General features: G+C 41.4%; 2 protein-coding genes across 5 annotated transcripts; one reads left to right on the top strand and one right to left on the bottom strand.

The window, feature by feature from the left end:
• The first annotated feature begins 654 nt into the window (after nt 1-654).
• LOC132767692 (unconventional myosin-Ia-like) lies at nt 655-61577 on the top strand. 3 transcript variants are annotated; one of them, XM_067464265.1, is made up of 29 exons: nt 655-975; nt 8871-8986; nt 9113-9207; nt 11713-11817; nt 13518-13564; nt 14692-14755; nt 20425-20523; nt 21321-21424; nt 22566-22713; nt 24900-25018; nt 25600-25686; nt 25958-26023; nt 26380-26484; nt 27987-28049; nt 28494-28694; nt 30429-30655; nt 30773-30973; nt 31902-31995; nt 32197-32346; nt 34492-34560; nt 37620-37706; nt 39088-39174; nt 48002-48076; nt 51997-52131; nt 54325-54431; nt 54537-54669; nt 55259-55411; nt 57919-58046; nt 60324-61577. In XM_067464265.1, exons 1-29 carry the CDS (start codon nt 856-858, stop codon nt 60445-60447), a joined length of 3309 nt encoding a protein of 1102 aa, XP_067320366.1. In that variant the 5' UTR covers nt 655-855; the 3' UTR covers nt 60448-61577. The 3 variants fall into 3 exon arrangements, with proteins under 3 accessions (XP_067320366.1, XP_067320367.1, XP_067320368.1); XM_067464266.1 differs by lacking the exon at nt 37620-37706; XM_067464267.1 differs by lacking the exons at nt 37620-37706; nt 39088-39174.
• Nucleotides 61578-64888: 3311 nt separating this feature from the next.
• On the bottom strand, nt 64889-95470 carry LOC132767691 (retinol dehydrogenase 16-like). 2 transcript variants are annotated; one of them, XM_060762908.2, is made up of 5 exons: nt 95275-95470; nt 83581-83911; nt 80645-80903; nt 72044-72207; nt 64889-66550 (listed from the first exon to the last, which is right to left on the bottom strand). In XM_060762908.2, exons 2-5 carry the CDS (start codon nt 83891-83893, stop codon nt 66333-66335), a joined length of 954 nt encoding a protein of 317 aa, XP_060618891.2. In that variant the 5' UTR covers nt 83894-83911; nt 95275-95470; the 3' UTR covers nt 64889-66332. The 2 variants fall into 2 exon arrangements, with proteins under 2 accessions (XP_060618891.2, XP_060618892.2); XM_060762909.2 differs by lacking the exon at nt 95275-95470 and adding an exon at nt 85942-86011.
• Nucleotides 95471-144179: the final 48709 nt, after the last annotated feature.

The raw sequence follows: 144179 nt of genomic DNA on the forward strand, positions 1-144179 counted from the left end.
CTATAGGCCATATTCTGGGTTTTCCCCTGTGCATGGGAACATTTTCTCAATAATAAAGTTAAAGATTTAATAATATGGAGTGATTTTGCAATTGCCAAGAGAGTAGATGTATAAATATGTGAGAGGAAGCCACAGGGAGGAGGGAGCAAGCTTGTTTTCTGCTTCCTTGGAGACTAGGACGCGGAACAATGGCTTCAAACTACAAGAGAGGAGATTCCATCTGAACATGAGGAAGAACTTCCTGACTGTGAGAGCTGTTCAGCAGTGGAACTCTCTGCCCCAGAGTGTGGTGGAGGCTCCTTCTTTGGAAGCTTTTAAGCAGAGGCTGGATGGCCATCTGTCAGGGGTGATTTGAATGCAATATTCCTGCTTCTTGGCAGGGGGTTGGACTGGATGGCCCATGAGATCTCTTCCAACTCTTTGATTCTATGATTCTAGACAAATTCAATATTCTGAAATTTTCAAGCTCACAGTATAAGAAAGGTAGCAGGATTTGGATAGCTAGTCATCACAATGTGACAAGAATAGTCACATCTACACAACTGATTTCTTGATTGAAATTTTTCTTTAATTTTAAATGTAATGTATCACATATTTATATTGTAAACCACTCCGAGCCTTCGGGGAGTGGTGGTATATAAAACTGAGAAATAAATAAATAAAGAAACATACTAGGCTCTGTGTCTTGCAAAACAGCCATCTATTGTATTGGTTCTATTAAGCATCAAGAAGACTCAACAGCAGGTTTTCTTTCATATTTCATGATGGAAAGGTCTCGGTACTGATAGGAAGCTCATTTGGCTTTAATATGTTTGTCCCATTATCTTGCAGGTTGGCCTTTGTGGTTCTTAAACCATGGAGTCCATGACTGTCCTTGACACCGTTGGGGTGGGAGACCTAGTGCTGCTGGACCCCCTGACAGAAGACACGGTGATGCGGAACCTGGAGAAACGTTTCCACCGAAAGGACATCTATGTAAGAGGCATTGGGAGAAATGGGATCATATTATTGAAATGAGAATTGTATTCCGGGTGGGAAAATGGAGAATTGGGAAGTAGGTGTAGCAGTAGGGTGATGCATGCTATTATAGTGGTAATTCTTCCATTCTAAAGAAGATAATAAAGATTTACTATGATTTTATAGAATTATAGAGTTGGAAGAGACTTCATGGGCCATCCAGTCTGAGCAGGTGTCCCCCAGCTTTACCGACTGGGAACGCCCCTCCAGGAAGGACTGGAACCACAGTAAAACCATACCCCCAAGTCCCATCTCAGCGAGTCTCCCCAGAAGGATACCATGGTCAATGGTATCGAAAGCCGCTGAAATATCCAAGAGAACAAGCAGGGCCACACTCCCCCTGTCCAGTTCCCTGCGGAGGTCATCCACCAAGGCAACCAAAGCCGTCTTGGTACTGTGCCCAGGCCAAACATCCCACTTGGGCCCCTTCCACACAGCTGAATAAAATCCCACATTTTCTGCTTTGAACTGGAAAATATGGCAGTGTGGTATTTTCTGCCTTGATATTCTGGGTTATATGGTGGTGTGGAAGGGCCTTTGTTAGAGTACTCTAAAACCAAAAACATAGAACAAGCAGGACAGTTTCAAGTTGCTACTCAGCCCAATAAATCAAATATTGCTAAATTATTATCTTTCTTTATTATATTCCAATGTTTTCCTCCAAGAAGCCCCCCCCCCCCCTCCATCTCTGAGTCTTATCCTCACAACCATGTTATAAAGTAGACTGGTCCAAAGGCACGTAGTGAACTTCAGGACTGAGAGGGAACTAGCTGAATTTGGATTTCCTGATGCTCAGTCAAAAGGTCCAACTGTGATATCACATTGAATCCACATACACTACAAGCCCGTTGTAAAAGCTGTGGAGTTGTATAATCAGGAAAGAGCTTTGGAGAGGCCTTGGAAAGTGGAAAATAGCAAGGGGGAAAGTAACAGGAGTTTTGTAGAATGGGAGAGAAAAAAAAGAAAGAGATTGCGGGATCCGCAAGGGAGATAAATGTGAACAATTTCCTGTTCTTCCCTCATTGCTGAATTACCACTTCCTACAGAGAAGGAACTATTTTAAATATAAGAGTCATTGAAGAAGGACTGTACTTACATATCCTACAGGCACCTGTCTGAGCTTCAAAGCTATGCAGAACTAACCCTGTTTAAAGCTTGGATAGAAGACTGCCAACAAATACGAAGTGGTATAGACTATAAAACCACCTCTGAGTATTCTTTACCTAAGAAAACCCTATGAAATCCTTCCAGTGGCTAGACAACTAGCAGATGACTTGAAGGCAAATACAAACACACATATGCACACTGAAGAAGAAATCCCAGGGTTGTGATTTTGACAGGAATGGACAAGGTCACGGTGTAAGTCATGGTGAGCCCCTCAAAAATGACAGATCAGTACTGAATTGATTTTGCCATTCCATGTTGTTCTTTTTGCAAAGAGGTTAAAACCAAACAATTGAAAGGCGACACTGAGGCAGCAACAGAAGGGATTGTGCTAGATGGTTAATCTGATGCAAATCAGGAAATTTTGAAAAAAGAGAGATGGAGTTGGGTTGCTGTGAGGTTTTTTTGGTCTGTATGGCCATGTTCCAGTAGCATTCTCTCCTGACATTTCACCTGCATCTGTGGCTGACATTTCACCTCCATCTGTGGCTGGCATATTCAGAGGTCTGTTGGAAATGAGGCAAGTGGAATATATATATATCTGAAATGTCCAGGGTGGAAGAAAGAACCCTTGTGTGTTTGAAGCAAGGGTGAATATTGCTAGCTTGATTAGCATTGAGTAGCCTTGCAGCTGTAAGGCCAACCAGATGGGGTATTTGCATAAAGGTAGCTTGACTGTTGTTTGCATGGAGACATCTTTTGATGTCTGGAATTCCCCTGTTTCTGTGTGGTGTTTTTTAATTACTGTCTTGATTCTGGTGTTTTTCATACTGGCAACCAGATTTTGCTCATTTTCATGGTTTCCTCCTTTCTGTTGAAATTATCCACGTGCTTGTGGATTTCAGTGGCTTCTCTGTGTAATTTGACATGGTGGTTGTCAGAGTGGTCCAGCATTTCTGTGTTCTCAAATAATATTTTGTGTCCAGGTTGGTTCATCGAGTGCTCTGCTATAGCTGAGGGAGTTGTTGTGGAGGAGCTATAGAAGCAAGACACATGCCTATTTCTACCATCAACAGCATAAGTGGTAAAAAGCATGTAAATTCCAAATACAGAACTATGATGCATACATCCATGTGTACATTTATATAGAATTTCATCTCCATTTAGAACATTTAGAATAGGATATTAGAGCCCCCTTTAAAAGATAAGGTAAAGGTTTTCTCCTGATATGAAGTCCAGTCATGTCTGACTCTGGGGTGTGGTGCTCCTCTCCATTTCTAAGCCGAAGAGCCAGCGTTGTCCATAGACACCTCCAAGGTCATGTGGCATTGAGCGCCGTTACCTTCCCGCCGGAGTGGTACCTATTGATCTACTCACATTTGCATGTTTTCGAACTGCTAGGTTGGCAGAAGCTGGGGCTGACAGTGGAAGCTCACGCCACTCTCCGGATTTGAACCTGCGACCTTTCGGTCAACAAGCTCAGCAACTCAGTGCTTTAACCCACTGTGCTACTAGGGGCTCCCCCTTTAGATAGATGTAATTGTTCACATTCTTGAACATTTACGTTGTGTTTTTTTAAATGATACAGGTTTTAGGTTTTTTTTAATGGTTTAATCATTTTTTAACCTTTGAATTTTGTGATTTTTAAGTATGTGTCCTTTTCATCTTTTGGGAGTTGCCTTGAGTCCTGAAATGAGGAAATGGCAGGAATAACAAAAATGTCATCATTATATATCACCATTGTCATCATCATCACTACTATTATTGTAGTGATTTAAAAGTTATAATTATAGAGATTTATCCTGATGAACATAATTGTTCAAATTTTGATATTTTATTACAAAGAGAATCCCAGTAGATCTTTACATTGTTCGCTTTATAAAGATGTATCTCTTTCAACAGTTTTATCAGATCATCTTTCCCAGCATATATCATCTAGATGTGTTTTTCATTTTTTTAGTTGCTTGTTAGAATTGCCCATCTGTCTTCCCTGATAGCAGGCAATACAGGACATATTAACAGTAGTGTAGGAGTGTTTACCTGCATTACCACCTTGTTCCATTATTCAGATGAGAACAGGCGTGTTAAACTTTGTAACAGCGTGTCATAGGTTTTGTAATCTTATGTAATGCAAAAACAAGTTTGGGGCCCTATTAATCATAAATAGAGTTACCTTTTATAGGATTGTAAAGTTGCTACTTTGATGACAGGAGAAAGTGAAGATTCTTTGTTGTTGTTTAATAATACTGGCCTTGGACAATTGTTTTTGCAATAATGTTGTATTTTGAAGTAACTGGTGTGGAACAAGTTTTTTTTTTAATCAGGAGCATGTTTTACATCCCTGGTGATATGTATGATTATATATGAATGAATGAATTGTTTATTGCACCAGTCATAGGCCATAACATAAAATAATATACAACCTTTAAAAAGTACAAAAAGCACTTTCCAATTCAAACTTGAAACTTATTCCATATACTGACTCTTTAAAATTACAGTAGCAGTGACATGATAACAATAACCATGTCTGATTTGTATCATCCCAAACTATATTTCTAGCCTCTGCAGTGGACGTCACTAATTCAACTCCAATTTTTTGTGCTGCGACTGCAAATGTGGCAATTTTTAATGTTATATTTTTGGAATAACCCAGTAAAAAGTCACATATACCTGCTGACTATTACCGTGCTGCCCTTTCTTCTAAAAGGGCTCCCAGAAGATTGTTTCTAGGGGCATTATACAGATGTTAAGATATTGTTGTCAGTATTGGTCACTCTTTAGTAGAGGGTACCAAGTAGTGAAACCCTATTATTTACTAGTCCACAAGTTGTCAGATGCATCCATCTCAAAGTTTTTGTCTCTAATCACCTTCTTGTCCCACAGCATTAGGATTGTTGTTGACCCATCAAAATACTGGTGGAGCAGAGCTAGCCAGTATTGAGCCCAATCTCTCCGCTTATGTTGCTCCATCAAGCATTGTTTTGTTATACTCTCATCCTCCATTTCCAGAAGTCTCTTCCCATGTGAGATGTTAAGCTTATGCATTTTGGCCCTAAGTGAGGGAAGATCCAATTCAAGCCTTAGCAAGACAGGTGGTGTTCCAGGGGGAAAGGCTAAGCTCTTACAGACTTATTCTGGATACATTCAGCCTGCTTTGTATTACTCTGTCTCCATATTTTCGCTCTGTATAACAATTGTGGTAGAATTTTAGTGGCAAAATCTTAATTGCGGTACATACCAAGGAACCCCCTTTGTTTCTCCAAAGGCTAGAATTGATTTTGCTGACCTCCAGGCAGATAATCTGGCTGCCTCTATAAGATTCTCCAAGTTACCATTATATTTATTTATTTATTATTTGAACTTATATGCCGCCACTCCCCTGGGCCTCGGAGCAGCTTACAAGAATGGCTAAAATCTAACACAATTTTAAAACAATTTAAAACAATTTAAAAACAGCAAGTGAGAAGTGTATGCCCAGGTATTTAAAGCTGTGACACTATTCTCTTGGGTGATCCTCCAGTTGTCATTTATGTATCTGCTTCCTCTTAGGAAATACCATCTCTTTGGTTTTAGAGTGATTAATCCTCAACTACTCTTGTTCACAAATTCTACCTAGTGTCAAGAGTGTCCTAAGACCTATTTGTGTAGACAGGAGGACCATAGTATGATTATATAAGAAATGAATGTTGATTTATAGTTCACTTTATACATTGTTTGCAGCCTACATTGCTTTGACTTTGGTTTGTATTATGTTCATCTTACTGAAATATTAATATAGCACAACCAGAAGCCAATGCAGCATAAGTTGTGTACAGTGTTCCAGGACCACCTGCAATAAGTGAAAATCTGCGAAGTAGGGATGCCATATTAATGTTAATATTTATACATTATTTTTATATATACTATATTATTTTCTTACCTGTGCTTCCTTACCCACCTCTCTGCCCATCCCAAGGGTGCCTGCCTGCCCCCCTGGCCTCCACAGACCCTGGCAGAGCCTCTGGAGCCGCAGGCAGCAGCAGGACAGGGAGGCAAGCCTTCCCCACCGCACCTCAGGCTGCTGCACTTCTGGGGTCCCAGGCCTCCACTGGACATAAATATTTTATATTTCTTATTAATATTTTCAAAAACCAACAAAACAGCGGGTCCGCTAAAAGTGAACCGCAAAATAGCAAGGGAAACCTGTATTATATTTTGGACACAGTGCAAACAGAATACAGCACCAAAAGAAACCAGCTCAAAATCATATGCTTTTAAGCCTCTTAAATTGGTTAATATATGTAACATTGGATGATTTTTGGTTGGCATGATTTAACACTGAATGTAACGCTTTTAAAGGTTTAGTATGTATTTTAATTCAATTGAATTTAAGCTTAATGTTTGCATATGTTCCAAGGCATTGAATAATTGCCGTACATCAGCTGCCTTGAGTTCCCTTCAGGGTAGAGAAAGGAGGGGTATCAACAAGGTAAAGAAATAAAATAAATAAATTGTCCTTGGTAATTTTAGTAGTCACCAAAACAATACTAGAAATGGCATGCCTATGATGGAAGCAAATCTTAAGACTTTTGTAAATGCACCCAGAAAAGTAATGCCAGTTAGTGGAAGCTTACATTTCCTGAGTTATTCTGGAATACAAACTACCATATGTTTGGTTATGACTGAACTCTTCGGTTAGAACTAGACATGCATGGCATGAATGCTGAATAAGAAACTACAAAAGATCTATGAATGATTCAAACCTTGAAGAAGAGGCTTCACAGATCCCCCCCAATGAAGATTACAAAACAGAAATCCACCTGGAAACATGAATAATTTGGTTTAGATATACCCTCATTTAGCATCTCAGGCTGTGCCATGAGTAATTTGCAAACATTTGCAAACAAGCCAAAATGTGTCATTTGTATGATGCATGCTAATTTGTATGAGGCATACTAATTGAGTGTGTTTTTCTTTAAGTGAGAGTAACAAGAAGAGAAATGAAATATCAGAAACTGCTGCAGTGCACTGATTTGAAGAGCACATAGATTACCTGGAGAAGTTTTTTTGTGGTTATACAGAAATTGTACTATTTCCCCTAAATCAGGGAACTGTGAAAAGGGGTATAGACTGATTGCATTCTTCTCTGTTCTCCAAACTAGAACACGTTATTTCTTTCTTAAATAATTTAAATGATGTGATTTATCTGGGACTCCTGCACAAAGAACCGTACTTTGAAAATAATGTATATAAAAACTAAGGCTAAGACTTGGCCTTTGTCTAACTGCCAAATTTAAATGGTGAAGAAGAAAAGAAGATTCTTCAGATTGTCCTTTAGAAAAATGGCTTCATGATACTTTAATGAAGATTATTGCCATTATTTGCTCTATCCATAGAATGAGCTCTTCTGAGAAAAATACCTTCTGATAATCTTAAATCTGGACTGGCTACAAAGAACAATGGAGAAAGATGAGATAATGTTTAAATGTTTGGTTTGTCACTGTGTGCAGATATTATCTTTAGCTTTAGTCATACCATATTTTTGACAGTGTTACATACATAACACTTTTCAGCAGAAAGAAAGAATGACTGACACAAAAGAGAATGAGACAGATCCCGCTTCTTGGCAGGGCTTTGGACTGGATGGTCCACGAGGTCTCTTCCAACTCTATGATTCTATGAGATGATGTCAATGAGGTCCTCAAGTGAACAATCTGTCTTGGGGCTCTTCATTTATTGAAACTTCAATCCTTTCCCCATCATATTGGTTTGAATGCCTAACAGCCACATCTGTTATATAGCCAGAACTTTGTGGGACTGATACTAAAGATTTAGCTTCCATATCTTCATTTAGATTTTATAAGGAAGAATTCCTGTTTGAATTAGGACCTCATCATATGGAAGTTTTCCACCATTTCTACCTGTTTCTACACACTTCAAAGATGGACTCCCACTGAGCCTATCAAACGACACAGGACTGCTTTCTGTAGTTGCTTGTAGGACTCCATCTTCGCAGCGTGTTGAAATGGGAGGGTTTCAAAGACAGGCAGAAATTGACTCCACTCTTTTCCTTGCACACTTAAAAATGGATATTTTTCCTTGTGATGGCTAGTGGTGGATTTGTCTGATTACAGTGTGGACGTTCATGTGGGTGGTCTGATAATGCTCCTTCTGTTTCCATTAGTGGTTTAGAAGACAGTGCGGGTCCCATTGAAATAAAGTGTTTTAGAAAGTGTGCCTGTCTCTTTAGTAAAGGGGTTTAAGAGGAATTATCCTGTGCAAAGTGGTGTTTCAAAAAGGAAAGGATGCCTGTCTTGTTTAGTGTACGTGTTTAAGGGGAATGATCCCAAGGAAAGTGGTGTTTCAAAACGGATGCCTGATTTAAAACGTATGCTGGTATCCTTGAGATACTAAGGGGATGAGGTGATGGGGGGGAGTAAATTCTTCATCTTCTTCCAAGATGGAACACCATGAAACACCTGTGCAAAAAAGACAATTCCACTTGTTCCCCCTCCCCGCCCCATTTTGTGTGATGAAGTCCTCAGAAGGAAATCAGAAAAGGCATGACCAGACTCCTCTGCCAGCTATACTACCTACTGATTTTAGAAGGCTATGAAAAGCACCTGAGGCTATGAAAAGCACCTAAAACTAGGAGGGGGCAGGAATCAAGAGATGTTGTTTATGAATGGAATGAATTTCTTCTATCCAATGTGCACACTGTCAACATTTGCTAGAATATTAAAGTACTGATCACATTCTTCCTCCAACAGACATACATTGGGAACGTGGTGATCTCAGTGAACCCATATGAGCCTCTGTCCATTTATACAGAAGAGAAGGTGGTAGAGTATAAGAATTGCAACTTCTTTGCAGTAAAACCCCACATGTAAGTGAGAGATGAGTGTGGCGAAAGCCCCACAATGATGCAGCTCCAAGGAATGGGGTAAAATGGGTGCTGGCGGAAAACAAGCCAATCCTCCTAAATTCTTCTTCACTGTGCTTCTATTTATAGCTATGCCATTGCAGATGATGCCTATCGCTCATTGAGAGATCAAGACAAAGACCAATGTGTTCTTATCACCGGCGAGAGCGGGGCTGGTAAAACAGGTGAAAACATGTTGAATTCTGGAAACAGTGTTTCGGAACTGTTTGAATGAGAACGAAAGATCTATGGTGCAGTTAAAGCAGAGAAAGAAGCAGGGATAAGAAGGAGTTCTTCAGTAGTCTAAATGCATTAATGTAGAAGTGTGATACTTGGGTTAACTAAGCATTACACTTGCTTAGTTAACACTCCTGCAGAATTCTGGGATTTGTAGTTTGGGAAGGAGCCTTTAACAACCTCACTAAACTACAAACCCCAGAATTCTGCAGGAGGCAGAAACACAATTTAAACTGGATTCATTCTCTAGTGTGATGAAGTAGCAAAGGAGGTAAGTTTCTTGAGTGAATGAAATGGGTTTGCAGAAACAGTGGAAGAAGAACACACAAGAGTCTGAAATGGACCTGTTCATTGAATTTAACAGCACTGGCTGGTTTCAATATAGCTATTTTGTCTACAGAGTTTAGAAAAGGCTTCCACTGTGTAATTGCCCTGCCTTGTCCATGGATTTTTTTTTCTTTTAAGTGTGAAACGTATTATTTGTTACTTTTTTTCTTAAGAAAATGCAATAGAATTGTACAGCATCAGTATCAGTAAATTTTATTGATTAGCCCTTAGGCCATATCACAATACCAAACCAAACAAAATTGTACAGCATGATTACGTAAAACAAAACTTGAAACTGGGTTGTTGTAGGTTTTTGGGGCTGTATGGCCATGTTCTAGAAGCATTCTCTCCTAACGTTTTGTCTGCATCTGTGGCAGGCATCTTCAGAGGTTGTGAGGTCAAAACATCATAAAACAGGTGGTTTTTTTTAATTTGATAGTACACCAAGGTTGGGATGATTATGTATCTATCGGTACTTGCCAACCTTTGGGTCTCCAGGTGTTTTGGACTTCAGCTCTCACAGTTCCTAACAGCTGGTAAGCTGGCTGGGATTTCAGGAGTTGAAGTCCAAAACACCTAGATCACTGTTAAATTTCTGTAAAAAAATCAGAATTAGTTGAATATTCCAGCTGGTAAACAGTAAACCAAATCCTGTTTATGACCTAAATCTGTTGGATCCTTCAGTCTTTGAATCTTCTAGGTTCCTAAATAGTTAATTTGGACCGTGACGTGGAACATATCCAAGATCATTTTTCCTTTTCACCTCCTATCCAAAATAAGTGGCATAGTTTTGTATAAGGAAATTATTCTAATAGAGTGAATCCCAACCTCTAGTCCTCCAGGTGTTTTGGATTTCAACTCCTAGAAGCCTTAGTTGCCTTGGCCAATGATCAGGGGTTGTGGCAGCTGAGGTCCAAACCACATGGAAGACAAGAATTTGGGAAACACTGCTCTCATAGTTCCTTAATGAATAGAACTCTAGTCAGTATTTACTCGACTTTAATGCACCATTGAATGTAATGCACACCTCAATTTTGTAGGTGTACATTACAAAAAAAGGATTTGCTGTCAAATATAATGCAAGGCAATGGTGACTGCAAACATTCAGATGGGAAGCCATGCCTTTCCATCTGTTCTTCCAACCAGCCTTTTCACAGCCATTACTAGCCTCTGCTCCTTCACAATGTCCTGGTGGGAAGATGTGCCCCTCTGTTAGGCCTGGTGGAGAGATGGCAGTGGCTGCAAAAAGGTTGGTGGGAAGCTGTCCCCCTTCATCTCATCTTTCCACCAGCCTTTTTGTGGCCACTGTCACTTTCCCAGCAGCCTTCCTTTTCATGGCCACTGCATCCTCTTTCTCCAGCTGGGATCTCTTGTCCGACAGCTCAGGCGGGTTTGGGTGTGTGATTCTAACATGCCATTGAATCTAATGTACACCTCAGTTTTAATGTTGTAATTTAGCCAAAAGAAGGTGTGTGTTAAACCCCAGTAAATATGGTACATATAATTTGCATTCTTTATGTTTTATCCTTAATCTATTTTAATACCTGAATTTCAGAACCTTTTGTTGAGCAATATTGCTTGATCTTTAAGGTCCCATTTACACAGTTTGAACTGCATTATATGGTCAGTATAGACCCAGTTCAATCTGCATTACAAAAGCAATGTAGACGGGACTTAACTCCTGCTTGGATCTTCCAAACTTTCTGATGAAATCAATCCAGCCTTATGTCTTTCTTCTCGTTTCCTACTGCCTTTGTCTTTAGCGAGTGTTATAATTTTCCAGCAAGTCATGCTGTCTCATGATATGTCCAAAGCATGAGAGTTTTACTTTAGTCAACTTTGCTCTTTGTAGGATTTTACCATCTGTTTGCGACCCTCTTGTGTTTTCTTATGTTTGTTCATGGAGACTTCTCATATTTCCTCACCAGCAATGAGTTCCCATTTTCTTCATCCACATAAATGGATTGTCCCCTGGTGAATGTTCCCCTTTCTACCTAAAATCACTTGAAAATGCTATCTTCTAACAAAGAACTCTGTGGAGTGCAACAAGAGCACAGATAATAGGAAGTATATACAGCCTCACTTCAGTTCTACTCATTGCTTTTCTGGTTTTTTAAATCCATCAGAGGCCAGCAAACTAGTGATGTCATATGTGGCAGCTGTATGTGGAAAAGGAGAGGAGGTGAACCGTGTCAAGGAGCAACTGCTGCAGTCCAACCCAGTACTGGAAGGTATGTGTTTGCTATCTCCCTCCTAAGAAATACGACAGGAACCAAGTCAAGATACAATCAAGGCTTCCTGCAGTTATTACTCATTACTTGGGAGAGATCCACATGTTTTTATTCAAGCCAGAGCTTCTGCTATGTTGCAAAGGCCATCACATTTTCCCACACTCAAAAGAGCATCATTTTCTTGCTGGGGAAATGCAGTTATTCTTCATGGTCTCTTTTATCCTGAAAAGACAGCAAAAGTTGACTAGAGAGTGAAAACTTTGTCCCGGCAAGAGAAATTTGATCCTCCATACGTTTAATGAAGTTTGTGACACACAAACAAAGTTGTGGAATAGCACCACAATTTTCAAAGTCACTTTCAAGCCAGGAACAGAACTTTGTCATTATTATTATCATTCAGAGCCTGCATAGCCACCTGTCCAGACAGGTTTGGTAGTCTACTTGTGCCTAGGAACAACAGGGTGATGTTCCTGGATTATACGTGTCTGTTCCTCATTGCTTTTATCATAAAAAGATGGGGAAAGTTAATTACATGGCAAAACCTTTGTTTGTGTGTCACAAACTTCATTAAATGTGTGGAGGATGAAGCTTCTCTTGCCAGGATGTTTTTGCCCTCAACTGTTGCCATGTTTTTAGGATACAACCAATAAGGAACCAAGATGTATAACCTAGAAACAAACCAATATAAAAAATCCCGTATTTTCTGAGTGTAGAGACATTCAGAGTATCTGCATTTTCTAGCCAGAACTAGGATATTCCCACAACTAAAAATCTCGCATTTTTCGCGCTTTGTAGCGATTTTTCCCGTGTCTTCAGGGGACGTCATTTGGCCACCCGCTATTTAGAGCCAGGAGCTCCTGGGATAAAGGTAATGTGTGGATGGGCCTTGAGATCCATACCTTCAAGACAATCATCTTCAACAGATGGGCTTCCAACCCAATCAGCGTAACCTGTTTCAGTGATCCCAGGATCATGATCTTCAGTGTTTCAATATTGCAATCTCATGCCTTTGACATCATTGAGGCATTGGAGTTATTAACAATAAGACTTAATTGTCCCTACTAGCTAAAGAAGCTGTTTAGCTGTTCATGTAGCATGTCTTCGACCTGTGTGCTCTCCCAGAGGGGATTGTATCATACTACAGTCCCCAATGCACAGTTTCAGCAGTTCATCATCAAGTTCCACTTCTCCTTTGCCTACCATCTATCATACATCTGAATATGGATATATCAGCACTTTGAACTGTGCTCGGAAATGAACTGATAACCAATAAAGCTCTATCAAAAGGGGAATTATATGTTCCCTGGAATCAACCCAGTCAGCACACTACATTTAGCATTGTAGACTTGCTGAAGTTTTGGAGTTTCCAAAGGCTAGTTTTGTGCAAAGGCTTTCCTGACCACTGCTGAAACCAGACCATCCAAGCGCCTGCCTGAGTGCATTTTTGGCCTCTTCTACACTGCCATATAATCCAGATTTTCAAATCAGATTATCTTTGAACTGTATTGTATGAGTCTACACTGCCATATAATCCAGTTCAAAGCAGATAATCTGGAGTTTATATGGAAGTGTAGAAGGGGCTTAAATTATGAACCTAGAATGTGTCCCCATTCATTTCAGGCTGAATGTTTATTCCATGATCTTCCTTTCAACTGACTAGGAGCACTTCTGTCTTCTTCTTCTTTTTCCCACTCTGGTAGCCTTTGGGAATGCGAAAACCATACGCAATGACAACTCCTCGCGATTTGTAAGTATTTAGTGGGAAAATAATGTTTTGATGAACAGCATGTAGGATCCTATTTTCTTGGAAGAGTTGACATGTCATTATTACACCAATGCTAATCCCATCTCTCTACATCAATCTTCTTCCTATTGTGGGTTTGCTCTGTTTTTGTTCCACAAGAAGATTGATAAAGAACTGTGAAGTCTTGCCTTCCCACTCTGGATAAACACACACAAATAACTGAGTTTCTGAGATTTCACCAGGTGAACAACTCTGCTTACACAGCTCAAAGGATTAGAAACTGGTTTTAAAACTTAAAGCATAGTAAAGTTGCTGAGATTCCCAGGAAGCTTAATTTATATCCATTTCCCAAGTGAAATCAGAAAATCATGGAATGCAGATAGCCCTGTCTTTCAATGGGCAAACTGGAACTTTGTCAGAGGCATGGTGCATCAGCAAGTTTTCTGATGCATGATGCAAACCATCTATTGTAGCAAGAGACCACAAAGTGGTGTCCACACAAGCTTCATACATTATGTGCTATAAGAAGATTCTAGAAGTTACTGTTCTCATGTATGTTATCCTTGTATATGTCCTACTAGGCCAAAATAAAGGAGAATGAGAGGGTCTTTGAATGGCTCTTCAACATTTTTGTAAATGGCAAGTACAGCCATGGGACAGGGAAGATCTAGCGTTTTCTGGGTTGTTCTGGGATTTCCGAGCTGTATGGCCATGTTCCAGAAGCATTCTCTCCTGACATTTTGCCTGCATCTGTGGCAGGCATCCTCAGAGGTTGTGACCTCACAACCTCTGAGGATGCCTGCCACAGATGCAGGTGAAACATCAGGAGAGAATGCTTCTGGAACATAGCTATACAGCCCAGAAAACGCAGAACAGCCCAGTGATTCTGGCCATGAAAGCCTTTGACAATACCTACAGTTTTCATTCAAACAGAGGTAATGAGGGGTAGATGGTTTTCATAAATTATGAGTCCCACTAAAATGTGGCCCCTCCTATAATTTTCAAAAACTCTCTCTTCCAGTAATTGGAAAAAAGTAAAATCTAAATTAGAAGCAAAATGTACAATAATAACAAGGCCCAGTCATATATTTGCTTACTTGCTTCCTCTCTGATAATTCTTTTTTTCCTAGGGCAAATATATGGATATTGAATTTGACTTTAAGGGTGATCCTTTGGGTGGAGTCATCAGCAATTGTGAGTATGCCTGCCAAAACTAATAAGAGGAGTGGGTGCAAGCAACTAGACAGAACAGGAAGCTATAAAGCAAGAGTTGGCAACTACCAGGCATTGGATGTCACATTGATCAGCACAACACATTGAAAGGTCCCATTTCCCCTTCCCAGAAAAAAAACTTGTGTGTGATTTTTGTTTGTTTCATCTCTAAGTGAACAAATAACATCCCCTGAGATTTCCTTGACAGCTATTGCCTTTTTTTGCTTTATCTGGGCTTATAAAAGCTATTTAGTGTAGGTCAGGATCTTTTTGGTGATAAAGAATTGGAAAGGGGCCTGAATTTCACATTCTGTATTTTATAAATCCTTCAGTGTCAAAACAGCAAATTTCCATTCAAATTTAGTTTTCAGGTGCTCTAGAAATGATTAAAATAAACATATGAAAAGGAGAAGTGTGGCTGGGTCTCCCTCTTTCTGTCAACGTGCTTGTTGCAATCCATGTTTTGGGAGAGAACCTTGATAAAACATGGAGGCTTTCCATATGTGTACAGCTGACAAATCGAAGACATTATCCTCTTTCCCACATTGAGGGGATGCTTATCATCTCCCTCATACAAGATAAGAGTTCAAGTTGTGTTGATGCTCAATCAAATAATTTAAGTTTTAATTGAATACACTTTATTTATATTCTGCTTTATCTCCCCAGAGGGACTATAGGGAGATAAATTATGTATATAAATTATGTATGTGGAGAAAACAAAGTCATAGATTTGAAATATGAATGCCAAAATGCAGACTGAACAAATTCTGCATCTGGGCACTGTAGATATCATAAGAGAACCATTTAAAGACCTATTGTGGTCTCAGTGTGACAGTGACACATAAATGAGGCTGAGGGCGCTTCCAGACAGTGTCATAATTCGGGTCAAAGAAGTGGGGTAAAAAATTGTGGGACTTGACAGCAAAGCCAAACACTGACCTGATAGTCCCAGTAAATGATCCCCCAATGTCCTGATACCTTCTTTTGTAGCAGACTTTAGAAATCTGCAAGATAAATGGGGGGACATCCAGTGGAAATTTACTTTTCATTTTTTACTTTATGCTCTGAGTTGCACTGGACCTTATATGCACTGGAGTAGAGATATCTAAATATACACACAAGCAGATTTCTAATTACTTCTCCTCACCCCACTGTAAATTCAAGCTCTGTTTAATTTCAGAAACATCAAAACAAAGGAATTGCAGAGAGTTTTCTTGGGAATTGCTCTCCAATTGCACTTCCATTTAGCCATCTGTGTGTCCGTGACCCCCCCCCCCTTTTTTTTTACAGCCTTCATCAGCTGTTTCAGGATTTAACTGGAGCATTCCACACCAGTATATAGGAACAAAGTCACTTTTTTTTCCTTGACTGCAGGGATATACAGTCATTTGAATAATGCATATTTTTCAGCAAAAATGGGTTTTAAGCACACCCTGAAAGGACTTGGGGTGGCTTACAACAGAAGAAACACAATATAGTAAGAATGAATATACAACCAAATCAAACTTAAATTGCACAATGATTAAAGCACAAAAATGTGTTTTCATCTCTTAATTCGAATCAGTGTTCATTTTCCTTAAAAGTCTTTAGCCACCCCCTCCTTGTTTATTCCGGTTTCTTCTGCATTTTAGGGCTTGTGCAGAAGAGCCCTAAGAAAGCTAAGAAACAATATGTATAGCAAGAGTTAGAAAGTGACAGTGGAAATAGAGAAAACTAACAATAGCAACCAAGGCAGCCTTGGAGAAAAACCAGCTTGACTGAATAATGGCGATAGTATCTTGATTTCTTTACGCTCTGTTGATGGTTTTGCAGATGTTGGAGTTGCACCTCATTGAGACTCATTAAGAGTTTATAAGATTATAACACTAGATTTGAGACACATAATTACTGTGCTGGTGAAAGGTGTGCTCCAGATATCCCAGAAGTTGATTTATGAACCAAGATAAGGCAATTGTCAGTAAGAAAATAAAAACTGAGGTGGAGAAGCCTAGCAATTTTCCATCATTATTGTCACACTTTCAGGTTTTTCCATCTGATTGTTATTTTCTCACCAAAGATTGCCTTGTTCTAGGTACATACATCATGTCATCTTGACCAAGAGCAATTTTGAGCCCCCAGGTGACTTCAGGTTGATCCCTTGTTTTTTTGAAGGATCCCCTGAACCTAAAACATTTTAGAAATGGTCAAAACCATGGCGAAAAGGTAAATAAAGATCTTAAAATGGGTGACATGAGGAGATGACCTCAAAAAGATTCCCATGGGCATCAGTGTGCTCCAACAACCCATGGCAGCTGCCCATCCAGTTTCAGGTGATGGCTTTGTCACCACAATTAGAAATCTTATTCAAATAAAGGTATGGCATCTCAAGAGGTATCATATTGAAAATGTATAAAAAGCTTGACTCTAAATTGGCTTTGTACTGGGGTCAAAGCAGATATATAAATGCAAAATCATTTATGTAATTAATTAAAATAAGTAGTCAATGTGTTTTGGTTTCTGTGAAATGTATCTTATCATAACAAGAGAAAAAAATTATAAAATTGCAAATTTCTTTAAAAGCAGTTCTAAATAGTAAAGTGCTACAAAATTGTAAATATGGTAATATTCCAATGGAATATTAAATAATTGATAAAATATTGGTGGTGGTGTCCTGTCACATAAGAGTTTTGTTCAAAGGGTGTTCCATGGAGCAGAACATATAACTGACCAGAATATTTTACGAGTTTTTTTTCTGGGACCAATCTTATTATATGATGGTGCTAATGTTTCCTTATCACTCAAAGAACAGTAAGTACTGAGGATATGCATTGCTAAAATTTCAGACCAAAATATATCAATAACAACATGGGAGGTGTAGTTTTGGTCTATGGCCCTGATGGGAAAACTGATCAAGCAATTTCCAAGCAGAACATTGCTCTTGGGAAGAAAATTCTTGCTTGGCAGTAGGACATGAATAAATCAGTTATGCCCAAATGAGTGAAAGAGTTCAGAGCCATGGTGATCTCTGTAATGATTTATTAACGTAAAAACAAACGGACTTAGAATGAAACAGATCTGTTTTCTCATATAAACAAAAACAAAACTGAGATAGTGGACAAAAAGAGTAAGGGAACTGATCTTAAATATGATAGTCAAAGTTTGTTTACATATAAAGAAACAAAAGGTTTCTTTGTTATATATAAAGATTCAATAAAATAAATTTTAAAGAAGTTGAGTTGTCTTTTACATCTGTAGAAGCTGAAGGAAATATGTAAAAATGCAAGGCAAAGCGAACATGCTCATCCCAAGGGCCCCTTCTACACTGCCCTATATCCCAGGATTTGATCCCAAGTTATCTGCTTTAAATTGGATTATGTGAGGGCTCTTTTACACTATGCTAAAACCCAAAAGGAAGCAAGTTAAAGCAATTCACTTCCTCTTGGGTTTCACTTCTCACCCCTTACCCAAGCCCCGGGCTTTCCTGAGAGGGATGACTAGATGGCACCCTGGGTCAAACAAAGGTTAACCTGGAATGCCATCCACCCCCTTTCAGACTAACCCATTTTTGCCCCAAAGCTTACTAGGGCAGACCTCTCTCTACAGTCCTCCTGGAGCAGGAAAATAATGTGCCACTAGAGGGGAAATCCCTCCTCCCAACCATCATTTTCTCATGCCAGGAGGACTGGAGAGGGATGCCTGTGCTGCCAGCAGGTCTCTCCAGTAAGGTTGGGGGCTGAAATAGGGGGCTGGGGGTGGGAGAGGATGGGTGACATCCCTCTCTTTTGGGCTTTTTGAAGGCTGAAGAAGCAGGATGGCTATGGGAAGTGAAAGCAGTCCTGGAAGTTTGTCCCCACAGGGCCCTCACATCTAAAGACACAAACCTTAGCTTAAGAGTTGGGACTTTAGGGGTGTTTAATGAATGCAGAGTAAACTGGGAAAACCCAGTTTGCTCTGTATTAATATGTTTTCACTTGAGGCATCGTTTGGTAAAAAGTGAGATAGATCTCACATTTTGGGCCTGTCTGGAAGGGTCCTGAGTCTCCAATGCCAGATAATCTGGAATAAGAAGATAATCTGGGATCGGATTCTGAGATACATATAAGGACAGTGTGGAAGGGGCCTAATTTTGTTTGCTCATTTTCAGTACCTATGTTTATAGCACCTAAATAGGTTTTTCTATATATCTGTGGAACTCTCTGTCCTAGGATGCTTCCTTACTTCACTTGCATTTCTGCACCTTTAGTCATTAAATAAAAACAATAAAGTTATTATGTACTACTTCTTTGTGGAGCCTGTTCTTTGTTCATTATTGCTACTGTTCATTAATGTTTGGGGAAATACTGTTTCTTTGTTTGTTTTCATTTTGGCTCCCTAAGAACTAACATCTCTGAGATGAGAGAAAGGTCTTGTCCTTTTCCTTTGGTTAACCATATTTATATGATGGCTGCTAAAACTTTCTTGAGAGTCCCTTTTTTCAGGAGCCAATTTGAGTAGAGGAGAATGATTCAACCCTTGTCACCTACATTTCTCCCATTAGTTGATCTCTCCCCAAATGGATTAACAAATAAAGGTGGAAAGAGGGGTGGGTGCTGGCCTTAGAGAAAAAGTAAGGATGACCATATATTGTGCAGTTTTGTAGAGGATATTTCAAGCACTCTAAAGATTGAAGGAGCCCCCAGTGGTGCAGTGGGTTAAACAACTAAGCTGCTAAGCTTGTTGACCAAAAGGTCGCAGGTTCGAATTCGGGGAGTGGCGTGAGCTTCCGCTGTCAGCCCCAGCTTCTGCCAACCTAGCAGTTTGAAAACATGTAAATATGAGTAGATCAATAGGTATCGCTCAGGTGGGAAGGTAACGGCGCTCCATGCAGTCATGCTGGCCACATGACCTTGGAGGTGTCTACGGACAATGCCAGCTCTTCGGCTTAGAAATGGAGATGAGCACCACACCCCAGAATCTGACACGACTGGACTTAATGTCAGGGGGAAACCTTTACCTTATCTAAAGATTGAAAAAACATTTGATGGCAGAATCAGATTGCAAAACAAGACCTAAATCCAATTATTAGTATCAGCTAGAGTTAGAAGTATTGAATAAATGTAATTTGTGTAGCCTTTGGATGAACATTCAGTGATTTATTCAGTGGGTCTGCTCTAGTTGAACCAACGAATGGTTTGAGGCACATACACTTAAAGTAGGTTAGGTCCAGTTTTAGTAACTGGAGAGTCCCAAAGCCTTGCCAGGATCCCAAGGCACCACCTGCACTTGAGCTGTAGCATACATTTGCCTTGGGTATGTTTAACTGAGTGCTTTGGGGCATAGCGGTGGCTCCTAGAGGCATCATTATGCCAAGAGGCATTATGTCCAACACTAGCCCACTCAAAGTTAGAGCTGCCTGATCAGGTGTAACTGGGGTAAAAGGGGGTGTGCATCCTAAACGGGAACTCTTTCATGTTCTAGTATGCTAGAAGTGGATAACAGAGAGTGAGTCTTTAAATATAACCCTAGATATAAATACCCGTTAGGGGTAATGACTGAAAGGACTGATTGAGTAGAAAAATGAACTTGAGAACTTTTGATTCTTTGTGGCTTCATTTTTTTCTGTTGTCTTTTAAAGCACTGCATCTTTCTTCACTATTCCTTCTCCTCTCTCTTCCTCCCTGGTTCATTTTCAGACTTGCTAGAGAAATCCCGTGTGGTGCATCATGAGAAGGGTGAAAGAAACTTCCACATCTTCTATCAGCTTCTGTCTGGAGGTTCAGATCAGCTGCTCAGTAGGTTCTTCATGTTTAAGAACTCCCTTGCTTACATGGAGGTAGGATTTGGGATGATAGGAAATGCACAAAGAGTCAGGGAAGAATGTTGGGGCTGAAGGAAATGTAGAAAGGGACCATTCGCAGATCACTCATCAGTCCACTGAAGCATGATTACCCAAAGAGAGCAGGTGAGATTGGATCATGAGGGTTAAAATAGATCTGGGGCTTGAAAGGGCTGGATTCAGGACCTATGTAAAGGTATTAGGCTGTTTCCTAAAAATCTTTGTCCTAGAATGTTTCCAGATAGGTAAAAATTAGCAGAATCGAATCAAGCAGAATCAAATCAAGGCAAGCATTCTGTGCTGTAATTGACGCAAAGAAAAAGGAATTCCAATAGCTTTAAGTGGCACAGCAAACAGCCCCATCCCAAGATGCCCTCTTTGATATAATGATTATGGTGTAGAAAGAGTTCTACGTCACATTAACACTAACAGATTTCTTATAACATGATTTTCCATGGATTACGATAATTGCATGGAGTATCGTCTTAGAGTTTCGGTTGTGCAACTAGAAAAAAGCACTCTTTGCAAATGTGAATTTGATGAAATGTGAACAGAACTGTGCCAGAAATTCAGCAAATATATATTACGATTCTTATGCATTTAATGAAAATAAGTTATTTTATGGAGTTGCTTTGGGGACATGAGAATGGAGAAGACATAACTGCCTCCTTGATGTGAAGGAATCAAGGAAGGGATGAAGGGAGGGCAATTAAAGAAGTTATGATGATGACGGCAGTTCCTTCTCTTCAACAGAACAATTAAAACTAGAGCGAGATTGTAGCCTTTATGGCTACCTTAACAAGGATGCCACAAGCCTGCAGGGTATGCATGATGCAACACACTTCAAAGCTGTTCAGGTATGAGCTGTATTCTGTTGGGTTGGGAATCTGAGTTGTATTGATCAGCGAGAGGAAAAAGGCTCTCCTATATATCGTAATAGCAATATGATTGTCAAAGGTTAGCTCCTTGAATGGTTGTTCCTTGTATAACCTTGCAAACCCAAAAAATATTCAAAAGAAAAAGAATGTAAAAGGAACTCCAATCCCCCCAAAGTAAAATGAAGACTGAGCATGCTCATTGGTTTGGTGGCTATGAGAGTGGGATGCAGAAAAACAAGGAGGAAAGGTCTGGAACAAGGTATTCTTGGAAACAGTATGGCTGACCAGCCATGCTATCTGGAACCCTGAAGAGAAATACTGTTGTTGAGTGGAGATGATATACAGTGCTATTTAACATTATACTATAGATGCCCTTTTAGAAGTACATTTGTGTGAGACTACTGAACATCCCTATAAAACCTGTGGCACTGTGCAGGCCATATCTGTGTTTCTTGTTACTTTTGTTCTTTTTGTGGGGATTTGTAAAAAGGCACCATGATGTAATGGGATGACTGGAAAGGCATGTGTCGGCAGCTGATTGGCTACTGTCTCTAGCTCGTTGCTGAGAGAAATGGTTTTAACTGCCACATTCACTTCAAAGAGTGAAGAGAGTGCTGACTGGAAACAGTCAGGAAGGAAAAGCCGGTCTGAGTCCCTCTGCAGAGGTAGAGAAGATCGGGATATTAAAGTTTTAAATAAATAAATAATAAATAAATGGCTGCCGACTCTCTGAAGCCTGATCATTTCTAAGGCATGAAGCATATTTTAAAGACTGTTTAAAAGGATTGTTTATTCCCTCTGTTCTCTGTAAGAATTCAGAGAGACTGCTGTATATATTGTTGCTCTGTCTGACTCCTTTGAAATGAAGTAAAGTCACTGTTACTCGTTACACAAATCTGAGTGACACATTATTATACTGCAGGGTATATTTTGGTTCAGAAACAGTGGTAAACTTCTTTTTATTTACATTTTCAACCTCCAACACTTTTCACATCACATCTCATTTTTGTCATTGGATTTTTGCCTCTGTACTGTCTTACACCTTAGTTTATTTCTATAAGGTGATGAGCCAATGATCTTTATGATGTTCAAAATCTGTCCTGCTTTTGTTTCCATGAAGGATGCCATGCGAGACATTGGCTTCTCCCCATCAGAAGTGACAGCAGTGCTGGAAGTGACTGCTGTTGTCCTCAAATTGGGCAACGTGGAGCTGCGGGAACAGTTTCAAGCCAGTGGGGCAGAGTCATGTGATATCCAGGATGACAAAGGTCAGCAGGGTGGGGTGCATCATCTCCAGCTTTACAGCGACAGCTCAGCCCAACCTCAGTTTTGCCCAACTACTGGGGATTTTGAGAGTATGATCTTTCTGTCCCATGTATGAATGCTCATAGTTTGCTGTCCATTAGCTTCATATTCTTATTTCTACACCATCCTTGCTTTCAATTTGTTAAATAGATTTGTAATGTAAGGTGCTCTCTATGAGAGAGCCAGGAGAGGGAGACAGGTAGAGACACCATCCATTCACATTTTGGTGATACAATATTACTGAGATGTGCAGATCAGCAAAAGAAACTGTTATATGTCTCATGTACTTCCTCTTGAATGATAACATCTAGTAAACAACATTGTACCATCATTTTAAAGTTTCCCCACCCATACAGCTTTCATTGATATGAAGTGGGGATTACATTCTGTTTCATCAGATTCTACTAGGGAGGAGGAGGAGGAGGAGGAGGAGGAGGTTGTAGAACTGCCAGTTTGCATAATATATAGCCACACTCTCTACATAGAGTAGTTCAGACCAAGGAGCTGCCCTTGTCTTCCTTCACTTCCAGATAAGGGATTTATCTTGTTGAAGATGACAATTTAAGGAAGGTGCTATCGATCTGTCTATTTATTTGTCTTTCTCAGCTTTCTCCAACTAGCTATCTTCCAAATGGATTGTCAAAGTCTTTCGTGGGTGGAATTACTGGGTTGCTGTAAGTTTTTAGGGCTGTATGGCCATGTTCCAGAAGAATTCTCTCCTGTTGTTTCACCTGCATCTATGACAGGTATCCTCAGAGGTTGTGAGTTCTGTTGGAAACTAGGAAAATATCCCTATATATATACATACATACATACATATATATATATATATATATATATATATATATATATATATATATATATATATATCCTTGTTTCCAACAGACCTCACAGCCTCTGAGGATGCCTGCCATAGATACAGGTGAAATGTCAGAATGCTTCTGCAACATGGCCATGCAGCCCTAAAAACTTACAGCTACTTTCCAACTGTTTTGTAATTAGCCACTATACTTCATGATCAAACAAAAAAAGAGATTTTTGTAGTCCAAAACATGGAGAATTTGTTCTGTGTAATTCTTGAGAAATGCTAGTAGTGGTATGGAGTGCTTAGGGTAGAAGAGAATAGAGGGTTCACTTATCTTAGCAGATAATGACAAGCATCCAAAAACAGCACACATTTTTATTGAGAAATCATGAGAGAAGTAGCTTTGTTTAATTGGGATGCATTTACACAATTGACACTCTCACACACAAAATCTACAACTCTTCAGATTAGCCTGGGTTTCATAATTTTCTACACTGCAATTTATGAAGCACTGTCACTACTATATTTGAATGGGGTGTACTCAGTGACTCTGCTTTTGTGTGGGTCAACATGAACTTGCAAAATAACTGGCTAAATTGTGTCCTCCACCCTCCACCATCTTGAGATAAAGCCTGCCTAACAGCCATTTGATGGGCTGTGTGCGTGGACACAACTATAAAGGGGAGGATGGCACACAGGAATGATCCTCCCACTGCAATTGTGTGTCCCAAATCTTGTTAAACAAGTATTTGTCAGGTGGGTTGAAATTGCAATCCATATAGAGAGGAGGACTCCCCTTTCAGTAGACAGAGTAAGACTATATTGTCAACATTATTTGCTCTATGCCTCAATGCAAGCATGCCCTCCCTGCAACCATTTTGCCAGAGTTTTAACAGCTGGGCAGCTTTGGAAGCCTCATCTTCTTCTTTGCCTTTGATAGCAAATGTCTTGGGGTAACTCTGATAGAGAGAAGGCACAGGGGGTAGCTACTATTAATTTCCCCAAATACCAGTTCTCCCAATGAACGTAAGTAAGGAAGAGTGAATGTGAACAGATAGAATTCACTCTGTATGTGTAATTTTCAGTTTCTTTGGGTATGAGTGAGAGGATGTAAGGTGGACACAGGCCCTGATCATATTCACCATCTACCCATGTCCTACCTTTGGCCAGACCTCTAAACCTGACCCTTCCTGAAGCCTTGGAGGGATGAGAGCAATTGTTCAGAGCCTTGCCTCAATCTTGAATGTCTGGTTCCATTACTTGTGACGTGTTGCCACGGTTAGAAAAAGATAAAAATGGGCATTTGCTTTCTCTTTTTCCACTCCCACATCTTCCACATTGCAGTGGTACGAGAGATCTGTCAGCTGATCCAGGTGGATGAATCTATACTGGAGCACGCTTTATGTTCTCGCACAGTCGAAACCAATCAAGAGAAGGTGGTGACAACACTGAGTGTCCCCCAAGTGAGTATGGGGCATAAGGAAACATATACACACATACGTAAATATACTTTGTAGTATGTCGCTGATTCCCATGCAGAAATCTATAGTGGGATACCTGCATTATAGTTTTCTTCAGTTCAATGGGTTTCAGTGTGACAACTTGAGTCAGTCACACTGACTCAAGTTGTCTTAGAGCCACTTTAAACTGCAAATTTTCTGTTTCATGCTAGATTTTGCTTTTTGACATTCAATTCCAAACAGAACCACTGGTACAAAGTCTTTTGTTCGGTATACAAAGTTGGGCCTGAAAATACAGGTATTTTATGTTAGCCTGATGACTTCAAGAAGCAAGCTCTTTTTCCTGGTATCACTTTGTTGATCGAATTTATCCCTCAGGAGTTTCTTCGGGGTTATAGAAGTGCATTAAAACTGATTTGAGCCTAACTGTTCCACAGAGCCTTTCGGGAGAGTGAGACAGAGAGCAGAGGTGGATTTAATTGTCTGCTGCTTCTTTCTCATCTGCTTTTTTAATACTCATAAATATTTTAATTTTAATGTATATTGTTTTATTGCTGTATTGCTTTAACTGAATTTGTTCCTAGGGCTACTATGTGCGGGATGCTCTAGCAAAGAACATATATAACCGGTTGTTCAACTGGCTGATTAACAGGATTAATGAGAGCATCAAAGTGAGTATACATGGTAGTTCTATCAATCTGATTAAAAACATCAACTCCCCTTGAAGTGGCATTTATATACCAGTAGACAAACAGGGTTCGGTATTCCTGAGCAGGCTGTTCGTAGGATGCATATCTTGTTTTTATCACACTTAATAAGGGTGGATAAAAGAGCCTTCCCTATCTATTCCCTGTTAAATGATTCAAAAGATTAAGTGTGTAAATGCTTTCAGAACATCATGATTCAATAAAACTGATAAACACAGGTTCTTTGTTTTCATAGGTGACAACAACGGAGCGCAAGAAAGTGATGGGTGTTCTGGATATTTATGGCTTTGAGATTTTTCAAGTGAGTGACAGATATTCTGAAGACAGAGATTTGGTAACAGTCTTGAAAGTTTCAATGAAACTCTGTCCTGTTAGGATATTAAAATATGGTCTGTGTGCATTTTAAACTAAGCAACATAAGGAAAAAACTGAATTTATGATGTTCAAAAAGGCTGTGATGGGTGCTGAGTTGGAGAAAGTAGGCAGAGTCTTCCAACCCACCCCAAAGGTGGGGAAACTTTGTCACTTCAGACTTTGGCTCCCATCAGTCTCACTCATCAGCGCCCTTTGATGTATCCAAACATCTGGAGTGGTACACTACTTTGCCCAATATATTTTAGATTTGTAAGTTTTTCATTGATTCCCTTGTTTTTGCAGGATAACAGTTTTGAGCAGTTTGTTATCAATTACTGCAATGAAAAGCTCCAGCAAATCTTCATTCTGCTGACCCTGAAGGAGGAGCAAGAAGAGTACATCCGCGAGGTAGATTTTGTTCATATCACTGGTTTGCACAATAAAATGAAATGCCATATTTCATTGCATAATAGTTGCCAACGCATAACAGTCACTCTCCCATTTTGGGATAGCCAAAGTTGGTATTTTTTCATTCCTCACATAATAGTCGCAGCCTTAGGTCATTTGCTTGAGCATAGCACCACAAAGATAGTTGTATGCCTGATTCCTTTCTTTGGAAATATGAGGCTTGATCCGACTGCCTGACCAAATCAAGCCCCCTAGTGCCAAAGAGAAGGTACATGCAAGAGTGAAAGCTACAGGCCTTGAAGCAATTGCTGGCTGGGTGAAGCCCCATAGCTAGTTGTTTCATCACGTAATAATCACATCCCATTTTTCATTTTAAAAAGGGAAAAATTGTCACTATTGTGCAATTAAATATAGTAATATGTATTCAAATAACTGCAAATGGACAGCTACTAATAATGTTAAGGATTGACCATAAAGCTAGAAAGAAATGGTATGTGCATTTCGCAAGATAATAGAAACATGGCACATACTATTGACTTTTTGGAATTCTTGGAGCATTAAGTGATTACTATAAGACCAGATAGGCTTTTGAGCTGACTCTGTGTGACTTTTCATATGTTCTTAAGAACCTTTTCCACATTGAATTACAACTTTCATGCATGACTTTACTAGGGAGGTCAAAGCAGGCATGTAGCCGGGGGGGGGGGGGGGCTTGAGGGGCTTCAGTGTCCCCCCCCCCCCCCCGAAATTCTCATGTTGGTTCGCGAAAAGGCCTTACTGGTGCATTATTTAAACTGTTATGTTTATTCATATGATGATCTGATCACCATACTCAATATATCCCATATGCATGGGGGTATTGGGGTAATGATACAAAAGGTTTGCTAGGCTAGACCCTCTTTCACTCAGACTCAGCCCCCCCCCTGAAACTCAGCCCCCCCCCGAAAACCCCCCTGAAAAAAATTCAGCCCCCCCCCCCCCCCCGAAATGAAATCCTGGCTACGGGCCTGGGTCAAGGGGTTCCCCTTCTTTGAAATAGGCAAGTTTCATCATTCTTGGTGTTATTAGTATTGTTAATGTTGGTACAGTTGCCTTGTGAAGCTTTTTTAGACTCTTGTGCTATTGTGTTTCACTGTTTTGGTATCAGTACCTAGTTTGTAGACTTCTCCCTACTTTTTAATGTATATCACTGCACTGATATTGTCATTCTCAGAGTGGTAATTTTGACCCCCATGCTCCAAGGTTCATCCTTAGGGCCCTTCCACACAGCCATATAACCCAAAATATCAAGACAGATAATCCACAATATCTGCTTTGAACTGGGTTATCCACTCTGCCATATAATCCATTTCAATGTGGATATTATACAGCTGTGTGGAAAAGGCCTTAGTTGCATCCCTAAGTTTATTCCTTCTTGACTGAGCAGCATGACAGCTTTTTGAAATGCAACAGAGGAAGCTAGTTGTGAGTTCTCTTTCCATTGTGCTTTTTCTCTTCTTCAGGGGGTTACTTGGACTTCTGTGGACTTTTTTGATAACAGCATCATCTGCAACTTGATAGAAGATGTAAGTTGCTTTCAGAATTGGGTGGATAAACTAGAGGCAATGCACCACTTGTATAATCAATTTTTTCTTCCAATGCTTGTGTGAATGTCGGAACCAATGACATGTCTGTTTAAGGTAGACTTGGAAGACCTGGGATCAGGTCTCTACATATTATTGGAAACAAATTGTCCTGGATCCTAAAATAAGTGAACTTAAAGAGAGACTCGGGCACCATCCACACTGCATTTTAGACTCATATAATGCTTGTCTGGAAACAATTAAGCTGCCTAATAGTGAAAATTGATAACTACGAAGAAAAAACTTGTTGAAGTCTGCATGTGGCCTTCTCACCTTCTCCACCCCACCTTTTCAAGTCAACAGAAGGGAGAAGTGTCTTTCCTCTCTGGATCAAGACTGTGAGATGTGCGACAAGAGCTGGTTTGTAACTACTGCTTCTTTGCGCAGAACACAGGTGGGATTCTGGCTATGTTGGATGAGGAATGCCTTCGCCCAGGGAAAGTGAATGAAACTACCTTCCTCAACAAGCTCAATGTCACATTTAAGGATAACCAACGCTATGAGAGCAGAGTAACCCAGAATGCCAAGCGTATAATGGACTCCAGCTTGTCTGCACAATGCTTTCGCATTCACCACTATGCTGGCAAGGTAAGTGGTCCCTGGGAGACTTTGAGCAGACAGTGAGAAATAACAAAATGCCATTCCCGGAGTGCAATGGGTTTCAGTCTTGTTTCCAAAAGACAGACATATTTTAGAGACTTTTCAGTTTGAGTTGCGTAGTGGAACTGCAATTGTATAACAGCTGGGACCACTGTTCATCCTGGCTGGATAGGGCGGGGGAGTGGGGTGTCTGGGAGTTGTGATATAAAGACAAAAACCTTTCCAGACTTTGGGCCTAGGACAAGAATCTCAGAATGTTGGTGCTGTCTTCTCACAAAGATTCACAAGATTTTGAATTTTGATGATCTAAGGCATTTAGAAGGTCTGAAGCAGAAAACTGAAATATTATCCCTTTATATTTATTGTAAAAAAAGAGAAATTTGCTGACTGAGTTGTAGTCCTTTATACCTTCATGAGCTTTCAATTGCTAAGAATGTAAAGTACCTATTAATTCATATATTATTCAACACTAAGTTCCTCTTTGTACTTTATTCTCCCAGTTCCATTAAGACAGTGCACCAGAGGAGGGACCAGTGACCTTCACAGGTCCTTCTTAACCAAGGAAGCAAATGACAGCTTAGACAGCTTCTTTGTGAAAATAATATATTTTCCCTACTCATCACAGTGTTTTGCAAAGACACTGTGCTAATAATTCCATTGCTATTATTAAATACAACAATGCTGGAAAAGTAATTTGTCTTGTTTGTTCTGTTCATGACCTTTCGGTTACTTTCTGTTATACTTCAGAAAGGAAAATCTTAAAATTTATAAGAAAATAGAATAAAATTTGAAAAATTCATATAGAAATTTCTCTGGAAATGCCCTTAAAAATGTTGTCCCGGGTGTTCATTTACATTTCTTATAGCTTGTTATTTTCAGGCACTTTCTGGGCTTGAGTTGCATTAGTTCAGTCTGCATACGTGGCGTCAGCGACTGAATGTTTCTTTTTTCTCTGCCTCCCAAATAAAAAGTAGAAAAGAAAAAAAATCTGTCTACATATACAATATTAAGATAGGTATCATGGAGAAGGAAAAGTTCAATCTATTTGCTCTGCATGGAGATGATTTTTTAATATATGACTAAGTGCGGCGGTGTGTTTTCCTTCCTTAGATAGAAGGGGGGATGGGTAGTCCTAGGTTCATCTACACTGCATAGTTTTATAACTGTTTGATCCCAATTGAATTGCCTTGGCTCAACTTTATGGAACTGGAATGCTGGGATTTGTAGTCTGGGGAGAGACTTAGAATTCTTCACCAAAGCACTGGAAAGGTGTGTGTCTCTTACAAAACTGCAGCCAAAAGCCTGCTGTATTCACAGATACATTGGTCCAGGCTACCTTGGCCTTGAACCATGGGGAGAGGTGGGTAAAAAATAGTTGTAGCAGTTATTATTCTTATTCTTCTTCTTATTATTATTATTACAAATCCCACAATTCGTCAGGATGGAGTCAAAGTGGTATGAAACCTCTGTAATGGTGCAGGGTATATTTACTCCTAGTAAGAAATTGCAGCCTTAACAAGATTTTAGCAAAAGTTACGTTTCAGGAACTTACTTAGAAACAGTGAAGGAATTGATTTGCAGGCCAGAACACGTGGTTTCTATCTTAAGAAATCACTCTTTTTCACACTCTGGCTGAGTTTTCTCTTCTTTATGCCTCCCCAACCCATCCAGCAGTAAACGATGTGTTTGACTTACTTATCTTCTGAATCTTCTCCATTTCAGGTGACTTACAATGTGGCTGGATTCATAGAGAAGAACAATGACTTGCTCTTTAGGGACCTGTCACAGGCCATGTGGAAGGCCAAGCATGGACTGTTACACAGCCTCTTCCCTGAAGGGGACCCTCAAAAAGCCTCACACAAACGTCCGCCTACGGCTGGTTCCCAATTCAAAGCTTCTGTAATGACCCTCATGAAGAACCTCTACTCCAAGAACCCTAATTATATAAGGTAGTGTGCATATGCATGAAGCACTGAGGATAGATTTGGGCTGTGTTTGAATGAGTCTGTAGGAAGAGTTGTGGGAGTCTAGCAATCTGACTAATCTTACATTCCCTTTTCTGCCAGGTGCATCCGGCCCAATGACATCCAAAAGCCTGCTGTATTCACAGATGCATTGGTTCGGGCACAGGTACGGTACCTTGGCCTGTTGGAGAATGTACGTGTTCGTCGGGCTGGCTATGCCTATCGGCAGGCCTATGAGCCATGTCTGGAGCGTTACAAGATGCTATGCAAGGAGACCTGGCCACATTGGAAAGGAAGTGCAAGGTAAGTGTAGAGGAAAGACAGTTTCCTGAGGGCTTGAGAAATTTATTTAATGATGTTCTGCTTTCTGGACTCTTTCCTGGAAGCCTAAGATCCACCATAAACAGGCAATTAAGCCAACTTTATATAGAATTCTTCCAGAAATATGGATTGGCAGCAATGGCACACCCTTCACTATTTCACAGATGAAAACTGGAACACTTGTGGCCAAGCAACATCAGAATGTGGTCAAGATGGCACAAGTTATTAATAAGGAAGAACATCTGAATTTGAAGAGGCTTTTGTCTGAGCCTCCTGGGAAGAGCAAAATTGTACCTCTCCTCTCTCCCTATTAAGTTATCCGAGCCAGGCTACTACTTCACTTTGAACTACTCCTGCATAGTTCCCAATATGGAAAAATGAGAGGAAACTGGGGCCCCTTCTACAATGCCATATAATCCAGATTATCAAATCAGATAATACAGATTTTTTGATTTGAACTGGATTATATGAGTCTACACTGCAAGATAATCCAGTTCAAAGCAGATAATGTGGATTTTATATGTGAGTGTAGAAGAGGACTCGGACATTTTAGAAGCAGCTGATAATGTGGGACAAGAGAGAATTAAACAAAACCAGCACTCCCAAATTGGAACAGTTGCAAGTATGCAGTTGATCAAGCTAAAGACTGTAACAGTCATAGAAACTTTGGAGCAAACACTATTTCCAAACCATAAATGCCATGCTTCGTTTTTGTCATACCACACTGCAGTTGTATCTGGCACCTTTATCAATGGAACACATCAAGGACATGGCTCTAAATGCCTTGTATATTTTGGACAGTCCAGTTGATTCCCAAACCAATTCAGAGTGAGCACAGCACTGTCTGTACTGATTATATTTAGGCTAGATACTTTCCGACCACTTTCCCATTATCCTTTTCCTGATACAGGGAGGGCGTTCAGACCCTTTTGAGCAGTTTGGCCATCGACCCTAAGGAACTGGCATATGGATACAAAAAGATCTTCATACGAACACCACGTACAGTAAGTTGTGGGTAACTGAAAGTCTTTAGTTAACCACAATGGGATGTGATCTGACAGTCTTCACTGGAGAAATCAGTGAATTTGTTTGATCCTCAGTTTCACATACTATTTGTGATAACAGAGTGAAACTTCATAAGGGATAATTTTCTTTGTGGTCATCACTGACTCCATATTGCTGGCTTTTCAACTTTGCCCTTGCAGCTTTTTGATCTGGAGAGCAGACGACAACGGCGAGTTGGGGAGCTGGCAGCCCTGATCCAAGCTACTTTCCGTGCATGGAAATGCCGCAAACACTATCTACAGATTCGCAAGAGCCAAATCGTTATCTCTGCCTGGTTCCGGGGCCATGCAGTAAGATGCAGATATGAACTCACATTTGATCCTTGAATTTAGACTTGCAACGTATTCTTATTCTTTTCAATGGATGGTGGAGTAGTTCAAAGTTTTTGTTTGGCATGCATCTGTGGGGAGGGTGGGTTCCACCACTGGTTATGCAATACTTTCCTGGCTTATGATTTGCCCCTTTAGTTTCTAAAGATGTGCACCAGTCAACCACAAAATATGCTGGTGCCGGTGAGGAACGATTACAGATTCTGATGGTAGAAGTTACAATGTGGGCAAAAAAGCTTGAAACTGTTTTGTTTTCTCATCAGTTGTCATAAGTGTCACAAAATGTGGAAAGGAATTACAGTAGTGAGTGATGAATTACTACCTTCTCTTGCCTTCTGAGGAGTCATCCTTAACAATTTTATCATCTCAGTTCATGGGAGTAAGAACCATTAAATAACATTGGCCATCAGATCAACCCTATGCATTGGAGTTAGGAGCAGTAGTACATCCATTAGCAAAACCATTTATCTACCAAAACTATACACTGCTAATAGAGCAGTGCTTTTCAACCTGGGGGTGGGGACCCCCTGGGGGGTGGTCATCAAAGACCATCAGCAAACACAGTATTTTCTGTTGGTCATGGGGGCTCTGTGTGGGAAGTTTGGCCCAATTCTGTCACTGGTGAGGTTTTGAATGCTCTTTGATTGTACGTAAATTCCAGCAATTACAACTCCCAAATGTCAAGGTCTATTTTCCCCAAACTCCACCAGTGTTCACATTTGGGCATGTTGAGTATTTGTGACAAGTTGGGTCCAGATCCATCATTGTTTGAGTCTACAGTGCTCTCTGGATGTAGGTGAACTACAACTCCCAAACTCAAGGTCAATGACCACCAAACCCTCCCAGTATTTTCTGTTGGTCATTGGAGTTCTTTGTGCCAAGTTTGGTTCAATTCTGTCATTGGTGGAACTCAGAATGCTCTTTGATTGCAGGTGGACTATAAATCCCAGCAATTACAACTCCCAAATGACAAAACCAATTCCCCGCCCAACCTTACCAATATTCCAATTAGGGCATGTCAGGTATTTGTGCCAAATTTGAGCCAGTGAATGAAAATACATCCTGCATATCAGATATTTACACTACGATTCATAACAGTAGCAAAATTACAATTATGAAGTAACAACAAAAATAATTTTGTAGTTGAGGGTCACCACAATATGAGGAACTGTATTAAGGGGTTGCAGCATTAGGAACGTTGAGAACCACTGTACTAGAGTTTAGAGCTGCTAATCACAACACGACACCCCTTCACTCCTTTGCCATTTCTGATGTTTTCTCCAAAAGGGAAACCAACTTTTGACAGATGGTCTTGTTTTTATGTCCATCTTAATCAAAATCACTAAAAAAATCTTCTGGAGTGTTTGGATTGATATTTGGGCAGAGTTGACCCTGGCACACATTAAGAAGAGCCTAATCAACTTCTAAAAGGCACCAAATGGGCAAAGTGACCACTGGCACACACTAAAGAGGGCCTGAACAACTTCTAAAAGAACAACTTCTAAACTTCTAAAAGGCAGAGTGGACCCTGGCACTCTGAAACCTGGTTCCTTTCTAACATTTCTTCAATCTGTGCAAATAAATTTGATCTACATTTTTTTTTTTTGCAATTCCAAGCACCACACTACTATTTGCTGTTCTGAAATATATCTACAAAACATACTTATATTGATTTACCATTTTAAAATGCTTCGGTCTCCCATGGAATATAGTACTTGTAGAAAGACAAATAATTTGTTTCAGAAAAATCCTAGCGTCCTTGATAAACTACAGTAACCAAATTTTTTCTGGGAAAGCTATATCAATTAAACCAGTAAAAAGTCAAGGCATGTTGCAGTGCAGATCACTCCTAAAAGTGACTTCCTCTATGAATTTGGAAGTCCTTTCTTGACCAGTAGCTGTTCTTCACCTGAGAACCAGAGAAGAGGATTTGGATCCTGAGACTTGGGAACTTTAATTATCAGTGCAGGATCTTTATCCTCTTTTCCACTAGTTGCAGAAATCATATAATGCATTTCACAATCATTTCAACTCCTTATGCTGATTCAGTGAGGTTTTGCATTCTTGTGGTCTGCTCTCTGCTAAGGTGAACATTTTGTTTTGCAGCAAAAGAAGAAGTATGCAAAAATGAAGGCATCAGCTCTTCTTATCCAAGCCTATGTTCGGGGCTGGAAGGTGAGCTTGGACTATTCTGTCAAATCCAGTTTTAAACTGATTAATATAAACCCACTCGAGGGGGTGACATGAACAGTCTCTGAGAACTTAATCACGTGAGGGAGTCAACCCAACATTGAAGCTGATCACTATGACACAACATCATGCACATCCCGCTGTTTTTTTGTCTCTTCCTTGCAATTAATCCATGCCCTGTTATTGATGGGGGAAAACTTTTGAATATCTGCTAGTCCTGCAATTTTGTGCAATGGGACCAATCTGCGTTTGAAGATCATAGGGCAGGATTCTCCTCCTCTTCACTCACCCTCATCTCCCTTGCTATTCCTACTGTAAATTTTTTTTAAATATACACAATATTGCTGGAAAGGTGAAATTGCTATAAGAAAATATTTTTAAAAAATATGTAGTAGCGGAAGTGCAGGAAGGCAGGGTTATGAGAGTATGTAGGGTACAACCATGAAGCACGAACTGATGAAATGGCATAATTTTGTGAATGGGGAGAGGTATAATAATGAGGCTGCTCATGCAGGTATGCAGCTGCCGTCGTGTGACTGACATGGAATAGTGGCTTTCTTTGATAAGGTTATGATTGTACTTGGAGCATATATATATATCTCCGTGGTGGTGCAGCAGGTTTAACTGCTAAGCTGCAGAACTTGCTGACCAGAAGGTCAGCGGTTCAAATCCATGGGACGGGGTGAGCTCTCATTGTCCCAACTTCTGCCAACCTAGCAGTTCAAAAACATGCAAATGTGAGCAGATGAATAGCTCTGCTTTGGTGGCAAGGTAACGGCACTCCATGCAGTCATGCTGGCTACATGACCTAGGAGACGTCTATGGACAACACCGACTCTCCAGCTTAGAAATGGAGATGAGCACCACCCTCCCCCCTCAGAGTTGGACTTGAGTAGACTTAATGTCAAGGGGAAAGCTTTAGAGCAGGGGTCCTCAAACTAAGGCCCAAGGGCCGTATACGGCCCTCCAAGGTCATTTGCCCGGCCCTCGCTCAGGAGCGATCTAAGTCTGAAACAACTTGAAAGCACACAACAACAACAACAACAACAACAATCCTCTCTCACCAGGCAAGAGCAGGGCTACACTTCCCATTGAAATACTAATAAGTTTATATTTGTTAAAATTGTTCTTCATTTCAATTATTGTATTGATTTTAAGTGTGTTTTTTTTTTGCACTGCAAATAAGATATGTGCAGTGTGTGTAGGAATTCATTCATTTTTTTTCAATTTATAATCCAGCCCTCCAACAGTTTGAGGGATTGTGACCCGGCCCTCTGTTTAAAAGGTTTGAGGAGCCCTGCTTTAGATAGATAGATAGATAGATAGATAGATAGATAGATAGAACATGTATAACTCTCCAATATAAAATCAGAAGTAACAGGAACAAAATATGGGATTTTCCGGTCTTTTTAATTAGTTTTGGTGTGCCTATAATCACTTATTTATACAACAAAATCTTCTAAGACAAATACTCTTCAGTATCCTGTTACCTGGGTTGTTTGATTCAATTTCAGTTGGTTTAAAAGTTGCTAACATAAACTAAGACACTAAATAGCCAGAGAAGGCTGAATGTGTAAGTTTATACACTGTTACTTGAACTTTGAACCATTATTATTTTAAAATCTTGAGGTACAAACATGTTTATGCTGCACAAGTGTGTCAAATTTTACAGCATTTTTGGACAGAACTATATATGGTCCTGATGTTTTCTGTGATGCTAATATTGAGCTAGAAAGAAATCTTGTCTTTCAGCTAACCTGCTCCCTCTTCTGTCTGTTAAGTGCTATTGATCAAAAGTGAAATATAAAAAAGCATTGAGGGACTTAATTTCTCATAGGAAATATGCTGGAGAAAAAGGAATCACTTCTAATCACATCATGTAATCTTGTAATTCAATTAAATAGTTTCAAGACTACATAGTGTAATAAGTAATTACAAAATAGTGCAGTGCCGAATGGAACAGCTTTGGATCATGATTTTGGATTGCGCAATTTTAACGTTTCCTGTTTTTAATTTTTTTTGGATTTTAATGTATTTTTATCTGAATGTATTTGTGTGGCATCGAATTGTTGACTTCTGTAAGGCCAATCTGAGTCCCCTTCCGGGTGAGAAGGGCTGGGTATAAATATGGCAAATAAATTAATTAATAAGAGTCTTTGGATCCTGCAAAAGCTGAAATTCAATTACACTATGTAACAAAAATTGAAAAAATGTTCTGTATCTGGTTTGAGAGTGTTATTTCCTGTTTAATTGTGCAGTCCTTACTTTTGAGAGTAGCTGTTATACTCCAGAAACTTCGTTCTTGTGGGGGGAAAAAACTATGTTGAATTAGTTCAGACTCTATGAGGTTTTCATTGAAAATCTAGGAGCCCCCAGTGGCACAGTGGGTTAAACCCCTGTGCCAGAAGGACTGAAGACCGACAGGTCGCAGGTTCGAATCCGGGGAGAGGCGGATGAGCTCCCTCTATCAGCTCCAGCTCCTCATGCGGGGACATGAGAGAAGCCTCCCACAAGGATGATAAAAACATCAAATCATCCAGGCGTCCCCCTGGGCAACATCCTTGTAGACAGCCAATTCTCTCACACCAGAAGCGACTTGCAGTTTCCCAAGTCGCTCCTGACACGACAAAAAAAATTGAAAATCTATAGCAAAATGTGCTGTAGGATGCCCTGCAAAAACAAAGTTTGATCAACTTTTCCCATGTATTTATGACAGAACCAATTAGGAAATGACATTTATAACCCAGGAACAAAAATCGTGTTACATAGTGTATTAGTTCCAATTACATTTGACCCATAGAATCAATAAGGAAGTAGGGAATCAACATATAAGGTCCAGCGAATTCATCAGCCTACTTTATTAGTCACAAATAAGCATTGTGCAATCGGTGCATTACATCCAAATTTAACTTTTACAATTTGATTATCCGCAGATTACATTATAATGCTGTCTCTGGAATTCTGTAGGACCTTCCATGTGATTTTATAGTCAAGCTGAAAAGAGATTGACAGGATTCTTACCCATCCCCTCCCTTCTTCCACAGTCTCGTAGGCTCCTACGGGAACTTAAGGAACAGAAATGCCAGAATCAGGCTGCCACCATCATTTCTGCTTACTGGAAAGGTTATCAGGTAACAAATACACATTGGCAACAAGGTAGACCAGAGCCAATGGCCAGGCATACCACTGAGGCCCTCCTCGTTTGTTCTCTGATGGAGAACACTTTTGTAGGAATCTCTAGGTCTTCCAGTGCCATTCTGTGGTCGACTTGTGTTGGAAGTTGGTCACAGAGCCATGCTAAAGGACTTCACATTCATAGAGAGACACCCTCTCTAGTTTAAAAAAGAGCATTTTTATTTGCAATTTTTAACTTTTCCAGGGATTTTGTGTCCCTAGCCCCCGCAACTGTGGAGTTCTGACTATGTTATACTAGTATGAGAGTTGCGGTAAGTTATGTCACTCCAGTTGAAATTGATGGAGAATCAGAAACCATTATTCCCTCCATGTCCTTTAGCTATGATGGCAAATCACACCTGCAGATCTTAGTACGATATGAGGGACTGTAGGAGTGCACTTATCCTCCTCTTTTTAATGGGATGCTGGGGAATTCTATCTTTCTCTTTTTCCACCTGGAATCTGCTGTCTGATTATTCCTGTGTGCACACTCTGGTGAATTCTGGTGGCTCTGCAATAAAAACTACATCCAAAGTCATTATTGCATGTTAATCTTGGAAAATGATAGCACAATGGGTCAAACCTTGTGCTGGCAGGACTGCTGACCGACAGGTCAGTGATTTGAATCTGGGGAGAGCAAATTGAGCTCCCTCTGTCAGCTCCAGCTGAGAGAAACCTCCTACAAGGATGGCAAAAAACATAAAACATCCAGGCATCCCCTGGACAACATCCTTGCAGACAGCCAATTCTCTCACACCAGAAGCAACTTGCAGCTTCTCAAGTTGCTCCTAACACACACACACACAATCTTGCAAAATGCAGCCTAGTAAATGAGGTAAGAAGCTCCTGTTTCTGCATTCTGCCATAGCAAGGCTGCAATTCGTGTGTAAAAATTCAGTCTGCTGACCAGTTAAGGATTGTTTTAATTTAGCCAATTGTCAGCCTTTTAGCTGATTGATAAAATATCTTTCAGTACTGTCATCAGATAGCATTTGTTGTGTTATCTATTGCAGATGTGCCTTTTGGGCATACAAATTAAATAGAAGCTAATATAATAAGCAAAAGCTGCCTTGTATTATCATTTGGAAATTCCAGCTCCAAAATTTATTTTCCCCAAAACAGAAAAATTGCCCTTCTTGATTAAAATTACCTCTTCACAATTAATCAAACCTTGATTTATATGCTATTTAAAAATATTTCTCTCTGGCTAGGAAGGGGGACTCACACTTGTGTGAAAATTGGGAATTTCCCAGCTTTGTTTGTTGTGCTCTGCTTTTCTTTTTCTTTTTGGTCTGGGCTTCTGCAGGGTTCTTATCCACCCCCTCCCTTCTTCCACAGTCTCGTAAGCTCCTACGGGAACTTAAGGAACAGAAATGCCAGATTCAGGCTGCCACCACCATTTCTGCTTACTGGAAAGGTTATCAGGTAATAAATACGCATTGGCAACATTGGTGTCTGGTAGGCTAGACCCAATAGCCTGCCACCTGTAGCTAAAATATCCATTACCATGCCTTGATGCTTGCTTTCATTTCATTTTACCAAGACTAAGCCCATAACATGATTTTATCATCTTTTCTTTTCTCAGACTGTGAAATGTAATTTTTAATACTAATACATTGCCTACAAATTATTTTTACTTTAAAAATCTCCAGTCCTCCAAAATGACAAAAATATAATGTTTTTGGAGTAATGTGTCAGTGTTACATGTTGCACACAAAATATACTATTCATAGTTGTATTACTTTTAAAGTTGTTACACTGATATTGTGATCACAGAAAAAACTTATGTTACAGACAGCACATTTCCTTGTAACACACTCCTTCCAATATCACTCCCATGACTACCTTGTTAGGGTTTTGTCTGATAACTAAATAATAATAATAACAACAACAACAACAACAAAAACAACAACAAAAACAACAGCAACGTATTTGTACCCCGCCACCATCTCCCCAAAGGGACTCGGGACAGCTAACATAGCAATCAAGGTGCCACACATAAAATAGAATTTCATATCATCTAAGCAATACACAATTTGACTGAATACAAACAATAGACAACATCAATTGATACAATTTTAGAAATTAATTTTTAAAGGTCATTGGGTTTCTTCAAACACAAACTAAAGTGCTGAATAACAGTGGTCGACGTCATCACATGACCATAGTACATTGCTCCAGTTCAAATAGCCATGTTTATAAGCTCAAATGGAAATTTGGAGATTTAGAGCTAATCTAATCTCTCCAGGGAGGGCATTTCAGAGCCAGGGAGCCACCACCAAGAAGGCCCTATCTCTCGTCCCCACCAACCGCACCTGTGACAGCAGATCACTGATTCTTCTGCGTGGTACTGTGAAATCCACACCTGTGGTATTTCCCTGCGTCCACGCAGCTGACTCGGATCTTTCTTGAAAGCTTTTCCTAATTAGGGACTCCAGCCCCGCCCATCTACTCCTAATAAAGCCAGGCAGCGGGGCTTGGAGCCTTAATTCCTTTTGTCCGCGAAAGCAGCAACAACTCGGTGTTCTCTCCTAAAACAACTATTGGTTTGACTCAAGGACTCCAGTTTGACTACTCTAACAGACAGCAATTCCAACTTGTGTTCTGGGACCTTTGTTTATCCTATTTAGGCTAGTGGGAGGACAAACCCACTCCCTCCCTCTAAAACAAAACAAAAAAAAATGCCGTGTCCTCTGAGGCGCAGGCTTTTTTGCCTTTGGCAATGGGCAGTAACTTACCTTCTTTTCCTTCTGTTCCCCTCGCTCAGAAAGCAGGAGGGAAGAAGATTTTTACCAGCCTACCACCCCTTACAGACCCAGGAACTGGTAGAGCTTGTGGCAACAAACTGCCACTGTGGCTTTGTGCCAATAACTTTGTTTTGGGTTACAGCCACGCCTCTCAGCTGTCTCTGTTTTTTTAAGGACAGCTTGCTCTCACTGCCCGTGCTTTCCCTGCCCCATTTACCCCAGCAGGCAGTGGACGCTGCAACGATCCCTGCCATGCTTTTGCCCCCCTCAGGGGAGGGGAGGTTCAAGGCAGCCACGCCACCTGTGTGAGTGATGGCTAGCCAAGGCTTGCCTCCACGCCCATGGCATATAACGCCTTGGAGGGGCCTTTGGGTTGCAACAATTCCTGCCATGCTTTTGCCCCCCTCAGGGGAGGGGAGGCTCAAGGCAGCCACGCCACCTGTGTGAGTGATGGCTAGCCAAGGCTTTGCCTCCACGCCCATGGCATATAATGCCTTGGAGGGGCCTTTGGGTTGCAACAATTCCTGCCATGTTTTTGCCCCCCTCAGGGGAGGGGAGGCTCAAGGCAGCCACGCCACCTATGTGAGTGATGGCTAGCCAAGGCTTTACCTCCACGCCCATGGCATATAATGCCTTGGAGGGGCCTTCGGGTTGCAACAATTCCTGCCATGCTTTTGCCCCCCTCAGGGGGAGGGGAGGCTCAAGGCAGCCACGCCACCTGTGTGAGTGATGGCTGCCAAGGCTTTGGGTCTAAGCCCATGGAATATAACTCCTTGGAGGGGCCTTCGGGCTACTATCCTCCCTCTGCGTCATGCTGCCTGGGAGCTTCAGTGACGGCTCAGACTGTAAGTACTGTGTCTTTTGGGCCCCATCTCCACTTGGCCCATGCCTCAACAGGTAGGTTGCTACTCTTTTGCATAGGCAAACTGCACCCTCCTTTCCTTTTCAAGGATTTGTAGTCCCTTCTTTTGGTTTTCAGGAGTTTATTAAAACTTTTTCCTAAGCTCATTCTGGTGCTTCCTTCAGCTGCAACCAGTCAATGAGTCTGATGTAGATTCTGACTCCTATGAGTAGCAGATTTCTCCTACTCTTGAGGAGGACTTTTCCATCCCAGCTTCCTTAGAGGATGTGTTACCTAATTTTTCCTCCTTGATTGCTTAGAGGATCTGCTTTTCTCAGTTGAGCAACAGCAGAAACAAGCTCCAAGTACAGTTCTCCCAGTTCTCCCAGCACTTCCATATTCGCTTAAGCTTGGAGAAAAACAAAGGGCAACTCCTGTATCTGTGTCTGGAATTTCTAAGTTTGTAACTGCACTTTACTGCATACGCACCTTTTCAGCAGAGTGGTTAGTTAAGCCTACTAAACTGAACTTTATTGTGGTCAAAGTTGTTTAATCCACTGTTATAAGAAGATCCACCCCACTGCTAGCCTACTTACTTGCATGATTCATTACCATGCTTGTCTGGCAGCCTCTCAGGTGCTCTTGTGGCATAGCTCAGCACCTTATTTGGATCTTCTTCCCCTACAACATCAACAGATCCCAAGGGCTTTCTGTCAGTAGTATCTCACCTTAGCTTCTCATCACAACGCTACGGCTAAGCACAGCACCGATACAGTACTAAGGTGTTTGCTGCTGTTGCAGCAGCCATCCACCAGCATGTGTAGATCCTCTACCCTCTCCAAAGTAGGCAGAGCAATGGCAGGATAACTGCCCATGGCAGAACATAGCCTGCTTCTAAGTTTGGCTTTTTACCACAATCTAGCCTAGATTGTGGTGGCCAGCCCCTCAGCTTAATTATCCAGGGGTGACAACAAACTAAAGGGAAGAAGTAGATCAGGGCCAATCGTTTTTTCGCATGCATTTGATCTTCTTTAATAGCTTCCAACCCTTCAGCTCCAGTTTTTGGAGCTCCACCTCATCATTTTTAGATGCATGGCATTAGATCTCTTCTCACTCATGGGTGTTGGAGATTACAGAGCATGTTTATGCAATTGAATTTTTCAAACTGTCCCCAGTAGGGACTCTACGGGCCACTCCTCCTCCTGTGTTATAGCAGGAGGTAATTACTTGTTTCAAAAGGAGCAGTAGCTTCTTTACATCTTTCTATGTTTCCTTCTTTTTCCTTTTCCCCAGCTGTTTTTTGGTTTCCAATAAAGGCAGTGGGCTTTGGCCAGGTTTGGACCTTACAGGATTTTATGCATATATTGCATATTGCAAATTTCAGGTATTGTCATTACCAACCATCCTGCCTCTGTTATCCAGCAAGACATGGTTCAGTAGCATTTGAAGGATGCCTTTTTTCATGTGGTATTAGATCACAAGACGGTAGATTTTTGTCACTTTTTACTAGCAGTCAGGTTTTTTCATTTCAAGTTCTTCATTCTGGTATCTCCACAGCTCCACAGGTGTTACTAAGGAGATGGCTGTATGCCGGCTCATCCCTGGGTGCACGGGGTAGTAGTTTCCCCCTATATTTATGGCTGGTTGCTGGTGCACAGTCCTGTGAGTATCTACAGAGGAACATTCACTTTACTCTCTTTATAGCAGACGCTTGGTCTTTTTATCAACAAGGTAAAATCTCTTCTTCAGCCTATCCAAACAACCAATTCATGGGGCCTGTATTGGACTCTTGGCATGCAAGAGCCTACTTGCTAGAAGACAGGTTTCTGAATCTGCATTCATTAGCTCTTTGAGTCTGGCAGAAGCCATACATCCATGCCAAGGATGTCCAGTGCTTTTTGGGACACATGGCATTCACCACAGCTGCCACTCCTTTCTCCTGTTTGCACCTTCGGCCTCTCCAGAATTGGTTTCTTCGGGCACTTCATCCCATGCAGGATGAGCCCAATGAATGTGTCATTGTCCCTCTAGCCATCCACAGGTCTCTCAACTAGTGGACTCATCGCTCCACTCTCTGTGTGGGCGATGTTAGCAACCGACACTTCCCTCTCAGTGTGGTGAGCTCACCTCAAGGGTCACACCATCCATGGTCCTTAGGCGACCATAGAGGGCATGGAGCACATCAACTATTTGGAGTTACTCGTAGTACAAATGGCACTGCACCTTATCTCTCATTTCCTCATGGACAGTATTGTCCACCTTACTCCCACCACTACGATTGTGATTTGCTTGCCCTCATCATCAGAATCGGGGACTGGTATACCATAACCATCAGTGCCATTCATCAAGAACTCTCTTGCTGGCTCCCTCAGTCAGACAGTTTATACTGACCACTAATGGTCCCTTCATCCTTCCCAGGCATGGGAACTCTTTGTCAGATGGCACACTCCCCTTCTGGACTTGTTTGTCTTTGGAGCACGTCTTGCCTCCACCAGACAGGCTGTTGGGAGATGCCTTCCTCCTGGATTGGACATCCACCCTCCTGTACATCTTTCCACTATTGCCAGTGCTGTCCAGCGTGGTCTCTCGTCTTCAAGCAGAGCAGGTAGATTGCATTCTCATCACGCCATGGTGGCCCCGCCAGCCATGGTTTGTCATTCTGCTCCAACTTGCAGGCAGCTGTTACATTCAGTTGCCACTCAGACCAGACTTGCTGGCTATGAGCAACAGCCCAGTCCCGTACTCCCAGGTCACTCAGTTCCGGTTGACGGCGTGGCAGCTCCAGCCTCAGCCCTCTCTCAACCAGTAAAGGGCATTTTGGACCTTGCCCTGAGCCCTGCCACTAAACATTGTTACATTTGTAAGTGGTGTCATTTTTGCATTTTTTCACAAAAGCAAGGGGTTCAGCCTCTGTCTGTTTCCACTTCCCTCCTCCTGGATTTTTTGATCTCTCTGTCAGATTCAGGACTCTCATTATCATTCTTGAAGGTCAATCTGGCAAATATAGATTCGTTTAGAAGCGAGCATTCTCTTCCCTCTCCTTTATCCGATCCTTTTGTAAAGAGATTTCTGCAAGGCTTTAGAAATTTCTGGCCCCAAGTAGGCCTGTGCCCCCCTTGGAGGTTGGAGGTTGTTCTTTTCGCCCTTACGAAACCACCATTTGAGCCAATGGTCACTTCTGACATGTTCCATCTATCATGGAAAACGGCATTTTTAGTGCCTATTACTTTTGCTTGTCGCGCTAGCGAGCTTATGGCTCTTGGGTCGATAGTCCTTACCTGAAATTTCATAAGGATGTCATGCTGGGCAGCCTAAGGCAGCATCATAGTTTCATATGTCTCAGGACATTGTCCTTCCAACCTTATTTCCAAATCCTTCTACTCCCCTGGAGCAGTCTTTGCACCTTCTTGATGTGCGGAGGGCTCTTGCTTTTTATGTCCACCGCACAGCTCCATTACGGAAGTCCCTACGACTTTTTGTTAAGTACCGTAGGGATACTGTGGGCCTTCCTGTTTCTACCCAGAGGTGGCGGCCTGGATAGTTGCAGCTATCCGGCTAGTTTGCGAAATGGCAGGACTGGATTTACCTGTTCAGATCCATGCTCATTCCACTAGAGCATTGGCACCCTCCATGGTTTTTTTGCACAGTGTGCCTCTGCATGATATCTGTCGAGTGGCCATATGGTCAACACCGCATACTTTTGTCTCCCATTATAAATTGGATTTAGCTGCCAAGAAGGAGACAGCTTTTGGGAGAGCAGTACTTTTTTCTGCACTAGCATGACACCCGCCGTCCGTGGGACTGCTCGCTAGTCTACCACAGGTGTGGATTTCACAGTACCACGCAGAAGAAAGTAAGGTTGCTTACCTGTAATCATGTTTCTTCTAGTGGTAACTGTGAAATTCACACAACCCGCCCATCCTCCCCACATTCTGTCATGCCTTTTATCTCCGACTGTCTTTTGCGGTACGGAATTAAGGCTCCAAGCCCCGCTGCCTGGCTTTATTAGGAGTAGATGGGCGGGGCTGGAGTCCCTAATTAGGAAAAGCTTTCAAGAAAGATCCGAGTCAGCTGCGTGGACGCAGGGAAATACCACAGGTGTGAATTTCACAGTTACCACTAGAAGAAACATGATTACAGGTAAGCAACCTTACTTTCATAGAAGGAAATGCAGTCTCGAAGATAGGTTGGACCTGAAGCATATAGAAGTGTAGTGAGTTGGTTGAGAGGCATAAATTCTGTATCTAAGGGGGGAAAGTTTATAAAGAGAACACATTTTAAAAAAAATAGATAAAGAGAGTAATTCCACTTTCTTATGATCGCAGTACTTAGCAAGTAGCACACCATTATTCTGGAATAATTCCAGAATATACTGGAACAATTCATTATTCTGTATAGCTAGTGGACAAAATCATCTGGGTGTATCTTTTGCCTCTTCTTGCATTTTCATTCTGTCTCAGCTCCTAAAACAATTGTGTCCTAAACATCCTTCCAATGAGTGGAGACAAAGGGTGTATGGGCATTACTAATGAACTAATATTTTTCCAATATTTATTTATTTATTTGCAGTATTTATATTCCTCCTTTCTCACCCGGAGGAGGACTCAGGACAGATCACAATGCACACATACACGGCAAACATTCAATGCCATTTTTAGACATACAAGACAGATAGACAAATAGAGGTATTTTGGCATTTTTCAATTTGGCGCCAGGAGGTTATGCTCGATTCCAGACACAAGGACTGTGGCTTCATCCACTTTGATGCCGAGCCCTTTTGAGCATAGTATTTCCTCCTTGTTCTTCCATTGCTGGTGCTTTTATGGTGTCATAAAATACCTCCCCGCTTTAAGTGGTGCCTGATTTCTCTACTCACATCTCAGTTGTTTTCAAATTGCTTAGGTAGACAGTAAGCTAGGCTTAATTGCTCAATCTGACTTGGGCTTCGAACTTCTGGTCGGCGGTGATCTATTGCCGATGATGATTAACCAGCTGTGCTACAGCCCAGCCCTAAATTCATTAATTCAGTTGTCATATGAAGAGTCCAGCACATTCAATAACGTGTACTAGTTGTTTGAGAATGTTATTTGCACTAAAGACTATTCCACCTTCTGTACTCGCACGACAATTCTTATAATGCTAGTGGTGTGACAACTAATATGGTCCTTTAAGAACTACCCCAAAATGGAAATACATCAGCAGAACAGAAGGCAAAACAGATTTGCAAAAAAAGTTTATGTTAAATTATCTCTCTCTCTATCTCTCTCTCTCTCTCTCTCTCTGTGTGTGTGTATGTGTTGCATGTCTTCAAATTATTTCTAGCTGATAGTAATCTTATCACAGGGTCTTCTAAGCAAGGTTTTTTTTTCCAGAGTATGGTTGCAGCTGCATTCCTCTAAGTCGGTGGTTCTCACCCTGTGGGTCTCCAGAGGTTTTGATCTTCAACTCCAGAAATCCTAACAGCTGGAAAACTGGTTGGGATTTCTGGGAGTTGTAGGCCCAGAAACCTGGGGATTCACAGGTTGAGCACCACTCCTCAAAGTCTTCCAAGGTGTGACTTGTCCAAAGTCACTCACTGGGGTTCAGTGACTGAGCTGAATTCAAGCCCTAGTCTCACATAATCCTGGTCCAATGTTCAATCCACTTCATCACTTTGGCTGACATTTCTAATGCTTACATATATGTGTATAAATGTCCATATATCTCTAAATACATGTTATCTCTGTAAACAAGATGACACTAAGTAAGCAAATGCAAATTTAGATATGTATAGCAAGATAGATAAAAATGCAGTACATGGGACCATAGGTAGGGTAGTAACTGTGTAACTGGGCAGTTCTGTGGGTACTATCTTCTAGACCTCTCCCCATTTGGATTGGCCTTTAAACTAGATATGGACCGGACTGTCCTTGAAAGTGAAGTTACCTTCAAATAAAGGTTGGTTTTCTGAGAGTGTCATTCAAATGCAGAGCTGATCTCTGTAATGTAGGACAGTAGTTCTCAGCCTGTGGGTACCTAGGTGTTTTGGCCTACAACTCTCAGAAACCCCAGCCAAAAGTCTGGGGACACAGGTTGAGAATCACTGATGTAGGAGGACATACAATCAAGTTAATGGGGATGCCTTTTAAAATCCCTTTCAATCTGCATAGACTTATCTAAGGGAAAGTCCAAAACTAGATTATTTGGTGGCTTCAACTCCTGACTCTGTTTTAAAAAGGTAATTGACTAGTACAGGATGTTTTGCTCTTTGCTTTGTTGTATGTGAAGACCCCCCCCCCATTTTGTTTTTGGCATGGGCAATTCTAATTTGACAAGGAAAATCCAGGAACAATGCAAATTAATTGTGTTTCATCTCACCTTTCCAACTGATGTTAAAATGTCCCAGTTTTCCCTTTATCCTCACTTTATACTCATTGCCACAGACTCAAGTGCAAAGTGCAAAAGTAGTATGTGCTCCAATTAACTCTGTCTGATAGGCAGGAGCAAAGGGATCTCAGATAAAAAGTATGGACAGGACTCTGCTTTGGAGAGCAGCACAGCTAATAAATCAGATAATACTGGATAAATAGGCCAATGGTGTGGCTTAGGAGGTCAACAATTTCCTTTGTGTGTGTGTGTCTTAAGTTATGACATGCTACTGAACAGAATTTTCATTGTCTCACAGACACGGAAGGAGTATAAGAAATATTTCCGCTCTGGAGCATCTGTGCGCATCACCAATTTTATCTACCGGAGCATGGTAAGTACATTTTTCTTGGGATAAGAAAACAGAGTGAGAGGGAAGAAAGAAGGTCAAAACCTCAAAATAGTAATGGAAAAATATGAAATGTAATAAAATAGCGATTATCCTAATACTTTTTCAGAAAGGTCTTCCTTCGAGAGGCTGAAAGAATAATAATCATATAATCACCATAATTTTTTATCACATATTGTCTCTAATATGAATTAGGTAGCCCCCACAGAAGATGCTGAACTCTATCTCCTATTAGGTTTAGCCAGCATAACCCATGGTGTGGATTCATGAAACTTGTAGTCAAGCAAGGGCCATACAATTCTCCTACCTAATATATGCAGTTATTTATATTAGGAAATTTTAAATTCCCTGGAAGGCTATATACAGACAAAAATGATAGAGTGAGATATACAAATTAGTTGGTCAAAATGTCTGGCTTGCTCTAGAGGAGTGGTTCTCAACCTGGGGTCCCCAGATGTTTTTGGCCTACAACTCCCAGAAATCCCAGCCAGTTTACCAGCAGTTAGGATTTCTGGGAGTTGAAGGCCAAAAACATCTGTGGACCCCAGGTTGAGAACCACTGCTCTAGAGCATTGTTTCCCAACCTGGGGGTCAGGACTCCTGGGGGGAGCCGCAAGGGGGTGTCAGAGGGGTCACCAAAGACCATCAGAAAACACAGTATTTTCTGTTGGTCATGGAGGTTCAGTGTGGGAAGTTTGGCCCAATTCTATCGCAAGTGGGGTTCAGAATGTTCTTTGATTGTAGATAACTACAAATCTCAGCAACTACAACTCTCAAATGTCAAGGTCTATTTCCCCCAAACTCCACCAGTGGGCATAATGAGTATTCATGCCAAGCTTGGTCCAGATCCATCATTGTGTGAGTCCACAGTTCTCTCTGGATATAGGTGGACTACAACTCCAAAACTCAAGGTCAATGCCCACAAAACCATTCCAGTATTTTCTGTTGGTCATGGGAGTTCTGTGTGCCAAGTCTGGTTCAATTCCATAGTTGGTGGAGTTCGGAATGCTCTTTGATTGTAGGTGAACTATAAATCCCAGCAACTAAAACTCCCAGATCACAAATACACCCCCCCCCCCCAGCAATCCCACCAGTATTCAAATTTGGGCGTATCGGGTATTTGTGCCAAATTTGGACCAGTGAATGAAAATACATCTTGTATATCAGATACTTACATTACAATTTATAACAGTAGCAAAACTACTGTAATGAAATAGCAACGAAAATAATTTTATGGTTGGGGGTCACCACAATATGAGGAAATGTATTAAGGGGTTGCAGCATTAGGAAGGTTGAGAACCACTGCTCTAGTGGGCCTTTTGTTGGAAGCAGACAGAACTAGTTACCTACTCTTGATATTATGAAGAAAACTATGCATTTGGCAAAATGAAAATGGGGTGTGTTTACAAGGCCCCTTCTCAGATAGATGAATTATTGCACTTCATGAGTCTGTGGGCATGTTACCTTTGTGACAATATGGCAATATAGCAGGGGGGTGTTCTCCTACAACAACTCCTCTGATCATCACATTCCCTTCATTCATCTTCTTCCTGTTGCTCATATTGATTTCCATTCATTTTTCCAAGAATCATTGTGGAGTGTGTGGCAGCAGCATGATGACGAGTTGTAGCACCCTCTCCAATGGTATTATTTTGGCACACACCTGAAATTTATTAATTTCTTTGCTTAGATCGGGCTTTCTAAACCCTTTTATCTGTGAAGAACTCTTGACATAATTATCAGGTTTCATGAAACTCTTCAAGTTGCAGTTTCTCAAGTCGCTCCTGACATGGAAAAAATGAGACTCCTGCATAATAGAAGTGTTCCAGGGATCTCTGCTTGAGGATCCCTTGCTTAGCCCCCTTCAAAGACAACACTCTTCTGTTGGAAACATAATATATTACATAAGGAAAAGCATATAATTCAAATTTTTGTTAATGAAAATAACGTCTTAATTTTACTGTGATTCCCTATAGTGACCGTGATGTGCATATTAATGCACAGCAAGCATGCCAAGGATATATGTTGAGCTCGTTGCTAAATGAAACCATACCTAGATGAGAAGGAAACTTTGAAATGGGAATGTTCTTTGTGGAAGCAATATGCAGAAGTAGCTGACAATAATACAAAAGGAAAGTGGGGAGATGAAGGGAAATAAAATAACTTTTTCTCAAAGGGAGTAGGGAAGGGGTTTGAGCAGGATAGCACATGGGGAGCAGGAATGGTGAAAATGGATGGATGTAAATGTGGGAACAATTCACAGCGAATCAAAAAAAGAGGGAGAAAAAAATTCCAATTCAATTTAAATGAATAGTTAAATTACAATGAAATAAAACAAGGCACCTTGGTGTGTCTTGAAAATATGCTATTGAACAATATCTCACCACATATAAAAAGCAGGCACCTATATAAATTTTGACCCCATATATGCCTGTATGCAACCACATAAGTATAGACGTGGGAGCATTTGCCACAAGAGGGCACTCATAACAAGCCATGTTTTTTGAGACGAGGAAACCATTATTCAGCTGGGTTGTTGTAGGTTTTTCAGGCTGTATGGCCATGTTCTAGAAACATTCTCTCCTGACGTTTCGCCTGCATCTATGGCAGGCATCCTCAGAGATTGTGAGGTCTGTTGGAAACTAGAAAAATTGGGTTTATATATCTGTGGAAAGTCCAGGGTGGGAGAAAGAACTCCTGTCTATTGGAGCTAGGCGTGAATGTTTCAGTTGGCCACCTTGATTAGTATTGGATGGCCTGAAAGTTTTTAGGTGTGGCTTGTTACTGCATGGGAGAATCCTTTGCTGAGACATGATTAGGTGTTCCTGATTGTTTCTTGTCTGGAGTTCCCCTGTGTTTCAGTTTTGTTCTTTATTTACTGTTATAATGTTAGAGTTTTTAAATACTGGTAGTCAGATTTTGTTCATTTTCATGGATTCTTCCTTTCTGTTGAAATTGTCCACATGCTTGTGGATTTCAACGGCTTCTCTGTGTAGCCTGACATGGTAGTTGTTAGAGTGGTCCAGCATTTCTGTGTTCTCAAATAATATGCTGTGTCCAGGTTGGTTTATCAGGTGCTCTGCTATGGCTGACTTCTCTGGTTGAAGTAATCTGCAGTGCCTTTCATGTTCCTTGATTCGTGTTTGGGCAATGCTGCGTTTGGTGGTCCCTATGTAGACTTGTCCACAGCTGCATGGTATACGGTAGACTCTTGCAGAGGTGAGAGGATCCCTCTTGTCTTTTGCTGAACGTAGCATTTGTTGGATTTTCTTAGTGGGTCTGTAGATAGTTTGTAGGTTGTGTTTCCTCATCAGCTTCCCTGTGTGGTCAGTGGTTCCCTTGATGTATGGCAAGAACACTTTTCTTCTTGGTGGATCTTTGTTTTACTCTTCGTGGCTTGTTCTTGGTCTTGTAGCTCTTCTGATGTCTGAGGTGGAGTATCCATTGGCCTATAAAGCCCAGTTTAGGTGGTTCAGTTCGCAGATTCTTTTTGCACGGTCTGCCAGCGCTTTAATGGTGCTTCTTTTTTGACTTGGGTGAGTTTTTATGTAGGTATCTATCTGGGTGTGTAGGTTTTCTGTAAATTGCGTGACCCAATTGTTGATATGGTTTGCCAATGACTAAGACATCTAGAAAGGGCAGTTTTCCTTCATTTTCTTTTTCCATGGTGAATTGGATGTTTGGGTGGATGCTGTTAAGGTGGTCCAGGAACCTGTTTAGTTCTTCTTCTCTATGGCTCCAAATGGTGAAGGTGTCATCCACATATCTGAACAATATAGTGGGCTTTTTGTTGCTGTTTCCAGGAATTGTTTTTTAAAGTGTTCCATAGAAATTTGCTATGACTGTCATATACAGATCATTCTCTTTAGATATCCTTATTTTTATTTCTGTCCCCTTTCTAATAGGTGCAAAAATTTCTCCTGGGCCTAAAAAACAACCTCCCTTCCATGAAAGCAACCGATCACGCTTGGCCTCCTGCCTCATATAAATTTTTCAGTGATGCCAATCAAGAGCTGAAGAAGATCTTCCACCACTGGAGGGTGAGAGACGGGTGGTCTATGACTCTTCTTTCCTAATTCATCTGGGAGAAAGGCAGGATATAAATTCAATACAATCAGTCAAGAAACTGAACCTCAAAGAGTGGATAATCTGGGGGGTATACAGGTCTTGACTGTATATAAGTCCAGTTATGGTGGACCTGAAAATTAGAAACATTGGAGGTAAATTTCAGGCAAAAATTGGTATGATAAGAAACAAAGATGGCAGGGACCTAACAGAAGCTGAAGAGATCAAGAGAAGGTGGCGAGACTATACAGAAGATCTGTATAGGAAGGATAATAATATCGAGGATAGCTTTGACGGTGTGGTGAATGAATTAGAACCAGACATCCTGAGGAGTGAGGTTGAATGGGCCTTAAGAAGCATTGCTAACAACAAGGCAGCAGGAGATGATGGGATCCCAGCTGAACTGTTTAAAATCTTAAAAGATGATGCTGTCAAGGTGATGCATGCCATTTGCCAGCAAATATGGAAAACACAAGAATGGCCATCAGACTGGAAAAAATCAACTTATATCCCCATACCAAAAAAGGGAAATGCGAAAGACTGCTCAAACTTCCGTACAGTGGCCCTTATTTCTCATGCCAGTAAGGTAATGCTCAAGATCCTGCAAGGAAGACTCCAGCAATACATGGAGCGAGAGTTGCCAGATGTTCAAGCTGGGTTTAGAAAAGGCAGAGGAACGAGAGACCAGATTGCCAATATCCGCTGGATAATGGAGAAAGGCAGGGAGTTTCAGAAAAACATCTACTTCTGCTTCATTGACTACTCTAAAGCCTTTGACTGTGTGGATCATAATAAATTGTGGCAAGTTCTTGGTAGGATGGGCATACCAAGCCACCTTGTCTCTCTCCTGAGGAATCTGTACAAGGACCAAGTAGCAACAGTCAGGACTGACCACGGAACAACAGACTGGTTCAAGATTGGTAAAGGCGTACGGCAAGGCTGCATCCTCTCACCCAACCTTTTTAACTTGTATGCAGAACATATCATGCGATGTGCGGAGCTGGATGAATGCAAAGCTGGGGTGAAAATTGCTGGAAGAAACATTAACAACCTCAGATATGCAGATGACACCACTCTGATGGCCGAAAGCGAGGAGGAGCTGAGGAGCCTTCTAATCAAGGTGAAAGAAGAAAGCGCAAAAGCCGGGTTGCAGCTAAACGTCAAAAAAACCAAGATTATGGCAACAAGAATGATTGACAACTGGAAAATAGAGGGAGAAAATGTGGAGGCCATGACAGACTTTGTATTTCTAGGTGCAAAGATTACTGCAGATGCAGACTGTGGCCAGGAAATCAGAAGACGCTTACTTCTTGGGAGGAGAGCAATGTCCAGTCTTGATAAAATAGTGAAGAGTAGAGACATCAGACTGGCAACAAAGATCCGCCTAGTCAAAGCCATGGTATTCCCTGTAGTCACCTACGGATGTGAGAGCTGGACCTTAGGGAAGGCTGAGCGAAGGAAGATCGATGCTTTTGAGCTGTGGTGTTGGAGGAAAGTGCTGAGAGTGCCTTGGACTGCGAGAAGATCCAACCAGTCCATCCTCCAGGAAATAAAGCCCGACTGCTCACTGGAGGGAAAGATACTAGAGACAAAGTTGAAGTACTTTGGCCACATCATGAGGAGACAGGAAAGCCTAGAGAAGACAATTATGCTGGGGAAAGTGGAAGGCAAAAGGAAGAGGGGCCGACCAAGGGCAAGATGGATGGATGGCATCCTTGAAGTGACTGGACTGACCTTGAGGGAGCTGGGGGTGGTGACGGCCGACAGGGAGCTCTGGCGTAGGCTGGTCCATGAGGTCACGAAGAGTCGGAGACGACTGAACGAATGAACAACAACAACAACATGGTGGACCTGAATATATTAGGCAAATTAAGCATACATTAATATATCTTATGGTTGGCAATAAATGATGGTAGGATTGAGGAGACTGAAATAGCAGTGGAAGGGAAGAGACTTTCTCTTCCTTCCTTCTTCCATCTGCTGAGAACAGTTTGGGGGATCCAGCACAAAAGACAATTCCAAATGTCAAACAGGTCACTCTAACCTACCTTTTGTCAATAAAGCGAGGCAGAGTTTTTTGTGGTCCTAGCACAAAGCTGGCTCTAGAATGAGATGCCTAACTTTTGTGTTTTGTCCTGTCTTTTCCACATTCTTCCATTCTGGCACAGTGTAAGAAATACCGAGATCAGTTGCCACCCCAGAGAAAAGCAGTCTTACAGGACAAACTGTGTGCCAGTGAACTTTTCCGAGGCAAGAAAAGTTTGTACCAGAAGAGGTAAGTGGAAGGGCTATCCAAACTAGGATGGGAATTTTTAATCCTCAGGAATGGCATGAAACTACCAAATTGGTGTGGTTTTTTTTTTTTTTTTTTACTTTTCAGCCTCTCACAGCCTTTCAAAGGGGAATACCTGGGTTTGAAGGAGAATCCAAAATATCGTAAGCTCCAAAGCTCAGCCGATGGCAAGCTGCTTATGGCTGACAATGTGAAGAAAGTCAACCGAGGTGATGGAAAGGTGAGAAAAGGCCTCACTTTTCCCACTGGATTTCCAAAAGAAGAGACCCAAGATTAGGGTTAGATAAAAGGAACAAAAGAGAAAAAGAGAAAAAAACTTTTTGCAGTTTACTGCTATGGGAAAAACAAGTGATAACTTTGCAATGGAGGTAAAACTTACCCACTCATAAACAATCCTGTATAGTGATAAAGGGTTATAAACCTGGTAGCACAGATGGGCATCTGGTGAGTTTTTGGTTGCATGCTCAATGATTTTCTAATGATTTTTTAAAAAACAGTACCCTGATTTTATATTTGGATGGCTTTTTTGAATTTTAAAAAACCTTTCAGATATCTGAACCCAAGTTATATAGAACCTTGAAGGTCAAAAACAGCACTTTGAATGGTGTGCTTTGAATGGTGTGCTTTTCCTGCTTCTTGGCAGGGGGTTGGACTGAATGGCCCACGAGGTCTCTTCCAACTCCAGGATTCTATATGTCCAGAAATATACCAGCAGCTATTGAATTTGTTTCACGTGATTGGTATATTACTTAATGCCTTTAGCCACCAGCCATAGCTGATAAAATGTTTCTTTTCTCTTTCCATTCCAGGCTTCTACTCGGATCTTTATCCTTACCAAAAGTCATATTATCCTAGCTGATCCCAAGGCTGCACAGCCCAAAACAGTGATCACTCTGAGTGACATAGACAGTGTCTCTGTCACACGCTTCTCAGATGGGTTTTTTGTTCTGCACATCAGAGAGGTAACGCAATGGAGGGGGGCAGGGAGAGAAAGCTAGGCAGGGAAGTGGGACATGCCAGAGAAATTCCTGGCGCTAGTTCATGCTTCTGTAATCCTCTTTGAAATCACTGTGGCATAGTGGAAGGTGGAATCAAAGGGGAAATGTGACATGTCTATTTTTAGCATGCCACTTTATTGGGACCAATCAGAAATGAACTTCACACAGGTTTGAAATTTGCCGTGTTTATCTAATTTTTAAATTTCCGCCTCTCATTGGTGCTTTTCGTAGCAGTGAAAGAAAAACACATTTTACAATTAGAGAATAAATTTCCTAGTTATTTATTTATCATCTGAGAAGCAAGTTGAAGGTACAGTGAAAATGCATTTTTAAAGGGTTTTTAAAAAGAACTTGGCATTATGCTAAATGTCCTTTGACTAGAAGCTGGCCATTTGGAATGCCTCTGGTGTCTCTGTGAGAAGGTCCTCCATTGTGCATGTGGCAGGGCTTAGGTTGCATTGTAGTAGATGGTCTGTGGTTTGCTCATGTCGTAGACTCCACTTTGTAGTCCCATTTCTTAACGTTGGTTCTACATCTCATGGTGCCAGAGCACAGCCTGTTCAGCGCCTTCAAAGTCATCCACTCTTTTGTGTGCCAAGGAGGGAGTTCCTCATCCGGTCTCAGCCACTAACTGAGGTGCTGCGTTTTAGCCTGCCACTTTTGGACTCTCACTTGCTGAGGTGTTCCTGCCAGCATCTCTGTAGATCTTAGGAAGCTGTTTCTTGATTTCCTGGTGTATGTACACGGGGACATTTACATGGTGATTACAGCTTCAGCAAATCTTCCAGGAATTCTGATCATGATGGAAATACCACCTAAAAGGCATTTTGCCATGGCAGCCACAATCTGATAGTGTGCAAATGCAAGGCTCAAAACGAGTCTTTCAGCTATATTAAACCACTCCTTGGATTCAGTGCTATGTTATCACAGTAAGTATAGCTCTCGCTAGACATAGCTAAACTTATTTCGGAGAAAAATTGCATGGGTTAGTTCATTAAATTATCTAAGTCACCTAAGTGATTGATCAATGAATTGAATTGAATCCTTTGACTTCTTCATCTCCACATATATTATTTCCATATATATATATATATATATATATATATATATATATATATATACAGGGTTAGTCAAAATGCATAGGCCAAACATACATACAATTGTATGTATGTTTGGCCTATGCATTTTTACTAACCCTGTATATTATTATTATTATTATTATTATTATTATTATTATTATTATTATTATTTCCATGGACAAGGCTTGTTTTTGGTCTTGGAGCCTGATGTAAGTGAGAACTGGTAGGACAGAGGCAGTCAGCACAGGATGAATTGAGCCCCGTCCTTTCACCCATCACTTGGAATCATCCTATCTCATAGCGTTACAGCAAATTGGCATTAGAAGACATGGGCTTGCCATCATCATGGTTGGGCTTCTCTCCCTCAACTTGGTCATGCTAAATTTGATAGTAGTTTGCTGCCTAAGGAAAAGGAACATATACTGTCCTCCACTCCTGCTCCACAAAAGGGTTAGGTTGGTGACATATTGTTATGCTTGCATGCGTGTGCATCTATAATTTATAGGAGACATCTAGAACTAGTTTCTGCAAGATCCCAACCTAATTTGCAACAACAGTTGGAGGCTGCAGGACACAGCTCCACCTCCCCAGCTTCAAATTGGCTATTGGGGTGCCTTTTCTGACTGTTCTTGAGCACTGAGCGAGGAAGAAGAAACCTTACATTGGGGCCAGAGAGTGTTCTCTCTCCTCTTAGGAGCTCACAAGCAGCTGCTAAATGAAGCACAGGTATAATGTATTGTTGAAGGCTTTCATGGCTGGAATCTCTAGGTTGTTGTAGGTTTTTCAGGCTGTATGGCCATGTTCTAGAAGCATTCTCTCCTGGTGTTTTGCCTGCATCTATGACAGGAATCCTCAGAGATTGTGAGGTCTGTTGGAAACTAGGAAAATTGGGTTTAAATGTCTGGGGAAAGTCCAGGGTCGGAGAAAGAACTCTTGCCTGTAGGAGCTAGGTGTGAATGTTTCAATTGGCTACCTTGATTAGCATTTGATGGCCTGACAGTTTGTAGGCATGGCTTGTTACTGCCTGGGGGAATCCTTTGTTGAGAGGTGATTAGCTGTTCCTGATTGATTTTTGTCTGGAGTTCCCCTGTTCTGATCTGATCAGCAGCAAGAGCCCAGATATACTCTTGCTGCTGATCAGAAGCCAGGGAAATCTAGCTTTGCTTGGCTGTCCTTGCTCCTGACTATTGTGCAGCAGGAGGCAGCTGGGAAGAGGGAGAAGTACATGGATGGAGACTGATGCTAGCATGATGATCTTAGGAATAGCAATTATAAAAGTATGGTATTGTCTAGCTAGCTCCTAAGATGGCCAGTAGTTAGCTGCGCCAACAAAAGGAAGCTTCAGATCCCCCAAAGCCATGATAATGCCTCAATCTGGTTTTATTTTTCCAGTCTTCCACGGCAGGCACCAAAGGGGACTTCCTGCTTATCAGTGACCACCTGATTGAACTGATCACTCGACTACACCAGGCCGTGTTGGACACTACAAAGCAAAAACTGAAACTTCAAGTGGCTGATGAGTAAGCACAGAGTCAATAATCCTGCGGGAAGAGAGATTTCAGTAAATAAGGAGCCCTTGTTTTTCTGATTTAATCCCCACCATGACATTTTATCTGAAGGACTTTTGAGGATGCAGTATCCACATAGGCAGACAACCACCAATGGGTCTTAATCAGTTCAGAGTGAACAAACAGTAGAACCATTCCTGCTGTTAAGTAGTTGGATGATCTGTAGTAGCTCTACTATGCTTTCCAACTCCAGACTATATCTACATTAGTATCACCAAACTGCCTCCCTACAAATACACAGGTTGGAGCAATGCTAAATACACAGGTTGGAGCAATGCTAAATCTCTCTCCAGTGGACTGGAGTCCCTGGTGATGCAGTAGGTTTAACCCTTGTGCCAGCAGGACTGAATACTGACAGGTCAGAGGTTTGAATCCAGGGAGAGCACGGATGAGCTCCCTCTGTCAGCTCCAGCTCCCCATGCAGGGACATGAGAGAAGCTTCCCACAAGGATGGTAACACATCAAACATCCAGGTGTCCCTTGGGCAACGTCCTTGCAGACGGCCAATTGTCTCACACCAGAAGCAACTTGCAGTTTCTTAGGAACCACCAGGGCCTCCTAAATCACATCACATCACATCACAAAAAAAAAATCAGTGGGGAGGGGCATTTCTCCCTGATATTATTGAATGGGAGTCAAGGAAATTCTTCTCTCCGCTTCAGTAATCTGCAATGGATTTTTGTATTTGCCTGCATGGAGAAGTGGATGTGCCTCTGTGCTCTCCACTAAACTCTGATATTCAAAACAATTTCCTGCACTCCGGGTTTTTTTTTTTTTTAATGCATGCATGTATCAACATTAAGTGGAAATGTAGAACCTACATATCTGAATTTGGTCCATCCCTGATATAGTGCGATGTGGGTCAGTTATATGATAGCTGTCTTTCATCGAAAATAATGCAGAATTTGACACCCTCCCTTTTCTCACTTAAAATGTGATTTAGGAGCCCTTGGTGGCATAACGGGTTAAATCCTTGTGCTGGCAGGACTGCTGACCGACAGGTTGGCGGTTTGAATCCGGGGAGCAGGGTGAGCTTCTATCAGCTCTAGTTCCCCATGCAGGGACATGAGAGGAACCTTCCACAAGGATGGTAAAACATCATACATTCAGGCATCCCCTGGGCAATGTACTTGCAGACAGCCAATTCTCTCACACCAGAAGTGACTTGCAGTTTCTCAAGTCACTCCTGACCCCCCCCCCCCCAAAACTAATATGATGGATTAGTTGAAGCAATTAGAACCAGCATCAGCATCTTACCATCTTCACAAATTTTTATAGCCTATATAGCATGCTGGAGCCCCCAGTGGCACAGGGGGTTAAAGCGCTGAGCTGCTGAGCTTGTTGACTGAAAGATCGCAGGTTCGATTCCAGGGAGAGGCGTGAGCTTCTGCGGTCAGCCCTAGCTTCTGCCAACCTAGCAGTTTGAAAACATGCAAATGCAAGTAGATCAATAGGTACCACTCTGGGGGGAAGGTAACAGCATTCCATGCAGTCATGCCAGCCACATGAACTTGGAGGTGTCTATGGACAACGCTGGCTCTTCGACTTAGAAATGGAGATGAGCATCACACCCCTGAGTCAGACATGACTGGACTTAATGTCAGGGGACAACCTTTACATTTATATAACATGCTTGATATAGAAAAAAGGCAGTTCTCTGGGTTGCAACAAGATGAAATCTGGTTTCACTATGAAGACCACTCTTTGTCCCTGTAAAAAGCTAGTGTATTTAACTCCAAATCTAAAACTGTCAACTCCACGCACTTATAGGCATTTGGCAAATCTTGTATGGAAATGACCCGATCATGGAAAAGTTATTGCAGCATTCTGAGAGTTATCTGTTCTCTTGTAGCCCTTGTATCTGCACCTTCTCTAGATTAGGGCTTTGTAAACCTTTCCCATTGCAAGCCCTTCTGGCCCAATATTTTTTTAGTGACTGGGTATATAGATAAATGAAATAGGTATAAAATCAAACATTTGCTGATTTTAAAAACCAGCATTTTCAAGGCTTGCGAAACAGACTGATTTCCCTTTTTATAAAGTACAGCTGAAGCATCTTCTGTAGAGTGCACTGTCAATGCTGCACAACAGATTTGTGTAAATGTCTAAAACAGCTATCATTGAGTTGGCATTCTGGGTTGGAACCCTAAGTTCAAGAAGCAGTGCTCTAGATACATTAGTACTAGAATGTTTCTTCTTTTAGCCTGATAATTGTTTTGTCTTTTCCAGGTTTGTGGTGAAGTTCAAACAAAGCAGCATTGCTGTCAAGGTGGTGGAGACGGCTGTAAAGCAAGGCACAGGGCCAGTCTGCAGGAAGAAAGGCAGCCATAGACTGGAGGTGTTGGTTCAATGATGTGAAGCAGCCCACAAGCAGCTGTTCTGGGTTTCTGGAGAACATGGAGCTGGGAACCTGTGATTTATATGTGAATCATAGCCAACTTCAATCCCTCTTGGTTTTAGAAGTTTTACTTCAGATGCAGCTATCAGAAATACTTTCAGAAACCAGTCGATGACACATGCCAGTTTATTGCCGAAGGCTTTCATACCTGGAATCACTGAGTTGTGAGTTTTTTGGGTTCTATGGCCATGTTCCAGAAGCATTCTCTCCTGATGTTTCACCCACATCTATGGCAGGCATCTTCAGAGGTTGTGATGTCTGTATGAAACTAAGCAAGATATCTGTGGAATCTCCAGGGTGGGAGAAAGAACTCTTGTCTGTTTGAGGCAAATGCGAATATTGCAATTGGCCACCTTGATTGGCATTGAATGACCTTGCAGCTTCAAAGCCTAGCTGGTTGCTGCCTGGGGGAATCCTTTGTTGGGAGTTCGTTCTCCCACCCTGGACATTCCAGATATATAAATCTTACTTGCCTAGTTTCCAACAGACCTCACAACCTCTGAGGATGCCTGCTATAGATGCAGGCAAAACGTCAGGAGAGAATGCTTCTGGAACATGGACATACAGAAAAACTCAAGAACCCAGATGCCAGTTTCTCCACTGAGGACAGAAATGACAACTTGGGCCTCATACTTTCAGAAAGGGCATGTCCTGTGTAGAAGCCTTAATTTGAGCACATGTGGGAGAAAAACATCATAAAGTCCCCAAGGGAAATGAGACATCTTGTCTCCTTCATTAAAAGCCAAAATGAATGTTAGGCGTCCACGATCTTTAGGAATGTTGAATAATCACAAGCTGGTTTCCTGGGTTACTTCTCTTAAAGATAACACGAAAGAACAAATCACAGGTGTGTGCTCTATTAAGGTTGGTTGCAATTATTCTCCAAGAGCACTTTGGCCTGTGTTTGTTTTGAGATATAGAAAATAATTGCAAAAATGCATTAAATTTTATTTTGAATCTTGCATAATGAGAAAATTGCTCTGTTGAGAGTTTTGCCTTGGTCGAAAAATACTGTATGATTTCCCGACTTGTGAGAAGTTCATTGAACTTCACTATTCATTAAAATAAAGTCATTAATTAAATGATTCATTAAAAAAATAAAAGAAACAGTTGCCTTAAGGGTTGCATCAGAGCAATTAGAAAAGGGATCAGAGCTATGATGGTAAAAACTTTAAACAGCTAATAAAACACCAACGGTACATTCATGCTATAATTTCGAAAAACCAAGATTAAACCTGGTGGATTTACAAACTCCTTTGGTGAGCAATAGATATAGAAACTTGGTTAATTCCCAGTGTATACTATCTTTGTTTGCCCCAGAGAATAAGACATATAAGGAGCATTGTCACAATTCAAATTTGAAAGCAGAGATGGGAATTAAGTTTGTAAAATGGCCCATGTAATTTGTATTCTTCTTCAATCATGTTTGATCAATACCGACAGCCTCTGACTTACAAACATTTGACTTACAAACAATCCGTAGTTAAGAATGGGGTGAGACAACAGGAAGTGAGAGAAATCTACCTCTTGGAAGGGAAATTAACTCCTGCAAGAGTTATCATGGGGAAAAGGTGTCTCCACTGAAGCTTTATCATCAATCCTTGTTTCCACAATAAGCCAATTTTTTATTGTGTTAGAATTGAGAATATACTGCAATTCACTTCTAGTGTGAGAGAATTGCCTGTCTGCAAGGATGTTGCCCAGTGGATGCCCGGATGTGTTATCCTGTGGGAAGTTTCTCTCATATCCCCGCATGGGAAGCTGGGGCTGACAGGGGAGCTCACCCCATGTCACAGATTCGAACCACCAACCTTCAGGTCAGCAGTTCAGCCAGCACAAGGGTTTAACCCACTGCGCCACCCATCTAATGATCAGAAGGACAGAAAGTGAGGTGAAATCTTTCGAACAGGGGCACAGGTAGCAAAACACACGGGTGTTAACCCTTTCCTATGCTATCCAAAACTATCTATCTATATCTGGAGTTACTCTTAAAATGTACCTATTCCAACTTACATACAAATTCAACTTATGCACAAACCTACAGAACCTATCCTTGCATCCTGAATAGACTACTGCAATGCACTCTATGTGGGGCTGCCTTTGAAGACTGTCTGGAAGCTTCAACTAGTCCAAAGGTCAGCAGCCAGGTTGCTCACCGGAGTGACGTACAGGGAACATACAACTCCTTTGTTACACCAACTCCACTAAAGCCCCCGGTGGCGTAGTGGGTTAAACCCCTGTGCCGGCAGGACTGAAGACCGACAGGTCGCAGGTTCGAATCCGGGGAGAGGCGGATGAGCTCCCTCTATCAGCTCCAGCTCCTCATACGGGGACATGAGAGAAGCCTGCCACAAGGATGATAAAAACATCAAATCATCTGGGCGTCCCCTGGGCAACGTCCTTGCAGGCGGCCAATTCTCTCACACCAGAAGCGACCTGCAGTTTCTCAAGTCGCTCCTGACACGACAAAAAACAAAACAAAACAAAAAAACCAACTCCACTGGCTACCGATCAGCTTCCAAGCACAATTCAAAGTGCTGGTTTTAACCTTTAAAGTCCTAACTGTTCTGGCCCAGACTTCCTGTCTGAACGTATCTTCTGCCATGAACCCTCACGAAGTTTAAGATCTTCAGGAGAGGCCCTGCTCTCGATCCCACCACTACTGCAAACATGGTTGATGGGGACGAAAGACAGGGCCTTCTCAGCAGTGCCCCCCTGTCTATGGAACGCCCTCCCTAGAGATATCAGATTGGCCACCTCCCTCTTGTCTTTTAGAAGGAAAATCAAGACCTGGTTATGGGACCAAGAGTTTGATCAGTGAGCAGCAAGTGGAAGAAGATCACACAACTTATGACAACGAATTGACCCAGACTGGTTTTTGGGTTTCGATTTTAATGGATGTGTCTTAATTAATTGTTTTAATTGTTGTCTTAATTTTTAATAGTTTGATTGTACTGTGGTTGTTTTTATGATGTTAGCATCGTATGATGCTTTTGTTAGGCCGCCCTGAGTCCCCCTTCAGGGGGAGAAGGGCGGGGTATAAATATACAGGAAATAAATATCCTGCTTGTAACTTGGGGACTGCCTGTACTATGTTGCACCTGGGTGTGCTCTTTCAACACAATGAAAATACTGGTGATGCAACAGTAAGTCAATAATGAACACAGCTCAAGAAGGACTATAATGTGAATGCTGGAAGGTTCATTTTAGGACAGGGATAGTAAACTAGTTTTGGATGAGAGCTAGATGCTGAATATGGCCACAGCCTCTGATGTCAATGGGTTCAAGAAAAGTACTGGATGGAGATTGCATAAGGAGCAATGCGTGCATTCTGGAATGAATCTTCCCCCCTCCCCCACCCCAAAATATCTAAAAATTGCTTGTCTCTCAGCATGTTCTCCCTTTCCATGAGATAGATGTTGAGGCCACCAAAGAAGGTGGAGGAAGAACCAATTCACCTATAGAGCTGGTCTGATATAATAGTTTGAATATTAAAATGAGATCAAGGCGCAAATCCCCACTGTCATGGAAATCCACTTGAATGGCTTTGAGGCAAGTGACACTCTCTCCGCTCCAGAGGAAGGCAATGCCAAACCCTCTGAAGAACCCTTGCCAAGAAAACTCCATGACAGGTTCAATTTAGGGTCATTCTAAATTGGATATCACTTGAAAGTACACAAAAATATTGTTTTAACTTTATTTGTAATTTCGGTGCCTAATCTGAAAAGATCAATCTGAAGTTCTTCATTGCTCACTTGGATGTTTAACCCTCCTGAATAATTTCAGCCACTCGCATCGTACAAACCCTTCTGTTTTAGTTCTCACCACTGCAAAGAGGCACCCTTTCCCCATTAATATCTATTTCATATTATTGATCTATGAAAATGACCCCACCTCTTATTTAGTGCACTTATATATAAAAAATTTATCGAGCTGACTTACGAAAATAAGGGCAATACATTTATTTATTATTATTTATAACAAATTTAAAAAAAACAAGCATATTTTATAGGCATATGAATTGCTCCGCTCAAAATATATACTTTGTAAAAATAATGTACAGTATCTATTTTTTTGCTTAATTAACTATTGCCACCTAGGCTTAGTGGCCAAAAGTTAAAACTTGTCATTTCAAACCACCTCTAGCCCAGGAGATTTCGACCTTGTTCCAGCTAAAATACATACTCCTTGTGAGGGGTATCTTAGTCCTCATTTTCACTGTCATATAATGCTGTTTGAAATTGTGTTATGTGATCAGCCCTTACTCATATAATGCAATATGATGCAATTAAACTGCATTATATGAGTCAACGCTGTCCATATAATGCAGTTTCAAATGGAATTATATGGTGGTGTAGATGGGGCCTCAGTCGAAGGATATACAAACCCTTTGTGCAGGACATACAAACTCCTGCACAAAGAAAGGTGGGCGGAAATATACATTTTTAAAAGGCACCGATAGGTCTGGTTTTGAAACACCTGCAGCATCTCTAGTACAAAATCAACAGGATACAATCTGTGAACCATAAAAATAACACAGTATGGAAAAATAATAATAATGGCAAACATTCAATGCCTAAAAGCAAACAACCTGCCTGATGATGATTATGATAATGATTATTATTGCCCTCATTTATCTTTCCCGAAGGAGACTCACACTGGCTTAATATAAAAGCACTCGTATACAATTTAAAATATACAAATACGCCTGACTGATGACTGTACTCTGTGAAACCATACTGAGCCCTCAGTTCAAATGCATTATGTTTCTTCACACTTTGAGAAGTAACCACACCAACTAATATGAAACTGGCACCAACAGCATTTCAGGCAGGTTGGGACACAGACAGGCACATACAAGCGCAAATGAAGTGAAGAAGAGCCATGTAAAAACACAGCAAGACCCTCTTTTGTTCCTTTCAGTTAATGTTTAGAGGAAGAATTCCTGTTGGTCAGGGACCTGTGATAAAAAGCTGATCGAAGTACAAGGATCGGGACCATCACCCTGACCCTAAGAACCACTAATAATGTAGGAAAAACCTTCCTTGTTGTACAATTACACAAAAACATCTAATAGAGAGCATGACTCTTAGGGTGAAAACTGGCAGTTCTGTCTAAACCAGTGGTTCCCAACCTGTGGGCCGTGAGACCTAAAATAAGGCCTGTGGCTCTAGATGATTAAATATGGTTTTCTGGGGGTGAGCAGATGACGACTACTGGGTGGCATATGTTCTGTATCAGAAACTAAAGCTGATGTGGTCTATTCAATGCAATTTTCCAAATCAGCACCTCAAATAACCAAACTGGAACCTTTTTGGCACTATGTTGGAGAGTGGTCCCTGGTCAAAGTGGTCCCTGGTCAAAGTGATCCCTGGTCAAAAAAGGATTGGGAACAACTGGTCTAAACCATCTCTTGGTTCAGTCAGCTAATAAGAAATTGACATGGTAAACTTGAGAATTTAGAAATAGTATTAAGCCAGATTGATCAGTGGTCGAACTTGTCATAAGGTGGCTTGGTGTGTACTTGTCCTAAGGCTAGTTGGGACACAATACCCGGAAAGACACAGTCTTTTCATTTAATGAAAACGAAGGTCAGTGTCCCGTAACTGAGGACATTCTGGGTGGGAAAACACATTATTGGTCCAAGACTCCTTTCAGTGAACTGAAGCAGGAAGGGAAGTATAACTTGGTTTGGAATGTAATTGGGAAGAAGCCCTCACGTAGCAAGAGAAACAAGGCTTCTTTCAAAGTCCATATTCGTTAAAGAAGAAAAATCTGTGCTGATTCTAATCCACAGCCTCACTGAAAACTCAACTCGTTTTATCCAGTGATATCCCTGCCTAACTGACCTGTGCTGGTTTGGGATAAGACCAACCAAACACCAGATCATTTACCAATGCTGGCATATAGCTCATAGGAATATAAAAGAGCTTGGCATCCCAGCCGACCGAGTAGCGCTTGCGAGGGTAGACAGCGGTCAGGGCATGCTCCATGCAGTTGGTAACCTGAGAGAGGTCAGGACTGCAGTGGGCTTGCATCTCAGCCGTTCCTTTCTTCACTGTAAGGGAAGAGAGAGAAAACAGAGAAAACGTGGTCAGTTTGTGCAAAGTGTGACTTATTCCCACAATTATTTCCAAACACGTTACAGTGTTGTGGACTCCCAGCACGTGTGTTGGCCTCCTAGATCATAGAATCCCAGAGTTGGAAGAGACACCAAGGGCCAGTCAATCCAATCCCTTTCTGCCATGGGGGATGACACAATCAAATCCCTCCCAACAGATGGCCAGCCAGCCTCTGCTTTAAAACTCCAGAGAAGGAGAGCCCATTACAGTGTAATCCTGATACAGAACACAGGAATGTGAGGCCATTCAGATGCTATTGTGCTGCAATTTGCATCAGGTTTAGTCATCATGATATCTGGTGAAGGATGATGGGAGACTGCAGTCGAGCATATGGAAGCTCTCTCCCCCCCCCCCATTAAATATTTGGTTCCAGATTCTTTTATCACTGTGGGAACATTGGAGATGATGTTCGCAGGCCCTTTGAAGAAGTAGCATCACTCCATGGAGATTCCTGGTGGAAGTTTTATTCAGATGGAACAGAGATGAGGAACAAGTGGCCCTCCACATGACAGTTCCTATCAACCCTAGCAAGTAAAACCAATGATGCAAGATGCAAAAATCTACAGTCCAGAATTTTTTTGGAGGGACAGTCAGTCCTCACCCTTGTCTTGAAATAAAGTCGTAGCAATTCAAAATGATTTGATGAAACAGAGATGAGGAACATGTGGCCCTCCACATGTTGAACATGACAATTCCTATCAACCCTAGCTAGTAAAACCAATGATGCAAGATGCAAAATTCTACAGAAAATTTTTTGGAGGGACAGTCAGTCCTCAACCTTGCCTTGAAATAAAGTCGTAACAATTCAAAATGATTTGAACACTTTGTTGTGCTCCTTTTAGCCTCCTCACTTTCTTTAAAAAACAGCTTGTGCAGACAGCAGTTTTGAAAATAAGGGCATGTATTCTGAGCCAATATGGCTGCTCATCCATGCACACTGGCAATGCTATTGTTTTGATATTCCTATTGTTAACTCTTTTTCATGTTTATTTGCTGCTACTTCTTCAATATTATTGTGTACCATCTCTCTCCTCCACCACTTTTATTAGGGGTAAATGACCGCCACTCTCCCCCCCCCCCCCAATCAGAAAGCCATGAATAAAAACTACTATTTTTAAAATTTAAGATAACACTTCTTTAGGAATTTCTAGGTCCTGCAGCATTACTCCACCAAACATTGACCACAGTATCATGCTGGAGGACCTACAAATGCTTGGAAGATGGTGACTTCAGAGCCATAGTGGAGGACCTAGAGATTCTAGAGCAGTGGTTCTCAACCTTTGGGTCTCCAGATAATTTGGCCTTCAACTCCCAGAAATCCTAACAGCTGGTTAACTGGCTGGGATTTCTGGGTGTTGTAGGCCAAAACACCCGGGGACACACAAGTTGAGATCCACTGTTCTAGAGAGAATATATTAGCCAAAGTCATGAATAATCAAATTCACAAAAGTTAAACATCTAAATGTGGGGGGCCAACTGTACTTGGTTGTTGTTGCTACTTTGGTCCTTTTAGTAGATGTAACATCACCGCTTTGAGTCCCAATGTGGGAGAAAAGTGGGATAGAAATAAATAAATAATAACATATTTCGTAAAACTCAACAAGCAATATAATAAGTCAGGGATGAGAAACAGGCCACTCTTCCCTGTTTCTCTCTTTAAGTTCATTTTTCAAGCTGTTATGTTTGGAAAGAGAAGCGTGAACTTCTCTGGGCAATTCCTGATAAAGTGTTGTAAGTGTATGTGTGGGGCACACAACCTCTTTGTGGTTTATATCAAAGTACCGCCTTGGTGTTGCACAAGGAGGAGCCCAATATCAATTTGTTTAGAAGCATTCCGAGAACCATTAGACCGCACTGGGGCACATCCCAATCAGTCATCCAGTGGATAGAGGGTGAGAGAAACTACAGCCTGTTGCTGCTGAGCTAGAGTTGCACATACATGGAAAATGAGGCAGGTTTCACTTGCCTAGACTTGCCAGATACTCAGGAGAGAACATACTGCTCCCTCCGCACCATCTGATTGCTGCTACACAGTCAGAGAAGAAAAACAGAAATTGCTCCCTGCACCTCCAGCTATTGCACAGCCATTAAAATCAAGGTGGAGCTCCATCAGCATCAAACAAGATTTTGGTTTCACAGAGGCTGGATCTAGAGAGCTATAATCAGTGTAGACAATGCAATTCCAACTACACTGAACTGCATTATATGTGTCTACACTGACCATACAATGCAGTTCCAAATTGCATCATATGCAAGTGTAGAACCAGCCTAAGACATTAGAAAAGAGACAGACTTTTAATCCTACACAATGCAATATTTCAATCCGTTTTGATTCTTCGTTGCAAAATTGTATTTCACTTTTTAATTTAGTTTATTTATCTTCTGCCTTTTCCCCAACCTACAAGCTTGTTTGAGAATAAGTCCCATGCTATCCAAATAAGCCTGCATGTGCCGTCACACCCAGACACTATAAAGTTAAAACTAAGATGTGCTTCTCTCTTTATCCGGGTAAACTGCGGGTGCCTTACTTAGCTTAGGATTCTCAGCAACTGAGGCCACTCCAGATTTGAACATCAAACAGAACATTAATTTCTCAAAGTCCTTGACAGACTTGGCACAGCTTGTTGAAGTTATAAACACAAACAGTCAACTTCTGGAATTATATAGATGTTCTTTCCTTCCTTTTTTCTTCAGCTGCTGAGTTAACTTCCCCCAGCAGTAGAAAAATCCTGGGATTCTTTACCCTAACCATGAGCTGCTATTTTTAGAAAGAGCAGGTCTTTCTCTATCTAAGCTCAAGGTTAGTTTGGGGATGAAGTAATAGAGCCTCTCCCAATGGCAGAAAAAATCCTGAGATATTCTCTGCCCCAGTGCTGAGCTGTTATCTTTAGAAAGAGCAGGTCTTTCCCTATCTGAGCTCAGCACCAGTTTTGAAGGCAAGAGGGTAAGTACTCACGATGGTGTATCCGAGCTGCCTAGCTTGGCCACCAGCACATCTGAGGCTTTTTCTAAACTGAAGAAGCCAGGAGAGCTTTTCCAAAATGGAGATCTCATCCCCAGGAAAAAGGGCGGTCTCTAGACCAAAAGATACTTTTTTAAACCAATAACAGCAAAAGGCTTTGCAGGCTGGCTTTAAGCCCCTGTTAATGGTTAACTTTCAGGGTGCTGCTAAGACTGTAGCAACCCTGGGAGAAATGCAAAAGGATGCTGTTTCAGCAACTAAGGGGCAATGCAAGCCAAGCTCCTGGAAGACGGAACACTGCCTAAGTTTGGGCACACATCCTATTGGACACAGTAGAACTTACTTCCAACTAAACATGCACTGGATTACGCTGCAGATTGGTGTGCAGATGTAGAGTTATTCCTCAGAACAAACAGCATCCTGTTTGCTGATGCCTCAGAAGCCAGCAGAACAACAAACTCTTTGAACCCATACTACGTAATCACAACAGAGAATGACTCCACTTTAAATCCGGTTTCTGCCTCCTGCAGAATTCTGGAATTTGTAGTTTAGTGAGGCTGTTAAAGGCTCCTCCCTAAACTACAAACTCCAGAATTCTGCAGGAGGCAGCAACCAGATTTAAAGTGGATTCATTCTCTAGTGTGATGAGGTATGGATTGTGAAGTGGGAGTGGGGATGTGAATTGTGTGGCCCTCTGGATGTTGTTGAACTGTACCTGTCAATAACATAGGCAAGCACAGTCCTTCTGTATCTATTTCTGAGAGTGTTGCTGGGGACGTATATCCTCACACAATATTTTTTTCAAGTGAGTAGCAGCAGCGGGAATGCTTGAAAGTGCAGCTCTATCTCTCAGCTGCAAGACTGAAGAGTTTATCACACAAGGCAGGCATATCACAATTGCAACACAGCAATAATGTCTTTAGTTGGGCCTTATTACATAACCTCTCTCCTGAGGGACAGGCTGAAAAGTGGGTTGTTGTAGGTTTTTCGGGCTATATGGCCATGTTCTAGAAGCACACAACCTCACCATCTAGACATCACAACCTCTGAGGATTTTTGCCATAGATGCAGGCGAAATGTCAGGAGAGAATGCTTCTAGAACATGGTCAAATAGCCCAAAAAACCTACCACAACCCAGTGATTCCAGCCATGAAAGCCTTCGACAAGGTTGCAAAGTTTTTTTGCAGGCTGAAAAGCGTTTTTAAAAACAAATCCAATTATTTATTAATCTATTAAATACTTCCTCTGGTGCAAGAAACATCTCTCAATGGACTCACCACTACCTCAAACAAAAGAAGAGGATAACTCTATGCAATAAGTCCCAACATGATTCTACTTGTTGAGCTGCGATTCCAAGTAATGCCCACTGCAGTGTTCGAGGGTTGCTACCATAATGTGCCATGGGAAAACAGACTATGTATCTGTAGTCAATGTCAGGTAGAAGACTGTGTATTATTTGTTAGTCTGCCCACTGTATAGTGACCCAAGAGAAAGGCACCTGAAACCCTTGCTGCCACAAGGTAAAGGGAACTCTATTGAAGAAACAGTGCAGTTTCTGCTGAGTGACACAAATAAATATGTAACTTACAAAGACCTTTTTGCTCTATCTGAAAAAAGATCATAAAGACAAAGTTAGATAAAATTGCCATCTACTGCTGAAAAGACTCTAGGGGTTAGCTTGACCCTCTCCCAAAATGAATTTTAATTATTGTTAACTTGAATTGTTTTTTGCAGCTGAGAGCATTAACCTCATCACACTAGAGAATGAATCCACTTTAAATCCGGTTTCTGCCTCCTGCAGAATACTGGGGTTTGTAGTTTAGGGAGGAGCCTTTAACAGCCTCACTAAACTACAAACCCCAGAATTCTGCAGGAGGCAGAAACCGGATTTAAAGTGGATTCATTCTCTAGTGTGATGAAGTAGCAAGATTGTGGTTTCTGTTTAGCATCTTTGGTGCCGTTGCTTCGAGGGTACTGATGTGTCATGGCATTGGGCCCATACAATAAACTATTTTGATGATTTGGTGAGTCTACCTGAAATTTGCCTGCCACATGTGATAAACCCGTAAGCCTGGGCATATGCCTGCATAACATGCATAGCATAAAGCTATGGCTGCTCCTCCTTCTACAGGTGTTACTGTATACTGTCCCTATGTGTAACACGGCAGTTGGTAGGTAGCTATGGGGACAGAGCTGCATAGAGGTTTGCATGTTCAGAGAATATGTAGATAAGGGAGAGCAACCAATACACACATACGTTGATGAAGGCATATCTATGCTGGAAAATATCTGACTCTGCTAAGTAATGATTAGATCTTATCTGTAACTTCCAGCATTCCTCACCATGGGCTATGCATTGTTGGGCTGATGGGAGCAGCACCTCAACAACATCTGGAAGGCCACACGATCCCTAATCTTGAATAAGAGAACTGAAGACAATTTCAGACAACTTGGTGGTATTACTCACTTGCTTCAAAGTACCTCTCCCCATATGCATGCTTGATCTCATCGGGAAGCCTATCCCAGAGGCGAGTGAATGTGTCCACCAACAATTTCTCATTTGTGATGGCAGTTCGGAAGTAGCCTGGTTCTATTATACAGACCTTTACTCCAAACCTGGCCAGCTCAATCCTGCAAGAAGGAAAAGAGAATAAATCATGTAGTTCAGAATACAGTATCTTTAGAACTACTTCAGATTTTTTTTCAGATAAGAAAAGGTTTTTTTTTGTCAGATCTAGAAACCATCCAGTCCGACTTCCAATTTGCCTTCTGCCAGTTTAACTATTCTTTGTGTCACAAGTAGATAGCAATGACATATAACTCTGCTATACTAAAATGCATGTGCAGGATATGTGGCTTCACAAACATTTTGGACTGTAACCCCTGTCATCCCTCGCCAGTACAGAGAGATGGTGGGGAATTCAATCCAACAAGATCTGCAGGTAAACCCACTGTTGAAATCTGAACTACAGTTTTCCACGAGTGGGCAGAGACAACAAAATCCACACATTGTTTCCTCTGCCTACTCTCTAAAGCACATAGGGACATTATCACACAGCCCTTAAAACATCAAAAACATTTTCCGTCATTGGATTAAACTTTTTTTATGTCAGGAGTGACTTGAGAAACTGCAAGTTTCTTCTGGTGTGAGAGAATTGGCAAGGACACTGCCCAGGGGATGACCGGATGTTTTACCATCCTGTGAGAGGCTTCTTACATATCATTGCATGAGAAGCTGGAGCTGAAAGTCAGGAGCTCACCCCACTCCCCAGATTCGAACCGGTGACCTTTTGGTCAGCAGTCCTGCCAGCACAAGGGTTTAACCCATTGTGCTACCAAGGGCTCCTATCGGATTAAACTGATTTCACACTATACGTTGGATAAGAGACTTAGCCAACAAGTTGCTAATTCCCAGCTCTTTCATGATTTCCTAACCAGTAGCTTATGCAAAACTCATTGCACACCTTTGGACTTGCAGCCTGGTATCTGGAAGACCACCTTGTTGAAATAGCAGAACTTCAGAAATTTATATACAGGCAGTTTTTGAGTTACAAGCATCTGACTTACAAACAGCTCATAGTTAAGAACAGGGGTAAGACAACAGGAAGTCAAGGAGATTTCTAGAAAGGGAAATTCAGTCCTGGAAGAGCTATCATGGGGAAAAGGTGTCTCAACTGAAGCTTTTTCACCAATCCTTGTTTCCACAAAGTAATTTTTTCAAAATTCAATTATCTCAGGAACAGAAAGTGAGATGAAATCTTTTGACCAGGGGCATTGACAGCAACACAAACCAACAGGGGTGTAAACCCTTCCCTATGGCATCCAAAGCTAACATATATATTATTGGCTTGACTTGCACTTAAAAATGCACCTGCTCTGACTTACAAACAAATTCAATTTAAGAACAAACCCACAAAACCTATCTTGTTCATAACTCGGGGACTGCCTGTATTTCACTATATTCTATTATCCCCTCATACACATCAGCAGCCAGTTAACATTTTGGGGTACATTCCTCCTTTAAGCTACATTTTGGGGGTCTTTTTGGGATATTTTTCCCTACAGATTTTTTTTGTATTCCAAACTTCACTTCCCATGAGCTTCTCTTGTGTGGAGACGGCATAGTGTTAGCTGTAGAAAGATCCACACTCTGAGGAGATTGCTATTTGTATGTGGAATCATAGAATCATAGCATTGGAAGGGACCTCATGGACCATCTAGTCCAACCTCCCTCCAAGAAGCAAGAAAATCACATTCAAAGCACCTCCAACAGATGGCCATCCAGCTTCTGCTTAAAAGCCTCCAAAGAAGGAGCCTCCACCACATTCCGGGGCAGAGAGTTCTGCTGCTGAACAGCTCTCAAAGTTAGGAAGTTCTTCCTCATGTTGAGGTGGAATCTCCTTTCCTGTAGTTCAAAGCCATTGTTCCCGTCCTAATCTCCAGGGAAACGGAAAACAAGGCTTTCCCTCCTCCCTATGACTTCCCCTCATATATTTATATATATGGCCCTCATCATGTCTCCTCTCAACCTTCTCTTCTTCAGGCTAAACATGCCCAGCTCTTTAAGCTGCTCCTCATAGGGCTAGTTCTCCAAACCCTGGATAATTTTAGTCACCCTCCTTTGAACACATTCCAGCTTGTCGACATCTCCCTTCAATTGTGGTGCCAAGAATTGGACAGAGTGTGATTCCAGGTGTTGTCTGAACAAGGCAGAATAGAGGTAGCATGAATTCCCTGGATCTAGACAGTATACTCTTATTGATGCAGGTCAAAATCCCATTGCCTTTTTTTTGCTGCCACAGGAATTGTTGCCTCATGTTTAACTAGTTGTCCACAAAGACACCAAGATCATTATTGCTGTTGAGCCAGGCGTCCCTCATTCTGTATCTTTGCATTTCATTTTGTCTGCCTAAGTGGAGCATCTTGCATTTGTCCCTGTTGAACTTCATTTTGTTAGTTTTGGCCCATCTCTCTAATCTGTTGTTTTGGATTCTGCTCCTGTCTTCTGGAACATTGGCTCTCCCTCCCAATTTGGTGTTGTCTGCAAACTTGATGATCATGCCTTCTAACCCTTCAACTAAGTCATCAATAGACATTGAACAGAACCGGGCCCAGGACGGAACCCTGCTGATGGCACTCCACTCGGCGCTTCTTTCCAGGATGAAGAAAAAGTATTGGTGGGCACCCTCTGGGTTCATTCTCTTAACCAATTACAGATCTACTTGACTATAGTTTGACTTAGCCCATATTTTACTAGTTTGTTTGCCAGAGGGTCCTGGGCAACCTTGTCAAAGGCCTTACTGAATAGCAGGTATAGGCAAGCAGATGCTTTCAATATGTTTTAGGCTACAGCTCCAATAAGACCACGCTAATGGTCTGGGATTACAAAGGTGGACTCCAACCTCCGTAATCCCTAAAAAAATCCTTCTTTCATGTCCATGTCACATAAAGTCTAAAATAATATAGTCTAATAGCAAAGCATTAGCTGTGAAATCTAATCCCACAATGATACTGTGAGGACATCCTATTGTATGCATTTATGAGATACATTAGATATTGCCTGACAAAAACATCATTGCATAACACAGTTGCAGATGTTTGAAACACTTCCCACAATTCAAGTTTTTGGATTTTTACTTTCAAATTTTCCCCCATCACTCACACCACCTCCACCAAAATAAGATGCGATTATTTTTACCAAGTGTTCGGACATTGTAAAACAGCAACAGTGTAGTTTTCTCGTACAAAAGTGGGAGAAGAGATGATTTCCATGTCCGTGAAAGCTCTTAATGGGGAGCAAATGCCACTCAAATCAGAATTGTGTAATATGTAAATTATAAAGGAATGGCTTAATCTAGATCAGAACTACATGGCACAATTTTGCTGTTGTAAACTGCTGTCACGTCAACTGACTTATGGCAATCCCATCTATGAGAACCTGCTAGTCGCTTTATCCACAACAGCCCTGTTGAGGTCTTGCTGACTCAGGGCCATGGTTTCCTGAATTGAGTCAACCCACCTCCAATGGGGTCTTCCTCTTTTTCCTCCTGCCATCTACCTAATCAAACATCATTGTCTTTTCTAATGAATCGTGTCTTCTCAAGGCCAAAAGCCCCCAGTGGCACAATGGATTAAACTCTTGTGCTAGCAGGACTGCTGACTAAAAGGTCTGCAGTTTGAATCTAGAGAGCAGGATGAGCTCCCGTCTGTCAGCTCCAGCTTCTCATACAGGGATATTAAAGAAGCCTCCCACAGGATGGTAAAATACCTGCGTATCCCCTGGGCAACATTCTTGCAGACAGCCAATTCTCGCACACCAGAAGCGACTTGCAGTTTCTCAAGTCACTCCTGACACACACAAAAATTGATATGGCAGTCTCAGTTTAGTTATCTTGGCTTCGAGGAAGAGTTCAGCTTGATTTGTTCTAGGACCCATTTATTGGTCTTTTTAGCAATCCATAGCAATGTCTAGAATTCCCCACCAGCACTACATTTCAAATCAGTTAATAGTCCTCCTATCAACTTTGTTCACTATCCAGCTTTCACAACCTCACATAGAAATAATAAATATAATGCCATGGACAATCCTAACTGTAGTAGTCTGTGATATATCTTGATACTTCAGATCTTATCTATTCCTTCATAAATAAAGAGCAACACTAAAAAAACAGGGGAATTCAATACAATCAATCAGGGCCAGCTAACACCTCCCAGCAAAGGCAGCAATCAGCCAGACTTTAAATGATAATCAAGGTGTCCAGTTACAATATTCACACTTGCCTTCAACAGACAAGAGTTCTTTCTCCCACCCTGGACATTCCACAGATAAATGCCTAGTTTCCACAGACCTTACAACCTGAGGATGCCTGCCACAGATGTGGGTGAAACATCAGGAGAGAATGCTTCTGGAACATGGCAATACAGCCCAGAAAACTCACAGCAGCTTTGTGTATAGATTGAATTTGTGAAATGCACAGCATCTTTGTTTAATAAGGGATTTTTCTTTAATCAACTGAAATGCTGCCTTTGGCTGTAAGGATGTGAGTCAAAGCATCCTAAGCTTCTTCAAAGCAACATGGATCTGAGCAATCTGCAGGATTCAAGCGAAGATGAGGAAACTTTCTCTGCCCAAGGCCATATTTCATCAAGGCAACTTTTAAGATATCATGTGAATAGAGTATGGAGCCAGAGCTATTCTCATTTTTTTCTCTCTGCTCCATATATTCTCCCTCTCCCCTTTCCTCTCCAATTCCTTTGCCTCTCGGTTTGATGAAATAAGGCTGAGAGGTACTGGTGTGAAGGCAGTTTCACACAAACCAGTGTAAGTTGAAGAAACAAGAAATCCAACAAAGTCTATTTGTACACTATAGCATTATAGACTCATAGAGTTGGAAGAGATGCCAAGGGCCAGCTATCCATCCCTCTGCCATGAGGGAAAAGCACAATCAAAGCACCCCTGACAGATGCTCATCTAACCTCTGTTTAAAAGCCTCCAAGGAAAGAGCTTCCACCATACTCAGAGAAAGAGAGTTCCACTGCTGAACAGCTCTTACAATCAGAAAGTTTTTCATAATGTTTAGGTCGAATCATTTTTCCTGAAGTTTGAATCCATTGCTCCTAGTCTCCAGAGCAACAGAAAACTTGCCCCCTTCTCAATGGGACATCCTTTCAAATATCTCAACATGGTTATCATGTCCCCTATCGGACGTCTTTTCTCCAAGCTAAACATACCAGCTCCATCCGCCGTTCATCATAGGGTTTGGTTGCCAAACCTTTGATTACTTTGGTCACCCTCCTGTGTACACATTCCAGCTTGTCAATATATCTCTTGAATTCTAGTTCCCAGAATTGGACACATTATTCCAGGTAAGATCTAACCAAAGCAGAATAGAGTGGGACTATGCCTTCCCTCAGTCTAGACTGTGTATGGGCAAACTAAGGTGGGAAAGCCAATTATTTTCTGGAGTTGAGCAACACAGATTGGATTTGTGATTTTGCATTTGCTGTTGACATATTGACACACATGAATAATCTGAATGTTAAACTACAAGGGGAAGATACATTTATATGCAAAATGTATACATATGTGACAGCCTTCAAATCCAAGTTCACTTTGTTTTCAAAACAAAAGTGCTCACAGATTGTCTCTTTAATTTTCTGCTCCAGAATCATTCCTGGTATTGACATCTGGGTGACCGGGCAGTAATTGTTTGGGTCTTTCCTCCTCTTTCTTGAAGATAGGGACATTTGAACTTGTCCTGTTCTCCAGGAATTCTCCAAGGTGATTCAGAAATTATTTTCAGTTCTTTTAATGCCTTTGGATGCAATTCATCTGGCCTTTGAGATCTGAATTCATTTAGATTAGCCAGATATTCCTGTGTAGTCCCTTTACCTATTCTGTGCTGCATTTCCTTTACTGCATCCTCTCCAAGTTGAGACTGTTAACTTTTTGGGAGAAGACTGAGGCAAAGAAAGTGTTGACTACTTCTGCCTTTTCTCTGTCCCCTTTTAGCATTTCATCACCCCAGTAAGCAACACTCCATTTCCTTGTTCTTCCCTTTTTTAACGGACATAACAAAAAAAAAACACCTCTTCTTCATATTTTAACCTCTTTTGGAAGATTGAGCTCATTCTGCACTTTGAATTATCTAATTTTATCATTAGAGGTGGAAGAGATCACACGAGCTCTCCAGTCCAACCCTCTTCCATACAGGAAAAGCACAATCAAATCACCCCCAACAGATTCTTCTTTGGTGATGTCTCCCTTTTTCCATTTCTTGTACATTTCCCTAGGCAAAAATACTTTAAAGTGCAACTTACGTCAGAAGTCGGATAAGTGCCTTTAGCTTACGGCATAAATCTGCTTTGTACAGGAGGAGGAATATTATTGGTGCCAACAGCCTGGCTCATTACTATAACTATTTAAAAGATTAGTCAGAAATGTTGGGTGTGATGTCTTGGAGTTGTTGCTATTGGTTGGCAGATATGGGCTAGCAGTTCAAAATGAAACTTAGCAGAAAACACAGAGAAATAACAACAAGTTGGATCCAGATTCAGTCATGCTTATTAGTCCCATGCATTCCAACAGATCCGTTCCAAATTTAGATCCCATTCAGTATTGGCCATTTCTTTTGAATGGAAGAAACTGAAGAATACTTTTAAAAAAGGAATTATCACAAGGGTAGCGAAGACTTCAAACAGTCTTTGAAAATCACATCAAACAGCTTTGTAATCTTCATTTTAGAAAACCCATACCAAGTATTTCAATGAAGAAATGTAATGATTTCATCCCTCCACCACACCCCGCCCCAGCTGCTTTTTGCTCCCAGCAAGTCCAGCCAAAACCTGGAAGTAATGAGCCTCATGGGGGAAGTGTGACTATTATGCAATGATATAATGTATGTCCATTTACTGTACCTCTAATTTAGAGGCTCACTATCCCTAGTCAGGATTGGGGAGAGGTCAGCAAAGCTGTTTTGGATTCAACTGAGGCTATAAAGAGTTGCATTTGTGAGGCACTGCTGAAGAGGGCACTGCCTGAGTCCCATTCCCAATTAGACAAATCTTTGCCTATGGATTTATAGGCACATGCAGGTCCCACGCTAGGTAGGGGGAAAATACCAGTAGTAAAGGTCTTCTGCCTTGCTATATTTTAACGTGTCTTATTGTGCACCAAGTCACTGTGTAGCTAACACCCACAAAAGCCTTATTTTTCTAGAACAAAAGTACCAAACACAGCACTCACAAGCTGCGGGTGACTCTATGCTGGCCACTTTTACAGCTGAAAAGTGAGTTGAACTGCCAAGAAAGAGTTTAGCCCTCAAGACTCAGAATTGCTGCTGCTTTAGGAATAACAATTCTCGCCTCCAAAGCTGAAGTCTCCAAACTTCCTTCCAAAGCACTAGTCTTTGAAGGTTAGGTTTAAAATAATCCTGGCGGGTTAAACTGCCTCTTAGGGCCCTTGGGGTTTACCCGCTCCTTTTCTGAAGCATACATTGCTTCATGAGCCCCAATAAAATTATTGCTTAATTGAGCATTTTAAATGGCTAATCTGACTTAAATACCAATATGCAAGAACTTAAGCTACACCTATGCCAGTGTTTATCAGATTTACTCTGTAGCCATTTTTACAAGCACACTAGGGCTGGGCGGTTTTGTTCGTTAATTTCGTAATTCGTTAATAATTCGTTATTTTTTGGGTAAACGAAGCGATAACAAACCATCCAGGAGCAACTAAAAAACGAAACAAATTTTTAAAGCTATTTCGTAATTGTTTCGTTATTGTTTCGTTATTATTTCCGTATGTCTGGTGCAAGTTTTATAGTTGTTTCCCTCCCCTCTCCCTGGTTGCAAGCGGTCGGTCGGCATTTACCCCACTTCCGGGTCCCTGGCCTCTGCTTAAGTGGATCAAATTCTCCTCTCCTCCTGTCCTCACCTCACCTCGTTCCTCACTCTGGCCTGCGTGCATTGGGCAAAGAGACACAGCAGTGCAGCACTCAGAGACCTGCCTGTTGCCTGCCTAACCTCTTTCTTTCTCCAGGTTAAAACTATTATATTAATTATATTTATTATTATTATTATTAAGAATGGATGGCCATCTTTCAGTACTGCTTTCACTGTCCCATACATTCACGAAGGCAGAAAGTGGTTTGTTTCACCCCTCCTCTCTCTCTCTTTCCCCCCTCTTTCCTTCTCCGAGGTTATTTAAAACTATTATTGTCACGTCGTGCAACCGCGTTCGCCATTTTAACGAATTGATTCGTTAATATTAACGAAATTTAGTAAATACCGAACTTTTTTAAGGGAAAATTTTGTAATTATTTTAAATATCGAAACAAAAAAAAACCCCAAATACAAATCAATTTTAGAAACAAATTTTTCCGTTGTTACCCAGGCCTAAAGCACACACATCACTCTGAAGCCGGATTTTCTGGTATTTTCCAAATGTGATGTTTTGCAATTTTATTTTTTTTTTAAAAAAAAACATCAATTTGCTTAAGGGAACTTCTCTCCTTGGGCAAAGGTAGTTGCAGACATTACTTTGAAAAAGTCATCAACTAAGAGTTACCTGAGACTGTCAGAAAGAGCCTCCACTCCATATTTTGAAGGACAGTAGCCACCGCCAAAGAAGGACACCCGGCCCATGACGCTGGCAACGTTGACAATTCTCCCCTTGGCTTTTCTCAGGAAAGGCAACATGTGTTTGGTCACATCAAACACACCCAAAAGGTTGATATCTAAGATTTTCTGGAAATCCTCTTTGGTCAGCCATTCATTGGGAGCAGTTGGGATTGAGACGCCGGCATTGTTCACCAAACCCCAGAGCCCTGGTGGAGAAAAAAAGAGAGGGGAAAAGTCAGAGGTCCAATAACAGCATCCCATTTTAATGGTCTTACTGGTAATATGACGGTGTGGTTTTAATTTATATCTAATCCATATAACTGATGGTTTTCATTGGATCTGTTTTGTACTCAATTTTAAACATATTAAGACGTTCCTACAATGTATTTCCATGCTTTTAATTCCCATATATACTTTATTCCATCCCAATACAGTATGAACACATTTCTTTTGAGATGTATATAAATACTGCATTGCCTTATGATTTGTTGAGTGTAATACACCTCTGAAGCATCACATGCACACCTATCACACAAACACACACTCTGCAAGGCACAGCTTGATCAAAAACAGTGATCGGGCAAAGACTTTTTTATTTAAGCAAGTCTTTAATTCTTAAAATGAAAGGTACCATATATACTTGAGTATAAGCCAACCTGAATATAAGACGAGGCACTTAATTTTACCACAAAAAAACCTGGGCAAACTTATTAACTGAAGTATAAGTCTAGGGTGGGAAATGCAGCAGCAACTGGTAAATTTCAAAATAAAAATAGATACCAATAAAATTACACTAATTGAGGCATCAGTAGGTTACATGTTTTTGAATATTTACCATATTTCAAACAAAAGCTGAAACTAGCTCTAAGTGGAAAAGTAGGGTCAACAAAAACAATATGGTATCGACAATAACTTAATAATGATAATAACAATAATAATAAAATTTCATTTGTATCCTAGTCCATGGGGACTCAGGTCAGCTTCCAAAATAGTAACAGGCAAACATTCAATGCCTATATAAACAATGCAGGACTAAATATAGATTTATAATCTATCTAGACATCTCTCTATATAGAGTCGCCTACGGGCTAATATGGGCGGGATATAAGTGATGTAAATAAATAAATAAATAAAATATAATTATCTATATAATATAATATATATACAATTATTTTATATATACACATATCCATACACACAGATATACAGATATATCTGGTACTTCTATATATTAATTGATAATATTAATATATAGATTTGCAGCATTTGCAGAGACTTGCAAACATATGAGGGGGGGGAATTCATACATAAAAATAATGTATACATACAGATATACAGGTACATGGAAATCTCTAGATATCTATATGTATATAAGATTTGTGAAGACCTGCAAACATATGAGGGAAAATTTCCAGGATCGGAGCCTTGACCCCATTATAAGCCAGGGGAGGCTTTTTCAGCCCCAAAAAGGGCTGAAAAACTCAGCTTATATCCAAGTATATATGGTACATGGGTGTTTTCAATGTGGCGTGTAGGACTTTTCTTTTCCAAATTATGTTTTGAATGTGTTGTTGTTTTATAGGCGTTCCATTTTTGATATAATTGTTCAATTAGTTTTGAGTTTTCTCACCTCTATAAGAGGCCACTCAATTTTGTTGTATGTTGTGGGTCTTATGCCAGAATAAAGGTAGGTTACAAATTAAAGATATACATAAAAATACAAACTGTCCAAGGCATGTTGTTGGTCAAGTTACAAAATCTAAGTGGCACTCTATAGGGTAGTAAAACAACCCAAAATTGACAATATTCAGGCATACTTTGACAGTAATCCATTTTTGTTACCTGAATCCTGCAACTCCCAGGAACTTTGTGAAAGTAATGAAAGAAGACAATATTCAAAACCAAAGCTGAGGAAAAGTAGGATTGTATCATAAATATTGCTTTTCCATCTAAAGCTATAGAACAAAGGAAGTATTGTTTCCATGCACTGGTTCCAGGGACATAGTGAAAAACTCTTTTTTCTGTTCAAATACATGTAATGTTCTACTTACCTACCTATCATAATAATGTCAGTACTCTATATCCATGGAGTCAACCATCTACAGTTTGAAAATATTCAAAACAAAATTCTAAAAGCAAACCTTGATTTTGCCATTTTAAATAAGGGACCCCATTGTATCATGCCATTGCATATAATGGCACTTGAGCATTTTGACTCAAGCGCCATTGACATTTCCAGGGTCCCTGGAACCCAATACCAGATGATATCGAGGGTCCATGTATAAAATGCCTCTGTGTGTGTATATATAGTCTGCAAACAGATATATATTTCTTAAACTGGTCAACAAACAAAACTTTATGCCCGAATTAATAAAATATTTTAGTGTCTGCTTCCTCCAGTGATTAGAAACAAAAGTGAGCTGGGCCCAAGGTGGTAGATTAGAACTCTACCTTGGATGCTTGAAAGAAGATAGTTAGATCCATATAGGATGCACATGCTATTAAAAGGCAAAACAAGTTTTGAATAACATTTGAAAACTACATCATTTTTGAGGACCTTCTCAGAGGAGGTAAATATGCTATTGGTTTTGTCGAACAGATCAAAATTTGTGAAGATTTATGTCCCTAACTCTGAAACCGCTCTCAAAAAGCAGTCAAGAACTGTAGTATGTGTTTCTGTGCCACAGAAAGCACCCGAGCCTTTCCAAATGTACAGGTCAGCAATGACAAACTTTTAGGTTTTGGTTCAATTGTCTAATGCAGCATTAGGTGGCTGCCTGTTTTTCTAAAGGAAATATGTTCTTTTTAGTAACCACAAAACAGCTGCTGGCTCAGGCTCAAAACCATATACAGAATCCAAGCCCTTCCCAGCTGCACCCGAACCTTTGTCTCCTACGATGCCTTTCACCCACTCTGCTGCCTGGGCCACGCTTTCGGTCCTGGTGACATCCAAGGAGGTGGTCTGCAGACGTTGTGATGTTGCCTCTTTCAGTTTCTTTGCCCCCTCTTCCGTGAAGCAGCCTGCTAGGACTCTCAGGCCACGGGCATCTAGCTGCCTGGCCACCAAATTGCCGAAGCCAGAATCACAGCCAGTTATGAAGACATACTTCTCTGTCAGGGGGCTCAAGATTTGTTTCTCACGGTACCATCGGTGTAACAGGTAAAGGCCCAGGATGCCTACAAGGTACAGCCACATGGCCAAAGTTTGCTTTGGCTGGAAGAGAAGGAAAAGGTTTATGAGATGTAATTGATGGGTGAGGAACGTACAATCTTGCAAGGATTTAATACAATATAGCATCTAAAAGACTACAGATCTGAAGCCTGCAATCTGAATTTTCCCCCTACCACGAATCCAGCATGGTATGGTACAAGAGCAGTGTGTTGGGCTAAGGGTACACTTACACTGTAGAATGAATGCAGTTTGACACCACTTTCATTACCATGGCTCAAAGCTATGTAATCCTAGGAGTTGCAGTTTGATAAGACACCACCACTCTTTGGCAGAGAAGGCTAAAGGCCTTGTAAAACTACAACTTCACTGAATTCATAGCATTGAGCCATGGAAGTTGTCAAACTTGAGCCATGGAAGTCATGTAAAACTGCTATAATTCAAAGTGCAGATGCACCTTTAAAATAACAACGACAACTATATTTTATACCCCGCCTCCATCTCCCTGAAGAGACTCGGGGCGGCTTACAGAGCGACAAGTCCAAGGATTACAATAAAACAGAAACAGTAATATCAATCAATGACAACAAATAATAAAAACATCAAAATCAATTAATATCACAAAAACAATATCCTGGCTGGCCAATTTGAAACTGGGTTTGGGCTCAGAGTAAGTGCAATGATTCCTTGGAAGAGCCGAGGGAAAGTGCAATAGTCAGAGGGCTGGGTTGTCAGAGTAATGCCCTTGGCCATTAAAGTGTCATAAGTACAGGAAAGAGGCCAACTAAAGTGCCGGAGCTTAGATAAGGTCAGGATAATTCTCAAGTGAATCACCTAGTTTTTAATTCCTTGCAGAAAATTGTGAGTGGGGGCCTGTCTGATCTCCCTAGGAAGAGAGTTCCAGAGCCAAGGGGCCACCACAAAGAAGGCTCTCTCCTTCATCCACCAACCATGCTTGAGATGCATTTCAAGTCTATCATCCAACGACAAGTCCCAGAATTCCACTCAAAGGTGCCATGGAAGTTCAAATGATCTGACATTGATGTAACTTCACAGTGCATTTGTACACAAAATGAACTTCAAACTGTCATACCTTGGATTCCCTCCTCTGTAATGATTTTGAGATCTTGGGACACAATGTTCAGCTATGATCTACCAAGTAGTTTTCAAAACCCCGTGGATTAATAAGAATAACACTTAAAGCCTTTCTACGTCCTTCTTCTAAGGCCCCTTCCATGCTGTCCTTATATCCCAGGATCTGATCCCAGATTTAATTCAGATTATCTGGCAGTGGAGATTCATATAATCCAGTTTAAAGCAGATAATCTGGGATCAGATCCTGGGATATAGCACAGTATAGAAGGGGCCTAAAATGGGCAGCTCCTGAAATCAAGAACATTTCTAGGTTAACTCGTATGTCAAAGGATATCCAGGTATAGAAAACAATACATATATGCTCATATACCCATAGAATCATAGAGTTGGAAGAGATCACATGGGCCATCCAGTCCAACCCCCTGCCAACCCCAATCAAAGTACTTTTCCTGCATGGCAGGGAGTTGGACAGGATGACCCACGTGGTCTCTTTCAACTCTACAATTCTATGGGTATGTGAGCATATATGTGTTGTTTTCTATACCTGGATATCCTTTGGCATACGAGTTAACCTAGAAGTGTCTTGATTTCAGGAGCTGCTCAGTCCAACCCACTGCCAACCCCAATCAAAGTACTTTTCCTGCATGGCAGGGAGTTGGACTGGGTGGCCTATGTGGTCTCTTCCAACTCTATTATTCCACTATTCAACTCTATCATTCTATGCTCTGAAAAACAGATCCCTGAGCTTTAACATGAGATCAGTGAAAAACTATTCTGCTATTCAGTGCCCATCACCCTAAGCCACTTGTTTGCTATTGCACATCTCAAGCTCTGTTAAAACACAATGTATCTCCTATAAAGCTCAAGTTAGCCCATTCTTGCTCTCTAATTGCCATAAATCATGACATCAAATAAGCAATAGCTTTAATGAAGCATTTCCAATGACTATAAGGGTTTTTCATATCATTCGTTTCTCTCACCTCTTTCCTCTGGCCAACAAATGAGGCAATGGAAAATAACCTCAACAAAGAGCTGGCATACTTCTAACAGCAAAAAAAACACTTATGCAAGGTATGTGGAGTACAGAGGTTAAATTATATTTTAACTTGCAGAGTGAGATAAACAGCAGTCAAGTTCAAGAGGCGTCTTTGTGCAGTTTGCACAAAGATCAAACCATGTGAAAACCTAATATGAAGCCGATTCTCATACATGCCCTCCAATAGGGTGCTTGGCCTGGGTGCTACACATAGAGTAAATAATGTTTTAAAAATAGAAATGGAATGGATTGATCTTTTTGTGTGTTTGAAATCCAATTTGGGAAATGAAATAATCTGCTCTAACGTTAAATCCCTGGATTCACTAGGAAATATATGAAAATCACAATAGTTTAAAATCCAATCCATTACTAAATACAGCCAGCCCACCACAATTTTTGAGGTTAGTGATACAGAACCCATGAATGTAGAAACATCATGAATAAAATAAATGTTTTCTGTCTTTAACCCAATGGGACATCTTTTTGGGAATTTCTAGGTTCACCAGCATGACTTTCCCCCACGTTTTAGGGATCTGACAGGATGCAATGCAGTTTTTCATCAGCTTCAGTAGCCAGCACCTTGTTTTTGGGGCAAAGTTCTTAATTTGTTCCCTCCGTACATGTTGCAGGCCAGCTGCTTTGCCATTTTTACATTTATTGAGAGTCATTTCCAATTCGCTAGATGTAAAAGATTAATGAAGGGTGTTGTTCTCATTATCTGATTGTCTGACTATTGGTTTCCTTCCTAGTTTGGTGGCAAGGTTGGGTTTCCCATTCTTCAGAAGTTGATGCACTAGCTGATCTGCCTTTAAGTTGGCTTGGGTATTAGTTTGTGAGGGAGCATTGCTCAACTGTTTTGATACCCTTTTGACTACTCCTGCCCATATCGACTTCTGTTATCAACTTTTTACACTGCTCTTTCTTGGCTTGGCATTGAAACAGTGGATGTGGCTCTTAATGAAACATGCTGCATTATCACAGGATGTCTACAGCCTGCATCACTGGAGAAATTAGACTAACTGGTATTGCACCACCTGACATCCGCCGGGAAGTAGCAGCCAGTAATGAAAGAACCAAGGCAGTGACATATTCGGCCCATCCTCTCTTCGGATATCAGCCAGCATGCCAATGACTTAAATCAAGAAACAGCTTCCTAAGATCTACAGAGATACTTGCAGGAACACCCCAGCAAGCGAGAGTCCAAAAGTGGCAGGTAAAAACCCAAAACCTCAATCAGTCGCTGAGACCAGATAAAAAAACTCCCTCCTGGGCACACAGAAGTCTGGGCAACTTGGAAGGTGCTGAACAGACTATGCCCAGGCACCACGAGATGCAGAGCCAACCTTAAGAAATGGGGTTACAAAGTGGGGTCCACAACATGTGAGTGAGGAGAAGAGCAAACCACAGACTATTTACTACAATGCAGCCTGAACTTTGCCACATGCACAATGGAGAAACTTCTTACAGCGACACCAGAGGCACTCCAAGTGGCCAGCTTCTGGACACAAGACATTTAGCATAATGCCAAGTTTTTAACTTTGCAGTTTTTAATATATTATAACTGTACCCTCAATTCGCTTCCGACACATTAAATAAAAGTAACTATTCTTTCTTCCTGGTATGTTCTGAGTGTCCTTGAATAGAATTGCCACAGTTCGAGCACCAAACGGAAATAGTTACTCACAGAGAAGTGTCTCCGTTTATCTCTAAGCCTCGTTCTGTAGCTCCAAAGGCCAGATGGGTTGCAGGGCACGATCCAAGTTTTAAGATTAGACTCTTCTATAGGTTAAATGCTCAGTTTGCAAAAATTGCACATCAGTCAGACGGCAGATATGAACAAAAGTCAAATAGAAATCTTGATTTTAAACCCAGCATTCTTTGTTACGGCAATTCAAGACATTGCTGACACAATCCACCTGACTCTAGATAAAGGCTTGTTCTGTCAAAGGGACAGGGCCCTTCCACACAGCCCTATATCCCAGAATATCAAGGCAGAAAATTCCACAATATCTGCTTTGAACTGTGTTATCTGAGTTCATGCTCAGATAATGTGGGATTTCCTGCCTTGATATTCTGGCTGTGTGGAAGGGCTCTCAAATAAAGGCAGGGGTTGAATCTACATTGCAGAATTAATGCGGTTTGAGACCAATTCAATGTTAAGGAATCCTGGGAGTTCTTCACCAAAGTACAACTTTGGCAGAGCAGGCTAAAGACTTTGTAAAACTTTGTAAAACTACAACTCCCAGGATTCCATAGCACTAAGGGCCCTTCCACACAGCCCTGTATCCCAGAATATCAAAGCAGAAAATCCCACAATATTTATTTATTTATTTACCATATTTATATACCATCTTTCTCATCCCAAAGGTGACTCAAGGCGGTTTACAGTCGGCAATCAGTGCCCCCAATGACATAAGATATAATTTAAAAACATTAACATATAATATAGACCATATAAAACAGCAAAAATAATAAAAACAATAAAACCCAAGCCCTCAGTGTCTCATTACTAAAATCATTTTCCCGTTGTATCGTCCAATCGTTCCGTGGATCTAAATTAGTCTGTTACACTGCATTTGCAAATGCTTGCTCAAAAAGCCAGGTTTTAACTCTTTTTCGAAATGTTAGGAGGGAGGTGGCCGATCCAATATCCCTAATATTCCTAAGGAGGGCGTTCCATAGCTGAGGAGCCACCACTGAGAAGGCCCTGTCTCTCATCCCCGCCAATCGCATCTGCGAAGGAGGCAGGACTGAGAGTAGGGCCTCCCCAGACGATTTTAAGCTCCTAGCTGGTTCATAGGGAGAGATACGTTTAGACAGGTAAGGTGAGCCGGAACCGTTTAGGGCTTTAAAGGCTAAAGCCAGCACTTTGAATTGTACCTGGTAGCAAACTGGCAGCCAGTGGAGCTTGGGGAACCGGGAGGGAGGGTGTGTGTGCTCCCTGAGCGCCACTCTTGTTAGTAACCTGGCTGCCGCCCGTTGGACCATTTGAAGCTTCTGAACAGTCTTCCAAGGCAACCCCACGTAGAGCACGTTGCAGTAGTCTATATGGGATGTAACCACAGCGTGGACTACCGTGGCCAAGTTAGACTTCCCAAGGTAGGTGCGCAGCTGGTGCACAAGTTTTAATTGTGCAAGTGCTCCCCTGGTCACCGCCGAAACACTTTGAACTAGGTTATCTGAGTCAGATAATGTGGGATCTTCTGCCTTGATATTCTGGGATACAGGGCTGTGTGGAAGGACCCTTAATTAAATAGTGTCAAAATGTATTACATCTACAGTGTGAATGCACCTATGGAGTAGAGAATAACTGTAAGTGGGTGGACACACCCAGTGTTCCTGTTAACTTCTGTATGGATACAATATTCAACTATCGCCTCATAACCTGCGGGCAGAAGCACTATCTTATCAGCCGATAAAAAGACTTCAATCAGCTCTTGCAGGCTTTTCTACTTAGGCAGAACTACCAAGATTTCATGGCATGGTGCAACCTATTCATTAAACTTGGTTGTATTTTTATGTTGGGAAAGGAGAGAAGGGTTCCCTCTAAGGCCCCTTCAATGCTGTCATATAATCCAGATTATCAAATCAGATAATACATACTATCTACTTTGAACTGGATTATCTTAGTCTACACTGCCATATAATCCAGTTCAAAGCAAATAATCTGGAATTTATATGACAATATAGAAGGAGACTATAATGCTCTGATATCAGGAACCTTGGCATACAGAAGTATGAGTGTACATATGTGTGTGTGTTTTAGCAATTCCTGCTCAGTCATTTCCTGCAAATTGTCTCGGGACAGACTAGGCATAAGTGCAAACCCATGCAATCTCTTTCAAGCATGACCAAGATAACTTGCCACTTTATAGAAACAGAAGAAACATCATCCTACAATAAAGCGTTGACATCCCACTTTAAATCCGGTTTCTGCCTCCTACAGAATTCTGGGGTTTATAGTTTAGGGAGGCCCAGGTCCTCTATGGCTGAGAAATTTAAATCCCACTACCTCTGAGGATGCTTGCCATAGATGCAGGCGAAACGTTAGGAGAGAATGCCTCTAGACCATGGCCATATAGCCCGAAAAAACCTACAACAACCCAATTTAAATCCCACTCCCTAAACTGCAAATCCCAGGTTTCAACAGGAGGCAGCCAAAGAATTTAAAGTGGGATGCCAACTCATTAACAGTATAATGTGGTAATCTACTAGTCTGGGGTAGCAACCAGAATCAGAATGTAGAACCCATGATCCTCCAGAAGTTGTTAGTACAATACTCAGAATCTCTCCCCCTCTGGCTGGATGTGTGTTTGTGTGTCCATGGATACGCTTAAGTAAAGGTGCATCTACACCAGTGATTCTCGACCTTTGATCCTCCAGGTGATTTGGACTTCAGCTTCTAGAAATCCCAGCCAGCTTCCCAACTGTTAGGAATTATGGGAACTGAAGTCCAAAACACCTGGAAGACCAAAGGTTGGGAACCACTGATCTACACAATAGAATTAAAGCAGTTTGACACCCTTTAAATGACATGGCACAATGCTATGAAATCATGGAAGTAGTAAGGAGCCCCTAGTGGCAAAGTGGGTTAATCTCTTGTGCCGGCAGGACCAACAGATCACAGGTTTGATTCCGAGTAGAACATGGATGAGCTCCCTCTGTCAGCTCCAGCTCCCTATGCAGGGACATGAGAGAAGCCTCCCACAAGGATGATAAAACATCAAAACAGCCGGGTGTCCCCCGGGCAACGTCTTTGCAGATGGCCAATTCTCTCACACCAGAAGCGACTTGGAGTTTCTCAAGCCGCTCCTGACACGAAAAAAAAAAAAAGAAAGTTGTCGTTTGATGAGGCAAACAAGTGTTGATGCCGAGAAGGCGAAAGACCTTGTCAAACTACAACCCACTTAACAGCATAGCACTGATTTTTAACAATGTGTCTTACAGCATCTGAAAGACTTAACATTTTATTTGCCTTATGCTCCCATGGAGTGAAAGTGCAGTCATGGAAAGCCTTCGCTTGTCAATACTTCTTAGTCTTTAGTTGAGGCAAGTCACACTCTCTCAGCCCCAGAGGAAGGCAAAGACACACACACGCTGAATAAGTCTTGCCAAGAAAAACCCATGATCGATTCATTGGATTGCCATAAATCGGAAAAGGCCTTGACGGCACGCAACAAACCAATAAACCCCTTTCTAACTGTTTACTCTTTACTCCCCAAAGAAATCATAGTCACATATTGCAAAACACAATGCAAGCTATGGAGAAATAAAAACAGCCCACGATGGCACAAATCTGAGGTCATGTTTGGATACAGGATACCAAAGTCTTACAAAACCAGAGGGTTTTTTTTTTTGTTGGTCAAAATTGTAAATGCCTACTAAGAAGGCCAAAACCCATGATCCATGGGTTTATTATTACATATTTCCTGCTGTTTAGTTCAGATATTCTCACTTATATAAAGTCAGAATAAACCATACAAAGTTCATCATTCATGGATTTTAAATCATTTTAAATATTGTATGTACATGTGGCCCGCTCTCTGTCATTATGTTTGGTTTCTATGTTTTGTGTATATTTTTTATATGCTTTGATGTTTTATACTTTATTGTTATGTTGTTTATTTTACTGCAATTTGTAAAAGATGGTGGCAGGGTATAAATAAAGTTTTTTATTATTATTATTATTATTATTATTATTATTATTATTATTTTAAATAATTTCAGGGACTTATTATTATTATTATTATTATTATCAGAATCACATATTTATTATTTGTTGCATTTATATCCCACCTTTGTCCCAGGGTATAATTTCTCAGATCAGTAGTATTTTTTTACACTGCGATCTTTACAACCATTTTACCTAGTAGCAAACTCCCCTCTCCCCACAGCACAGTGATTCAGAGACCTGCCTAGGATAGCAATGCTAATGAACACTGCAGTGATTGTGTCTAAATGCGCTGAAAAAGATATACAGGATTGAAGCCCTGGTGGCGCAGTGACTTAAATCCTTGTGTTAGCAGGACTGAAGACCGACAGGTCACACGTTCAAATCTGGGGAGAGTGCGGATGAGCTCCCTCTGTCAACTCCGGCTCCCCATGCAGGGACATGAGAGAAGCCTCCCACAAAGGATGGTAAAACATCAAAAAACCCTGGCGTCCCCTGGGCAACGTCCTTGCTGACAGCCAATTCTCTCACACCAGAAGCAGCTTGCAGTTTCTCAAGTCGCTCCTGATGCACACACACACACACACACACAAATATACCAATGTAATGGGAGTTGTCATTTTCCCAAGGTCTTTCACCTCCTCTGCCTGTGGGCCCTTCCACACAGCCCTATATCCCAGAATATCAAGGCAGAAAATCCCACATTATCGGCTTTAAACTGGGTTATCTGAGTCCATACTCAGATCATGTGGGATTTTCTGCCTTGATATCCTGGGATATAGGGCTGTGTGGAAGGGACCAAAGTGTACTGTTGCCTCACCAAGCTATGAATCACCAAACTATGAATCCTAAGGCTTGTAAACCACTCCAAGCCTTCAGGGAGTGGTGGTATATAAAATTGATTAATAAAATAAATATAAATAAATAACATTGAGCCACAGGAGTCAAAAGTGATGTCAGGCTACATTCATTCAACCATGTTTGGTGAGGCACCTGCACTCTTGGGCACTAGGCATGGTTAGGTATCGTTGGAATCTTCGTAATTTGGAATAAAGTCGGAAAAATTACCTTTTTGAAGCGATTTTGAAGTTATTAAGAAAACTGGAAGTCCCTTTGCCCTTCCAAAGCTTTTTTCACCATTTTTGTTACGACTCATGAAGTGAGTCGGAAATTATTCAGCTTTTCCCGCTTCTGGTCCCTGGCCTCTGCTCAAGCCAGAGAAGTTAGTTTTAAACCAGAGAAGGAAGGAATTTCCTGGCCTCGGCTCAAGCCAGAGATGCCAGTTTTAAACCAGAGAAGGAAGGAATTTCCTGGCCTCAGCTCAAGCCAGAGATGCCAATTTTAAACCAGAGAAGGAAGGAATTTCCTTCGCTTGCTTTCCCCCGCTTTTGGAGTAAAACAAAAAACCACCCAATGAAACAAGAAATAACACCTTCAAACCATTAATGAAAGGAATCGGAAGTCTCGGAAGTTTCCAAAAGTTTAGAACATTTTTTTCTGTGCAAATCGGAATTGACTTTGTAATCGAACCACCAGCACCCCCCTACATCCGAAACAAGTTTTGAACCAATTTATTGGTTTATTGGACACAGAACGGAAAAGTCTGGTAAAACTTGCCACTTTGAGGCTGGATCTACACTCCCGTATATCCCAGGTTCTGATCCAAGAGTATTTGTTTATCCCAGATTACCTGTCAGTCTAGACTCATATAATCAAGTTCAAAGCAGATAATTGGGATCAGAACCAGAAGTCCCTTCTACACTGCCATATAATCTTGATTATCAAATCAGATAATCCAGATTATCTACACTGCCATAGCTTTTCAAAGCCCATAATCTGGATTGTATATGGCAGTGCAGAAGGAGCTTGGGATATAGGGCAGTATAGATCCAGCGTAATTCTCCTTTAGGAAATCAAAGTAAGAAAGAAAGAAATAAAACAGAGGCAGTAACACTAATTCACAAGAGTTTACTGTATGCCATACAGCTGTGGACATGTCTACATAGGGACCACCAAACGCAGCATTGCCCAAACACGAATCAAGGAACATGAAAGGCACTACAGACTAACTCAACCAGAGAGGTCAGCCTTAGCAGAGCACCTGATAAACCAACCTGGACACAGCATATTATTTGAGAACACAGAAGTGCTGGACCACTCTCATGTCAGACTACACAGAGAAGCCATTGAAATCCACAAGCATGTGGATAATTTCAACAGAAAGGAGGAAACTGAGGCAACCTTTTCCCCAAAAGGCTGATAAGATTCTGGAATCTTTCACCCTAACCCTGAGCTGCTATGGCTTATAAAAAAAGTAGGTTTTTTCCCTATCTATAGCTCAAGGTTAGCTTTGGAGATGAAGTAATGCTCAATATATAACTCAATACAGTGTCAGGAGCGACTTGAGAAACTGCAAGTCGCTTCTGGTGTGAGAGAATTGGCCATCTGCAAGGACGTTGCCCAGGGGATGCCCAGATGATTTGATGTTTTTATCATCCTTGTGGGAGGCTTCTCTCATGTCCCCGCATGAGGAGCTGGAGCTGATAGAGGGAGCTCATCCGCCTCTCCTCGGATTTGAACCTGTGACCTGTCTAATGTACTATGCTAATAATATAATATATTGTATGTATATATCTTGTAAGTTTCTCTGAGTCCCCTCAGAGGGGCGGCATATAAATATTATATATATATATATATATATATATATATATATATATATATACATACCCCACTTACCTAATTTCCAAGAGACCCCTCAACCTTTGAGGATGTCTGCCAGAGATGTGGGTGAAACATCAGGAGAGAATGCTTCTGGGACATGGCCATACAACCTGGAAAACTCACAGCAACTGGTAAAAGTATGATAGCTGGGACGCAATGCTGGTTGCGTAACGCAAGTCAGAATTAGAGAAGCGAAGACGGGTGCGAGACATGAAGTTTATAGCACACTGCATCCACATGTAATTAAGTGTGAAGGATGGTAAAAATGCCAGTTACCAATAGTTACGTTTATAGCTGTGCCAGTGTAATTCTGACCCACGTTGTGCAACCAAGCACTGGATCCCAGCTATCATACTTTTCCCCAGCAACCCTGAGTCATGGCAGTTAAAGTGGTATCAAACTGCATTCATTCTACAGTGTACGTGCAAAACCTAATTCACCTGCTATGGTCAGCCTAACAGGCGAATTAGGGGTTGCATCTACACTGTAGAATGAATGCAGTTTGAAACCCCACTAGGCAAACACCCCACTTTTGGCAAGCCTTCCTCCAAATCATAGAATCCTAGAGTTGGAAGAGATCTCATGGGCCATCCAGTCCAACGCCCTACCAAGAAGCAGGAAAATCGCATTCAAAGCACCCCCATCCAGCCTCTGTTTAAAAGCTTCCAAAGAAGGATCCTCCACCACACTCCGGGGCAGAGAGTTCCACTGCTGAACAGCTCTCACAGTCAGGAAGTTCTTCCTCATGTTCAGGTGGAATCTCCTTTCTTGTAGTTTGATCTCCCCCTCCCTGCCCTCCTTTACTCTTAGCCCTTTTCTCTGGCTCTCCCCATTTGGCCCCTAAAGCCGGCGAGTCAGCTGGAACAACGCGTTCCCAAAACGTACCTCGACACGTGTCCTGGCTGGCAAAACCCAAGCACAGCCTCGCCGTGGGACTCCGCTCGCTTATATGGTGGGGCAATGGGGAAGTTTCAAAACAAGGAGGGATTTGGCAGCCGGCCGATTCAGATGAAAACCACGAAGGAGGGGATCCCAGCTTGGAGGAGAAGGAGGACAAGGAGTGACTTCTCTCTCTCTCTCTCCTCCCCTCTCTCTTGGCTTGGCCCTTGGCTGACTCCTGCGTTCGGGTCCCGGGAAGATCAGCCGGGGTCCGGTCCAAGGAACACCCAAGGGTCAGGTGATCAGGAAGCCTGGGAGGCAGCGAACGGGGGTTCACAGAGACCGGTTTCCTAAGGGGTCCAGCTTCCCTCGCAATGGAAACACGCAGTGAGGAACTTTGGAAGAGGAACTCCGATTATTTTGTTGCATAGAAGTATAAAAAAAAGGAAAAGAAATGACGCAATTTGTTTTTGCAAACTTTTTCTAAGGCGAGACACCAGCAACCTAGTAAGCAGATGGTAGGAAATTAAGGATCGAGCAACACTGCCATATCATGCAGTTTTTAAATCCAGATAATCTGCTTTGAACTGGATTATATGAGTCTACACAGCCATATAATCCAGTTTATGAATCCAGATTATCTGCTTTCATAGAATCATAGAGTTGGAAGAGACCTCATGGGCCATCCAGTCCAACCCCCTGCCAAGAAGCAGGAATATTGCATTCAAATCACCTCTGACAGATGGCCATCCAGCCTCTGTTTAAAAGCTTCCAAAGAAGGAGCCTCCTCCACACTCCAGGGCAGAGAGTTCCACTGCTGAACGGCTCTCACAGTCAGGAAGTTCTTCCTCATGTTCAGATGGAATCTCCTTTCTTGTAGTTTGAAGCCATTGTTCCCATCCTAGTCTCCAGGGAAGCAGAAAACAAGCTTGTTCCCTCCTCCCTGTGGCTTCCTCTCACATATTTATACATGGCTATCATATCTCCTCTCAGCCTTCTCTTCTTCAGGCTAAACATGCCCAGCTCCTTAAGCCACTCCTCATAGGGCTTGTTCTCCAGGCCCTTGATCATTTAGTCGCCCTTCTCTGGACACATTCCAGCTTGCCAATATCTCTCTTGAATTGTGCTGCCCAGAATTGGACACAATATTCCAGGTGTGGTCTAACCAAAGCAGAATAGAGGGGTAGCATTACTTCCTTAGATCTAGACACTATGCTCCTATTGATGCAGGCCAAAATCCCATTGGCTTTTTTTGCCGCCACATCACATTGTTGGCTCATGTTTAACTTGTTGTCCATGAGGACACCAAGATCTTTTTCACATGTACTGCTCTCAAGCCAGGCATTGTCCCCCATTCTGTATCTTTGCATTTCGTTTTTTTCTGCCTAAGTGGAGCATTTTGCATTTGTCTCTGTTGAACTTCATTTTGTTAGTTTTGCCCCATCTCTCTAATCTGTCAATCGTTTTGAATCCTGCTCCTGTCCTCTGGAGTATTGGCTATCCCTCCCAATTTGGTGTTGTCTGCAAACTTGATGATCCTGCCCTCTAACCCTTCATCTAAGTCGTTAATAAAGATGTTGAACAGGACCGGGCCCAGGACGGAACCCTGCTGATGGCACTCCACTTGTCACTTCTTTCCAGGATGAAGAGGAAGCATTGGTGAGCACCCTCTGGGTTCCTTTCATTTGGATTATATGAGTCTACACTACCTTAAAATCCAGTTTCTAAATCCAGATTATCTGCTTTGAACTGGATTATATGAATCTACACTGCCGTATAATCTAGTTTCTCAATCCTGATTATCTACTTTGAACCAGATTATATGTGTCTCCACTGCCATATAATCAGTTTATGAATCCATATTAATTGCTTTGAACTGGATTATGAGTCTGGGCTGCCATACAATCCAGTTTCTGAATCCAGATTATCTGCCTTGAACTAGATTATACAAGTCTACACTGCCATATAATCCAGTGTCTGAATCCAGATTATTTGCTATGAACTGGGTTAGATGAGTCTGCCATATAATCCAGTTTCCGAATCCAGGTTATCTGCTTTGAACTGGATTATATGAGTCTCCACAGCCATTAATCCAGTGTCTGAATCTATATTATTTGCTTTGAACTGGGTTATATGAGTCTACACTGCCATATAATTCAGTTTCTGAATCCAGGTTATCTGCTTTAAACTGGATTATATGAGTCACTACAGCCATATAATCCAGTGTGTGAATCCATTATATTTGCTTTGAACTGAGCTATATGAGTCCAACCTGCCTTAAAATCCAGTTTCTGAATCCAGGTTATCTGCTTTGAATTGGATTATACAAATCTACACTGCCATATCATCCAATTTCTGAATCCAGATTATCTGCTTTGACTTGGATTATATGAGTCTACACTGTCTTAAAATCCAGACTGTCTGCTTTGAACTGTGTTATATGAGTCTACACTGCCATATAAATCAGTTTCTGGATTCAGATTATCTGCTGTGAATTGGATTATATGAGTCTACACTGGCATGTAATCCAAAACAGATTATCTAGCTTCAGAAACTGGTTATATGGCAGTGTCGACTGGGCCAAAATGAGCGTTTCTCAACCTAATTTTCACTAAGTATACTTTAGAAACACTTTAGAAACAAAACGCCAGTTCCCTAATTTTGTGATAATTTTTTTAAACATTTTTAATAGATCGCACATGCCTATAATATTCTTGGCTGGAGTTACAATTAAAACTGCACCTGCTCCAATTTACAAACAAATTCAGCTTAAAAACAACCTATAAAATCTATCTTGTTTGTAACTTGGGAACTGCCTATAGTGGAATATGCTGTTGCTTCGGAGAACTGTGAAGTCTCCTTCTTCAGAGATTTTTAAACAGAGAGGCCATCTGCCAGGAACACTTTGATTGCATATTCCTTCATAGCAGAAAGGGGTCTTTTTCAACTTTGTGATTCTAAGTTTCTATGTCATTACACTTCCAATTTCATTTTTCAACAATCTTTGGTTTGTTGGGGGTTTTTTTTTTAAGATCTTGGGATATGTTAGAGCTCAAAGGGGCAAAGCCAATGTGCTTTGGACCCATTTTGAATGGGTTTTGCACATCAAAAACCACTTGTTTTTTTTTTTAAAAATGAGGTATTTTGGAAAATTTGCAATTTCAGAAGATTTAAATTGGGGCCCAAAAGATCTATATATCACACTTGGACTATACTTTTTCTTCACTTTTGGATTATAGTTATGGGTTAGTGTGCTGTCACATGCTGGGCCTGTAGGAATTGTCTATTAACAGGACATGATTTTTATGTGTCCAGCGGGACGCCGGGGTGCCTCGGCTGAGAGGCCCTATGAATTTCCCTATACAAAGTCTTTAGAAGCTTGGAAAGTTTAACAAAGTTCTTTATTGGTGCAACAAATCAGTCAAATACTTCTTAGATCTTCAACAAGTCGACCAAATATTTCTTAACGTGTCCACAATGGACAGGCAACTAGCTTCATGAACTGTTTCTTTCTTCTGTGAGGGAATCCTTTTGACCCCTCCCTGGGCAATCTGTCTTTTAGGCTTAGCTAGCATGGGGCCCTACTCCCGGTTCCAATTTGCTTTATGGGTACCCGAGTAGACCTTACCGGCTAAAACTCTGAAGATTTTCCAGCTGGAGTCCTTTGGATTTCTTCCACGAATGCTGTGGATCTGTTTCTTTAACCACAACAAGGGCTGTGCTGTATTTCTTAGTAAAGCTGTGAGAATTACAGCCAAGCTTGTAAGAAACGAAGCTTTTCTACAGGAGGGAAAAACTCACACGTCCTGTAGTTGGGCTTCAAACTGTAAGACTGAACAAACGATCCCCTTCCCTCCTGAACCTGGGGAAAAGGGCAGTTCCAAAAGCCCCAACAATGATAGGTAGGCTGCTAGCCTATGACTGCAGCCTGGGGGAAGCTGCTTAACTGCAAAATGACTGGCTAACAGAAACACGTGCAAACTAACCATGCATAGGGAAAAAAAATAGCTTCTGGCACAGTTGTGCCAGCACAGTTAGGACTGTAATACTATACTAAATCATGAGACACACTGGGTGATTTTGGCCCAGACACTCTCTGAGCTTGTCCTACTGAAGCCGATGGGAACCTTAGGAGGGTCTTACCCAGGAGGAGGGACCCTGGGACCCCACCAAAGAGGGATCGCTACTTTGGCGAGCTAGAGAAGCCTGATTTCAGCAATTTTATTAAATTCAAAATTCAAAATAAACCTCACCAAAGTTGAAGAAGCGGCACCAAGGTGTTTTTATTAGCGATTCAGCTGAAAAGGATGCAATGTAGCAATCATTCGCCTACAGAGCATGTGGTTACAGAGATCAGAGGCATTTTTATAGGAATTTACAGGTTTGAAAGTTTCAAAACTCCCCCTTCCCGCCCCCCACCCAGCTCACTGGTGATTGGCTGGCCAGATAACAGCGGGGAGGAGGCTCGGCCATCCTCCCCTCGCCAGGACCAATCACAGGGCTCCTCCGCTGCGCGGGAGCCTATCAGGAAGCTCCCACCGCTCTGGCACTTCAGCGAATCAGGAAGAGGGAGGCGGGACGGAAAAGAAACAAAGCGTCTATGATAGGATTATGGAATTCCAATGTCCTGAGTTTCCTGCGTCCGGGAAATCGGCCAGCTAGAGAAACCAACTTCTATTGTTATGTGATGGGTGGGTGATTGGTGTTGATTACTTGAGCCGAGTTTTCCTGCTATGATCAGATAAGGCACAAAGGTGAGGCTTGGGGTGGATGTTTGCTATGAAGAGTTTTGAAAGAAGTAAACAAAGTTGGGGAAGGCAACCTCCCAAGAGTCGTCTCGCTCCCATTGTGGACTGATCAAAAAGTTTGCCAAAGGAAATTCCAGTTTGACGGTCCCAACTCCAAAATCAAATACGAATTTCAAGCTCTATTGTCCATGCAAGAGTTCCAAGATATGGGTTTTTTGTGATCGCTGATTGCCCTTTTCAGTGCCAAAGGACAACTTCCTTATTGGCTCCCCCTTCTCGAAGAGGGGAAGGTGGAAGGGGTTGGGTGCCAGGGCAAAAATAAAGAAAAATACATGAGGAAATATAGGAATCCAAAGAAATTCATATCAAGCATCCCTTCCCACCCCCTGCCCGCCAGAGAAATTGATTAAAATAATAATTTTAATAAAACATGTGTCCATAGTTCATGCTGGGGAAGTTCAGATGTGAAAATGAGTTCTCTAGAGCCAAAAAGAAATTGAAGAAAGTCCAACAGTCACAAAAGGGTGCTTGATGATCTCCACTGAGCCAAGGAATGGATTCTTGCAGCGCCAAGATCAAGCTGGTCCTTAGTCCTTGGGAAACGATAACTTTTCCAAGGACTGGGACCCCAAGGCCAGGCTCTTCCCTGAAAGCCTCATGGGGTCCTTGTTGTTGCTGGTGTCTTGGCAAATTGACCAAAACTTAACCCCTTTTGCAGTCTGGTACCCTTGCCCTTTGTAGAACTATGTTACCGCCCCTTATTTGGGGGGGGGGGCACATGCTCGACTTCACTACCTCAGAAGGAAGCTTTAAAAGAAAAACAGAACAGAAATGAAGTGAAGTGAAATCCCTCTCAGGAGCTCCTACTCAATGTGGAAGGAAGCAGAAATGCGAGCAGTGCTGGCATACACAGTTCTTTGCCCATATGCACTGTCTGTATATGACTTTTGACCGCAACACTTGAGCAAGTCTATATTTGATATAGTATGTAAAGTGAAAGCTGGCCCTTGTACTCTGAAGCAGTAAACCTGGGATTGTCTCATTGCAGTGATTACAGAGCCATCATGAGTGGAGCTGCTGTACCTCTCTGTTCCCCTTGTAAAGGTGTCTACACTGCAATCTGACAGCAATTTGGACCTCATCATACTAGAGCATCTGTCCACTTTAAATCCTGTAGCTGCCTCCTGCAAAATTCGAGGGTTTGTAGTTTAGTGAGCCCAGGACCTCTCTGGATGAGCAGTTTCAAGGACCCTCCCCTAAACTGCAAGCCCCAGATTTCTGTAGGAGGCGGCCACAGGATTTAAAGTAAATAGATGCTAGTGTGTTGAGGTCCTTTAACTGCCATGGCTTAATGCTATAGAATCGTGGGAGTTGTACTTTAGTGAGGCTCCAGAATTCTTTGGCAGAGAAGGCAAAAGATCTTACAAAACTTCAACTTCCAGGTTGCCATTGCACTGAGCCCTGGCAACTGAAGTGATGCCAAACTGTATTAATACTACAGTGTGGATGCAGCCTTAGCATCAAACTATGCTCTATGTCAAACATATGACATGCAGCCAATTACGGATATTACTTTACTTTAAAATAAGTCCAATTTGATCACATTTGGTTCTGGTTCAACACACATGAGGAAAACACAATTAAAACTATCTTTCCCTATTTACTTTTAAGCACCACAGCACAGCAATTTTTAAAAAATGCCATTGAGATATCAATGGTGTCCTCTCTCCCCTGCATTTAAAATCCAATTCCATCTGTCTGTCTGTTTGTGTGTGAAGTAATAAGTTTAGAGAAAGAAGGAGATGAAGTGTGCTTTTAACATTCCCATTTGCACTGATGTCATACACATTTAGAGTAAATACTTGGACTCAGCAGTTAAACACAGTGAGCTTGTAACTACGGTAAGCAGAACTCAAGCAACCAGAACTCTCAAGCAACTTGCTTGCTGACTGTCATTTAATGCATACTGCATTCACAAAGCTGTTTTATAGTAACAGCAAGTCTGTGTTGCATTAAGTCGAGCTTGTCTTTATTTGTGTTTCATTACTGTATTTCAATATACTAACAAGTCAATATGGAATTAATGGTATAGTGTGGGCTAATGTATTAGTAAAGGTAAAGGTTTTCCCCTGATATTAAGTCCAGTCGTGTCTGACTCTACAGGTTGGTGCTCATCTCCATTTCTAAGCCAAAGAGCCAACGTTGTCCATAGACACCTCCAAGGTCATGTGGCCGGAATGACTGCATGGAGCGCCATTACCTTCCCGCCGGAGTGATACCTATTGATCTCCTCACATTTGCATGTTTTTGAATTGCTAGGTTGGCAGAAGCTGGGACTGACAGAGGAAGCTCATGCCACTCCCCGGATTCAAACCTGTGACCTTTCAGTCAAAAAGTTTTGCAGCTCAGCAGTTTAACTTACTGCGCCACTGGGGGCTCCTAAAGTATTAATTAAGCCTATTTTTAATACTAATTTTCAAACCACTGGCATCTACCAATCCTCATGTGAGTCTACATTTCACTGTTTAAGTATGAGTCTACTGTATCATTTTGTTGTTTATGCCTGAGTAAGTGTGTAATGCCTCTGTCCAAATGAGAGAGGGATTTACCACCTCTTTACACAAGACTTTTTTGCCCCGTTTTGCTGCTTTGCTTTGTGACAAAAATGGGGCCTGCCATGCACATCACACGACACATGGCGGACTCCGTCAACTTTCCTCCCGAAGTCGGGGGGAAGCACTGAATGGCATCTCCTCAACAACTACGGGGAAAAAGTGTATTTTGAGTTGCCACACATTGCCACCCTTTCTGTCATCTGATGGAGGGAGAGAAAGGGTGCCAAAGCACCCTCTCCTGTCCCCTCCATGTGATGAGGGGAGGAGGGAGGGTGCACGGGGCACCAAAAGCCACCCCGTGTGCCTTCGCTTTCACAGCAAAACCCAAAAGGGCCAGGTGAAGAGGTCTATAGTCTCACCTTTAGTCCATAACCAGCCACTCCTGCAATATCTAGTAGCCGTTCATCTTGATTTACATGTTGCAAGGATGTGCTATTATTTGTGCCAAAACCTACACATGCCGCTTCAAAACTGCCACTATCTTTAGAAGAAATCTGTATGTAGATTGTGCTTGGCACCCTTAATTTGAAGTAATCAAAGAGAGATGTTTCACAAGCTTGAGTTTGTTATGTAATAGAAGGATCACAATCCAATGGTGACTAATTATGAGCCATCTGTTTTTTATTAAGCTGAAGTAACATATACATTTTTGTGGGGTTTTGATAAATAGGACAGTACAACAACAATAAAAGGTCATCTGTCTCTCTAAAACATCCCAAATGCTTCTTGAGACTTGCTTTTATCACCAGTCCAAGGACACCATAGGCATGATCTGAGAAAAAGTAGCTTGTAAATAAATGCAACAATTCACAATGAAGAATTTGTAAGTACTTTTTAAAATAAACAATGGCATTTGGGAGAACTAGAAGGTTGAATGAGTTCTTTGTTTCTTCTGTCCAACCAATTTCTCAACTTCATTTTACTTGCAAAATTAGCACAAATGTAATAATTTCTTAGAAATTACAGTCAGCCCTCCATATGCATGGATTCAACCACCCATGATTTGAAAAAAAAAATTCCTAAAAGCAAATCTTGGTTTTGCCACTTTATATAAAATAGGTCATTTTATGACACCATTATATATTAGCATCTTTAGATTTGAGTATTTGCAAGAAGTCCTGGAATCAAATCCCGGAATATACTGAAGTTCTACTGTTTCAGCTGTTAATATACTTCAGTATATTAAAAGAAAGAAAATAGTAGCAATTGAAAATATATGGTAAATAAATGAAGGGTTGTTCAATGACAAATATTTAATTCTAGACCACTGAAAGTTCTGTACTTAACATCAAACTTGCTGGAAAAAAACCTGCATTATCTAAAAACAAGTTGCCATTATTATTTTTTTAAATCTAGGGGTAGACCTTTTGGTGGTATCCAGATTGTTTTCAGGCTACCTAACTGTGAGGGAATGTTTTGTATAAGTCAGCTTCATGTATAAATTGAGGATAAGTTTTGGGGCCCAAATTATGGATTTTGTTATGATCTGTAGATAATTGGTGGTCATATCGTGGAGAACGGAAAGCACTAATGCTGCCTCAAGGGGACCAGCAACCTCCAGTTGCCACCACCATTTTCCAATTCAGAAAAGCCTGAACTAGTGCCACAAGAGAGGGAGATTAAAGGGACTGGTGTTTCTTTTAAGTTCTTCTGGGATAGACTGAGTTCTTGCTTTTTTGCCAGCCTACTCAGGGCACATCCAGATAGGGTCCAAAATCCGCATGCTCTCGCACTTTTACTGGAGGCATCCAAATGACATCTCCAGTAAAATAAAAGCAGGGAAAACCCTGCTTTGTCGTGAATTATTTAGGAACTCCATTAGAACAGGGCCTGCCTGAAAGACCTGGGTCTAATGAAATATGAGCTTTATGTGGACCGATCCCCAGGTAGTCCTGGGTCTACAAACGGGTCAGTTCATATGGCCCAATTCACTTCTTTGGACCTGTTGGCCCAGAAGAGTTAAGAGGGAACCCACTCCTTCCCCAAATCCCCCATAAAACCTTTAAAATAAAATAAAAACTGGTGGCTTCCTGCCACCTACCAATGTTGCACTGGGGGGGGGGATTGCTCTGCCCCCTCCCCACTTCCTGGCACAACACTGGTACGCACCAGGAAGCCTCCGGACTGGCATAATAATGGCCTGATAAATTTTTATTATATTTTAAAAGTTTTTTTTGGGGGGGGGGGGGCATGGGTTGTTTCCATTCCAGTGCAGTAGTTACCATGCTGCAATCCGGACAACCTAAAGAAAAGCCTGCTTCTTTTGGGCGCGGTGCAGACAGCAACGCAGGTGAAAACGGGTTACTTGAATCCATTTCCCCCCACAATAAATTGCTGTCTGGAAGCGCCCTCAGAAGAGGTGGTTCCTTTTTGGATAATAGTTGTGGAGCAGTACTCACATAGATCTGTGGATATGTCTACTGGGTTTTTGCCTTTGATGTTTTGGCTCAAATTTCTAGACCTATATGTGTGTATAAAGGGCAATTGCACTCTCCAGATCACCCAGGGATTACAATTCTCTCTGCTTTGTCAGGCAATCCTCTTGACTTCCACTGCTGAATTCTGGTGGTGCTTTATGGAAAGAGGTGTGTATTACCCTTGGCAGATTCAGGGAAGGTTTGTTCCCAGATACACCCGTTGTCTTTGGGGGTGAGAAATTAAATCTTATAAGATAATTTACTTTTACTTGTCTGGATAGCTCTCAAACTTCATGGAAACTATTTTTACCTTTTAAGCACAGCTGCTTTTAAAGGGGGAATAGCATATACATGACTCCCTTTAGCATAATTTCTATTTCATAATATAAGAGAATTCCTCCACCCCAGTATTGATCTCCCCTGTGCATTCTATCATAATGGCTAACCTCCCCAGAAATTCCATTAGAAAAACTCAGGCAAACTATGGAACATTAATGTTCATGGCAGTAATGTTCATGGCACATATGAGATTAAATATTGTTGCAAATCTGAGAAACAGATGTGGACTCAGAAGGAATACTCTAGGGCTCTATATCTAAACCTGGGTTCCCCCTGCACCACCCCAACTTGGGTGGTATGAATCATATTGTTATCAAACCATGTTAACCTGCCACCCAGAGATTTATAGTTCACCACAGGCTCAGAAATAAATATATTATTTTAAAAAGACCTTTTCTGGACTTGTACAAGTTCAAAGCATCAGAAAATCAAGACCGAACCAACAGCAGCTGCAAACCCCTAAGCTCTATCATATTTAACCATTTAATAAATTGTATCTATTCATGACTTTCTGTATAACTTGTATCTTTCCATGTATTATAAAATGCAAAACACTTCTTTATAAAATGTATGAAGACTTCTCTCAGAGATAGTCAACTCTCCATGGCCCAGCAAAGATAATCCCCCGGGAACAGGAAGGTGGGCAAGCACTTCTGGCTGTTTCCCAAGCCAGGTAATCCATTGTTCATGTATATGCAGAGATACGTGACTTCCCTGTCAACCCAGTTATATGGTTCATCTGAAGCTCAGAATTAACTGCCCACCGAAACAGAAGCTCAAAGTATTGCATTTGTTAAACCTCTTTTATTACAGCCAGGTCCTTGATTACCAAAGATCAGCAGAACCTTTGTTCCTTGAATCTTCCACCTTTCCCCCCCTAAGATCCATATCTTTGTTTGACACAGAATGGACATCTGAGCTAATCAAAAGTTAATCTGTTCCCAAGACTGTGCATTCCCAGGAGGGTGTCTCTGCAGCTGATTGGTCCTTCACTCTGACCAATCCCTGGCTGCCATTCTCCCTCCCAGCCAATCCTGGCATGGATCCTAGCCAGCCTCTTTTCTGACCAATCAGGGGAGGGGGCGGGAAGTCTGACTAGCTGTCAGAACTGTATGTCTTATATTTCTCTGTATGCTTATGCTTGTACATTTTGAAGCAAATTGCTATACTTGCATCCTTTGTGGCTTGTCTTCAGTCTGGTGAGTTGGTTTCTCTGTCCTGGCCTATCTGGTTTAGCATATGCTCACCAAGCATGGACCTTGTTATCTGTGGTCCTAGTTACATACCCACTACAGTATCATATCTATTTTTTATGGAACATCACAAAATGAAATAAATTGGTTGATTAGAGCTGTGTCTTGTCTTATGCCCTCCTTTGTTTTGGATGAATACTTCATCAGTACTAGAAGTGTCAGCAACAGTGTTGTAGGACTGTAGTTACTTTTCCTGCCCTGAAATGAACTACTGTTAGAAAATGAAGACCTACAGAAGACTTGATTATATTCAGACTTGGACCTACCTTGAGGTGAAATAAGTTTGATTCAAGTGGAAGGTTATGTGTGTATACATACATGCATTCAAGTTGCCTGTCAATTTATGGTGGACCTATAAGAGCCAGTTTGGTGATGTCTTTTGAGTGCTGGACAATGACTTTGGAGATTAAGATTTGAATCTACCCTCAGCCATGGAAACCCACTGGGTATACTTGGGCAAGACATATTCTCCTAGCCTCAAGAGGAAATGAAAAGTAAACCCACTCTGAACTAATCTTTCCAAGAAAGCCAACTTATAGCAAAACTATAACCCAGAAATATTTTGAAGATGCACAACAACAACAAGAATGAATTTCTTATGTAATGAATACTTAAAGGTGGTTCATCATTGCCTTCCTATGAAGTATAAGCTGCTATTCCTTGGCAGTTCTCCATCTCAATACCAAACAGGGATAACCCTCCTTAACAAGAAATGTTTGTTTTGTTGCTTTTCCACTTTGATAAAAATAAGATTTTAGCTAGATTGTTTAAAGTTTTTGGAAGCTGCCTTTTGCCAGGAGAAAGTTGGGTAAAGTTGTCAGAGTAAAAACTGGGAAGGGCTCCTGCACCCTTAATCAAAGCTTGGATTTCAACAAGGTAACAAGCAACATCTGTTGAAATCATCTCTTCAACACACAAAGAACCAAAGCCATCTCCAGTTTTCACCCTTGCAACACTCTCTCTCTCTCTCTCTCTCTCTGTGTGTATATATATATGTGTGTGTGTGTGTGTGTGTATGTATATGTGTGTGTGTATACACACACATACACATATACAGACTGCTCTAACCCCTGTATCAAAACTGGAACCATCCTTGTTAGTCCTCAAAATACCAGCTCAAAGAAGGCCTTCTCAGCTTGCCTCTACAAGGGACAATACTACAAAATTGGAAGGGTGAAACATTTACCTGGTGGAGGCAATCCCAATATATCACTAGAAGTTGCTCCATGGGTCTCAGGCTTTATGATGCAGGAAACCCGATAGCTTTTAAAGCTGGATAAAACTCACCTTTGGGCAGGGCAAAAGCACTGAGAACCTGGCGGGAAGAACCAATCTTTTCCAGAGTTCAGTCTGTTTAAAAGGGCTGTTAGAGGAAAACTCTTACGCTTGAAAAGCTGTCCAATCTAAGTCTGGTTTAAATATGTTGTTTTAAAAAAAATCAGGAAAGGAAAGGAAAGGAAAAACAGGGCTTTGAAGTTGCTTAACAGCAGGTGTGTCTGGCCAGCAGACAAAACAAATACATGTACATAGGTCGCCTGATCATTACCTTCTATCCTGCAATGAGATGCATTATGTTTGCTTACAATAATTATTTTTGTATGTACTTCTATACATACAAATTAGCCTTTGCAATTTTTCACAATGCATATAATGTGTGCACATATGCCTTTTCTAACTTTTTGTGACAAGCTCTGCTGTTTCAAACAGGCTGCAGAAACCCTGATCCGCCGCCGACATCATGGCACTTGCTCCTCTCCAAAGCCGACAAGGGAATTAATTTCCTCCAGTTATCATTTTTTCATGAGCCTCATTTCTTATACTTGGCTAAAGCGTCTCTCTTGGAAGAGTTATCAAATCTTAATTGGGGGATTATATGTGAAGGAAAATCCATCTTTTTCCCCAGACAGCCCACTCAAGCTTTTCTGTTTAAAGATGATTGGTACCTTTTTAATAAAAGGAAGGAGGAAATGAGGGAAAGAAAAACAACCAGCTCTAATCTTCAAATATTGATTCTTCTTCTGACTCCCATAGGGCAGGGATTGGCAACTATAGGTGTGGTTGGATTGAAACTCCTATCATGCCTCACAAATCCAGAATGATCCAAAACGCTGGGTGGCTGAGAGAGTGGCACCTTTGCATCCTGATGGTTCAAGGCACACAAACTTTGTTTCATGCATAAAATTCTTTTTTAAAAGTGTATAAAATTACCTTCAACCTATGTTTTTGAAATGTATTAAACATAAATGAACATCGTGTTTAAACTCTGGACTCATTTCCTAGATTTCCAACATTATGCAAAATCCAAAAAAAAAAAAATCCCAAATAGCTCTGGTTCCATCCATTTCAGATAAGGGATGCTCACCCCGTATATATCTTTGATTCTACAAAGGGATGACTAAAATATTCAGAGTAGCTGGAAATGGCCAGAGATAATTTAAACCATTGCTATCTGATGTGAGTGACCAATTTCTTTTTCTTTCCAGTTTGTCAGGGACTGGTATCATATGTGTGCATTGGCATTGGTTACAACTGTTCCTTTCATGGTCCTAGGATCAGCAGTTAGTGGATCATGGCTCTGCACTAGAGTGAAAGCTGTGAGTTTTTCAGGCTGTGTGACCACGTTCCAGAAGCATTCTCTCCTGATATTTTTCCCACATCTATGGCAGGCATCCTCAGAGGTTGTGAGGTATGTTGGAAACTGGGCAAGTGGGGTTTATATATCTGTGGAATGTCCAGTGAGAAAGAACTCTTGTTTGTTTGAGGCAAGTGTGAATGTTGCAATTGGCCACCTTGATTAGCATTGAAAAGCTTTGCAGCTTCAAAGCCTGGCGGTTGCTGCCTGGGGGCATACTTTGTTTGGGAGGCATTAAGTAGTACTTGATTGATGGCAGTCTGGACTTTCCCTGTTTGTGAGTGGTGTCCGGTATTTGCTGTTTTGGTTCTGTTGTTTTTAATGCTGGTAACAAGATTTTGTTCATTTTCATGGTTTCCCCCTTTCTGTTGAAATCCACATGCTTGTGGATTTCAATGGCCCCTCTCTGTAGTCTTACATGGTAGTTATTAGAGTGGTCCAGCATTTCTGTGTTCTCAAATAATATTCTGTGTCCAGGTTAGTTCATCAGGTGCTCTACTATGGCTGACTTCTCCGGTTGAATTAGTCTGCAGTTCCTTTCATGTTCTTTGATTCGTGTTTGGGCGCTGCCTTTAGTGGTCCCTATGTAGACTTGTCCACAGCTGCACGGTATACAGTGGAGCCCTGCAGTGATAAAAGGAACTGGAGGAGGCTCCCAGGCCTTTAATGGTTGTGCTCAAGAAAAGACTTCAGCAAGTGATGCTTGTTACCATGTAACGAATTCCCCATTCTACACAATCATTAAAGGTCTGGGAGCCTTCTCCGGTTTTCCTTCTGTTGACTCTAAACTTTGCATTGGAAGTTAAAATAAGAAACTAGTCCCAAAGTAAAGTGGAAGTATTAGGAAGGACTGCGATGAGAGGTTGTGTTGATTTTAGTTTTTATTAACCTCTAGACACATTCATTGTCTCTTCCATATGATTTGAACAAAAGAATTAACAAAATAAGATAAGAGTGGGAAGAATTCTGAATGCGGGAGGGGGGGGGGATCTTAATTTTTATTACTATTGACAGTGGTAAGAGTATATTACAGCAGAGTGATTTCAAAAAGGTCTCTGACCCATCTATCTTTCAATACAAATATCAATTGGGGCAGAATGGAGATGACAGGGAGCGGCAAGAGAAAATTGTGAGCACAATTCTATCCAAAATGGAATTGTCTGCACTATGAAAGTGGTGGGAATACCTAGGGATATCTATTAGGGCTGGGCGGTTTCGTTTCGTTAATTCGTAATTCGTTAATGATTCGTTAATTTTTTCAATTACAAAACGATAACGAACCATTCTGGAGCAATTTTTTTAAAAACGAATTTTTAAATACGTTTTGTAAATGCTTCGTATTTCGTTATTGTATTCGTTTCGTTATTGTTTTGAGGTCGTTTCGTTATTATTTCCGCATGTCTGGGGCAAGTTTTATGGTTGTTTTTTGTTTAATTAGTGAAAAAAAATTATAATATCACACCAACAGTCAACAACAGAGGGAGAGGGAAGCTTCAGATGTTTTTGGAGGTTTTTTAGCGTATTTCGCGGTCGCGTCTGCCATTAACGAATCAATTCGTTATTGTTTTGGAAATCGATTCGTTAATGTTTTGTAATTTTTTTCACATTTACGAAATTTCGTAAATATTGAACTTTTTAAAAGGAAAATTTTGTAATTATTTTAAATAACGAAACGCAAAAACCCCAAAAAACGAATCGATTTTAGAAACAAATTTTTCCGTTGTTACCCAGGCCTAATATCTATGTCCTCTGGCACAACTCTGTGGCCCATGTCTGTCAGAGATTGGCCACAGAATTCTGCCAAAGGACTTACAAATGCCTAGAGAAGTCTTCTTTATGGGAATTCCTAGGTCATCCAACATAACTTGGTGATCAACTTCCAGCAGAAGTTGGCAATAAAATCACATTGGCTGACCTAAAAATTCTGAGGCAGAACATATTACTCAAATCTGTGAATAATCAAATCTGAATTAAGAATAATTGAGCTTTTGTAGAGATGAACATACACAAAATTGCTTGGTGGTCATCACACTAGAGAATGAATCTACTTTAAATCCAGTTGCTGCCTCCTGCAGAATTCTGGGGTTTGTAGTTTAGAGTGGAGCCTTTAACAGCCTCATTGAATTACAAACCTCATCTCTAGCGTGATGAAGTAGATAGTCCAATATCCAGACCACTATACCATGCTATTGTCAAACTACTGCTAAAAATGCAGAAACAGGCTAGGATGGAGCCATGTCTCCAACATTTCACATGATGTATGATCAAGCAAGATGATCAAGCAAGATAGCTGAAGTGGTTCATGAGAAAGAAAAAAGAAGCTAGGGGAGGCTGTAGCAGTTTGCTTTATCTTAAGCCTACTGGGAAGGGCAAGATTCCTCTTTTCCCACATTTTGCTGCTGAGTTCATTGTGTCCAAATTACTTTTGTGCTCAGTTTGCAGCAAAGAAGGTAACTTGAAAACAAAAGAAAGAAGTGGGATAACTGAGGATTAATATTCCCTGTCAAATCAATAGAGTTGTAGGGTATGTGAAGTGTCTTGAGGTCTTATCACACTGGGATATACTCAGTTTCTAAGACTCTTTGAATGTTATTCCAAACTGGTCCTATTATAAACATTTGTCCCATTCCATCGGAAATCTGTTATAATCTGTCTGCAAAATATTACAAAAATGGAGTAAATGCACACAGGATTTTAATGGTGTTTTTTTTAAAATAAATAAATAAATAAATTAAAATGTCTCTAAGGGGGAGATCATCTGGAGTTTCGGGGTACGGTGTCATCTGTACGTAGATAATGTCCAACTCTGTCACTCCTTTCCACCTGCTACTAAGGAGGCTGTTCAGGTCCTGAACCGATGCTTGGCCGCTGTGACGATCTGGATGAGAGCTAACAAATTGAAATTGAATCCAGACAAGACAGAGGTACTCCTGGTCAGTCGCTAGGCCGAACAGGGCATGGGGTTACAGCCTGTGTTGGATGGGGTTACACTCCCCCTGAAGACGCAGGTTCGCAGCTTGGGTGTGATCTTGGACTCGTCGCTGAGCCTGGAACCCCAGGTTTCGGCGGTGGCCAGGGGAGCATTTGCACAATTAAAACTTGCGTGCCAGCTGTGCCCGTACCTTGGGAAGTCTGACTTGGCCACGGTAGTCCATGCTCTGGTTACATCCTGTATAGATTACTGCAACACGCTCTATGTGGGGTTGCCTTTGAAGACTGTCCAGAAGCTTCAACTGGTCCAATGGTCAGCAGCCAGGTTGCTAACAGGAACGGCTCGCGGGGAGCACACAACCCACCAGCTGCGCCAGCTCCACTGGCTCCACCGGGCACAATTCAAAGTGCTGGCTTTGGCCTATAAAACCCTAAATGGTTCTGCCCAACTTACCTGTCTGAATACATCTCCCCTTATGAACCATCGAGGACTTTAAGATCATCTGGGGAAGCCCTGCTCTCAGTCCTGCCTTCGTCACAAGTACGTCTGGCGGGGAAGAGAGACAAGGCCTTCTCAGTGTTGGCCCCTCAGCTATGGAACACCCTCCCAAGGGAGATCAGATCGGCTTCTTTGCTCCTAACATTTCGGAAAAAGCTCAAGACAAGGCTATTCGAGCAAGCATTTGCAAATATTGAGTAACAGACATAGGAATTGGAACAACTACACAATGAGACTGGACAATGTTTTTTAAATGAGAATTTATTGATTTATGTTTTATTGTTATTGTTATGATTTTATGGATGTTAATGCTTTTTTTAAATATATTGTACTTGTGTTTCTATGGTATTGAATTTTGCCTTGTAAACCGCCTCGAGTCGCCGGAAGGCTGAGAGGAGCGGTATACAAATACAGTAAATAAAAAAATTAAAATAAATAAGATGCTGTTTTTACATGTGATCATAAAATCAGTATGCATTCCATCAGCAAAAATCTCACAAGAAGAAGTTCAAGATCCAGGCCACATCACTGTGGAATATTGAGGAGGAGAGGTTAAAAGTGATGTAGAAAGGCATTAGAACATAAGGATCATATATTGAAAACATAAGGATCAGATGTGATGGGTTCAGTATAAATCCCATCAGAATACAGTATGCATCCATATTCATAAAAATATGGAATGTATACTCATATAAACAGAGTATAACCCAATGTGATGAGGTCCATGGTCAGTTGAACCACCCTAAAGTACTTTGCTATACAGGCAATACCTGAGTTACAAACATCCGACTTACAAATGACTCACAGTTAGGAACAGGGATGAGACAACAAGAAGTGAGAGAAATCGACCCTTCGGAAGGGAAATTCACTCCTGGAAGAGTTATCATGGGGAAAGAGGGCCTCCACTGAAGCTTTATCTCAAATCATTTTCATAACAACCCACATTTTTCAAAATCCATTTGTCACAGGGACAGAAAGTGCAGTGAAATCTTCTGAACAGGGACACAGACAGCAAAACAAACTCCACAGGGGTGTTAACTTTTCCCTGTGCTACCCACAGGGATGCACACACACATGTGTTTGTGTGTGTGTAACTATATATACACATATAGCTGCACTTTTAAAAAGTGCCTGTTCCAACTTACATACAAATTCAACTTAAGAACAAATCTACATAACCTATCTTGTTTGTATATAGTATAGCAGGAGCACACAGTTGAACTAAGGAGCCAGCCTTTGAACCAAGTTGTTGAAGCTTAAAAATAACATGTTTTGTCTTAAATTAAGACTTGCTCCAGTTAGCTCTGCCTGCAGGGCAAACCCAACCAAGCATATGGTTTCTGTGCAGTAGCAAAGAATGACCACTAGAGGTCAATGTTTTATTAAAAATAAGATCTGGAAAAGGCACAACTTTCCAAACCTTTCTTGTCTTAACAGAGGACTGTTACTCAATTTTCTTTTGCTTTGTATACTATGTTTTCTTTTATGCATGCCATTGAAATGTTGGGAAAAAAACTTTGCTTTTGCGGTCACAATCCATCAAAATTGTATATATGTAAGAGAGTTTATTTAAAGATTAAGTAAAGTAAAATACTGCTGACCAGACTAGATCTGGCCTCCTGCATCCAGCACTGATCATTCCTTTGCTTCTGAAAGGCTGGGCCCGAAGTGTAATGGTTAAAGTTCAGAACTGGAGCTTTGGATGTCCTGGTTTTGTTTGATAAGCCATGAAATTTTACTGGATGACTTTACATAGGTCATTTCTAGTGGTAGAGAGAATTGGCTGTCTGCAAGAACATTGTCCAGGAGATGCCCTGATGTTTTACCATCCTGTGGGAGGTTTCTCTCATGTCCCTGCATGGAAAGCTGGAGCTGACAGATGGGAGCTCACCCCACTTGCCGACCTTTTGGCCAGCATCCTGCCGGCACAAGGGTTTAACCCACTGCACCACCGGTCACAACAATAGTGAGGACAAAACAAAGAGCCATGTACATTGCCTCAAATCACTAGAATAAAGACAGGATATAAACTTAAAAAGTAAACAACAGGATTGGAGAGGTCTGGGTTCAAATTCCCACTCAGCCATGAACTTGTTGGGTGACTTTGGTCTAGTCACACAGTCTTTCAGTTTGACTTTCTTCCCAAAGTTTTTTGTGAGGATGAGAACTTGGGAGTAAATTACTTTTCTGACCTTCATCAGCTGTTTACTAGAAATGTACTGCCCCCAAACAGGGGGATTTCACATTGGAGTAGCAATTTGCAAAAGGGATTTGATTCCTATACTTTCAGTGAAATTTCTAAATTCCTTCTTCTGCCACAGGTATGAAAGATCCTTTTCATGAGGATATAACCATCACAGTTTATGCCACATGATAGTCCTGTGTAGCTGAAGAGGCAAACTATTATTAAATCTGAATTATGTCTTCAAAAGTACAGTGCAAATATGTAAGATATCTCAGACTGTTTAAGATCTTCGACAATGTTTTCATAGTTGGCTCAGGGAGCACAATTCTGCAGCAATTGAGGATGTTTTAGATACACACTCTCTCCAAATAAAAGGTGATGGGGGGCATGCTGATTCTCTAAAGGGATTTCGAGATAAAAGGGGATTGTTGGGAGCCGAATCAATCCTCTGAGATAGGCAAAGTTGAGAGGCAGTAACTCCAAAGTTTACCTAGTAGGTTTCTAATTATTGTTGTTATTTCAAAGGCTGGATGGGCATCTGTAGGAGGGTGTTTAGATGGTGTTTTTCCTGTTTAGCACAAGGATTAGTAACATGAGTAAAGATCTAAGATGGCGGATGGGGACAAACGGGATCCTGATCCATTCATATATGTGTAGAAAACAGTGTTTCTGCAGGTAGAGGTCAGACATCCACCTATAGTTAACGTTGACAGAGTCCTGTCCTCTTTGTTGTCTTTTTTCATATAGCCACATCGTCATAAATGGCTATGGCAGCATATTCTGTATGCTTAGTGTTCATTTTATGAAAGCAGACTTCCTTTTCTGATCAGAGTCTGTTTCACTAGACTGTTAATTCTGCACATGTGAGGCTAGATTATTGTTATCCTGTAAAATTAAAAACAATGACCCTCCTTCTGTGCTGACAAAAACTGTCCTCTTTTACTACAATCTCTGGTATCTGTGCGAAGCTCTTTCCATGCCATGTGGAAACCTGCTGCACTGCTGTTGCTTTTTTAGAAGGGCCCAATACAACTCCCCTTCCTCTCTCCCGGAGGGTGAAAGCCAACACCACATCCCAGCTGTGCAAGCTGTCCTTCCTTTCCTCCTTCCCCATAAGGGCCAACTCCCAGAACTTGTTGGCTCAGCAAGGACAGGCATTCCCAGTACCGTGTTTGCAGTGGGCAGCGTCAGCTGTTCACAGCCAAAGGGAACACGGCTAAGTTGGGCAGGGGGGCACCTTGGTTCCCCCCTTCGATCTCCCACCGGGCTTTGTGCATTTGCCTGTGGTGGGCTGCCTCATGCCTGCTTCACTCACCCTCTTCCTCTGTGTGCCAAGGAATTGAAAAAACGCTGACGGCCACACGCCACTGCTGCCTTTCAAGTCCGCGCCGTCACTTTTGCATGGGATGCCTCTTTCCTCTGCCTTTGATAAGAGACAAAGCGAGACGGAGCGACCCCATTATGTCATGTTGTAGTGGCTTCAGCAAGCAAACTGGGACACTCCCCAGTGGGATCAGCATTTTCCCACGTGGCTCCTTGTGACCACTGTCAGCATCTTCCAGGGTGGGTTTCCATGTGGCCTCCGGTTCATGCACAGGTCATTTTGTGGCTTCTGAGCAGCTTCGACGTAGTAGGAGATCTGCAGGTGACTTTCCCACTTCTGCTGGCATTTGGCATCATCCCTTCCTGTGGCTTTTGTGTCCCCTTGTGCCACTGTTTTAATCATTTGATGCCCTTTGACCTTTCCTGACACCGCATCTTCATGTGACTGGCAGCTACCTATTCACATTCTGGAGTTTACCCTGATGTTGGGATCAGGTAAGGGATAGGTGGAAATTCTTTCCTTGGTATTTTATGGTGGCTATGTGGTTTATCAAATCCTCTCTTAAGATATCGAGTGAAATACAGGTATCTAACTTTTCCTAAAATATCAAACCAACCTTTGTTTTAACCATTTTACTGCTTAATCAAAAGCAGATCACTAGTCCTTTTAACTCTGGTTAGACTGCAATTCCCATGAGCCCTTGCCTTCAAAGGCAATGTTGACAGACTAGGTAAACTGTAGTCTAAGAACTAGGGTTGTGCAATTCAGCAGGAAGGCGATCCGGTTTTGGCATCCGAATTTCGTTGGGTGTCCTGCAAGGGAGCCTGGGTTTCAGCAATGGGTTTTTGTTGTTGTTGTTGTGTCAGGAGCGACTTGAGAAACTGCAAGTTGCTTCTGGTGTGAGAGAATTGGTCATCTGCAAGGATGTTGCCCAGGGGATGCCCAGATGATTTGATGTTTTTATTATCCTTGTGGGAGGCTTCTCTCATGTCCCCACATGAGGAGCTGGAGCTGATAGAGGGAGCTCATCTGCCTCTCCCTGGATTTGAACCTGCAACCTGTCAATCCTTAGTCCTGCCGGCACAGGAGTTTAACCCACTGTGCCACCGGGGGCAATGGGGTTAAAGCAGTATCCTTCCTGGGACCCTTTTCTTCTTCCTTTCAAGGATGTCTGGGTTTCAGCAACAGGGTTAAGGAAGCAATACGTAAGACACATCACAGCATTCTTCTATTCAGATTGATCCAACAGGCAGGGCTCACAGGCAAACTCTGTGAAAGCGAGACCAAACCACTATTACAACGGAATATGGTTGTGATGCAATGTTTTTTTGAGGTACATTCTATGACAGGGGTCCTCAAACTTTTTAAACAGAGGGCCAGGTCACAGTCCCTCAAACTGTTGGAGGGCCGGATTATAATTTGAAAAAAATATGAATGAATTACGATTTATACTGCACATATCTTATTTGTAGTGCAAAAACCACTTTAAAACAATACAATAATTAAAATGGAGAACTATTTTAACAAATATAAACTGATTAGTATTTAAATGGGAAGTGTTGACCTGCTTTTGCTTGATGAGATAGGATTATTGTTGTTGTTGTTGTGTGCTTTCAAGTCATTTCAGACTTAGGTTGATCCTGAGCAAGGGCCAGGTAAATGACCTTGGACGGCCGTATCCGGCCCCTGGGCCTTAGTTTGAGGACCCCTGTTCTATGACATTTAGAAGTCTACAAAGTATCAGAAAATTCAGGGATGATAAATCATCAATAACATGATTCCAACTGATTTAATGAATCACTAATTCATTGATGCCTCCATTCTAGTTTAAACTAAAAAATGGATTTACATCTCTATGTGCTTTCTGAATGCAAAGAACTTTTTTCCAATATACCATTATCTCTGGAATCTAAACTTTGTAATTCCTTTGACCTTTGTTAAGATTTCCTGTGTCCAATTCTGGACACTGCAGTTTAAGAGAGAAGTCATATGCAGGAGGAAGCAAGCTTGTTTTCTGCTGCCCTGGAGACTAAAACATGGAACAATGGGTTCAAACTACAAGAAAGGAGATTCCATCTGAACATAAGGAAGAACTTCCTAACTGTGAGAGCTGTTCAGCTGTGGAACTCCCTGCCCCAGAGTGTGGTGGAGGCTCTTTCTTTGGAGGCTTTTAAACAGAGGCTGGACAGCCACCTGTCGGGGGTGCTTTGAATGAGATTTTCCTGCTTCTTGGCAGGGGGTTGGACTGGATGGCTGACAAAGACTCTTCTAACTTTATCGTTCTATGATTCTATGACTCACGTGCCTGCTTAACCTTCTCTTTCTCAAGCTAAATAGTCAGTTATTCTGTGCTAAGTCAATAGACCAGCTGCTATGTTTTATTTCAGCTTAAGGATGCCTTGGCTGCAGGAAGAAACAAATGGCTGATGGATCTCAACCTAAACAACAGTAGTTCAGTGATATGCTATTTGATGGGCCATTTGAGACAACAGTTGTGAACATACCTTGAAATGAATTCTTTCTTTCTCTTACTTTCCCGAACCAACTGTGAGTTCTCTCTCAGCATGTCTGGAACTCCTCAATACTTGAAACAACTCCTTTGAAGTCAAAATGAGAAAACTTCTGCCCTTGCTGTGTTTCTGACAGCGGGAGATATTCTCTTTGTTGCCAGAAGTGACAGGGAGAGAAGTGTTTACAGCAGGTTTGCCAGTGGGAGTGGAGGGGACAGGCAGAGGCACCCTGCTTTGAGAGCTGCCACCCTACGCAGAGCTTCCTTTCAGCCACAGAATCCCCGGGGCTCAGGCAGGAATGGAAGCGGGTGATAAGGGGGCTTTGGAGCATGTGCAGAATACCCCTTTTAAAAGATTTGAAATTTTGGGTGCCATTTGTTTTTTACAAATATACATGTTCAGCAGAAGGGCCTCAGCAAGCATCCTCATAGACAGGTCCATAGCCAGGATTTTTATTGGGGGGGGGGGCTGAGTTTGATTCGGGGAGGGGGGGCTGAGGATCTACCCTAGCAAACCTTTTGTATCCCAATACCCCCATGCATATGGGATACATTGATCATGGTGATGAGATCATGATATGAATAAACATAACAGTTTAAATAATGTATCAGTAAAGCCTTCTTGAGGACCACCCTGAGAATTTCGGCTACATGCCTGCTCGTAGACATGTTGCTAGTCTTAAAGGCAGCATCCTTTGGCAGCCACCTCTTCAAGAGACTGAACTTTGCCAATCGACAGGAAAATCAAATATATGTAAATACATCCTGAAAAACACGTGAACATGTGCAAATAGAACTTCCAGAGGCTTGAAGGCCGTTCGAATCTGGGGAGCTGCGTGAGTTCCTGCTGTCAGCCCCAGCTTCTGCCAACCTAGCAGTTTGAAAAAATGTAAACGTGAGTAGATCAATAGGTACTGCTCTGGCGGGAAGGTAACAGTGCTCCATGCAGTCATGCTGGCCACATAACCTTGGAGGTGTCAATGGACAACGCTCTTCAACTTAGAAATGGAGATGAGCACCAACCCCTAGAGTTTGACATGACTGGTCTTGATGCCAGGGGAAAACCTTTACCTTTACCTTTCCCAAATAAGGGAAATGGCGGGCACAGAATAACAATGGAAGATAGCAGCTCTTTGGGGTTCTATGCAGACCATCAGTTCTAGGCATTTGTCCTTCTCTTTTATCATAGACAACCAAACTTAAGCACCAGTTTCTGATACCCTTTCAGCAGCCCCGTGAGACAGGTTTATACTTATCCCATAATTGCAGGTAGGAGGTGGTTGAAGTCAAGAAAGTAGCAAGGCTTGCCAGGTGAGTTCATGGCTGAACTGAGATTTGAACAGAGGTGCCAGTTTTTGCTTGCTTGTTCTTGCATATAAGACATGGTTTCAAAAGTTAACTTTCCACTGGACAAGATTGCAAGAGAATTAACATGCTTGATTTGTTTGTATGCCTTTTTTTGTGGAAAATTTGTTTCAGCCCTTGAAAAATCTGTCACACAGAATGTCTGTGTGTTTTACGCACATCTCGTTTTGTGCAGAAGCGAAATTTGCACCAAAATTATATTCATGGCAAAACAAGTCTTTTGCTGAAAAAACTGTTTTTGTTGACCATTTCCTGATAGTCTTCCAATCTGTGGGACTACAGTTTCTCATCAAGAATGAGAGGATGTGTAGTAAGTCTTTACTTACCTAGATTTGAAGGACAGGCTTTGCAGTTCTCCTGTTCCTCTCCTGTTGAACTAAAAATAAATCTTTCTGAGTTTTTCTTTCATCTGCTACAGGGGCCCCAAGCAGTTAGGTTCAGCCAGCCTAGTCGCATGCCCATCTCAAACGTAACAGGAGTGCAGCAGTGTTGTTGAAAGGCTCCCTTTGTCTGCATAATTAAAGGCCATGTTCATTTCAAGATTCATTTAGATAAGTAAGTTTTAAATTCGGTTGCTTAAATGTTCCTATCATATAATCATTTTGGTTTTCTTTTACTTTTAAAAGAATTTGCAGTAGTAGTAGCCATCCAAGTGGATGACAACACCCAAGCATGTAGCCGGGGGGGGGGGGGGGGGGGGGCTTGGGGGGCTTCAGCCCCCCCCCCCTCAAACTCAGCTCCCCCCGAAACAAAATCCTGGCTACGGGCCTGACAACACCTACTCCCACTGAATGTTGCAATCACCCAAAAATGTATTGGATCTTGCCTGCTTCCAAGTTGTTTTGTAAAGGGGGGGGGGGGAGGAATCCCTACTAGTGAATACTGGGGATTACAGCATAAAATGATCGTCAGCATTAGTGGTACTATTTCTGCCTCCATCACCAAATTCCCCAGACATTTGATGGACATCTTGGCAAAATAAAATAGTGACCAATAAAAGCAAATGCTGAAAGCAGATGTGTTGTTCGCTTGTGAATGAACACAAACAGGAGAATGAAAACAAAAGCCATTCATATGATTTATGTATTTATTTACTATTTTTTACACCCCGTCTTTCTCGACCCCGAAGGGAACTCAGGCAGCTTATAGATAGGCAACAATTCAATACCGTAACAACAATATACATTTAAATAAAGATTTAAATTAAAAATTAAGGTCAAAATTGAAATATATTAAAACATTTTTTAAAAATTACAATCACTATCAAACCACACTATCTGCAATTATAATCCAAGTCATTCCGGTAGCCATTGCACATAATTCCAGTCCATTTATCGCACTAGAGTTCTTCTCCAAAACCTTGATCCCAGAGCCACGTTTTCACTATCTTTCTGAAGGTCAGGAGGGGGGGGCTAATCTAATATCACTGGGGAGGGAGTTCCACAGCTGAGGAGCCATCACTGAGAATGCCCTGAATTATGATCCTGAATTGGCAGGAGCCGTCCCAATTAATCCTCAGTAGTTCACTTTTTCAGCTGCTTTTAAAATGTCCCACTTTTATTTCTGCTCCTCCCACTGTAGATTCAGGCAAAAGCAAACTCCTGCAGCTTCTTTTGCATCACCTTATCTTCCTTATTAGTAACTTTCCCCATCTTGACCCAGTTCTTTGTTGCTTGGTCATCTAAACAAATTTTACAGGAATTGAAAAAAAAAACCTCCTGAGGACATGCAATTGAAGTGAACTTGGTCATTATTTACTTACATATTCTCTTTGTGCCAAAAATCATATTCACACATGTCTCAAATATATTTCACCGTTTATTGTATGATTATGAAAGAAATACATTTGGATTTGGTTCCTTTTGTTATAAAACACTGACTGGATATGGTACAATGCCATGTTCCAAAGTGATTTGGGACATTTTGGTAAATAATGTCATACTCCTAGCTGTTAAGCTATAACTCATTTTTTTCATTTTGGGGGGATTTGGTACCATTTGGAAACTTCTACACATGTCCTGATTTTGATCTGTGAAATATTGGATGGTATGTCTTACCCACTTGTAATTCAAGGCATTTGAGTAGAAATAAAAAGTGAACCACTTGACTCCCCATGATTTCACTTTTGATCTCATCACATGATTAATTTTTAGCATCCTAGGATGCTACTATCCTAGTTGAGCGACAGAGCCCCATGCTGCCCATTACACGATGCAGTCTCACTTCCTGCAGAGCTCCGTTCCCTATTGGGGCAGCAGCATGGTAGGACGCTGCACCACCAATGTGGGAGCCTCCCCGTGTTCCATTTGGTACAATGAGGCTACCATGGGGACAAGCCATGTGACGATTCTTTCCCACATGTGATGGGAAAGCTTTACTGTTGGCCAGCCACATGGAGAACGGGGTGCCGGGATTGCCCCACTGCCCCACCGTTTTACCAAGGAGGCTGATGAACTGGCACAAGGGATCTCATCAAAATGATGAACTCCCTATTCACTTATTCCCAAGTAAATATGCAACTGTGATTGGAGGTGGGATTTCCAAATTATATGAGGCAACTATAGAGTAGGTTATAGCCTTCCTGTCTTTCGTTTTAGAACACGATTAACTCTGAAGGTAAACAGCCAAAACATCTTTCCTGCTGAAAGAGAAATATGCAGGCCATGGCTTCTAGTTATTAATAATCCCAAGCAAAAATGGGATTGCCCTTTAAGGTGAATTCTGGGTTCTGTCACCCTTTTGGCCTTCCATTCAGTTTTCTTGAATCTGAGGCTCTGTGACATTGCATCGTAAAAGGGACCTGGGCCAGCAGTTGGGTCAGGCCAGAGTAGTTTAAGAATCCCAGACTTTGCAGCCTGTAAATAGTGCTGAGAGATTGGTATGTGGGGCAGAGAGCCCTGGCTCTTCCCCATCCACTTCGGTAATGAGGGGAGCCAAGGCCTAAGTCTTTCTGAAATTTTCTCACGGAGAGGTGTCATACCTGGGACTGATCCAAGGAGTTTTCTTTTGCTTTATCTAGTCCCGCCAATGACTCGATGCAAAAAACAGGGATGGGTGCTGGTCATAAAATTTTTAATACTAATACACTCCATCTGCTAGGTTCTATGCCAGTGGTTCTCAACCTGTGGGTCCCCAGATGTTTTGGCCTTCAACTTCCAGAAATCCTAACAGCTGGTAAACTGGTTGGGATTTCTGGGAGTTGTAGGCCAAAATACCTGGGGATCCACAGATTGAGAACCACATTTTTATGCCATATCTCTACAATGGTAATTCTGGGAAGAACTACAAGTTCCCATAGTTGTATTTAAAAATATGTGAAAAGAGATTCCACAATGGGGCCATAGCTCAGCCATTGGGCAGCTATTGATTACATGTTATTCTGGAAGGCTCAGCTATACTTACACAGCGGCTGAGAAAGAGAGCAAATTTTTGTATTGTCGAAGGCTTTCATGGCTGGAATCATTGGGTTGTTGTAGGTTTTTTTGGGCTATATGGCCATGTTCTAGAAGCATTCTCTCCTGACATTTCGCCTGCAACTATGGCAAGCATCCTCAGAGGTCGTGAGGTCCACAACCTCTGAGGATGCTTGTCATAGATGCAGGCGAAACATCAGGAGAGAATGCTTCTAGAACATGGCCATATAGCCCGAAAAACCTACACCAACCCAGAGTAAATATTTGTTTCTAGATTGGCATTGTCTTCCAACAGGATTCTGACCAAAGACTGCAATCATAAGCAAGTTTGCTAGAAAGAAAGCCCCCTTGTCCATCCTGGCTGTTACTTCTTGTTGGGTTTCCTACCTGAACTGCAGAAGTCTCTTGTGTCATCAAGAGACTTTCCAGACCTCAATGAGTAGCTAGGCTAGAGATAGGCTGCGGGATTCCTCAACTCTCACCCCCCCCCCCATTCCTATGCATGTTTCCCAAAAAGTCTTTGTCTTTATTCTTCATCCTTGTTGCCGTCTCCTCCCCTTTGATGATGTAGCATTAGAATTCTGTGAGAGAACTTCCTTTTAAAAAGGTATTTTTATTGCCCTGGGCTGGCCATGTGGCCATTTACCATTTCTCCCATTTCTTCTGCTTTTCTTTCTACCTATAAGGATGCATATTTTGCCTCTCTAGTCAAAATGTAGCTGCATGGACTTTTTGCCTTCTTACCTCTTTAGAAGATGAGCTTTAGTAAGCTGCTAAGCTCCAAGACCTTTTCTATCAAGAATGTATTTCTTTTACTTCAATATATATTTCTGAATCAGAAGTTCTGACTCTGCCATCCTAAAATATAGAAACTTATCCCAGCTCATCACATGTAAGTTTCTGCTGGTTATGTAGTTTACTCCTGGTACTCTGCTATATTTATGGTGGAATCACCCCAACTGAGGGTTATTTTTGTGCCTAACACCTCAGATTCCCCAACACTTCTAAACAAGCTTGCATACTTATAATGTAAATCTTTAACTAATGGAGGGGAGATGGGAGACAGGTTTCTTCCTTCCTTTCTACCCACTTTGCTCATACGCTGTGCTAAGCAGGACATAAACAGTCAGAAAGAGATACCTGTTAGGAGTCAACATCAAAGAATATACCTTTGAAAGATTCATGTACCCTCTTCAGGAGGAGTCAACCCAACGGGCGATTGTGCTGCATGGACTTCATACACTTCCTTTCCTCAGCAAATTGGTTTTGTTTTTGTGGCCCATTGGTATCTTCCTGAAGCCCCTATGATGAGATTTTTTAAAAGGAGGGATCTGTTCCTGGAAGCCGGCAGTAGTTTTGTATATGAATATGGCAGAGTACATATGTGCCTGTTTGTATGTCTCTTGTCAACATATGATGAATTTCTGAATTTCATAGTGTTTTCTTAAGCAAGGAATACTCAGAGGCAATTCTGCCATTTTTTTTCCATCTAAAACATAGACTACAGCTTCTAATATTGTTTAGGATGTATTATTTAGCAGTAGACTCAAATCAAGGAAAAGCTTCATGAGAACCACCACTCCTAATGTCCCCCCAGCAATAGTAAGCGTATCCCTCTGGGCAGCTAAACAAGGAAGTCCCCAAAGAAGACTCAGAAACAAAGTGGGCAGAACAAAAGACAACCTGGCTAAATGGCACTACCTAAAAGAATCCCCACATTGTGTGGCTGTGGAGCAGAACAGACAACTCCGCATCTGTATGCTTGTCCACTATGCCCTGCCTCATGTATAGAGGAAGAATTTTTGGAGGCTACAGACAATGCTGTTGCTGTTACCCATTTTTGGTCAAAATATATTTAGCCGCTTGTGCTCCTTTTATTTTTATCAGTTTTATACTAATTTATGCAATGCTTTTGATACAAAATAAAATAAATAATAGTGCCTGATTTAGGTGCTAAGCAGGACTGACCCTGTTTACTGTTCAAGATCTGACGGGATCTGGTGCCATTAGGTATTTAGGCCCCAGGTACAGAATATCCAATTTCTTCTCCCCAAGTCAAAAGAAAGAAAGTGAACTTTCATTCCTTGTCTATAAATCACATTTCCAGGTCTGATTTTTCTGCAGATAATCCTTTGTGTAAAACATTGGTCCTCAGAATATATCAAGGTTCTTTCTGAGTAGACATTATGTTACTAAAGGCCTGTGTCCAGTACCAGGATAGGATGGTGGAAGGTCTGCTTTTCCTTACCTGAGCAGCACCAGTTGCCATTTTCCACTTCTGGTTGATTCTTTCCGGAAAAGCTAATTGATTCTTAACATTAAAAGGAATAATATTTAATATTCCAGAAGGAAATCCAGCCATTACATACATCATTCTCAGCTTAAGTCTAGCAGAACTGACCAAATCTATTCAATTTTACATACCTTGGCCATAAAAAATGTGCTTCCCAGCACTGTACAGTTATTGGAAGGACATGTTAATGGAGCCTGCGTTTTCTAATGATTGAAAAAAAGAGTTAACACCTTTGTTTATTTCCCTCTTCCAGTACAGGATCAAAAGTGACTTAGAAGCAATTAAAAACAGAATGCAGTTAAAAAACATTATTGGTATAAAAGCATTAAAAAAACAATTCAGTTAAAAACACAATGTTAAAATGACATAAAACACAATCACCAATACAATGAAATGTTATAAAAACAATAAAAGCCAAAGCCTTGTAAAGAGCCCTTTCTGTCACATGAATTATGAGCCACATGGATTTTTTTAGTGTGTAGTTCAACATAAAATGTGCTATGGGGAGAGGAGAACCGTGCTATTTGAAAACTGATAATGTGCAGTTGGAAAAATGGAAGGAAATGAGAGCACATGAACTGTTTATGAAGTGTTTAAAGGACTCTTGGGCAGTCTTGGCAAAAACAACACTTCTATTCTGGACAAAAGCTGGTTTTGACAGTACAAATGAGGATGAGACAGCAGGAACAGCTCTTGCGCTGTTGTGTCACTCAACTGGGATTTACATTGGTCCAGCAGCTGCTACATTAGACTTTTAGTTCATATATTAAGGAAAGTTCATAAATATATAGCTGCTATATACAAGCTGAGTCTTCATATCCAAAATGCTTGGAACAAGAAGTTTTTGGCATTTCAGATTTTTAATTTTTTTGTGTGGAATACTTGTATTTGCATATACATAAGTGGATGAGGGGTTTTGGGCTAACAGGGGAATAGTTTTATGGGTGTTTGCTGTTGCAAACATATGCTGTCATCATTTATATACTAATGTATTGTTTAGTTTATGTCCAGCACTCTGGAATACTTTTGTGAGCCGCCCAAGTCCTTTCAGGGAGATGGTGGCAGGGTATGTTGTTGTTGTTGTTTATTTATTCAGTTGCTTCCGACTCTTCATGACCTCATGGACCAGCCCACGCCAGAGCTCCCTGTTGGCCATCACCACCCCCAGCTCCTTCAAAGTCAAGCTAGTCACTTCAAGGATACCATTCATCCATCTTGCCCTTGGTCTGCCCCTCATCCTTTTTCCTTCCATTTTCCCCAGCATCAATGTCCAAGCTTTCCATTATGTCTTCTCATTATGTGGCCAAAATACTTCATCTTTGCTTCTAATATCCTTCCCTCCAGTGAGCAGTCAGGCTTTATTTCCCGATGTACAAACTCGTTGATCTTCTTGTGGTCCAAGGTACTCTCAAAATTTTCCAATCTTCCTTCGCTCAGCCTTCTTTATGGTCCAGATCTCATATCCATAGGTTACTATGGGAAATACCATTGCTTTCACTGTGCAGATCTTCGTTGCACTTGTGACATCTCTACTCTTCACTATTTTATCGAGATTGGTCATTGCTCTCCTCCCAAGAAGTAAAGGTCTTCTGATTTCCTGGCTGCAGTCTATTTCTGCAGTAATCTTTGCACCTAGAAATACAAAGTCTGTCACTGCCTCCAAATTTTTAAGTATATAAGTTTATAAGGTTGTAAGTAAAGTATTATTATTATTATTATTATTATTATTATTATTATTACAGCTGCAAATCCACTGCCTCCTGAGCCCCCCCCCCCCCCCCCCAAGGTCTCTGATTTCCACTGCCAGAAACCCAATGGGAGAAAGACAAGAGGGGGGATGATGGGAGGATTCTGCTTCTAGAAGGATCCAGATGCTTCTGTGGCTGTCTGCATACTTTCTTACCTTTTAGCAAAGTATCCGGGAAGAAAATCCTACCTTTGTAATTCTTGTTCATTCTTATTGGCTGGATACAGTTGGGGGTTAAAATGGGGTTGCTGTTTACAGGGCACCCACCCTGCTGCGTGTTGCCACTGTTTGAATGGAAAACAAGCTCAGAAGCATCTGAAGTGGAGTCCTTCCTTCTTCTCTTTCCTCCACCAGGACTTTGAGGAAAAATTCATCAGGCACTGGATATGTGACTAGCCCCCTTTCCCCAGAGGCAGACATAGATAGCTAGTGGTAAAAGTTTCAGACTTTGGATTATTTTGGATTTCTGGATAAGGAGTTTCAACCTGGATCATCTATAAGTTGACAGACAACTTGAAGGCATACACTCACAGAATAGAGTCCCCTGAGTCCCCTTCAGGGTTGAGAAAGGCGGTATACAAATTTTGTAAATAAATAAATAGATAACAGCTACTGATTCCTAGGTAGAAGAAGTTTCTGATTTAAGTAAGGTTGAAAACATGTTTTTTGTTTGCTTCCCCATCCGTTTCTTAAATTATGATTTGTATTTTGTACAGCTGAAATATTTACTGTAGAAGAAGTCAAAGATAATGAATCTGGCCCAACTGCCTTCAGCAGTGGCCAGAAGTCAGGAAAAGCCTTCCTTCAGCTGCAGTGTTTTTCTATTTAAAAAAAAACCTTAAAAAGAGGAAAATAATGCAAGGAAATCAATCATCAAAACTTTTTTCTCATAAGAGACCAAAGTGTATGGATTAAGGGGCCACTAATCCCTGATTCACTAGCCATCCTGAACAGGAAGCAACAAACCAAGAAGAGCTTGTGAGTTGGTAACTGAAGGCGTAGAAGCCCTCGAATCCCTCAGCCACGCGTTCGCCTGTCAACAGCAGGACTGCAGTGATGTTTTATTGCACAAAAAAATTGTCCATAAATCAAGTCTGGAAAAAACATGGGCGGACAAAGAGCATCACAGTTATGCAATTATACAGCAGCAGTGCCATCTGGACGGTCTGTGAGAAGTGAATAATCAAAGAACAACAAGAAGTAATGAAAACAAGATAGACCAGAAGCAGCTATTGTATCTGCCCTCTCCTCATTCTTACCCTTGCTCCTTTTTGTACACTTTTTGGGTTTTGACCCAAATAGGACCACCAAGAGAGGGAGAAATGGGAAATTCCAGGAGAGAGTGATTCTGGAAATCCAGAATCCATTCTGGTAGGAAGAGCACAAATTCTAAATTATGCTTGTCCTTGTACTGCTGTATTCTCAGTCAGTCTCAAGTATCTTGTGTCATACCAGAAGAGCTGCATAATACTGTTAGTAATCCTTTCAAGAATTTATGTGCATTGCTTTGAGGACTTCTCTGCTCCTCTCGTCTTCCATTGACTCTCCTTCCCGGTGTGAGATCATAATACCGTACTAGTGACAAAATCACTCCCTGCTGGTATGATGAGCCTGACTGTGATGTCACTGAGATCGATGACAAGTCAATGTAGGGCAATAAACAAAAGAGCGGATTTGACTGTCGGCTCCCAGGAGAAAGATTAACTAGGGCTGGGAGAGGCTGGGAATGTGTCCGGTGTCCATAAAGGAAGCTAAATATAGATAGCTTCGTGAAGGAGTTATTCACGGCTCTTTAATGAGGGCGTTGGAGCTGCAACTTGGGACTTTGCTTGGATACTCCTCCAAGCTGCACCTGGGCCATGTAAATCAATCTTATCCCCAAGTTCAAATTGCCTCTGGTGCCTGCTACACTGAGAAAAGTGAGCATTTCTCTCTGGATGATGCTTCATTGGTGGGATTGCCTGGCGTAATGATAACTTTTGTACTGAGTAGTTTTCCTGTTTTAGCAGCTAGAAATCCATTCAATGAAAATAGGCACTTCTGGTTTGTTTGCTTTGAAATATAGCACACAAAGCCCCCTCCATTCCTTTTTTTTGGTGGGATTTAAGGATGCAGGAGCCTCTCACATGGAAAATTTAAAAAATGTTTAATCCAAGACAATACTTTTCTGAGAATTACTAGGTCCCCCAAGGTAACTCTATGGCAGTGTTTCTCAACCTGAGGGTCCACACCCCTGGGGGGGGGGTCGCGAGGGGGTGTCATAGGGGTCGCCAAAGACCATCCGAAAATGCAGTATTTTCTGTTGGCCATGGAGGTGCAGTGTGGGAAGTTTGGCCCAATTCTATTGTTGGTGGGCTTCAGAATGCTTTTTGATTTTAAGTGGACTATAAATCTCAGCATCTGCAATTCCCAAATGTCAATGTCTATTTTCCCCAAACTCCATCAGTGTTCACATTTGGGCATATTGAGTATTTGTGCCAAGTTTGATCCAGATCAATCATTGTTTGAGTTCACAGTGCTCGCTGGATGTAGGTGAACTACAACTCCAAAACCCAAGGTCAATGCCCATCAAACCAGTAGTTTCTGTTAGTCATGGCAGTGCCAAGTTTGGTTCACTTCCATCATTGGTGGAGTTCAGAATGCTCTTTGATTGTGGGTGAAATATAAATCCCAACAACTACAAAATCAATCCCCCTCAACTCCACCAGTATTCAAATTTGGACATATCAGGTATTTGTGCCAAATTTGGTCCGTGAATGAAAATATATCCTGTATATCAGATATTTACATTACGTTTCATAATAGGAGCAAAATTACAGTTTTTAAGTAGCAATGAAAATAATTTTATGGTTGGGGTTCTCCACAACATGAGGAACTGTCTTAAGGGGTTATGGCATTAGGAAGGTTGAGAAACACTGCTCTATGGTCAGCTACTGAATCTAGTACTTCAGTTGATAGAGTTTATCACATGAAGCAGGCAATTCACAATTACAGTAAGACAACAGTATCATTGGCTGAGACTTAACACGTAATGTTTCTCTCCTAACATTCTCCCAGTGGGGAGACAGCCAGGAAAGCGTTTCTATTCCAAACACAAATAATCTGTTAATGACCTCCTTTTGAAAATAAATCCCTTCCAATAGTCTCCCTCTCTCTGGAAGAACAAAAGAGACTGATATCATGTGATAAGTCCCACTGTTACACTGCAGTCGTTGCAATTCATCCGCCCCACGTGCAATAAACTCTGTAAACTCCAGTGCTGATTGTAGATTCATGGCAGCAGGTTTTTACACAGGGCATGTAGGTACTTTTATTGGAAATATTTCAGCAAAGTGAAGAGATTTAAAAGCACACTCCACATTGACAGATTCCATTTTTTCTTCTTAAATTATAACAGTAAATGTCCTTAAATTATCAATGTATGTCAGTGCTGATTTCCTGCACTGTTATTTGACATCCCAACATTTTTCAGCAGTCTCTCAATATATATCCACATTTGACCACGTGTAGCAGCTAACGTGTAGTCACCAGTAGTGTTTGGAAATATTTGAAAGTTGTTAGCATTAAAACTGGAGGAAAATTCTGAGAGTGCCTTGGACCGCAAGATCAAACCAGTCCATACTCCAGGAAATAAAGCCCGGCTGCTCACTGGAGGGAAGGATATTAAAGGTAAAGATGAAGTATTGGTCACATAATGAGAAGACAGGAAAGCCTGGAGAAGAGAATGATGCTGAGAAAAATTGGAGGAAAAAGGAAGAGGGGCCAAGCAAGGGCAAGATGGATGGATGGTATCCTTGAAGTGACTGGCTTGACCTTGAAGGAGCTGGTGGTGGTGACAGCGGACAGAGAGCTCTGGCGTGGGCTGGTCCAGGTAGTCATGAAGAGTTGGAAGTGACTGAAGGAATAAACAACAAAAAAGCATTAAAATTAAATAATCTCCAACTTTTTCAATATAGCAGGGACGACGTAGATCAATCCTTTGTCAGTTCGCCTTTGTAGTACTAAGGAAGCCTCATGACAAAATGGTGTGGTTAACTTTGGGTGTTATATATTCCTGAAGTGGGCAATACTTCACACAGTAAAAATATCTTGGAGCAATCTCAGAAAATGTTATGAATTTTGTTTTTAACTCTATTCATTTCACTAATCTAAAGAGTGGAAATTTTAATACTGGACTCTGAGTCCCCAAGTTCCCAAATATAAACAAAGCCATTGGAGTTTGGTCAAAATCTGAAAGGTTGTACTATTTAGTACATTTTTATTTTGTTGATGTTTCCTAAGCCTGCAATGCTGGTCATAGATCACCTCTGATGTGACCTAAAAGTAGTATTTAATCTGGTTATGTGCATCTGAAAGGGAAAGATCAAGTTTATTATCATTTAAAAATATTTTTAATAGAACATGAAAGCTTTCAAAATAACCAAATCCCTTGGCTGCAAATTCAGGGGAAAACAGAATCTTTGGAATTTTTGGCATGTACTCACTGTAAGTGCCTGGATGGGAGCTATTTGGGTTGCCCCACTCTATTGGTCAGAACAGGTAAAAGAGAGAAGACCAAGAAAAGTAAGAGGAAATACTGGGGAAAAACATTTGCTAGCCAGTTACAGTGCTCCATGCAGTCATGCCGGCCAAATGACCTTGGAGGTGTCTATGGACAATGTCAGCTCTTCGGCTTAGAAATGGAGATGAGCACCAACCCTTAGAGTCAGACACGAATGGACTTAACATCAGGGAAAAACCTTTACCTTTATGTTTAGCCAGTTACAGGAGAGGAAAAGAGTAGTATATTCCTCTATCTCAGTGGTTCTCAACCTCTGGGCTCCCAAGTGTTTTGGCCCACAGCTCCCAGAAATCGAAACCAGTTTATCGGCTGTTAGGATTTCTGGGAGTTGAAGGTCAAAACATCTGGGGACTCACAGATTGAGAACCACTGCTCTATCTGAAAGGCTAACTGAAGAGCAGGAGTCAAACTTGGCTTCTAAAACAATTCTCAGGGAAAAACAAGGAGACTAACAGAAGTGGGAAATGTATGGCCCTCCAGATGTTGTTGGACTCCAATATGGACTAAACCACATGATACCCTTAGACTAGGGTGTTACACCAAAATAGCTTGTGTCTAAAATGTTTATTTGGTATTTCAGTAGCATGTATTATTTTTTAATTTAGAAATCCCTGTAGTTAGATATACCATTACCTACATGTGGCCTAACAGTGAAAATATGTAGAAATTCTCCTTTTCTACTGATATGTCTTTGATGGCAGAAATGTGTGGATCCCAACACAAATTGGAGTTTGGATTGAAACAGGTGAGTGTGGTGTTTAAGGGGGTCGAACTGGGGCAGAATACTGCACACTGAAGCTGGGATATACAGTATCCCTTCTAGGGATTCAGTCCTGATCTAATGAGCCACGACGACTCGGGCTTGCATGAATCATGTATAGAAGCACAAATTAAGTGTAATCCAAATGGACCATGCCCTACAAGAAGGGAAGATTAAAATTTGGGGAAGCAGTATCACATGTTTACATGAAAAAGTAGTGAATGAAAAATTAAAATTGCAGTTGAAATAAACGTCATCTGTTCACAAGTGGCATATACAAAAATGCAGCAAGGTTTGTGGTTGAACATATATCTGCCTTCTTACAATGTCTGGTAATTGATTTTTTAAAATTGATTGGACGCAAATCCATTTCAAATTGTATTGTTTTGTCATTGATGCATAAACCAGAGAGGAAGCTGAGAAAATCACTTGTTGTGGCCTGTGTGAGATAAAGTGTTCCTTATCAGGAAAGAGGACAGCCAATGCATGCCCAATAGAAGCCCCCACCACACTATATCCCTGGCACCCCTATTAAAAACTCTTGTCTTAGCTAGCCAGGTGGGAGCTCTGCTGAAGAACCTGGAGAGCTGGAAGCAGTCAGAATAATCATTAGTCTGCAAGATGAATGAACCTGAGCTCTTCCTTAACACGAGGCAGCTGCTCATCCTTCCTTTGAATGGGTATAGCATAATAGAGTGGCTCTGGGATGACAGCCATCTATATGCAGATGTCCTTCCTTGTAATCCTAGATCGTGGACTATGATCCCATAGAGGTGAGGGCATTAGCATCTCCATGTGTTCAGAGAAGCATTTGGAAACCAGTTTTTTTTTATTGGCAGGGAGATCCTGGTGACTAAAGTCTAAAAGTTAGCTCTTTTGAGTTCTGATTCCAATAACTTTAGCTCCTGAGATGAGAAAATGCAATTCAGTTGAGTTTTGCCGTTTCTATATTTCAGTATTAGGGACTGTTGGCTGTTGTTATATGCCTTATGGTGAACCTAAGGCAAATCTATCACAGAATTTTCTTGGCAAGATTTGTTCAGAGACTGTGTCTTCTTGCCTTCTTCTGAGGCTGAGAGAATGTGACTTGCCAAAGGTCACTGAGTGGGTTTCCATGACCAGGAAAGATGCAAACCTTGGTCTCCAGAGTTATAGTCCAATGCTCAAATCACTGCACCAAATTAGCTTTTGTGTGTGTTGTTGTTATTCATTCATTCAGTCGTTTCTGACTCGTGACCTCACAGACAGCCCACGCCAGATCTCCCTGTCGGCCGTCACCACCCCCAGGTCCTTCAAGGTCAATCCAGTCACTTCAAGATGCCATCCATCCATCTTGCCCTTGGTTGGCCCCTCTTCCTTTTTCCTTCTATTTTCCCCATGTGTCTTCTCTAAGCTTTCCTTTCTTCTCATGATGTGGCCAAAGTGCTTCATCTTTACTATCCTTCCCTCCAGTGAGCAGTCAGGCTTTATTTCCTGAAGTATGGACTGGTTGGATCTTCTCGCAGTCCAAGGCACTCTCAGAACTTTCCTCCAGCACCACAGTTCAAAAGCATCTATCTTCCTTCACTCAGCCTTCCCTAAGATTCAGTTCTCGCATCCGTAGGTGACTATGGGGAATACCATTGCTTTAACTATGCGGATCTTCATTGCCAGTGTGATACCTCTACTCTTCACTATTTTATCTCAAGATACACACACACACACACACATGGTGCGTGTGTGTGTATCCATTTTCCTTTTTGTCCCTTCAACTAATGTGTATATACACACACACACATACCGTGTATGTTTGTATATGTGTGTTTATACACAGAATTTTTTTTTGTCCCTTGAGATTTTGTCCCTTTGTCCCTCCAATCATTGGTATGTAAAACTGAGGCCCACAACAAAGGTGGCCTAGGATAAAAGGGTCACCCTCCTCTATCCCACATACTAAAAATGTTTGGGTCTATAGCTTAAAATTATTTTGGTACTGGAAGTGGGGGTTCACAATACTGGGATTCTGTGCGTTATTTAGTGGGGGTCGGATAGATTGTAGGACACAATCACCTCTGTCTTCCAAGAGAAATAAATGTCTGTGAGGGACAGGGATGCCTAGGACGACTTGATAGGGAAATGCCACTGCTGTCTGTGCTGCCTCCCAAGCTTCTGCCTGCTGAAGTGGTTGTCATCCTATCTAAAAGAAGGACAGACCCAGCCCTCAAGGGGTCCAGAGCTACAAACCCCATTCTCACACTCCCTAGCTGTTCCAATTTAGCAGGAACAGTCCCATATACCCCTCTTCATTTTTTAAAAAATGTCCTCATTTTGTTCTTCTCTTCCCACCTTCTTCCTTTGACCTCACTTCACAGGGCCTTCACCTGCTGTAAACTTGAGTTCAAAGTGCAGAATTGCACCCAATTAATTCAAGTCAAAAGAGGAGGCTCAAAAAAAGCAAACTGCTGCAGCCTCTCCTAGATTGCCTGTTGTTCCGTATTGCGTCTTGACCACTCTCCAATGTTACTGGGCTGCATGTCTTCAGGCTTTTATCTGTGACGTATTGGGGGTATACTAGCTGCCTGGGCCATTAGTTTCAAAGCAGGGGTCCCCATCTAAGACCTGTGGGCCAATTGCGGTCCTCCAAGGTCATTTATTTGGCTCCTGCCCTAAACTTTGACTTAGGGTCGCCCTAAGTCTTAAATGACTTGAAGGCACACAACAACAACAACAATTCTAATCAACTTAAGGCCCTTCCAGACAGGTCCGATATCCCAGGATCTGATCCCAGGTTTTCTGCTTTAAACTGGATTATATGAGTCCACACTGCCAGATTATCTGGGGTAAACAGAAAACCTGGAGTCAGATCCTGGGAATATAGAGCCTGACTGGAAGGGACCTCAGACAAAAGCAGGCCCACCCTTCCCGTTGAAATACTGCTAAGTTTATATTGGTTAAAATTGGTCTTTATTTTAAATATTGTACTGGCCTTTCAAAAAAAATTGCACCACAAATAAGATATGTGGTGTTTTTTTAAAAACCATAGTCCAGCCCTTCAATAATGTGAGGCCCTCTGTTTAAAAAGTTTGAAAAGTTTGAACCCTGATTTAAAGCATGTAGAGATTTTCCCATTTCTGGACACTAGAGGGCACTAACACCTTGTACACATTTGAGAATGTTTTCCAACATGAGATAGAAACAAACAACACTCATTCTGCACCATCAGCTGCTAGAGCACAGGAAGAGAAGATGAATATATTAGCATTCTTAGTTTTGTGCAAGTAAAGGAGGGGCATCAGTCTACAAATCTGCTTGTGATGATGTGAGGGCCACCACAAGGATATTGGGCATGCTGACAGAGTATAAAGCTGTCAATGGCTCCTGGTTGCAATGGGCATCACTTGCATTAACCTCTGAATATTAGCCTCTTAGGAGCAGAGAAGGTGCTCTTATCCTTATGTCTTGCTTTTGAGCTTCCCAGAGGTATCCAGTTGCCAACTGCAAGAAACAGAGTGCTGGCCTTTGGGTCTGATCTGGCAGGACTCTTCATATGTTACTATGGTTCTACTTTTAATTCGTAGGTCCTACTCTCCTTCCCCAGTGGCAATACTGGCTAGTGACTAGGGCTAATGGGAGTTGTAGTCCATAAGATTATTGAGGGCCCTGGGTGGCAAGCTCTGTTTTGTGTTTATGGGCTGCAATTATATGTAACACATGCTTATTGGTTACAGACCTCATTAGGGAGTTAAGTGCCACCCAACTTATTCAGTTGCCTTCAGCTATTTAGTTTGGTGTACTTATTTTAGGCATTCTTAAACTCCATAAAACCCCATCAAATCAGGGATCCATGTGGATGGGATCCTAGTGCTTCCAGTGATAGCACCCACAATTCCCAGTTGAAGAATCTGGTTCATAGAATGCAATGTGACTTTGTTTAAAAAAAAGTCTTGAAGATCTACACTAATGCTAAGTTATTATTATTATTTCATGTCAAAAGCATTGCATAAATCTGCTAAGTGACCCAGGGTTTTGGAGCTTGGCAAATGAAGAAATCGTTTCCAAAGGGCTTTAGCCATGTTAGTCAATTACAGGTATGAGAATGACAAGGGCTTCCAGATGTTGTTGGACTACAACTCTCAGCATCAGTCACTGCTGCCTATTCTGGCAAGGGTTGATGGGAGTTTCAGTCTAGCAATACTGACCATACTGCATGATTCCCTCCTCTGGTGCATTTCAGCAAAACCCATCAAGAGTATTGTGGCATCTTAAAGACTAATCCGGCCCAGTTTCCCTATCCAAACGTATCTCCTCCTTTGAACCATCTCAGAGATTAAAATCATCTGAGGAGGCCTTCTCTCAGTCCCTCCCTTCTTTGCAGGTGCAACTGGTGGGTACGGGAGACAGGGCTTTCTCAGTGGTAGCTCCTTGGCTGTGGACTCCTTCCCTAGTGAAATTAGATCAGCACCCTTCCTCCTGGCCTTCAGAAGGAAAGTGAAAACTTGGCTCTGGGGTCTAGCCTTTGGAGATTAACTACAGTGCAATAATAGCTACGAAATTATGTGCAATGACTTTTGGAATGGCCCCGGATTACGATTGTATGTGGCAAGATTTTTAATAGTGATGGTAATGTTTTATATGCTTTTAATGTGCATGTAATTTTAATTTTAAATCTTTCACTTAATGTATTTTAACTGTTTGTTGTTCAAAGGCACTGGATAGTGTTGACATATGTAAAGCTGCCTTGAGTCCCCTTCGAAGGATACAAATAGAGTAAATAAATAAATAATAAATAAACAAATGCATTATATTTGTAGTCCTTTGGGAAATTGGTGATTGTGAGCAGCAACAGAATTTCAGACTCAGAAACCTTCCTTTCTACCAGTTCCTTTCCGGGGATTGCACTTTTATGTTTTTATTTCAAACATTTGCCTGTTTTTTAAAAAAAATATCACATAGTGTTTTAGTTTCAAAATGTAATAATGTTTGAAGTAACCCAATATAGTAATGGCAAGCAGTATTGCAAGATGCAGCTCCTGAACAAGACAGAGAGTATTTATAAGCATCTGCAAAAGGCTCCTAAGAAATGAGCTCCAGCATCAGCTATAAATCAAGCAGACGCCGGCAGCTATTGCAAGGGAGGCACCCCTCTCGTTGGGTATTAGCTGAAGCCAGTTTATTCAGCTTAACATGGAGAAGATAAGGCTCTTCTTATTAGCCTTTGGGGCTGGAGACAACCCCCAGCCTTGGTGACCTCTTCCCAAGAGTTTAGCTGAGAAGATTTGGCTCCCAACCCCATGGACCGAACTACCTAGCAAGCATTCCTAATTTAACAAAGCAAAGCCTGGAAAAGTCTCTCTTTGCACTGCAGCTCTCACGATCCTGCATGAAGCAAGGTCACTGTACATGGGAAGTGTAGTCCAGAAAAGATTTCCATACTCCCACCCAACTGTCCATGAAATGGTGTCTCAATAAATCTATACTATAGCCTTTGGTTTCACAAGGGTAGGAAGATCAAGAAACAGTGGTGTGAAGATTGATATGATGTGTGTGATTCAGCTCCATGCTACATGTGTGTGTGTGTATTTATGTATTATGCCTTCAGGCTGCCTTTCAACTTAGAGTAACCAATTCATTTCGTAGGGTTTCCTAAGGCAAGGGATACAAGGTGGTTTTGCCACATTTCCTTGCAAAACCTGGCCCACAGCACCTAGTATTCAGGTGCAGGCCTTTTTTCATCTTCGCCAGGCAAGGAAATTGGTATCCTACCTTTCGGTAGAAGCATTGGCAACAGTAATCCACGTAACAGTCACCACGAGGTTGGACTATTGCAACGCCTTATATGCCGGCCTTCCAAAGTCAACAACCCAGAAGATTCGGATGGTCCAAAATGCAGCGGCCAGGCTGCTAGCGGGATCATCTATAAGATCCCATATTACACTGATTCTGCCACAACTGCATTGGCTACCAATAGAACATTGGATCTCTTACAAGATACTGATCCTGACATTTAGAGCTCAAAATGGTCAAGGACCTTTATATCTTAGGGACCTCCTCATTCCTTTTCTCCATCCGTGGTCACCTCAATCCACCCAGGAAAATCTCCTATACATACCAGGCCCTAGGGAGGCACACCGGGAAGCTACAAGGCGTAGAGCTCTTTCGACCTATGCTCCAATTCTGTGGAACTCATTGCCTCCATACATTAGAGCAATGTCGGAGTTGCGACCTTTTGTAAAGGCACTCAAGACTTGGCTGTTTGGTTGTGCATTTAAGTAATCAGATCTAATTTGCCAAATAGTCACTGTTGAATGTTTTTATATTGTACAAATGCTATTTTAGATTGTAAGTCGCTCGGAGCACCTTGGTGGAGAGCGACTAATTAAGAAATAAAGTGAAGTAGAGTGAAGAAGTGAAGTATTCATTGGTAGTCTATCATACAAGTACTAACTAGGGCCGACCCTGCATAACTTCCAAGATCAGGCAGGATCTGTGTCTATAGCAGTGATTCCCAACCTTTGGTCCTCCAGTTGTTTTGAACTTCAACTGCCCAGAAATCCCCCCCAGCTTGCCAGCTCTTAAGAATTGTGGGAGCTGAAATCCAAAACATCTGGAGGACCAAAGGTTGAGAACCACTGGACTAAAGGATGTTTAGGGCTTGTGACCAAATTAGCGCTCCCAGAGTTCTTTGGGACAAGCAAGATTGCTTTTGGTTTGTAATGTCTGGAGATCAGGGCAGGCATTAATGGGACCCTCAAATTGTTTTATGACTGCACCTCCCACAATCCCTATTCCTGGATGTGCTAGCAAGAATGAGGATGTGTAGCACACTTTCATTTAAATACTGTTTGTACTGTAATTCCACCCAAAGAATAAATTACATTGAGTTCAAAAAGATGCCTGAGTCTCAAACTGCAGGGAAGTATGACTTCTGACTCCTGGGGCAGATTTGCTCCAGTTTTATTCCACTTGGAAACCAATGCCCTCACTACAGGAGAAGATGCAGATCAAGAATAGGAATCCACAGTCACCTATGGACCCACCAGTACACTGACCTTAGAAGACTATCCCACTTGAACAACGAGGGATCGCTTAAGTAAGTAAGTGGGAATGTTATCAGATCTGTCCACGGTGCTGGACCATGTGTTCCAGATAGGTTCAGTGTTTTGAATGGCTCCTGAAAGCTTGGGTTATAAATCCAGAACGGATTTGTCACCCAAGCTACATCAGAGCCACCAGTTGCCTCTAGATTCTTGATTTGAGAAAGGGGCCCACTGCACATGCTCAGAGGTAATCTCATGATTAAGAATACCAAATATTTATGCAGCATTTTGATATGTTCCGTGTATTCCAGGCAATAGATTTTAGGTTAATTGTCATGTTTGAGTAGAGAAAGTCATTAATAATGTTTCTTAAAGAATGGGAGCCCCTAATGGATTTTTTGTGGGTAAAAAAGAAAATGACTTGCTAATTTTTGGTTTTGATGAGTAGAAAGCATTTGTGTGTTGGAAGGAAATGAACTTGCATTAATGTTAGAGTTATGAATAATTATGCTTATGTATATATAATCACTCTTGAGGGAAAATTGGAACTATGTTCTCTTCTTTATCTTTTTCTTTATTTCCTTTTTCCTCTATATTTTAATGTATCAATGTAATCTATAATAATTTTTAATTAAAGGAAATAATATTTAATTTGTTCTTCTCTACTTTGTCAGGATTGTGCCTTGTTTTTTCTGTGTCAGGAGCAACTTGAGAAACTGCAAGTCACTTCTGGTGTGACTGTGGCTATATCCACGCTATATAATTATACCAGTTTCATACAATTTTATTTGCCCATGCTTAAGAATCATAGGAAGTGTAATTTGGTGAGACCTTTAAAATTCTATGTCAGAGAACTCAAATGCTATAGTTCAAGTTAAAGTTGAATCAAAATGCTATAACAGCGCAAAGTAGAGACATGTTTTACTATCTTGAAGATGGGTGGGAAGGAGACCTTCAGGCTCAAATACCTTGGCTGGCTTTGGTTATTGCGTTCTTTGGTGTGGGGCTTATTGGCTGCTCTGAATCCTCTTGGGTGATCCTGTTGTGTGCATGACTAACAAGTATTTGTTTATTATTGTTGTTTTATTTAGTTATATAAGTAAATTATGACATTGTCACAATCCCTTTACAATTTCCCCCCATATATTCTCATAACATTCTGATGATTCCTGTTTTCATTTCCTTTACATTTCTATACTTATCTACTACTTATATATATCCAATTTTCCCCCTTTCCTCTTCATTCCTCCTTGCTCCCTCCGGGGACAGTTGTGTCTCTGCGCTTTGTATTATTTTATTTGTTCAACCAAGAAGGTTGCCTGATTCAGTTCCTTGTATTTTTCTTTCCCTTTTACTCTTGCTATAAGCCCTTTCCATTTCAACTTCCAGTTCTCCTTAGGATGTTCATTCGTATATTTAATTCTCCTTTCAGTGATGTAATCTTGAAGCATATAATCTGGTAAATATTCATACCATTGTTTAAGTTCCTGTTTCCTTTGCTCTTTCCATCCAAGGCTATAGTTGTTTGGGTTGCTGCTAACATGTATTTTAAGATGTTGACCCATTCTTTATATCCACCTTTATCTTCTATTTTCTGAGCAAATAATTTTTTGTTCAACTCTAATTTTATCCCTGATATATCCTCCATCTCATTCTTAATTTGTAATTTTTTTTTTTAGTTTTTCACACTCACTACATATGGATAAAGCCTCCAATTCTGCCACATTTATGTCAGCACAATTTTGATGTGTTTTTTGTAATATGGACCAATGGATGTCGGTTCGATACCATTTTGTCATTATTTTATGTTGTGTTTCCTTAATCCATAGGTGGTTCATTTTTTTTAGTTAATTTTATCCCATTTTCAGTCTCATTCTCATTGCTGCTTAATTCCTTCTTCAATCAAAGTATGTTTCAAATGATATTGTTTTCATATTTTTATTATATATAAATCCCACTATTCCTTTCTCCTTCTCTATTTTCCATTGTAAAATTTGGTCTGCACCTGCTTCTGTGATTTCCTTTCTCTTCCAGTCTATGATCCTCTGGGTCATTCCGTGCCATAATAACAAGTTACTTTATCCGCACTTGTCCTTTAACTCATTCCAATCTATTATTGTTGCATTAGATTTTAATGGATCACCAATTTTTGTTATTCCGGTCTGTTTCCTTTTTTTCAATTTCCGATATATCTGTACATTTTTGTTATCTATTATTCCTATTGGGAGCATTTCTATTTCATCTATCGGGAATTTACTTTGCTATTTTTTCCGACATTCCATTGTTGAGCTCAATGGACCTCTGTTTATTTTCTTTATTTCTATTTTATGTATCCTTTCCTTTAAACAGAAGCAATGTTTGTACTCATTGATTGATTTTTCCATTCTTACCAAATTTTTGACTTGTCAAAATCCAATTCCAATGATCTCACTAATGCAGGCATGGGCAAACTTAGGCCCAGAAGCCAGATCTGGCCCCTTGGACGCTTACCTCAGGCCCTTCTCATTTTCCCTGTCCTCTCATAAGGACATGGTGGCCCGCTGCATGCTTATGCAAAAAGGATGGGAGGAAGGCACTTGGGAGGAAGGCACACAGCAACTGAGAGCCCTCTTGAGCGCTCTCAGCCACCGCATGTCTCACCCTCCTCCTGGCATGAGGACGGTGCAAGTGGCCCTGTCCTTATGCTAAGAGGACGGCCCGAGGAAGGATTGCCTTTCTCACCCTCTCTTGGCCGCTGCCTGTCTCGCCTTCCTCCTGGCATAATGCTGAGAGGACAGCCCAAAGATCAGGGGAGGGGGATCAGGGCAGTCGCCACATGTCTTGTTTCCCTCCCAGCATAAGGATGACCCAGGCCTTGCCCCACTCCATCCTATCCCCACCTTCTCACAGGCCCTGTACCTCCCAGCCCATGCCCATCTGCCCTCATGGTCAGGTTCACAATGCAGCCCCAAGGCAAAAAGGTTTGCCCATGCCTGCAGTAATGGGAAGGCTTCTAAATAACTCTGTAGGCATGGTGCCTCCCAACCTCCATTCTCTTGTGAGGAGGAGAATTTCAAGGTCGCGATTCTACTCATTAGCCCCTACTATCCAGGATTTAATTGAATTGCCCCATATCTTTATTACTTTGTTTGAAATATTAACCTTTAAAGTTTTAAAAAGGAACAGAAATGGGTAAAATCATCATCTTGCATAACTTTAACCTGATGGTGATATTCCGATTCCATTATTTCCAGTTGTGTAGTAGCTTTAGAGAGAAAGAGAGATTGCTTTACCTGAATGTCAGAAGTTGTCTGGTTTGATCAGAGGAACAATCATCAGTGACATTTCTCTGGGACATTTCTCCCCATTCTGAGATGGGGAGTGGGGGAGAAGGAAGGAAGGAAGGAAGGAAGGAAGGAAGGAAGGAAAGAAGGAAAAGAAAAAGAAAGAAAAAGATTTGGTAACTCTTGGGACTGATGTTTAGACAGAATTGTTTCTGAAAACAAAAAAGAGTTCTTGCGTTGATGTTAGAGAGTGAAGTATGACCAATTATGTTCAGCCAGCATAGTGCAGTAGCATGTGTATTGGATTAAGGGTGTATCTACACTGTAGAATCAATGCAGTTTGACACCACTTGCCATGGCTCAATTCTGTGGAATAATGGGAGTGGCAGTTTTACAAAGCCTTTATTTAGCTTTCGCTGGCAAAGAATGCTGGTGCCTCACTAAACTACAACTCCAGGGATTCCATAGCTTTGAGCCATGGCAATTAAAGTGATGTCAGTCTGCATTCATTCTACAATGTGGATGCAACCTAGGAATCCGATGATTGGGTTCTGAATTCCACTCAGCCATGGAAACCCAGTCACTGGGTTTCCATGGGCAAGCCACATTCTCCCAGCCTCAGAGAAAGCCAAAGGCAAATACTGATCGAATCTTTTTTTAAAAAAAACATGATAGCCTTGTCCACAATTGTTGTTCATTCGTTCAGTCGTCTCCGACTCTTCGTGACCTCATGGACCAGCCCACAGCAGAGCTCCCTGTCGGCCGTCACCACCCCCAGCTCCTTCAAGGTCAGTCCAGTCACTTCAAGGATGCCATCCATCCATCTTGCCCTTGGTCGGCCCCTCTTCCTTTTTCCTTCTACTTTCCCCAGTATAATTGTCTTCTCTAGGCTTTCCTGTCTCCTCATGATGTGGCCAAAGTACTTCAGCTTTGTCTGCAGGATCCTTCCCTCCAATGAGCAGTCGGGCTTTATTTCCTGGAGGATGGACTGGTTGGATCTTCTCGCAGTCCAAGGCACTCTCAGAACTTTCCTCCAACACC

This window comes from Anolis sagrei, chromosome 2, assembly GCF_037176765.1.
Source record: "Anolis sagrei isolate rAnoSag1 chromosome 2, rAnoSag1.mat, whole genome shotgun sequence".
NCBI classification, from domain to species: Eukaryota; Metazoa; Chordata; class Lepidosauria; order Squamata; family Dactyloidae; genus Anolis; species Anolis sagrei.

Bases quoted from the DNA above. Each gene is read 5' to 3' on its own strand.
- LOC132767692 (XM_067464265.1), top strand. From the start codon at position 856: ATGGAGTCCATGACTGTCCTTGACACCGTTGGGGTGGGAGACCTAGTG. The intron at 976-8,870 runs GTAAGAGGCATT...TTCCTCCAACAG, and splicing joins TCCACCGAAAGGACATCTAT to ACATACATTGGGAACGTGGT. The intron at 30,974-31,901 runs GTAAGTGTAGAG...TTCCTGATACAG, and splicing joins CATTGGAAAGGAAGTGCAAG to GGAGGGCGTTCAGACCCTTT.
- LOC132767691 (XM_060762908.2), bottom strand. From the start codon at position 83,893: ATGTGGCTGTACCTTGTAGGCATCCTGGGCCTTTACCTGTTACACCGA. The intron at 80,904-83,580 runs GTTCGGGTGCAG...TTTCTCCACCAG, and splicing joins AGGCATCGTAGGAGACAAAG to GGCTCTGGGGTTTGGTGAAC. The intron at 72,208-80,644 runs GTAACTCTTAGT...TCCTTCTTGCAG, and splicing joins GCTCTTTCTGACAGTCTCAG to GATTGAGCTGGCCAGGTTTG.